The sequence below is a fragment of the Microcebus murinus genome, chromosome 6 (assembly GCF_040939455.1).
Source record: "Microcebus murinus isolate Inina chromosome 6, M.murinus_Inina_mat1.0, whole genome shotgun sequence".
Classification (NCBI taxonomy): Eukaryota; Metazoa; Chordata; class Mammalia; order Primates; family Cheirogaleidae; genus Microcebus; species Microcebus murinus.
Window position 1 is genome coordinate 93,116,484 of NC_134109.1, and position 144,179 is coordinate 93,260,662.

The 144,179-nt window shown below is 35.8% G+C and overlaps 2 protein-coding genes across 4 annotated transcripts; one reads left to right on the forward strand and one right to left on the reverse strand.

The window, feature by feature from the left end:
* Positions 1-24,366: 24,366 nt before the first annotated feature.
* TEX9 (testis expressed 9) lies at positions 24,367-69,284 on the forward strand. 2 transcript variants are annotated; one of them, XM_012783065.2, is made up of 12 exons: positions 24,367-24,417; positions 24,525-24,616; positions 34,004-34,067; positions 35,530-35,609; positions 38,113-38,161; positions 38,967-39,049; positions 40,614-40,792; positions 43,427-43,509; positions 43,903-44,076; positions 61,021-61,155; positions 68,569-68,703; positions 69,151-69,284. In XM_012783065.2, exons 1-12 carry the CDS (start codon positions 24,391-24,393, stop codon positions 69,226-69,228), a joined length of 1,179 nt encoding a protein of 392 aa, XP_012638519.1. In that variant the 5' UTR covers positions 24,367-24,390; the 3' UTR covers positions 69,229-69,284. The 2 variants fall into 2 exon arrangements, with proteins under 2 accessions (XP_012638519.1, XP_075860511.1); XM_076004396.1 differs by lacking the exons at positions 24,367-24,417; positions 24,525-24,616; positions 34,004-34,067; ... (1 more) ...; positions 38,113-38,161; positions 40,614-40,792 and having other exon boundaries at positions 38,168-39,049.
* A 571-nt stretch (positions 69,285-69,855) lies between these two features.
* On the reverse strand, positions 69,856-97,988 carry MNS1 (meiosis specific nuclear structural 1). Of its 2 annotated transcripts, XM_012783064.2 has the most exons (10): positions 97,860-97,988; positions 96,601-96,822; positions 91,110-91,237; positions 83,150-83,252; positions 80,709-80,938; positions 79,872-80,088; positions 79,667-79,774; positions 74,737-74,994; positions 71,479-71,604; positions 69,856-69,991 (listed from the first exon to the last, which is right to left on the reverse strand). In XM_012783064.2, the coding sequence occupies exons 1-10, from the start codon at positions 97,860-97,862 to the stop codon at positions 69,899-69,901; spliced, it is 1,488 nt and encodes a 495-aa protein (XP_012638518.1). In that variant the 5' UTR covers positions 97,863-97,988; the 3' UTR covers positions 69,856-69,898. The 2 variants fall into 2 exon arrangements, with proteins under 2 accessions (XP_012638518.1, XP_075860510.1); XM_076004395.1 differs by lacking the exon at positions 96,601-96,822.
* Positions 97,989-144,179: the final 46,191 nt, after the last annotated feature.

A 144,179-nucleotide genomic window follows, 5' to 3' on the forward strand; every position in this document is an offset into this window, starting at 1 on the left:
TAAAATAATACCTATACCCCATCCACAGTGCCTCTATTACCCCAACTCAGTCTTCTCGGTAAGCAGTGTAGATAGCAACCTAGAGAAAGTATCTTCATAATATTTGGTTATTTGTTTTGTTTATCTATTTACCTACTGATTTACGGTATCATCTATCTGGCTATCTATCAATCTATCTATTTGAATTCTTTCACTTTCTTCCCCACATTAGTGCTAATTTTGTAAATGCAGATATTCCTAACAGAGCTTTACTGATCTCCTCCCAGACTGAGAGAGCTCCACTGAATGAATAGAAATTGGAGGTGGAAAAAGGAGTGAGTGATTAAAAAAGTAGATAGGCAGGGCACGGTGGCTCATGCCTGTAATCCTAGCACTCTGGGAGGCCGAGGAAGGCAGATTGCTCGAGGTCAGGAGTTCAAAACCAGCCTGAGCAAGAGCAAGACCCCGTCTCTACTATAAATAGAAAGAAATTAATTGGCCAACTAATATATATATAGAAAAAATTAGCCGGGCATGGTGGCGCATGCCTGTAGTCCCAGCTACTTGGGAGGCTGAGACAGAAGGATTGCTGGAGCCCAGGAGTTTGAGGTCGCTGTGAGCAAGGCTGACGCCACGGCACTCACTCTAGCCTGGGCAACAAAGTGAGACTCTGTCTCCAAAATAAAAACAAAAATAAATAAAAATAAAAATTAAAAAGTAGGTATTTTGGAAACATAGACTTCAATGTATAGGGCAATTTTCTGACATATTTGGGGAGGGGGCAGAAGGCTGTAGAGGAAGGTACATTCGAGAGGAAGGTAAAAAGGCAGGAGTTGTAGGTCAGGCATAGTGGCTCACACCTGTAATCCTAGCACTCTGGAAAGTCAAGGCAGGTGGATCAGTTGAGCTCAGGAGTTCAAGTAGAAATATTAACCAGGCATGGTGGCGCGTGCCTGTAGTCCAGCTACTCAGGAGGCTCAAGCAGGATTGCTTGAGCCCGAGAGTTGGAGGTTGCAGTGAGCTACGATGATGCCACTGCACTCTAGCCAGTGTGACAAAGTGAGACCCTGTCTCAAAAACAAACAAAAAAAGGCAGGGGTTGCAATGCCAATCAACTCATAGTGTGTACATGGAGAACTGTGTTGAAAAGGATTCTGGGCCTACATCCCAGGTTCAGATGCAAGCATTTCCTGGCTTTTTCTTAAGAGATGAGATCTCGCTATGTTGTCCCAGCTGGAGTGCAGAGGGTATTCACAGGTGTGATCATAGTGTATGACAGCCTTGAACTCCTGGGCTCAAGGAAGACTCTTGCCTCAGCCTCCCTAGTAGCTGGGACTAGAAGCATGCACCACCATGTCCAGCTTCTTTCCTGGCCTTTTAAGGGGTAGTGGCAGCATAAGTGTAAGAGAAATTCATCCCTTCAGGAGAGGTTTTCTAGAGTAAGAGCTGCCTGGTTGTGGGTCGGAGGAAAACTTGGACAAAGCAACTGCCAACGTAGAAAAAAGGTTGAGATAATATGACCCAGATTATGGTGATAGGGGTCATGAAGGAACCAGGCACAGAGAAAACTATGGAAAATCTAGTAGTAACTTTAGGGCAAGGAACAACTTGGAGTCAGAAGTGCTGCTCGAATGACTATCTTTTGTGTTTATGTTGTATTACAGACAACTGTAATGTCTCCTTTTTTGTTTCTAATTTTATTTATTTATTTGGATCATCCCTCTTCTTGGTTATTCTTGCTAGTGGTTTATAAATTTTGTTTATTTTGTCAAAGATTCAACTTTTCATTTTGTTGATCCTTTTTATTTTTTTTTTTTTTGCCAGAGATAACAAGGAAATTTTTTTTATTTCTTTTTTTTTTGGGTGGCGGGGGGAGACAAGAAATAGCTTTATTTTTATTTATTTATTTTTATTTCAGCATATTATGGGGGTATAAAGGTTAAGGTTACATACATTACCCTTGCCTCCCTTCCCCTGGAGATCCTTTGTATTTTTTTTGGTCTCTATTTCATTTAGTTCTGCTCTGATATATATTATTTATTTTCTTCTGCTAATTTTGGGTTTGGCTTGTTCTATATTTTTTTTTTTTTTAGACAAAGTCTCGCTTTGTTACCCAGGCTAGAGTGAGTGTTGTGGCATCAGCCTAGCTCACAGTAACCTCAAACTCCTGGGCTCAAGCAATCCTGCTGCCTCAGCCTCCCTAGTAGCTGGGACTACAAGCATGCACCACCATGCCCTCCTAATTTTTTTTATTTTTAATAGAGACGGGGGTCTCGCTCTTGCTCAAGCTGGTTTCGAACTCCTATGTCCACCCAGAGGGCCATGTTGAAATTTATTGGAGGTGAGGCCCGGTAGGAGTTGTTTGGCTCTGGGGTTGATCCCTCATGAATGGTTTGGTGCCTTCCCAAGGTAATAAGTGAGTTCTTGCTCTATCATTTCATTTGAGAGCTGATTGATTAAAAGAGCATGGCACCCCCTCCTCTCTTGCTCCATCTCTGTCTGTGTGACATGCCTATCCCCCTTCATCTTCTGTCATGAGTAGAGAGATTTTCTGAGGCCCTCATCAAAAGCAGATGCCACTCCCATGCTTCTTGCACAGGCTGCAGAACTATGAACCAAATAAACCTCTTTTCTTTATAAATTACTCAGACTATAGCAACATAAAACAGACTAAGACAATATAAGTGGGTGAAAGATTACATTATCATATCAATCTATGCAGTAAAAGCATTTGACAAAACTTAACACCCTTTCATGATCAAACTCTCACAAAAATAGGAAGGGCAGAACTTCCTGAACTTGATAAAGAGCACTAACAAAAAATCTACAGCCAATATTTTACTTAATGGTAAAAGACTCACTGTTTCTCCCTGATATCAGGAACAAGGCAAAAATGCCCACTCTCACCACTCTTATTCAACATAATGCAAGAAGTTCTAGACAGTACAGTGTGGCAAGAAAAGGAAGTAAAAGGCATAAAAACCATAAAGGAAGAAATAAAACTATCCCTATTTGCAGATGACAAACTTGTGTGTTTAGAAACTTCTAAGAAATCTATGTTTAAAAGCTTGTAGATCTAATAATTAAGATAAGCAAGTCTCAGAATACAAGATAAACATACAAAATAAATTATATTTCTGTATATGAGCAATGAATATGTGGGCTTCAAAAGTTAAAATACAATACCATTTACAATCTCTCTCTTTCAGAAAAAGAAACACTTAGGTATAAACTTAATAAAATATGTAAAGGACTTGTATGCTGAAATCTACACAACACTGATGAAAGATTTTAAAGAGGATCTAAATAAGTGGAAAGTCCTATTGTGTTCAAGGATTGAAGAATCAACATAATAAAGACATAAATTCTCCCAAAATTGATATAAAGATTTAATATAATTCCTTTCACAATCCCAGCAAGTTGGTTTATATATATATATATACAATATATATATATACAGTTCATATTATTTTAAAATGTGCACAAAAATTCAAAGGAATTAAAATAGGTAAAATTTTAAACAGTATAATAAACTGGAAAGAATCAGTTCATCCAATTTCAGAACTTATTATATATCTATAATAATCAAAATTACATGGGATAGACATATAGATCAGTATATGTTTCACACCCCAGACAAAAGTAATTCAAATTAGATTGTTGACTTAAATGTAAAAGTATAAAAATTTTAGAAAAATTGTAGGAGAAAATCTTCCAAATCTAGGGACAGTCAAAGCGTTCTTAGACTTGATGGCAAAAGCATGATCTATAAAGGGAAAATTGATAAACTGGACTTCATCAAAATTAAAGACATTTGCTCCATGAAAGACCTTGTTAAGAGAATGAAAATACAAGATTTAGAGTGGTAGGAAATATTTACAAGCCATATATTTGATAAAGGATTAGGTATATAAAATATACAATGAGCTCTCAAAATTCAACTTAAAAAAATCAAACTATACAATTAGAAAATTGGCAAAAGACTTAAAGAGACATTTTTCCGAAGAAGACAGGAATGTTAAGAGAGTAAACGTGTTTATTAAAGTGACATGAGGGATCTGTGTGGTGATGGAAATGTTCTGTAGTTTGATTCTGAGCCAATATCCTGATTATGATATTGTATTATAGTTTTTCAAGATTTCACCTTTGGAGGAAACTGAGTAAAGCTCAGTTTCATGGGACCTCTATAGTATTCCTTACAATTGCATGTTAATCTAAAATTATCTCAAAAATTGTAAAATTTAATTTAAAAAAAAGGAGGGGATTAAGATAACTTGTGCTGATTAAGATAACTTGATATGTCATGGAGAGTTTGTGAAGCATTCCTACTCCTGGAAGTGGTTTGTTAGGAAAAGAAATTTCTGTGTAGTAGGAGTCAGGAGAACTGGGATTGCAGCTGCTGGGCACCCAGAGAGAAACAGTTTATTTCATGTCAGCCTGAAGAAACTCTATAGCATTCCTCATAGGACAGGTCGCTTGTTTAAAATTTACATAGTTTCCGTTTATGTGAAAACATCTTTATGTTACCTTCATTTATTGATGTATATTTTTGCTAGATAAAGAATTCAGGTTCATGGCTTTTTCCTTTCAGCACTTTTGAGACATTCCATTGTCTGCCCTTTTCTATTATTTCTGAAGAGAAGTCAGTCGTGATTCAAATCATTGTAGCTATGTACATTATGTGCCAATTTTCTTTGACTGTCTTTAAGATTTTCTCATCTTTTGTTTTCGGAAATTTGACTATGATATATAGGCATGGTTACCTTCATATTTATACTGCTTGGTGTTCAGTTAGCTTCTTGGAGCTGTAAATTTACTTCTTTCACCAAATTGGAGATATTTGTCCATTATTTCTTTAAATATGTCTTCTGCCTTATTCTATTTTTTCTCTCCTTCTGCAACTCCAATAACTCATATATCAAATATATTAGAACTACAGATATTGTCCACAAGTTCCTCAGTTCATATTTTAATCTTTTTTCTTTTTTGTTGAGATTGAATAATTTCTATTGATCGATCTTCAAGTTCACTGACTTTTTCCTTTGTCATCCTCATTCTACTGTGCAGTGCATCTAGTGAATTTTAAAGCATTTCCTTGAAAGTAATTAGAATAGCTGCTTTAAATTCCTTGTTTGCTAATTCCAATATCTGGGTCTTCTATAGGTTGGTCTCTGTTGATGACTTTTTATTTTGAGAATAGATCACATTTTCCTGTTTCTTTGTATATCAAGTAAATTTGGATTGTATCTTAGATAACATGAATGCTAATGTTTTAGAGCATCTGGATTGTCTTGTATTCTTCCAAAGACTTGTTTTAGCATGATATTATGTTGGTCAGGCTCAATCTGCAAACTTTATCTCTTGGAGAACAGCTCAAATTTTATATCTATCATTATTTGAGCTGCTTGACATCTGCTCATGCATATGTAATTCAGGGGTCAGCTAGAGATTTAGGAAGACTTTATGCTATGCACAGAATTTTGGGCTTTCCATCTCTGGTGCTCTCTTGTCCAGTTATCCCAAACTCTACTATCTTATTCTTTGGGCCACAAAGACTATGAATTTTCTTTTATTATTATTTCAAAATATTAAGGGTATACAAATGTTTTTATTACATGGATCCCCTTTATAATGCTTGAATCAGGGCTATAAGTGTGTCCGTCACCTGAATAGTGTTCATTGTACCCCTTAGGTAGGTTTTTGCCCCTCCTTTCCTCCCCCTTCCTCTTGCTTGATTTCCAAGGACTTTTACTTCCCTTTGTACACATGTGTGCCCATCAGTTAGTTCTAATTTATTAGAGAGTACATGTGGTGTTTCTTTTTCCATTCTTGAGATATTTCACACAGGATAATGGTCTCAGTTCCCACCAAATTGCTGCAAAAGGTTAATTCATCTTTTTATGGCTGAGTAGTACTCCATGGTATATATATACACCACATTTTGTTAATCCACTCATGAATTGATAGGCACTTGAGTTGATTACACATCTTTGCAATTGTGAATTGTGCTTCAGTAAACATTCGAGTCCTGGTATCTTTTTGATAAAATGACTTCTTTTCCTTTGGGTAGATATCCAGTAGTGGAATTGCTGGATCAAATGGTAGGTCTACTTTTAGTTCTTTGAGGAATCTCCATACTGTTTTCCATAGAGGTTGTACTAATTTGCAGTCCCACCAACAGCATATAAGCATTTCTTTCTCTCTGCATCCACACTAGCATCTATTGTTTTGGAACTTTTTAAATAATTGCCATTCTGACAAGGGTAAGGTGATATCTCATTGTGTTTTTAATTTGCATTTCCCTGATGATTAACGACATTGAGCATTTTTTCATATGTTTATTGCCATTTGTCCTTCTTCTTTTGAAAAGCTTCTGTTCGTGTCTTTTGCCCCCTTTTAATGGAGTTGTTTTTTTTCTTGATTTACTTGAGTTATTTGCAGATTCTGGTTATTAGCCTTTTATTGGATGTGTAGCTTGTGAATATTTTCTCCCATTCTGTGGTTGTCTATTTGCTGTGTTGAATGTTTCCTTAGTTGTCCAGAAGCTTTTTAGTTTAATCAAATCCCATTGATTAATTTTTGTTGTTGCCATGATTCCCATTGGGGTCTTTCATAAATTATTTGCCTAGGCTGATATCTAGAAGAGTTTTTCCTACATTTTCTTCTAGAATTCTTATTTTTGTGTGTTACATTTAAGTCTTTTATCATCTTGAATTAATGTTTGTGAATGGTGAGAGTTAGAGGTCCTGTTTCATTCTTCTACATGTGGCTATCCAATTTTCCCAGGACTATTTATTGAATAGGGCTTCTTTTCCCCAGTATATATTGTTGTCTGCTTTGTCAAAGATCAGTCGGTTGTAGGTAGATGGTTTTTTATCTGGGTTCTCTGTTCTGTTCCACTGGTCTATGTCTCTATTTTTATATCCATGCCATGCTATTTTGGTTACTACAGCCTTGTAGTATAGTTTAAAATCTGGTAATGTAATGCTTCCACGTTTTTTTTCCTTAAGATTGTTTGGCTGCTTTTCTGGTTCCAAGTGAAGCATAGAATTATTTTTTCTAGATCTGTGAAGTATGACTTTGATAACTTGATGGGGATTGCACTGAATTTTTAAATCACTTTGGGGAGTGTGGGCATTTTAACAATGTTGATTCTACCTATCCATGAGTATGATATGTTTTTCCCAAAAAACAATTATAAGAGACTTATAACTCCATCCTCCCTTGAAGAAGATATCTGATTGCAGGCAAAAGCCTCTCAGTTTGCCCTCAGAAAGTTGAAGTGTGGAGTTCCACTGGGATAAAAAAAAAGTCACATCATAAGCAGGGGAGTTCAAACTGCAGCCAGAGTGGTGGGACCTGCATATTGTATAAGATCATTTCAAATGGAGAAGAATGAAAGGACAATAGGCAAACCCCGACAGATCTCTAGCAAGGCAAGAAAATTAGACCTACCTAGAGGTTATTACCCCTAATTTCAGCAAATGTCTTAAATAATGAGATTTAGCCATTACCAAAATATTAAGCTCAAAAAAAATCTGGTTTCAGAAATTCATTTTCAAAGTAGACACAAAGATTAGGTTAATAATATCCTCTGTGTGAAAGAGAAAATGTCTATTTTATTTGGCATTATGTATTTCTCTAATTCAAAATGTTATTTCAGAAAAGGTACCAAGTTGAGGGCTATAAAATTGAGGGCTATTTATTCTGGTTTCTCTAAGTCCTAGTACGGAACTTTGTTAACAAAGGCACTTTAGAAACTATTATCATCCTCTTTTGTACTTGAGATTGAGTGGAAGAGGAGGCAAGATAAGTGCATACGGAAGCTCTTGGTCTGAAGATATATCCCAATAAAGTGAGCCTAAAGCTGTTCTAAAATGAACAAGATTGAAAAAGAAGCAACTTTAACAGTTTAGAGAATGAATTTCATTTCCAGGAAGTTGGCATATGCAGATTTAAAAGGAATCCCAGACAGGAGTGGGTTGAAAAGTGTTGAATGATGAAGTGTTAGTTAAAGGCACACCCAGATGTTAATTGCTACATTTCTATTTCAAGCTTTGCCATGTGTCTTCTATTAGTATAAACCTGTTTAAATAATTTACTCTTCTTTTGACAATGCAGTGGCTGATGTCACTTCTAGTCTCGTTTATTATCTCTGTTGTTTTCAGTATGCTTACCAGAGGATCCTTTATATCGGGTTACTGGAAAGCAACAAACACATTTGTTGTCGCATCATAGATATATTTACTTTAAAATTAAAAAATAATCTTTTTATGTAGCAAATTTCAGTTACTTCCCTCAAATTCTGCCATAAGATATTCAGTTAATAAAACTTGGGCTCTGTTATGTAACTTCATACTATAGGTAGAAATACATTTTTAAATATCTTCCAATTGCTACCCCTCTCTTATCTTCTTTCCAACTCGGCACATTATCCAAACCATGTTTCCTAGTCTTTTCTATTCTTAAAGGAATTATGCAAAACTGATGAACAAATACCTAAATTCCTGTGATATAAGGCATGAGATTTGAGCATCTAACCTGCTCATAATCCCTTTCTGAACAAATAGACCAAAAGTATCCTGTAAGCCTAGGTGGCCCTGCTCAGGTTTCTAGGATCTCAGTACCATGATCGCAGGTGATTGGACCCAAAGGCAGCAAATGAACTGGCTGACAGACAGGTGAGCCTATCATGAAAGGTTTGGCTAAGAGGAGTGCTGTGGTGGCTAATAACTGGCCAATACCAACAGAGTCTTCTCTTAGATAAGAGTTTGAATTAGACACCTGCTATGAAAGATTATTTCATAGCAATAAGCACTAGCAATGAAGACAGTAGCTGACTAGTAGAACACGAGACTTGGGAGCAATAAAAGTCTGCTGTTACAGGTAAGATGAAGTAAGCAGATTGCTAAAGTTCTATCTCCTTCTTAATGATACCCCAGTTCTCTCCATAGCCTAGCTGTGTGGCTATTGAGACTATTTCCTTTTCTTCCAATGACCTCCTCTCTGTATATCCATGATAAATTCTCATGAGTTGAAACAACATGAGAATGTTCCTTACAATCCTAAAAAACCCAGAGCAGTGCTTCCCAAATTTTAACATGCATATAAATCTGGGAAATTTGTTAAAATGCACCACCTATTGGTTGTCATAGCAACCCTACCAGGTGGGTTTCTCCATTTCACAAATTAAGAAACTGAGGTTCAGGATAGTTATTTCCACAAGGTTACACTTCTCTTAGGTGGCAGGACCAGGAATCAAGCCTAGATCTGCCTGAGTAACAAGCGTATGTTATTTGCTCATGTCGTCTTTCAAAGTATAATTTTGTTTCTTTCAAATAATTTAAATGTTTGGATTGCCAAAATTGTTCCTTAGAGGGTACTCCCACACAGTTTCGCTCTCTATTCACTTTATTCACTGCTGTTGGGTAAATTTTTCTAAAAATAATAAAACAAAATCTTTAAAAGGAAATTATAGTATCACTATCAGTTTCAAGAACCTTTAATATTTCCTAATTATCATTCACCCCTTATTATTCTCTGCAACCCACCATAAGCCTCCAGCCCAGACAGGCCAGTTTCCTCTTCCCTTCAATCCACATCCAAATCCTTCTTCTGTTCCAATGCTTGACAAATGTCACATGTCCTTTAAGGCCCAGCTCAAATCCTTCCTTCCTCCTGAAGTTTTTCCTTACTTAATCATAAATTCTATTATATGGATGCCTTGACTTTTGCATTTTTTCAGTCTCATTTCCTCCAACATCATTTAAGAATCATATGATCTGCTAATATACAGCTTTGTATATAATGGATTTTCCTATCCAGCCTAATTTTCACCTCTCAAATATCAAGTATTTTATTTTTATAGTTGGTTGTACATGTCAGAACAAGATTTTTTTTCTAAAACTTTATCTTTTTTTTTTATAGTTCAAAGGCTAAATTTTGAATGTGAAACACATTAGAAAAAAACATTATTATGCTGGTTATAAAATTAAAATACTACTCTATTTTATACTTTTTGTAGTAAAAAGAACAATGGGATTAGGGTCATAAATCTGATTTCTAATCTCAAATCTACTGTTAATGAACCATGTAACCTTGAGTGAATCTTTTGTCTAGAACTTGATTTTCCCATTACTGTAAAATGAGGGGCTTTTGCCAGTTTATGTACTGCTCTAAAATAGTATGATTTTTATAGAACAATTTCACCTGAACTTTAAAAATACTTTATCTTGAATAGATTGGGATTCTGTTCACAGCTAACGTTAAAGATATCTTAGACACTCAATTTTCCATGTTGTATAATATTTACTTTATGTACACATTAGACTGAATTTCCTTCTAGTGTACCTTTTCTCCACCCTCTTATAATACTTTTCTCTATTATAGTTACTAGCGCCATCTATTGAATCAACTGCAAATGTTTATTCAAGTAACATCCAAACTGATGAACTTTATTGGATAAAGATCCAGAATTCACAATATTCTTTAATTCTTGTTTGTTTGCATAATGATTCCATAGCCAAATGCCATGTTTTATACATTCTGAAACATTATTTCAAAACAGGTGTGGTGGCTACATAAAATGATAAACATTCCTACATTTTTCAAATATTTGCAGACTTGAATTATAGGAGACTGATTTTGAATTTACAAGTTCCATTTAAAGTAGAAGAAATCAAAAGCATTGTTCATTTGAAAAATGTCACAGCGCACTTCCTTATTCAAGAGGAGCACTGTGAGAGGTGATATGTTCCATCCATGACTTGAATTGGAGCTGAATCTTTTAGCCATTTAGTAGGTAGACAAATATTACCTGAAAGACACCAGAAAATCAGCAGTACCAGGGCAGGACTTGAGGAGACATCTGTCATTTTGGGGGATGACAAATCAAAATAAGGTACAGCTTCATAACCAGATCTGATAATTATTGGGCATGAATATTGACATAGAAAAGATTTTGAATAATTATGGTTAGGACTCTGCTTTTGCTCAGGCAGGAAGGGCTACAGATTTAATACATTCTTGTCTGATCTCATGTGATGTTAATTGCACAATGTTTGAAGGTAGAGAACAGCTGCTGAAAAATACATAACAAGTAATAAGGGTGGGTGTATGTGACCTTGTTTGCCACCAATTCTTAATATACTGAGGAAGAAGAACATCCAGAAATCATCTCTCCCTCCAAAAATATAGAACTATGTTAGGGACAACGGTGAGATGGAAAAAATGTTACTTAACTATTTTATGTATTCAGCATGACTCATTATAAATAACATTATGTTTATTATCAAATATTTAATACAATATTACTTACATTAATGTATAATTATGTTAATATTATACTCTATGATATATTACTTAAATATAATATATACCTAATTATAAGAATTATTATTGTATTATATAGCATTGGACTAGTCTTTTTTTTTAATTTAAACTAGAAAAGATATTTTTTCAGATAATTTCAAAGCAAGTCATTTCAATAAAAAAGTTTCACTTAGGCATCTACATTTATCATAAAATACTGAAGAGACAATCCATATTTTAATAGCAGTAGCTTTTTCCATATGTGAAGAGAAAATGAGAACTTTCCCTATACAAATTTGTGTTGCAAAGTTTTTTGACAATTAAAACTGGAAAACACATTTAAAGTTTTCCTACTTAAACTTGTAACCCAGGTAAGATAAATTAAGACTAAGTTGGTTCCATAATCCAATATTAAATTTCTCCTATTACCTTGGCTGGACTGGCATTGTTTTCTTTTATCCACCTATAACTAGTTTATACATTTTAATGTGTATTTGATTTATTAGATTGTTTGCAAATTTGTTAAGAAAAAAATGAGAAAATGTAAGCTTGTTTTAATTGAACGAATATATATGTTTTTTTAAAAATAATTTTTCTTAATTTTTAAATTTTTTTTTCTCCTTAATGGGATTAGACATGCTATTGTTTTGGCTGTGTTTTTTTTCCCTTCATGACAATAATGACTAATTTGTTGAAAAATGAATAGTCAGTTTCCAAGGATAACACAAAAAAATTGTTTGGCTTTGGATATTTTTAAGTAAAAATTTAAAAAATAATTATTACTCAATTTCTGATATCAAAATTTTGAGGAAAAATATAAAATCGTGAGTATACTAAATTAATAGTGTAGACTTTTGAGAATTATCTACAGTTTTCTGAGTTGTAACAGCTTCTTTTAAGGTTGCATTAATTTAAAACGAATCAAATAATTATTAAAAGTAATTTTTGACCATGATTAAGATTGTGATTTAAAACTACTTATTTAAAATTAAGTCTAATAAAAAGTGAAAAAAATATCTAACAAAAAGAGATGATATGGCAAAAAATTTAAGGTGAAATACATAGAGATTAACATGAGGCAAATTAGTTGGTCAGGCCCACGCCTCTGATTTTAGGATACAGACTAATTCAAAAGAAATATGCAACCCTCCTTTGGCACCAAATTCCTCCAACATATTGTTGAGAGTAATTGCCTTCTACTCATTTCCCTGTAACAAGGCTTCTAGTTCTTCTACTTTACTATAAATATCCTTCCTGAGGCCAGCAGTGACTTCTTTCTTGCCAAATTGAGAGGCCTTTTCTCAGTCTGCCTATTGCTCAATTGTTCCATCGTGTTTTAGATGGGAAATCTCATATTTGTTTCATTTTATTTTTAGTGCTCTAAATAGTACAAAAGTAACGTGTGTTCTTTGTAGTGAACTGGAACGTACAGGTTTCATCATTTGTGATAACCAAGGTTAACATTTTAGTAGAATCTTTCCTGGCTTTTAAGTATATTTTTATACATTTTATGTATGTGTCCTAACATAGGTCCATAGGGGACAGAGATAGGAGTCATTCTTATATTAATACTCAGATGCCGTTGGCTTTTGCTCCACTTGCTTACAGAGAACATTAGCCACTTCTGCAATGTTCCTCAAGTATTTTGGGGGGTCCTTAGAGGTGTCTGATGTATACTTGTGAACAAGTCTTACCTTAAAGGTACTGCTACTGTTCTATCAGGTGTCAGCCTCTCACCAGACATCCTGGACTCTTCTGCACACTGACACTAGCTCTCTAGAGCCCTTGAATTGTCCAAGCAGGGCTGATTTGTAAAAGCAAAAAGGTGGGGAAAAGATATACCAGGAAAATGACTAATCAAAAGAATTCCAAGTTAGCTAAATTATATCAGATAAAACTGACTAACCAAAAAGCATTATTGGAGTTAAAGAGATCATTACATTATAATAAAAAAAGTTCATTTCACCAGAAATATAACTTTGTTTCCTTCTACCACATTTCAATTCCAAGATGTACATTTTTTTTCACATTTTAACATATCTGGAGTCAGTAGGCATCTTACAGTCACAGTCAGGCAAGCAGCAGAAGTAATATGATTATCATTGCTTGAACATTCACACCAAAACTTGCAGAATGGGTGTTAGAGGCATGAAGGAAAATTCTGGAGAAAATAGTAGGGCACTCTTACTAATCCTGCACAACCCATATGATATACAGAAGACAATACTGTATGGAGAAGGGTGGACATGGATAACTCAGTTGAAAAGTGACTCAAGTAAGTCTAACAGAATATGGAGAAGTTTTAGGAATATCTTAACCAGTTTATTTTTCCCCAGCTTTATTGAGGAATAAGTTATATACAATATAATTTACTCGATTTAAGTGTATAGTTTAGTGAGTTTTGGCATTTACCTATAGTCATGTATCCATGACCATAATAAAAATGTAGAACATTGCCAACAACTAAAATTCCTTGTGGTGGCCCTTTGCAGTCAGAGCCTTTCTCCCATCCAATTCCAGGCAACTATCAATCTGCTTTCAATCACTATAATTTTGCCTTTTCCAGAATTTAATATTAATAGAATAATACAATATATAGGTTTTTTGTGTGTTTGATGTATTTCATTTGCTTGGGTAATTACCTCCATTGCTATGTGGTATTGTTAAGTATATGTATGTTTATTAACTTTATGAGACACTGCCAAGTTATTTTTTTATATGGTATGAAGTCCAGTATACTTTTTTGATATGGATTTATAGTTGTTTCAGCAGTGTTTGTTAAAAGGCTATCCTTTCTCCATTGGATACTTTTGCACTTTAATAAAATCTGTGGGTCTACTTCTGGACTCTCTCTTCTGTTTCATTGATATATATATATATATATATATATATATATATATATATATATATATAGTTTTGTTGTTGTTGTTAGAGATAGGGTTTCACTCTGTCACTCAGACTGGTGTGCAGTAGCATGATCACAGTTCACTGCAGACTCGCACTCCTGTGATCCTTAAGTGATCCTCCTGCCTCAGCCTCCAGAGTAGCTGGGACTATAGGTGTATGCCACCACACCCAGCTAATCTTTAAATTTTTTTGTAGAGATTGGGTCTTGCTATGTTGCCCAGACTGATCTCAAACACCAGGGCTCAAGTAATCCTTCCACCTCAGCCTCTCCAAAGTGCTAGTATTACAGGCGTGAGCCACCATACCCCCTGTCTTGATTTTTTAATCAATAATATACCATCTTGACTACTGTAGACTTGAAATCAGGTATTGTGAATTCTCCAACATTCCTCTAGTGCCATTGTCTTTCCATATCAATTTTAGAATCAGCTTGTCGATTTCTACAAAAATTCTGCTGGGATGTTGATTGAAGAGAACTGACATCTTCACAATGAGTCTCCCAACCCATGAATATTTTATAGTATTATTATAAGTAGTACTGTACTTAAAAATTTGATTTCCAATTGTTCATTGTTAGTATATAGAACTATAATTATTTTTTATATATTGACTTTGTATTCTAAAATTTTGCTAGACTCACAAAGTAGTTCCATGGACTTTTTGGTAAACTCTTTGGAATTTTCTAAGTAGGGATCATGTCATCTATGAAGACCCAGTTTTATTTTTTTCCTTTCCAAGATTGATTGATTGATTTCATTTATTGCAAAGGTGTAAACTTCAGTACTCCAGTATGATTATGAATAGGAGTGGTGAAAGTAAAAATGTCCATCTTGTTCCTGATATTAGGGGGAAAGCATGTGATTTTTTTTTTTTTTTTTTTTTTTTTTTTTTTTGAGACAGAGTCTCGCTTTGTTGCCCAGGCTAGAGTGAGTGCCGTGGCGTCAGCCTAGCTCACAGCAACCTCAAACTCCTGGGCTCAAGCAATCCTCCTGCCCCAGCCTCCCGAGTAGCTGGGACTACAGGCATGCACCACCATGCCCGGCTAATTTTTTCTCTATATGTTAGTTGGCCAATTAATTTCTTTCTATTTTATAGTAGAGATGGGGTCTCGCTCTTGCTCAGGCTGGTTTCGAACTCCTGACCTCGAGCAATCCGCCCACCTCGGCCTCCCAGAGTGCTAGGATTACAGGCGTGAGCCACCGCGCCCGGCCTAGCATGTGATTTTTTATTACTAAATATAATGTTAGATGTAGGGGTTTTTTTTCAGGTGCCCTTTATCATCTTGAAGAAGTTCCCTTCTATTCCTAGTTTGATAAGAAGCCAATATTTTAGTCCTCCTTTTATTTTTTAAAAAACTCCACAAACTAGACATTATTATTAGTGGGATTATTGGTGAAATTATTTATTGAGACCTACATACATGTTTATCATTTTATTTGCTCACCATTCTTCTGGTATCTAAAAGTGTTCGTCTGGTTTAATTATTTTTCCTGAAGTACATCCTTTAGAAGTTCCTTTGCTATGAGTAGTGGATGCTAAATTTCTTTGGTCTTATTTATCTGAAAATATCTTTATTTCACCCCTCACTCTTGCAATATAGTATTGGTGGATGAGTGCCCAATTCTGAACTGAAATTGTTTTCTTTGATCACTTTTAAGATACAATAAAATCCCCTCATAATAAGATTAGTGACGATGAAAATTTTTGATTGTGTAATAAAAAGAGTGGGTTTATTGTGATAATTAAAGACATGAGTCACCTGAGCCTTTCTAGCTGATTGGCTAGAAGTTCCAATGGTCTGGCTCTATAATTAAAATCTTTGCTCATCCTGGTTCTGGTTCAGCACCAGTTGGTGGTGGCTGTCTGCTCCAAAATAAATATCAAATTGTGCCAATTCTGGATCCTGTCTCACTGGCTAGGACTTCCAGGGCAATGACAGCAATTAGTAATCTCCTATTTAGCTGGGGCCCATTTAGACAGTCTAATCAAAAGGGATTGGGCTAGAAGAGTACTAGCAATAAAGGATTTACCCTCTGGCTCCCTGCTTCCTAGGATAGGGTACTTACTATGCCCCACCTAGTCTTACCCTTCCCTTCATGTCCCCTACCTCATTCACTCAGAAGACAAAAGCTTATCCTACTCAATTTGAAATTAGAAGTAGACAGAAGACCAGACAGAAGGCTGCCAATCATTAGTGATTAATTGGTGATTAATAACCATGCTTGATTCAAATTCTCATTATAATGGATTTTATTATCATGGGATTTTACTCATTATTTTGCTGTCTTCCACTATTGCTATTAAAACATCTACTTTCAGTGTAATTGTGTCTTTGTAGGTTATCAATCTTTTTTCTCTTGGGCTGCTTTAAAGATCTCTTTTTTCTTTGGTGTTCTGGCTTTTATGATAACTCTAGGAATAGATTTAAATTTATCCTTGTGATATATTGTGCTTCTTGAATTTGTGCATTTGTTTCTTTCCTAAATTCTGGAAAATTCTAAGCAATTAAGTTTTGCAATCAATTTGCCAAAAATTGCAATCAATTTTTCGTATCTATCCTTCTTGGAATATGATTTTTTTATATGTCACATCTTTTCAGTCTAACTTCTATATTATTTAACATCCTTTCATATTTCCCACGTCCTTATTCTCTGTTCATTCTGGATAATTTTCTCAGATATTTTATGGTTTACTAATTATCTGTGTCTAATTTGCCATTCTATCTATCCACCGAGTATTTTAATTCCAAGAAATATATATTTAATATCTAAAATTTGAATTTGATTGTCACTTCTGCTTGGTCATTCCTGACAGTCTTTTGTTGCTCATTGTTGTGATTCTACTATCTCTTATTTCTTTAAGTATTTTCTAAATAGCACTTCTATATTTCACAACTGATAAAATTTTAATATCTGAGCTTCTTGGAGATGTAAATATTTATTTCTTCTGATTTCTCAGTCATGGTGATCTGGTTCGTTTATGTCTGGTGATTTTTGATGGTGAACTCACATTTTCTTGACCTTAATCTGGGAATCTGGTAAGCTTAATTGTGGATTTTTTTTTCTCGGAAGAGGATTTGTATTTGATTCTGCTTGGAGCCTGGGGGCACTACCAATCTGAAACTATTAATGTTTTTAGCCTCTTTCAATTTCTAGCTTAGTACAAAGGTCTCAGTTTCAGCTCCTCCATATTGCTGCTGATGCGAGCCTTGTTTTCTGAACACAGCTCTGTGGGCATTTTCTCAGCTTAATCGTTTTATTCTTAATTGCCTACTCCCAGAATCGATTTTGTTGATGTAGGGGGCAGAGATCTGGAGGGGGAATATGTCAAGAAGATACATGGAAATTTCTCTTCTTTCAGGTTAAGCAATGCATTAATTAGGGTTTTTTTTTTTTTTTTTTTTAAGAGTGGGGTTGTTGTGCAATGGGAAAGTACCCAGGTCATCTAGCTCACAATTCTGTTGGAGCAGAAATCCCTTTTGGCTTCTTTTTAAAAAATACTTTATTTTTAAGAATAGTTTTAGACTTACAGAAAAATTGGGAGTGTGGTAGAGAGAATTCCCATATACCTTGCACCCAGTTCCCCCTATTATTAACGCCTTATATTAGTATGGTTAATTTGTTACAATTAATAGATCATTACTGATATGTTATTATTAACTAAAGTCCTCGGTGTATTCAGATTTCTTTATTTTTTCCCTAATGTCTTTCTCTGTTCCAGGGTTTGGTCCAGGATACCACTTTACATTAAGTTGTCATGTCTCCTTAGGCTCCTCTTGGTTGTGACAGTTTCTCAGACTTTCCTTATTTTGAATGATCTTGACAATTTTGAGGAGGACTGGTCAGATATTTTGTAGGATGATCCTCTAGTGGAATTTTTTATTGTGGTAAAATATACATAACATAAAATGTATCATCTTAATCATTTTTTTTTTTTTTGAGACAGAGTCTCGCTTTGTTGTCCAGGCTAGAGTGAGTGCCGTGGCGTCAGCCTAGCTCACAGCAACCTCAAACTCCTGGGCTCAAGCGATCCTCCTGCCTCAGCCTCCCGAGTAGCTGGGACTACAGGCATGCACCACCATGCCCGGCTAATTTTTTATATATATATCAGTTGGCCAATTAATTTGTTTCTATTTATAGTAGAGACGGGGTCTTGCTCTTGCTCAGGCTGGTTTTGAACTCCTGACCTTGAGCAATCTGCCCGCCTCGGCCTCCCAAGAGCTAGGATTACAGGCGTGAGCCACAGCGCCCGGCCCATTAATCATTTTTAAGTATACAATTTGGTGACATTAAATACATCCACAAGGTTGTCCAATGATCACCATTATCCATTTCTAGAACTTGTTTTTCCTCCCAACAGAAACTCTGTACTCATTAAAAAATAACTTCCCATTTCCCTTTATCCCCAGCCCCTGGTAACCTCTATTCTATTTTCTGCCTCTATGAATTAGCCAATTCTAGGTACCTCACATAAGTGTAATCATACAATATTTGTCCTAAATCTAGATGTTTTCCTTAGCATAATGTTTTCAAGGTTCATTCATGTTGTAGATGTGCCAGAATTTTATTCCTTTTTAAGGTTGAATGCTATTGTATTGTCCATTATATGTTTATACCAAATTTTGTTTATCGATTTTATTAGTTCTGGGAGTGTTTTACTTATTCTTTTGGATTTTCTCCATAGATACTCATGTCATCTATGAACAAATATGGCTTATTTTTCCCTTCTCTGTCTGTATACTTTTATTTCCTTTTCTTGTCTTATTGCACTAGCTAGGACTTCAGATATGATGTTAAATGAGAATGATGAGAAAGGACATCCTTGTGTTCTTCCTTTTGTTTTGTTTTTATTTCTTTTTTTAATTTCAGCATATTACAAGGGTACAAATGCCCAGGTTACATATATTGCCCTTACCAAACCCAAGTCAGAGCTTCAAGCATGTCCATCCCCCAGATGGTCCACACTGTACCCATTAGGTGTGAATCCACCTATCCTCTCCTCCCCCTCACACACTTATGTTGTTCCTAATTGTAGGAGGAAAGCATCCAGTTTCTCACCATTAAATATCATGTTAGCTGTAGGTTTTTTGTAGGTGTTCATTATCAATTTAAGGACATTCCCCTCTATTCCTAGTTTTCTGAGAGTTTGTACCATCATGGGTGTTGGATTTTGTCAAAAGCTTTTGCTGCATCAATTTATATAATCCAGAAATGATATCATGTTACTACTGAGAAGAAAAAAATGTATATGATCAAATGATTTTTTTCTTCTTTATCTTCCTAATGTGCTGAATTACATTGATTGATTTTAATAATGAACCATCCTTACATACCAGCAATAAATCTCAGTTGGTCATGTTGCAAATTCTTTTACGCATTGTTGGATTCATATTTGCTAAAATTTTGTTAAGAATTTTTTCATCTATGTTCATGGGCGATAACAGTCTGTAATTTTATCTTCTTATGTCTTTAACTGCCTTTAGTAGTAGGGAAATGCTGCACTGATAAAATAAGTTAGGAAGTGTTCCATCTGTTTCTATTTTCTAGAGGATATTGTGTAGAATTGGTATCATTTCTCCCTTAAATGTTTGGTAGAATTCACCAGAGAAAGCATCTAGGTCTGGTGCTTTCTTTGTTGGAAGGTTACTGACTCAATATCCTTGCCTATTCAGATTATCTATTTCTCCTTGCATGAATTTTGGTAGTTGGTATCTTTCAACTACCAAAGGAATTGGTCCATTTCATCTAATTTATTAAATCTGTGGATATAGAGTTCATAATATTCCTTTATTATCTTTTCAATGTTCATGGGATAATTAATGATGATTTCTATTCCATTTCTAATGTTGGTATTATATTGTTTATATTTTAAATTTTCCGTATATGATGTTTTGACATCTTAAAAAAGCTTTCCTGGTTAGGAAGAAACTACCTCTCCTGGGGCAAGCCAGTTCTTTTTCATAGCAAAAAGGATCAGCCAGTTAGCATGCCTTAGATATGCAAAGTAAACAATCCATCGTCATACCTCTTGTGTCTGGCCCATAGACCCCAGGAAGCAATATTCTTCAGTCTTAATCATGCCAGAGCCAGGTACCAAGCAAGTAGGGACAGCCCCTATACTTGAAGGCCCTCTGAAATTATTCAAACTAGCCAATCCTAATTTATTTACTCTGCCTTGCCTTGCTTTTACTGTGGAAACTCTAATAAAGTGTCTAGTCTAGTTTTTCCTCTTGCTCCTGTTTTCTGCCTCCTGACCTCCCTGAGGCTTCCCAATGTACTGCTTTGTGATGCGGCATGACTCTTGTTTCTAAGACCTATGAAGATAATAAACTTTATTTTCCTGACCTCTCCTGCATCTCCTCTCATAGCCACACCTGACTCTCCATCACATAAAGGAACATAGAACAGCTAATTTGGGTCTTCCCTGTTTTTTTCCTTGGTTAGCATAGCTAGAGCTTTATTGATTTTTTATGGATCTTTTAAAAACACCAGATTTTGGCTTCTGTGATTTTTCTCTATTGCTTTCCTGTTTTCAATTCCATTGATTTGTGTTCTAATATTTATCATTTCTTTTCTTTTGTTTTCTTAAAGCTTAAATTTTTTTCTTTCTCTAGTTGCTGAAGGTGGAAATTTAGATTGTTGATTTTAGATTTTTCTTCTTTTCCAATACATGCATTTAATGCTAAGCACTCTAAGCACTGCTTTGATTGCATCCCACAAATTTTGGTAAGTTGTATTTTAATGTTCATTTGGTTGAAACTGTTTTTTAATTTCTCTAGATACTTATTTGACCTATGTCTTGGTTAGAAGTATGGATTTAACCTCTGAATATTTTGTGACTTTCCAATTGTTTCTCTATTATTGGCTTCTAGTTTAATTGCATTGTGGCCTAGGACCGTAGTTTGCATGATTTCTGTTATAGGTTGAATTGTGTTCGCCTCCAAAATATGTTGAAGTCTTAACCCCCCAGTCCCTGTGAATGCGGGCTTTGCAGATGTAATAAAGCTAGGATGAAGTCATTAAGGTAGTCCTCATCCAGCATGACCAAGGTCTTTCTGAAAAGAGGAAGTGCCGTGTAAAGACAGAAACACAAAGGGAGAACACTATAACGTTACAGAGGCAGACAGAGGTTGCAGTGAGGTAGCTGCAAGCCCAGGAATGTCAGGAGTGACAGATACCACCAGAAGCTAGGGAGAGGCAAGGAAAGATTCTCCCCTACAGATTTCCAAGAGAACATGGTCCCACTGACACCAAGATTTTGGACTTCTAGCCTCTAGAACTGCGAGACAATAAATTTCTGTTGTTCTAAGCCACTCAATTTGTCATACTTTGTTATAGCTGCTCTAAGCTAATATAATTTCTATTCTTTTACATTTAAAGTGTGTTTTGTGACCCAGAGTGTGGTCTGTCTGGTGAATGTTCCTTGTGATCTTGAGACAAATGTGTATTCTGCTATTGTGGAATGGAGTAGCCTATAAATGTCAATCAGATTAAGTTAATTGATAGTGCTGTTCAGGCCAATTGTATTCTTACTGGTTTTCTGCCTGCTTGACCTATCAATTAGTAAAGGAGTAGTGTTGAAGTCTCCAAGTGTAATAATAGATTTTTCTATTTCTCTTCACATTCCTCTCAGTTTTTGCCTCATGCATTTTGATACTCTATTATTTGGTGCATATACCCTAAGATTGTATAATGCTCTTCTTTTTGTCCCTGATAATTTTCCTTATTCTGAAGTCATCTTTGTTTGCAGTTAATATAGATACTCCAGCTTCCTTATGATGAATGCTAGTATTGTGTTCATTTCTCTATCCATTGATGTTTTAAATAATTTTTATAATTTTAAAGTAACAGCTTGAGTGATGTACTTCACATACATATACTAGTCATTGGCTTTTTGTATATTCACAGAGTTGTGCCACCATCAACACAATAACACAATCATTTTTAGAACATTTTTGATTACGCCCACCCCTCTACCCCCAGCCAAATCTCTGCAACCCCTTAGGCAATCCTCTATCATCTGCCAGATCAAGGCAGCCACTAATCTGCTTGCCTACTCTGGAAATTTCACATAATATGTGGTAATATTGAAATGGAATCATCTAGTATGCGGTCTTTTGTGATTGAAATTAGATAACATGTGGTCTTTTGTGAATGATTTCCTTCACTTAGAGTGATATTTTCAAGGTTCATCCATATTGTAGTATACATCAGTATTTCATTCCTTCTTATTGCTGAATAATATTCCATTGTATGAATATACCACTTTTTATTCATCCACTAATAAGTTTGTGACCATTTGGGTTATTTTCAGTTTTTGGCTATTATGAATAATGCTGCTATAAACATTCATGTATAACTTTTTGTGTGGGTATGTTTTCATTTCTCTTGAGTGTACACCTAGGAGTGGGTAACTCTTATGTGTAAACTTTTGAGGATGTGTTAGACTGTTTTCCACAGTGGATGCACAATTTTTACATTCCCAGCAACAGTGTATAAGGATTCAAATTTCTCCACATCCTCCCCTACACTTGTTATTGTCCATCCTTTTAATTTTAGCCATTCTAGTGGGTGTCAAGTACTATCTCATTTTGGTTTTAATTTTCTTTCCTGAGGACTAATGATACTGAGCATCTTTTCATGTGCTTTTGGCTATTTGTATATCTTCTCTGAGAAATTCCTATTCAAGACTCTCCTCCCCCTCCTTTTCTTTAGAGGCAGGGTTTGCCTCTGTCACTCAGGCTTAAGTGCAGTGGTGTGATTATATCTTACTGTAATCTCGAACTACTGAGATCAAGTGCTTCTCCTGTCTCAGCCTCTTGAATAGCTAGGACTACAGGTGTATGCCACCTGGCTAATTTTCAAAATTTTTGTAGAGATTGGGTCTTGCTACATTGCCCAGACTGGTCTCAAACTCCTGGCCTCAAGTGATCCTCCCACTTTGGCTTCCCAAAGTGCTGGGATTACAGGCCTAAGGCACTGCACCTAGCCTTTTTGCACATTTTTTACTTGGGTTATCTTAAAGAATTTAAGAATATATAAAGAATTTAAGAAATATAAAGAATTTTAATAGTTCTTTATATAGTCTAGACACAAGTCACATCAGATACATAATTTGCAAAAATTTCCTTTCCTGTGGTTTGTCTTTTTCCTTTATTTATGGCATCTTTTGAAACAAAAAGTTTAAATTTTGCTAATGTTTGGTTTATCTATTTTTCTTTTGTTGCTTATGTTTTTGGTGTCATATCCAAGACTCTATTACCTAATTCAAGACCATTAAGAATTTTATTAATAGCCCTTGAGTCTAGGTCTTTGGTCCATTTTGAGTTAATTTTTGTATATGGTGTGAGGTAAGGGTCCAACTGCATTCTTTTGCATGTGAATATTCAGTTGAAGACTATTCTTTTTCCATTGACTGGTCTTGACACATTTGCTGAAGATCTGTTGACCATATGTGAAGGTTTATTTCTGGACTGTCAATTTTATTCCAAAACAACTGGAGGGTGTCAGGATGGCCAAGTGATCTTAGGTGCCAGATCCCAAACAATTGCAATTATTGACTACTTAAGTACTCCGTTCCAGGTATGAATTCATTTACTCCTCACAGAACTGTGAAGTGGGCACTATTCTTAGTCTTATTTGATCAATGAAGTAGTAGAGATATACACAGTGATTTGCCCAATGCCATATATCTCAGTTAAGTGGAAGAGCCAGGGTAAAACTTTAGGCTGACTGATTTGAGAGGGCCTGAGCTCTTAACCATGCATGTTGTAAATAAAAGCTAGAAATCAGAACTTTAGAATTCCACCGAAGAGCTCGTTTTAAGCAAAAAGGGTGGGAGTCCAAATGGCCACTAATGGTTGGAAAAGCACAACAGGGCAGTGGGCTCCACGAGCTTGCTTTCTATGGAGTGGCAGAAACGAACCTGCCTTCTTTAGTTGAAATCCCTCCACCCTCAAGTTGAAAACTGGCACCGGCTCTAAGTCAAAGGATGGCTTCTTGGGTTCCTAAGGCAGTGCGGACTCCAGCGAGCGGCGGAGGATGCCACCGTTCAGCCCGTAGGCCCAACGTAGCTCCCTGCCCACAGCCGGGGAGTGGGAAGCAGTTGGCGCTCTCGCGGGAGGCTTCCTGGGATGTGGAAACTCTCGCGGGAAGACGCGCCGTTGCCTCGGTAACCGTGTGGCGATTGGGAAAGATGGCTGGGCGAAACCGTGGTCTGAGGGTCAGTCAGTTCAACTCCAGACTCCTGGGTAGCGACTGGGTTCCAGGAGACTGAGGACGCCAAACCTCCTTTAACTTCAAGTCTAAAAGTCTCTGCCTCTTTTACAGAAACGCAGCGTCCCAGGGACTCCGCTCCCGCCACGCGTTCAGAAGTCCGTTACACCTCGACCGGACCTCCTAGCCAAGGAGGAAGAATATAAGTAAGGAATTCAGCGGTTGAGCGTTTCCTTCTTTCTTTCATCTAAATGAGGCTGCTTATAAGTACTTTCCCTAGAGCCTGGCTGGATATTCGGGGCACTCACTGTCCAGCATTCCTTTCCCATCATCCCCCCCATCTGCCCTGTATCTTTTCTCTTTCACTGGAGTAGCGCGCCCGAGTCAAACTTTAGCCCAAGCAAACATGTTCGTCAACAAATTGATACTGTTGGGAATGATTTGGGTAGCTGGAATAGTTAAGGTTCTAGTTTAGCTTAATTTCTAGTTGCGTTTAATTGCAGTTTCGTTGGAGTTTACGTTATGCGAATTTCCTTTATGTTTGGTTTCTAGATTGAAAGCTTGTTTCTCAGTGCAACCGAATTATGGTTCGCAACCTCATTTGGTGGCAGTGAGAATTTCTCTTCTTCGTGTGTTCTCATTGTAATTAAAACGATCATCACAACAGGTGCTTTTGTTCTTAGCCCATTTCACTCCTTATTCCCCAGTTACCACACAGCAGCCAAAATAATCTTTTATTTTGATTATGTCATTCCTTTGCTTAAAACTCTACAGTAGTTTTCTGTTGTACTTCAAAAGCTCTGACACATCTGCTTCCTGCCTACTCGTTTATTTGATCTTGTGCCCTCTCCGTTTTGCTCAAAACTCTCCAGCCTCAGTGGCCTTTTAGTTGCTAAAACTTTTTCCTTCTCGTTCCTTGAGGGCAATCACACATGTCTTCTATCTATAATGCCAATTGGTCTTCCTTAACCATGCTAAGTAGGCTCCCCTGTTGTTCTTTTTCATTCTTACTGAGTTTTCTTTTTAATTGGCATAATTTGTTGCAATGCATTTATTTGTGAGTTCACTTTTTGGCTCTCTCCTCTACAAAGGCAGAGACCACGTTTGCCATCGTATATACACCTTACAAAAAAGTATATTTTAACACTTCTTTTCTTTTTAATATAAAGTAACTAATTCGAAGTTGGAAAACAGTCTGGCAGTTAATCAGAGGGTTAAACATAGGGTTACCATATGATCTATATTTAAAATTAAAGCATATTTAAAATTAAAACTGAAGTGGGCTGTTTTAGATCAAGTACACAAACCAATTTATCACAGCAAATAAGAAGGTAATAATCCTCTTCTCTGATCAAATTATCCCAGTTCAAAAGTGTACTTACTCAGCTTACTCTGTTGTCCATACATAGCTCTGTATCAGCTGTGACTGAACCAAACCGATTATCCTCATTACTATTAACCCAAGTGCTATTAAATACCTGAATTGCTTAGGTTAATTTGTTTAATTATTTGACAGTATATTTTGTGCCTGGCTCTGGTGTGTTGTTGTCTTGTCAAAACTGCAAGGGGGTTTTGATCTAGGTCTAGTTGCTCAATGAACAAAGATCCAATTATTGAGACAAGGAGGATTGCCAAGGATGAAAGGAATTTTTAATATGAGAGAAGCTGCTTCAAAATTGTCTCTCAGACTAAGGGAGTTCGTGGGCTTTTAAAGGAGGGGCCACGTGCCTTGGGGCAGGTCCTGTGTATTGGAGGTAGGTTGTAGGGGATGGTGAGTCATCAGGAAGTCTACCCTGGGGCCTTCAGAATCTCAGCCTTCGTCTTGCAGAAAATCCACTATTTCTGGGAAACAACTCAAAAGGTCAGATAGTTAAGGGAGAGGATTATAAATTGGGATCATTGACATTTGTTTAGTGGCCTCCCCACATCCCTTACAGTTGGGGATATAGTCCTGCTTAAAGTGAGATACCTACAATAACTATTCTATTCTAGCAGGAGTTGTTTTATGGTAATGGTAGCCAATTGTTACTTGTTCTGTTATCTGTACCCTGAGGTGTGCAAATCTGAGACTTACGAATAGAGTAACTCCTTGGCTCTACTTAAATCTGGTAGAGCACTCTGTGCCTTGCAGAAGAGTAAAATGTCTGGCCATCCTTATAAGCAAGATTATGAGTTTATAATTGAGTATGGTATCAATTTTACCACCTGTTGTTTTAGTATTAAACATATCAGGTTATCTATTCAATAGATAGAACACAGTACTTCCCAGGGACCTCAATCCAGAATCTTCTGCAATTCAGCTCCTGTCAGAGAGTTGGAGGAAATAATTACTATTTGAGAGGGTAGACTAAGGAAGATGCTGATCACTCAAGTTGTTTTCCAAGCTTTAGGCCTGTATTATAAAACCAGAGAGCTAAACTATAAAATTATATCATAAATGGTAGGGGAAGCCTCCCCATAAAACCCAATTACATTGGATTTATAGATTAATTAGCAAATAACTAACATCTTTATGCTATTGAATCTTAGCTTCCACAAATATGCTACATCTCCATTTATACAGCTTTTTTTTTTTTGGTCTTTTTATCACTTCACTACATAAAAGTTTTACATATATAATTTTTTTAAACATGTGGAATAGTTTTTGTTGCTATAATGAGTGGCTTTTTTTGATTATATTTTCTAATTGGTTGTATGTGGGAACATTATTGATTTTTACATGTTGTTGCTACACATCTATATTTATATAGACATTATTGCTGCCCAACCAGGTTGTATTGCCTACTGCGCAGAGAAGAGCCAATACACTGAGACAGTGGGGTTGCAATGGAGAAAGGGCTTAATTCACAGAGCTCTAAGCAGGGAGATGGGAGGAATTCTTCAAATCCACCTCCCTGAAAATTTGGTAGAAAGGGTTTTTAAAGACAGTTTGGTGGGCAGAAGGCTAGGCAATTGAGTTTGCTAATTGGTTAGGTTTGGGCAGAACCATGGGGGTGTAGAAATTGTCATCTTTGTTGAGTCGGTTCTTGGGTGGGGGGGTCACACTACCAGTTTAATTTAGTTCCTTAGTATGGGCCATTAATCTGGGTAGGTCATCCTTTCCACCAGAATGCAGGGCCAGGAAGATATCTCAGAGACTAGCATTAGGTTTTATAAGAGTGATGTTATCAATGGGTAAGGTTAAGAATATTTATCACCATCAGCTATGTGATTCCTGAGTGGGAATACAGGAAAGCAAACAAAGGGTCAGTGGCTGGTCATTATTATTATTTTTAGCTATGCCTGTGCCTTTGTAAAGTTTAGGCCTTTACCACAGTTCTCACCTCACACCCCTTTATTAATTTGTAAAGGGCTGTTTCAATATGGATCTTCAGCCCTGATGAACTTTTATTCTTTCTGTAGAGTCCTTTGGATTTTTGATGAAGGCAGTCATATGCAAATTCTGATAGTTGTGTCCCTTTATAATTCTTGTGCATTGTCTTTTTTTCTCTGGTGCAGTATGGAATAGAAAAAGTGATGGTGAGCTTTCTTATCTTGATTATAATTTTGAGGAGCCAGTTTTTAATAATTTATCACTACATTTGAGGTTTGCTCTAAGGTTTTGGTGTATTTTTATTTATCAGGTTTAAAGTTCTCCTTAATTCCTTATTTGAATGAATGTTAAGTCTATCAAAGTCCCCGTCAGGTTTTAGTCTGAAATGTCGTTTCTTAGTGTGCTCATGGCCGGAGAAGACCAGACACACCAAAGCAAGGCAAGCATGAAAATGAGGTTTATTGAGGAGCCAAAGGTAGGATTATAGGGCAAGAGCAAGATATAGGTTTAGAGAGCATGATACATATGCCACAGATGTTGACTGGACTCATTGTCTCAGCAAAGGGAGAGCAAAAGGAAGGGTGCAAAAAAAGGGACTTGGTTATGGTCTGCATCTTGTTTTATAGTGCTTAGATTCGGACCTCACTGATGGCTAAGACATCACCATGGAAGCACTTTGATTGGACAGTTGGGAGTTGCAGTACTATGCATGCGGTTGTTCTAGGTCAATTTCTGGACTCTATGGTACCTGTGCTGCTTGGCCTGTGGGCTAGAGAGTCCTTGGCATTCTTTTGCAGCTGGCATGCTAAGTTATGATTGGTTGACTCATAGGGTAGTCCCTCCTCCACCAGGTATGGCAGTTACAGGGGAGAGGGTTAGGGTGGGTCAGGACCAAATGAGGGCCTGGGGCCTACCTGCATCCTTCTTCCCAAGTGGGGCAATTACACTAAGGCAACAGCACCCACTTTTGTCCTTAGGAGACCCGTGTCGACGGAAAAAAGCCAAACTCTGTAAAATAATTTTAAAGAGATTTATTCTGAGCCAAATTTGAGGACCATGACCCGGAGCCACTGCCAAGAGGCCTTGGGCAAGTGGACTCGCTGTGGCTGGGTTACAGTTCAGTTTTATACATTTTCAGAGAGACAGGGATTACAGGCAAAGTCACAAATCAATACATGAGAGGCATACATTGGTTTGGCCCAAAAAGGTGGGACATCTCGAAGCGGGGGCTTACAGGTTATAGGTGGGTTTAAAGATTCTTTGGCTGGCAATTGGCTGAGAGAGTTAGACTTTATCTAGAAGACCAGAAAGGATATGCTTACTTTAAGATAAGGGTATGAGCACTCTGGGAGGTCCAGACAGGAGGACATTTTAAATTTACAATAGGCGCCTGCTAGGATGCTTGAGTTAAGATATTTTAAATTTATGATAGGCATCTGCTAGGATGCTTGAGTTAAGACAGGGGCTTCCTATCTTTTAGGTGATGTTAATGCCATACCAGAATCAGGTCAGGAAGTAAACCACTGCTTCGTTTGGTTAACAAAAGCCGCTTAGTGGGAATTTACCCTTTGTCAGCCTAACCCTGCTGGCCTCCTTACCATTTGCCAGCCTAACCCAGCTGGCCTTCTTAGGAAGGAGTTTTTAGCAAAAAAAATTAGAGTTCAGTCCTCACCCGGAATTGCTCTCTATCTGCCTAACAGCCCGCCGCCCCCCAATTAGTTAATGATATGTTTTCCCCCCTCCTTTAATGTTTTAACATACTGAACTACAATTCTGGTTTCTTGTTTTCCTTTAAAGATTGCTGGATTTGATTGCTATAATTTTATGTCATTTTTTGCAACAAAAATGAGATTGGTGTTATGCTTTTTTTCTAGTTCTTTTCCTTTCTGATTTTGTTATAAAAATTATCCTACCTATATGAAATAAGCTGAATAATTTTCCTTTTTTGTTTGTTCTTGGAAGGTTTTTATAATCAGAGAATCTGAGTCTAGTGTTTTTTTGTCAAGGGAATTCCTTTTGTCTATGAATTCAATCTCTTTAATGATTATTCATCTATTTAGATGTACTGTTGCTCCTAGAATAATTTTTGTTTATTGATAGTTTTCTAGAGAAGTGTTCATTTCATATATGTTTTAAAATGTATTAGCATAAATTAATTGTATGCTCTTGATGTTGTGTTTTTTTTGTTTTTTTTTTTGAGACAGAGTCTCACTTTGATGCCCAGGCTAGAGTGAGTGCCATGGCGTCAGCCTAGCTCACAGCAACCTCAAACTCCTGGGCTCCAACGATCCTTCTGCCTCAGCCTCTGGGATTACAGACATGCACCACCATGCCCGGTTAATTTTTTCTATATATATTAGTTGGCCAATTAATTTCTTTCTATTTATAGTAGAGACAGGGTCTCACTCTTGCTCAGGCTGGTTTCGAACTCCTGACCTCAAGCAATCCGCCTGCCTCGGCCTCCCGGAGTGCTAGGATAGGTGTGAGCCACCGCGCCTGGCCTGCTCTTGATGTTTTAAATCTTGACTGTATCTATAACTATATACATCCTTTCTTTTGGAGGTTTTCCCATATTTGTTTTTGTCTTCTCTTTTTCTGTCAAGCTTGCCGAAAGATTTATCTGTTTTATTGGTCTTTACAGAGAACTAGATTTGGTTTCTTGCTAATCTTTGCTGTTTTAAAAATTTCATTAGTCTTTATAGAAAGAAAGATAGAAATGATCTCTTTTAATTGTGGGGGATTTATTTTTTTAGTTTCTTCACCTCATTTGTTTTTCTTATTTTTAAATACATTTGTCTATAAATTTCTCTCCAACTATAGGTTAACTATATTCCAGGATCTGTTTCGAAATGTGTTTATTCTGTGGTTATTTAGTTTTAAATATTTTATGATTTTCATAGTGGTTATTTAGGAGTGTGTTTTTTAATTTCCAAGCATATAGGATTGTTTGTTTCTTGGTCTGTTTTGTTTTTAAATTTATTTTTAACTGCACTATGGTCAGAGAATTAATGAGATGTGGATTTTTAAAATTGTATTGAGACTTATTTGTGGCCTAGTACGTGTTCAGTTTTTGTAAATATTCTATGTAATCTTTGACAGAAAGTATATTATTAATATCTGTTGGCTAATCTATTAGATTAAGCTAATTAAATTTGTTCATAATAGTATCCTTACCATTTTTTCATACTAGCTTTTTTAGTTTTTGTTAGAAGTGTATTAAAATCATCAATTACAATTATAGTTTAAAAATTTCTACATATATTTGTGGCTGTTTTTGTTTAGGGCTATATTATTTGATTTAAATCTTTCTGATTCATTTCATTATTACATATTGTCTTATCTTTTTTCATCCCTTTATTTTCAAACTCTGTGTCATTTAGCCTTAAAAGCATTCCTTTTATAACCAATCTGGTAATTTCCTCCTTCTAGTAAGTGAATTTAATTTATTTACATTATTTGAAGTTGTCTTATATTTTGTGTTTTCTATTTGCTGTGTGTTGTCTTTGTTTGGTCCTTGTCTGTCTGCTGTTGGATTGAATGAATTTTCATTGTCTTGATTTTACTGGTTTGGAAAGAACTTAGAATGTTTTAACTTGGTTTTCCTCTGTCTTTCAAATGAGATACTATTTTTCTTTTTTGTTTTAAATATACCCACAGCCAGTTAATCATCAATGTTATCTTTATAGTCTGTACTAATTTTGATTTATCATGTATCTGATATGATTGATATCAGATATGAACAGAATATGAACAGAATCTTCATGATTCTGTTTTTCCAGGTTCAGTTTCCTCCTTTCTAAAGTGTAGACTTAACACTTAAGACTGAGTCTTAAACTCTCCAAACTTTTCTGAAAATTTTGTTACTTTGCACTTGTTCTCTAATGACAGTTTATCTGAACGTATTATTCTAGATGGCCAGTTTTTCCTTCTAAGCCCATTAAAGATACTCTTTCATTGTCTGTTGATATCTAGAGATGTTAATGAGACATCTGCTGTCAGCTTTTTAAATAATCATGCTGGTAGACTATTTTTCTCTTTTCTTTTAAAATAATGATTCGGTAGTTTAAAAAATATTCCCTTAACCTTTAAAATTCTGCAGTTTTACTATGATGTGTACAGATGTGGTTTTATTTTCATTATTCTGTTTGAGATCCATGTCTTTCTATATCTCCTTATAGGTGGTTTCCTCATATCTATCTTCCAATACATTCATTCCCTCTTCAGTCCATTCTGTTCAACATATATCCATTGAATTTTTAATTTCAGTGACTATGTTTTTCATTTATGTGCTTTCTACTTGGTTCTTTTTCAAATTCAGTGCTCTTTTGTAATAATATTTGGGTCTTGCCTAATGTTTTCTATTCTTGCTTTTTTTCCAAAATAAAATGCTAATTTAAAAATCTTTTTAGATTTTTATGTTATCTCTAGTTATTATGGTACAGATTTTTCCTTTCTCACATCTGCTTAATCTCTTTGCTTTTTGAGGGAGTCCCATATATTCTAGATGGTAAATGTCCTTATAGGATGGTTCTGAATTTACCTTTACTAGCTTAGAGTTTTTATTGGTTCCAGGCTAGCTTTCTTCCATATTAAAGTTTTGGCATAGTGTCTCTGTACCATCTGGATAGATGAATTTGGATTTCACTCTAATGTGTTCTCGTTGCTCACAAGAGAATCTTTTCCACCCATAGCTGTAGCTTTGTTTCTGCTCACCTAAGGTTATGGGCAGAGTTTTTGTACCCTGTGTTTCACAGGTGTAGACCTTCATGACTCACATGTGCATCAGCTTCTAGCTTTTAAACTATTTTGGCTTCTGTTCCTGTTTACTATTCTCATTTTGAATTGCTGCTTTATTCTTAGTACAAGGGCATTTCCCTTGCCCGAGTTTGAGCTTAGCAATGTTTCCTTTATTGCATTTTATCTGGCATTTCTGTGGATTTAGAAAAGAATAGTCTTCTCAGTCATCTGAGCCTACTGTATTGATTGGAAACTTCTATTTAAGCCCTCATGATTCTTGTTAGGGAAATTTGAAAAATCAGGTAATGGCATCTACAAGTGCAACTTTAGGTCTCTCTTAAACATTTTTCTTTTGACCAACTAATCCTAAAATTAAAATATTAAGACTGTTTTAAGAAAGGATATGATACTGCTCCTATTTTTTCCTGGGGTTGGGGATTGTAAATGGTTTGTGTTACTTCTGAATCACATAACTAAGAAAAACAAGATCTCATTTTTTAAATTCCTCAACATATTTTCTTAATATAACTTCAAAAGATCCTATTAATAGATAGCCTAGAAATGTGAGATTTCAATTGGAGAAAAAAGGTATATGCTTTTGAAGATGTTTATGATAGTGTTAACCTTTGACACTGAAAAGGGGACTTGAACTAACAATAATGATGGAGTTCAGTACATTATGTTAACTGTAATTCATTAGAATATTCTGTAGCTATTTAAGCTGCTAATTATAAAGATGTGAAGATAAACATATTCCTTCTGTATTGCTGTGGGAAAACAGTACAAAATTGTGTATATGCTATAGATGAAAATTGGAAGGGAATATTAAAATAAAAATTGTTGGATGATGGTGATAGGATTGTGAGCAATTTTTCCTTCAAAAACAATTACCTTCAGTGATACTGTCATTCTTGCAGTCTTGATGGGACCAAGTCAATAGTATTCCCATTGTTTGCTAGATTCCAAAGAGGATGAACAACAATAATTTAAAAAAAGGAGTGACAGGTGTTAGTCAAAATAGTCACCTTTATTTCTGATGAAGCTGATATTGAAGTGTGTAGCTGAGGTGTGAGCCACATTGTGGCTGTCACCAAACCCCAGATTAGGCTCCTCAATCACAGGTCTCCTCCCTTCCCTGCCCCCTTCTGCCCTCAGTTAGAGCAGGAGCTATCTCTGGAGAAGGAAAGGTTAGAACTGATATTCTTTGTAGGTAGGCTAATTCCAAGAAGACAACTAGTGGAACAGAGTTGAACTCACGTAGCTATTCTTCTTAAATTTATTAGTCACTTCACCTGCAGTGAGTAAAGGGCCACAGAAAGGCTAGTACTTAGTGTCTGAGTTCCTACCACAAGGAAGGAAGAATTATGGGGAGTTGGGGATAAGTTCCAATGATTCTGTTCATTTTAGAGTAAGAATGTCATGTGTATGTTTTGGAATTTGTTGATTATGTCACTTGCTAAAGTGTAATTGCTGAAGTTTAATTTTTTAATTTTTGTTAGGGTCTTCAGTATATCCCAATTATTAACTTAATTTCTGTGTTTAGGCGTTTAAATGCAGAATTGGAAGCAAAAACAGCTGACCTGGTTCGACAAGCTGATGAAGTAATAGTAAGTTACTGTATTATTATTAAAAATTTCATGTAAGTGCTAACTTTTTAATTTGATTTATGACATATATACAAAAAGGATCCAATGCATAAGTGTTCAGCTCCATGAATTATCACAAATTGAACATGAATATATGTACATAGGTATAGTATTTATATATGGTTTTGAATAAAAGATAACAATCATCATTAATATTCAGATAATTTATTTTTTAAACTACAGTTGGATTTTACTTAAATTCTTAAAGCTACACTAAAATCATATTTATAGTCAGGAAAAATGTAGTGAGGTTTTATTACCAGATGATATATCAAAGCATATCATTCTGCATTTTAGTACCGAATTGGATGTTCCTACTTTAAGCATCCCCTCTTAAGCATCAGTATTTCCATTATCAATTGATGGGCTAGAGTAGCCTTCCTTAGAGGAATAGTCTTTCTTTTTTTTTTTTACTTATTATTTTTTTCTTTTTTTCACTCCTTGGAGATTCATTGCAAAAAAGAGTCTGCTTTCAAACTGTTTCTAGTTTTTACCGTAATTTAATTATAATTTTTCCTTTCAATCTTCCCTACCCCCAAAAATGGAATTCATAGAGGCAGGGAAGGAAATCTAAGCAATATTTTAATGCCTTACACAAATCCATAATTATGTTAGTTTATGGATAAGAAATGTATCATATATAACCTTTCAAATAATAAGATAATGGTTACAGATGTGCCAGTTGCATTTGTAGTTAAATATTTTACTAAAAATATTTTTATTCTATCTTTTAGTTTTTGGCAGTGTCTAAAAGGCAGGAAAATACTTGTACAAAGGATCCCACATTATAGTAGAATGAGAGATCTATTATGTATTCTGCTCAAAGAATCCCCTAAAAACACCTTTTTCCCCACCAAAAAAGAACAGAGTAGAAAACTGGGAAAGGGGCATTCCCACCTCTGCAGAAGCTAATTGAATGTAACTTTTGCCTTATTGAATTTTTGTTTACTATCATTTCTTGATATATCTTTGTTGAAAGCTTTTACTCTTGATACTTCATGTTTAGCATCTTCTTGGTCTTCTTGACACTGAAATTTTACCTGATTTGAGACAAGTTTTTCTATTCATTAAACAGATTTATTTTTTCATTTCTTATGCCTCTTTCTAATTTCCATGGCATGCTACAAGGATGGAAGACTCTAAGGTAGGGGGGAAGCAGGAGTTGGAAATATTATATAAAGGCCTTGGCACTACTACAGTTTTCCCTTAGGATTGACTTTCTTAAGTCAAAACAAGTGAAAGGTGAAACTGTAATACTATGGACCTATTTTTATACCATGGCATTCAGAATTCTCTGCTTTGGTATCATAGATACTGTGGACAACTCTGACATGATTAATGATCAGAGAGGCACTTGAATATATCTTGACTTTTTGAGTTTTTTCTATGTTATATTATGACTTATCTTTACTCATTTAACTAGAGAGATCAGCAAGAAGTACGATCTAGGCCTATTTCCACACAAATTAAATCATACGAAGAGGAAGATGATTACAACTTAAGGTCAGTGACTTGAATTCTCAAATATAATTGATTTTTTCTAATGATGTATGTGGATCTTTTACTATATAAAATCTTTTTGTGTGCAGATGTTGAAAATCTATTATTTGAAGGATAATTTAGTGTATAAAATAATAATTGGGGGCTTATACCAGTCAGACACAATGCAAGCGCTTTACCCACTTTATCTCATGTAATTCTCAAAATATTATTTTGAAATATTATTGTCCTCATTTAAAAAACTTTAGAGAGGATACATGAAAAGTATAGAATCGATGTGAATAAAACTGTCAAATCTTACTGTACCAGCGACAATGTTGATCACCAAACATTCTAAGTCTCTTGCAGTTGTCAATAGGCTATGAACAAAATCCCAATTAATCTCTTCCAACCCAAAACAGGCAAGAGTTGGTGTGTGAACCTCCAGTTGACTTTCCCTGCCATGAATATCAGTGAAATTCCAATTGGTATAAAACCTCCCAGCTTGGTCTCTGGGTGACCATGTGAAATAAGTACAAAAAAGAGCTCTCTCCCCCTCTCTGGTGCCATGTTGACTGTGTTAAGCCACTGAGATTTGGGGGTTAATATCCTAGGCTGTCATAGAAATCGGTATTAAGAATGGGATGCTGCATAGCAAAAACTTAAAAGTGTGACTTTAGCCTAGCAGATGGTAGCCAAAAAGGAAACTGATAATGGTGGCTGAAAAGATAGAGGATTAATGTTATGTAGTGGCAATGAATTTGGTGAAATTGTCATCTGTGGTAAATTGAGAGGCAGAACAAGCATCTAAAGAACTTGTACTCCAGTCTAGGGGAAGAGGGAGGTTGGAACACAGAATATTAGCAGTACATGCCATTAAAAAGACAAGTTTGGGAAAGAATTGGCTGGTTTGCAGGTATTAATAAAAGGGAATACCTAATTATCTATTTCAAAGTCATGAAGACTTACACCTATGATTTCTTAGAAGACCTGTGTAGTCTTAACTCTTGCATTCAGGTCTTTGATCTGTTTTGAGTTCATTTTTGTACATAGTATGAGTTAAGGATCAACCCTCCATTCATTTGCACATGGATATCCAGTTGTCTTGGTACTCTTGTCAAAAATCAGTTGACCATAGACATGGTTTTATTTTCGAACTCTCATTTCTATTCCGTTGATCTATATAGCTATCCTTATGCCAATACTACACTGTCTTGATGGTAGAATTATAGAATCAGCTGCTTTTAGACTTCAAGAATTACAAGATAAAATTGAGAAAATCTTTGAGGAACAAAAGCCTATTAAAACTCAACCTTAAGGCAAAGATCAGACTAAATATGTGGCTTTCACATATTGATAAATCTTTCCAGTGGATTAAGATTCCTTAGGGCAAGGATCAGATTAAATGGCACATAGTAAACTTTTCAGTTGGATAAAATGTCCCAGGGCAAATATCCAACTAAAGGTACAGTCTCTCGTTAGAAGCTTGACAACTTCAAAGTAACCAATTTTTAAATTGAGAGAGAGAGGGAGTCAAGGTAAGGTAAGAAAATATAGTAAAGAATTACAGTTTTGAAAGAACTGTGGGTGTGGTAATGGCACTGAGAACTTACCGAAATTAAATAGGTAAGGAAATCACTAGTTTTTGAGAGTTATATAAGCAAAGAAACTTTAAGAGTGGACTAAACTTAGATAATATTAAGTACAACCATTTAAAGAACTACTAGAAATACCTCTGGAAGGAAAAAAAGGCTTTCAAAATATCTTAAAATTACAAAGACTAAAGAATCACTCTCACATTATGACATGAAACTGTTTCCAAATGTTACACACTTTAAGTGTCCTCTTTAATCTCCCTCATTTTAAATTGTTTACCATTTCCTCAGTACCTTTTCTGCACCTTTCATTTGCACACCCCAATATACTCCTTGTTTTAAGCTGCAAACATATTTTGAAAACATTGTATATAGTAATGAATTGCATGTTAGATGTATTCATTCATTCAACAAATACTTAGTGCCAATTTAAGAGCTTATGTGTCAAGTCCTATTCTAAGCACTAGTCATAGAGCAATTGACAAAGCAGATATGATTTCTACCCTTACAGAGTTGACAGTGTAATGGTGAAAATGGACACTGACCAAGTATGTTTATACATTAGAAGAATGACAACATTGAGTGTGTTCACCATAAAAAGCCCTGTGGTGAATCATTTGTAAAATGGATAATTGCTGTGTATAGCTGATAATCACTCCTTATGATTTCCATTCATTGATATTTTTGCTACATTTTCCCACAAACATATTGGCATTATAGTGTATCTTCTCAAAGGTGAATTATTTAACCAAAGCACTTTTCTTGTTAATTATACTCATTCAAAATAAATGAATTTGTAGATAACTAGAATTATAGTATAGTCATCTTGATGGTTGTGTATTTTCCCTTTCAAATATAATTACTGTTGAATTTCATTATCTCAACTTAGTGCTATCTACTATTAATGTATAATGTTTGTTTTTGGTCTGTAGAGGTCTGTTATCATCTGAAGGCACAGCTCATCTTCATTTAGAAACTAAGGTATGAAATCAAACTTTCTGTGAATGCTATTACATTCTGTAGAATTTAGGCTATTTTTTAGACTTTTTCTTAGACAAAAGACACAGGAGGTATGACTCAATAGAAATAGAATATAAACCTTGATACTCAGAAGGGATGCATTCCTGAAATGTTGCTTATAAAATAAATTGAATCCTTTTTTGTCTCATAATTTCACTGAACAATTTGGAGATACAGTGGAAGAATTCTAAGGGAAATGAGTTTGTAACCTGAGGTTTTTCAGTTTTCTCTCTGAAGCTTAAATCTAGTAAAAAGAAGACCTGAAAAAGAAAGGTACTCATACAAAGAAGGTGATTTGAAAGGTTGGTTCATTCATTTAAATATTTATATTGTAGAGAAATCACTCTTCCAGGTGCTGGTCATACTGGCTTCTATAAGTTTCCCACGCATAGAGGTATAAGTCAAGGGAACTATATAACTGAAGGCCCGGGAAGGCCTGCCTGGAGAATAATTGGTTAGTGAGGAGAATTGAATTCTGTCAGTCAGATCATCCACATTTAACATTCCACTGGCTAACTGAATATCTTTGATATTCAAGATTCATTTTTGGGACTCATTTTCTTTATCCTCTAATGTCTTGGTCCTGCTGATATCTAGGCCTTTTCCAGCTATATAGTTCTGGGATTCCTGACATTACAATTTGGGTAATTCCATGAAAATAGCAAATCTTCTGTGTAGCAAAATAGCAGTTTCTGGGTGTTAACAAAACTCCTTTCCTTGGCAAGTGATCAGATTCTAATCAATAGTTTTAATTATTTTCATGTAGCCAAAGACCAAAAACATTGGTTCAATAAACAAGGTTCAAAACAAACTACAATCTGCAAATAAAGGAATGAAACCAAATTCAAGGTATAGTATAGTTTTAAAAATATTTCATTTTTTTTTTAGTTTTATAATTCATAGTACTATCCTTCTTAATTATTAAGCTTTCTGTTAGATACTCAAAAACTAGAAGGCTAAATAGTCTTCTGGAGTGTTTAACAGAGTGCCATACATTTTTGTGTATATTGAACTATAGAATGGTTTGCCATGCTCTAAATAGGATTATGTTATAATTCACATTCTGTTGTTTTTGGTAGGAAAGAATTCGAGACTGTCCTTAGTATTATAAGCATAAAAGTGGACCCAAGAGGCTCTTTAGGATAGGAGGCTTTCTAGAAAAGGAGGATTGATTATATTGCACTGACCAGCTTCTTAGTCTCAATTAAGTTATTAAATTTATATGTCTGTTACTTACCCAAACTGGTAATTGCATTATAATTGTATAATAACAAAGATTGAAAAATCTTTGTACATTCTTGTCTTTTAATTGTTTAAATAACTTTTGTTTAATAAAAGGAAGAAAAAACAATAAAGGGATAAGGAAAATATAGATTGAAGAGAAGAAAGAAGAACATATGCTGTATACATAATGTACATATGTATATAACTGGAAAGGGTTATCTTGTTTTTAGACTTCAAATTTTCTTTTGAAAGAAAAGGTTGTTTTCCCAAACAGAATTCTGAAGCCTTAGCTTATGTTTAAATATAAGTTTGGCTTTCAGAACCATAAACTTATTGATGGGTTAGGCTTGGCACATTCCTAAGTGCCTTTAGGATTGAGTTTTATTTCATATTTCTTCCCCTACTTCGTTAAAAAAAATCAAATCTAACTTTTTGGTTAACTTTGATCCTGCTTAGCATTTTTTTTTTTTTTTTTTTTTTTTTGAGACAGAGTTTTGCTCTGTCACCCAGGCTAGAGTGCAGTGCCATCATCATAGCTCACAGCAACCTCAAACTCCTGGGCTCAAGTAGATCTCCTTCCTCAGCCTCCCAAGTAGCTGGCACCATACCTGGCTAATTTTTTCTGGTTTTGGTAGAGATGGGTTCTCTCCTTTGCTCAGGCTGGTTAGAATTTATTTCTTTAAGTGGAAAAAAAAATGTTGAGTTTGATTGAGCTAATAACTATTCACTATATAATTCTTTCCCAAAGGTATTATTCTTTGATATTTGTAGAATTATGGTCAATTTGTACAGTTCTCCAGAGGCATGTAAAATTAAAAGCTACAGGATGGATTTGACCTAGAAGGCCAAGTTCAGTACTCTTAGTTTTGGTATCACTTATTTGGAGGCAAGGTGTAGACCTCCTGGCTTCATAAAGCCTGTGGTTGTGTGATTCATAAAGACTGGAAGTCTATTAAGGCTCTTGTAACCCTTGAAAATATCAATTACATTTCATCATAAATTTAAAATTTATAATAGTCTCATAATATAGTCCTTGAAAGTATCAATTGTAGATATCATCATAAATCTAAACTTAAAATAATTTTGATCTGCTTTTGTTATTTGGGTAAAAGCCGTATCTCCTTTCTGCCTTTCTATTTTGTTTATATTTGTATATACATATATATAATATTTAATCTTTATTTTTTAGTGTTAAATCAAAATACTCTGATGTAGAAACTGCTAATGATGTTGCCATTCCAGAGGATTTATCAGACTTTTCTCTTGCAAAAACAATAAGCAAAATTGAAGGGCAACTGGAGGAAGAAGGCTTACCTGAATATATAGATGATGAAATTTTCTCTGGGGTTAGTAATGACATTGGAACAGGTAGGTTTTCTTTTGCTTGTTAGTTTTATCTTTACATCACAATTACTTAGAAAAAGAGACCTTGAAACTATTTCTTGCATTTAAAAAAATATATTGTGATGTCTTGGGTTTGTTTCAGAATAGTCTAGTAAGACGTGGTGGTGTCTTACTATTATAAAACAGAATAATCTAGTAATACATGAGTGGGATTATGGATGAAATGAAATTGGCCATGAGTCAGTAATGATTGATGGTGGGTAAGTGGGAGGTTCATTGAAATAGTCTCTTTACTTTTGTATATGTTTGATATTTTCCATTACAAAAAGTAAAAATAAACACTGTATTGTGCTGGTTTCATTGAATATGTTACAACTAAAATTAAAATGCTCCATAGCTTATTGTTAAAACATTAACATAGAAAATGTTTCTATGAATTCCTTTCATTTACTATTAATATACTTTATTGCATTTCAACACATGTAAAAGGATAAATGAATTATTGATATAGCATCAGGTAAAATGATCAAGTGGGTTTTTTCTAATGAATATAATTTTCTTTCTTAACTCATTCTCTCCATATCACTAGAAAAATAATACTACTAAATTTAGATCATCTATTAGTTACCAGTAATGCCTCTAAAATTGTTGAATTTATGAGGAGCCACCTATGCTGTTGAAACAAAAATTAATACAATTGAGTATATATGAAGTAATTAATACTTAACTATAATACTATAATATATAATATAAATATATAACATAAAATACATATAAAATATAGCATATTATATAATATAAAATATATAATATAAAACTATAATATATAATAATGAATATATAATAGTTGTGACTACGGGCAAGCCACTTAGCCCCTCTGCAATGGCAGCTTCTTCATTTGAAAATTTAGCAATTTGCATGAGATAATCATAAAGTTTATCTTAATTCTCTGATTCTGTGAAAAATCATAAAGTTTATATGTGTAATGATTATTGTGCCACATACTAGTCATAAGTGGGGAGCAATTTATATGTACATTTATTACCTTCAAGCTTTCTGAGGTTAGTTGTGGGAAGGAAAGGTAAATGAAGCAGGAAGTTACATTTACATCTCTTTCAAGATGCTTTCAAGGATATAATGATTAGATGTTGGCTGTTCCTCAGTAGACAGTCACCCATGGCTCTGTTATAATGTTCCTGTTCCCAGATATCAGGAACCAGGACAAATAGACTTTATCTTAAATGCTCCTTTTTTCTTACTGCTGAATCACATTTCTGTCACTTTGCCTCCTTGTATTCCATTTTTAGTATCTCCAGCTTAAGTATCTCCCCTTTTAGAAGAATTTTCTCTTATTCCAGATGATTGCTTGGAATAGTTAGGTTATGTGCGAGAGAAAAAGATGAAAAAGTAGTTTGGGAACATAGAGCACTTTGTATGATTAAAGCTGGGGTAGAGTGAGGAGAGGAAGTTAGTGCTGTGGGGCTCTGGACGTGAGAGCACTCAGCTCTTTGAGTTAGAATTGAGGTAGAGTTACTGACATTAAAATTGGGGAGAGAAAGAAATGGTGAAAGTTATGGTCTCCTATTCTTTCTTTTTTCCCTCAGAGGCAAATTACTGCCAAACTCACACTTTTTAATTTGCCATTTCCTTTCTATCCTCTGCTTACCTGGAGTTACATGAGAGGCTGGAAGGAGAGTTGAGGCTGGAAAGATCTAGGTAGGGTTAGAGCCAACCACATAGTTCATCAGTTTCATGTAACACTGGGGCACTTCAAAGAAAAGCAGGAAGTTTGTATGGAGATATTTTGTACTCTGCTTATCACATGTGCATGGCTTAGTGGCATTTGTTCTAATGATTTTTCAGAGCAATTCAGAGTGTTTCTTCAAGATAACCTCCATAGGGCAAGCCTTGTTTTATAATATTCCTACTATGGAACATACTAGAGACTTTATATTTTTTAATGAATGAATGATAAGTTCTATATTCGGTTTTCACTTTATGAACATCAAAGATTTACTGCTGATGTTACTGAATAAAGAACTTTTGCTAGCAATGAAGTACCAAAGATAGATTTTAATGAGGGTTTGTGTGAGAAAGCTTTAGTAGTAAAATATTAATATATTTCTTTGCTTCTGAGACACATATACTACATTTTAACTTCTCAGAAATTGGGATGCATGTTACAGTCAGTTGTATTTTATAGTTACAATGGCTGTGTTTGAAATTGAGCTTTGCTGGAGAGGATTTGTGTTTGTTTCTGCCAAACACTTGGGGACAGTACTGACCTGAGACCACTTTAAATTCTCTGTTTGATGTATTTTGGACCATCTTTGTGAGTGTGCATTCAGTATGTAAACCTACGTGAGTACTGGCTTGTGGTTCAGAGTCTCAGGTGAGGGTCTCCCCCCACTTCTTTCTTTACTTTGTTCCAGTGTTGAGATGTGAATAGTTCCTGCCTGTTTCTTCCTGTTGTACGGATTTATTTCTCATTTATCTCTACGTTAGGAGTATTTAGTGTCTTTAGTGTCCCTTAACAGGGGTCTCTTATTGACTCGCCATCCTGAGTGCTTATTTTCTTCATAAAATAATAGTCTGTCTTACAATTAGTGACTTCTTAGATTCAGCAAAAAACAGTAATATAATTATTTAAATCCACAGAAGCGCAGATCAGATTTCTAAAAGCCAAACTCCGTGTTATGCAGGAGGAGTTGGATAATGTTGTTTGTGAATGTAATAAAAAGGTAAGTTTTTTAAAAGAAATGCTCTAATATTCAGAGACATTTTAGGAACAATTTCAAATACATTTTTTGAATCGCTTTATTTAGATATAACTCATAGTTTTGAATTAATTTTGAATTGAAAAATTATATAAATGCTGAACTTTATTCTGAAATGTTGAATTTTCACAGAGCTAAAGAATTGTAAATACTTGTTACAATTAGAATTCTCTATATTAGATTTACAAGTAAAAGTATTAAATACACATAAATCATCTAACTTACACTTTTGAAGATGAAAATGTGAATGTATATAAATATCTCATTGAAGAACATATGAAGCTTTTTGTTTTCTGCTCTGTTTTGCTACCAAATCTTGTATATTTTTTCACATAATCTATAATTTTATAACTATAGGAAGATGAGATTCAGGATTTAAAGTCTCAAGTAAAAAATTTTGAAGAAGATTGTTTGAGACAGCAGCGAACAATTAATATGCAACAGTCTCAAATAGAAAAGTATAAAACTCTTTTTGAAGAAGCAAACAAAAAATGTGATGGATTACAGCAACAGTTATCTTCAGTAGAAAGGGTAATTATTTTGTTATTTTTCCTAATTCAATGCCAAAGATAAGCTAAAGTTATTAAAATTATTTGTGTAGATGACACTTTTGGTTCTGCTATTTAGTATTTACTGAAAGCTCTTCCTCCTATATAGAAGAATATTTTTAAAACAGCTTTATTGAGATATAATTCACCTTTTCAAAGTGTGCAGTTCAGTGGCCTTTAGTAAAATTCAGAGTTGTGCAATTATCACCATATCCAATTTAAGAATATTTTCATAACCATAAAAGATACTTCATACCCTTTACCCATTATACCCTGATCCTCTTCCGTGAATCTCTTCTAGCCCTAGGCAACCACTAATCTATTGATTGTCTGAATAAATTTGTCTATTCTACAAATTTCATATGCATGAAATCATACAATATGTGGTGTTTTGTGACTGACTTCTTTTAATTAACATAATACTTTCAAGGTTCATTCATGTTGCAGCACCTGTCAGTACTTCATTTCTTTTTATTGGTAAGTAATAGTCTATTATATGGATATAACATTTAATTTATCTACTTACAAGTTGGTAGACATTTGGGTTGTTTCCACTGTTTGGCTGTTTTCAATAATGCTGCTATGAACATTCATGTATAAGTTTTTGTGTGGATATATGTTTTTATTTCTCCTGGTTAACCTAGGAAGGGAATTGCTGGGTCATACGGTAATTCTGTGTTTAATGTTTTAAGGAACTGCCAACTGTTTTCCAAACCAGCTGGACCATTTTACATTCCTACCAGCAGTTTGTGAGACTTCGTTTCTCCACATCCTCACCAGTACTTGCTAAATTATTTTTATGATTTTTACTGGCGTGAAGTGGTTACCTCACTGTGGTTTTGATTTCCATTTCCCTAATGACTAATAATATTGAGCATCTTTTCATGTGCTTATTGACATTTGTATATCTTCTTTGGAGAAATATCTATTCATATCCTTTAACCATTTTTTTAAATTGGATTTTTAAAAAATTAAGTAAAAGAATTCTTTATGTATTCTAGATGGAAGTCCTTTGTCAGATGTACAAGGGCTATCCAGAAAGTATCCAGCCATGGATATAATGTATACATGAATAGATTGGCTGGATACTTTCCAGATATGATTTTCCAGATATAGTCTTATATGATTCGAAAATATTTCTCTCATTCAGTGGTTTGTCTTTCACTTTCTTAATGATATTCTTTGAGGTATGAAAGTTTTAAATTTTGATGAAGTTTAATTTATTTAATTTTTCTTCGGTTAAGGGAAGAGTATATTTTATTTTTTAAATTGATAAATATTGTATATATTCATGGGGTACATAGTGATGTTTAGAGTACATATAATGTATGGTGATCAGATCAGGGTAATTAGCATATCTATCTTCTCAAACATTTATCATGTCTTTGTGTTGGGAACATCCAGTATCTTTCTTCTAGTTGTTTGAAACTACAAGGTGTCCCCAAAGTCTCTATATGAAGAAAACTTTTGTAATGAAATATTTTGTAAAAAAATATATTTAGCTACAATTTCTCATTTTCCCTATGTATGGTGATTGTTGGGACACCCTGTATATAATATATGATTGTTAACTATGGTCATCCTACAATGGAACAGAACACTACAACTTATTCTTCCTATCTAGCTGTAATTTTGTATCCTTTAACAAATCTCCCCCTATTCCCCCGCCCCCTTCCCCCTACCTTTCCCAGCTTCTTGCATTCTGTCCTACATCTTCTATGAGAGCAACATTTTTACTTTCCACATATGACTGAGAATATGTGGTGTTTAACTTTCTGTTCTCAGTTTATTTAACTTGACATAATGACCTCCAGTTCCATCCATATTGCTGCGAATGACAGGATTTCATTCTTTTTTATGGCTGACTAGTATTCCATGATGTATGTATATACTACATTTTCTTTATCTCTTCATCTGTTATTGGACACCTAGGTTCATTTCCTATCTTGGCTATTGTGAAGAGTGCTGCAGTAAACTTGGGGTGCAGATGTCTCTCTGATATAATGGTTTCCTTTCCTTTGGATAAATTCCCAGTAGTGGGATTGTTGGACCATATTTGTAGTTTTTTGAGGGACCTTCAAACTGTTCTCCATAGTGGCTGTACTAGTTTGCATTCCTACCAACAATGCATGTGAGTTCCCTTTTCTCTGTATCCTCATCAGCATTTGTTACTTTTTGTTATTTCGATAATAGCTATGCTTCCTAGGGTGAGGTGATACCTCATTGTGGTTTTGATTTACATTTGCCTGATGATTAGTGATGAGCATTTTTTTCAGATATTTGTTGACCATTTGTATGTCTTCTTTTGAGAAATGTCTGTTAAGATCCTTTGCCCATTTTTTCTTTGGATTGTTTTTTCTGTTGCGATATTTCAGTTCCTTGTATGTTCTGGATATTAATCCCCTATTGGATGAGTTGTTTATAAGTATTTTATCTCATTCTATAGGTTGTCTTTTTTTTTTTTTTTATTTTTATTTTTTTTTTCTTTTTACACACCATTGGAAGAGAGAATTTTTTATTTTTTATTTTTTTTCTTTTTATAGGTTGTCTTTTCATTTTATTAATTATCACTGTTGCTGCACAGAAGCTTTTAATTTGATATATTCCCATTTGTTTATTTTTGCTTTTGTTGCCTGTGTTTCGAGGTCTTATTCATAAAACCTTTTCCCAGACAAACGTCCTGAAGTATTTCCCCAATGTTTTCTTCTAGTAGTTTTATCATTCTTAAATCATTAGATTTAAGACTTTAACACCATTTTTATTTGATATGTGTGTATAATGAGATCTAGAGATCTAGTTTCATTCTTCTGCATGTGGTTATACAGTTTTCCCAGCACCATTTATTGAAGAGGCTGTCCTTTCCCAATGTATGTTCTTGGCACCTTTGTCAAAAATGAGTTAACTGTAAGTGTATGGATTTATTTCCAGGTTATCTACGCAGTTCAATTGGTCTGTGTGTCTGTTTTTATGCTAATACCATGCTGTTTTGGTTACTACAGACTTAGAGTATATTTTCAGGTCTGGTAGTGTGATAACTCCAGCTTTGTTCTCTTTGCTCAGGATTGCTTTGGCTGTTGGGGTCATTTGTGGTTTCATACAGTGTTTAGTATTGTTTTTTCTATTTCTGTGAAGATATCATTAGTATTTTGATAGATTGCTTTGAAACTGTAGATTACTTTGGGTTGTATTGCCATTTTAACAATATTCTTCCAGTCCATGAGCATGAGCTGTATTTTTTCATTTGTTTGTATCCTCCTCAGTTTCTTTCTTTAGTGTCTTTTAGTTTTCCTTGTAGAGGTCTTTTACCTCCTTGGTTAAATTGATTTCTAGGTATTTTATTTTTTGTGGATATTGTAAATGGGATTTCCTTCTCAATTTCTTTTTCAATTAGTTTGTTTTTTCTGTATATAAATGATGATTTTGTAAATTAATTTTGTATCCTGTAACTTTACTGAATTCATTAATCAGTTCTAAAGAGTTTTTTTTGTAGAATATTTAGATTTTCCTGTATATGAGATCATGTTGTCTGCAAACAGGAACAGTATGACTTCTTCCTTTCCAATTTGGATGCCCTTTGTTTCTTGCTCTTGCCTAATTGCTCTGGCCTGGATTCCCACTATTATGTTGAATAACAGTGGCGAGAGTGGATACCCTTCTCTTGTTCCACTTCTTAGAGAAAAAAAATTTCAGCTTTTCCTCATTCAGTAAGATGTTAGCTGTGGGTTTGGCATATATGGCCTTTATTATGTTGAGGAACTTTCCTTCTATACCTAATTTGATAAGAGTTTTTTTTGTTTGTTTTCATGAAGGGATGTTGATGTTTATCAAAAGCTTTATCTGCATATATTGAGCTGATCATACGGTTTTTTTTGTCCTTCATTCTATTGATGTGATATGTGACATTTATTGATTTGCATATGTTGAACCATCCTTGCATCCCTGGGATAAATTCCACTTGATCATGGTGCATTATCTTTTTGATATGTTGTTGGATTTGGTTGGCTAATATTTTATTTAGAATTTTTACATCTATGTTCATCAGAGATACTGGCCTGTAGTTGTCTTTGTATGATTTTAGTATCATGGTTATATGGCCTTATAGAATGAGTTAGGAAGAATCCCTCTACATCAATTTTTTTGAAATGGTTTGAGAAGAATTGGTATTAATTTTTCTATAAAAGTTTGGTAGAATTCAGAGGTAAAGCCTTCTGGTCCTGGACTTTGTTGGGAGATTTTTTTATTACTTATTCAGTTTCCTTACTTGTTACTGGTCTGCTCAGGTCTTCTGTTTCTTCTTGGTTTAATCTTGGTAGGTTGTATGTGTCCAGGAATTTATCCACTTCCTCTAGATTTTTAAATTTGTTGGCAATTAGTTGTTCATAGTAGTCTCTAATGATCCTTTGTATTTTTATGGTATCTATTGTGATGTCTCCTTTTTTCATTTCCAATTTTATTTATTTGGGTCTTCTCTCTCTTTTTCTTAGTCTGGCTAATGGTTTGTCAATTCTGTTTATCTTTTCAAAAAATCCACTTTTTGTTTTCATCATTTGTATTGTTTATTAATCTCAATTTCATTTATTTCTGCTCTGATCTTCTTTCTTTTTCTTTTCCTATTAATTTTGAGTTTGGTTTATTTTTACTCTTCTAGTTCCTTGAGGTAGATCATTAAGTTGTTTATCTGAAAAATCTTTCCAGTTTTCTAAATGTAGGCATTTACTGCTATAAACTTGCCTTACTACTACTACTTCTGTGTTCCTTGGCTATTGATTGGCATGTTATGTTTCTCTTTTCATTTGCTTTAAGAAATTTTAAAATTTCATTGTAAATTTCCTTCTTTACCCATTGTTCGTTCAGGAGCATGCTGTTTCCATATGTTTGTATAATTTTGAATGTTTCTTTTATTATTGGTGTCTAGTTTTATTCCATTGTGGTTAGATAAGATACTTGATATGATTTTGATTTTTAAAAATTTCTTTAGGCTTGTTTGGTCTCTCAACATATGGTCAAGCCTGGAGAATGTTCCATGTGCTGATGAAAAGAATGTATATTCTGCAGCTGTTGGGTGTAATGTTCTATAAATATGTTAGGTCCATTTTATCTATAGTGCAGTTTAAGTCCAAATGTTTGTTGATTTTCTATCTAGATGATCCGTCCAATGCTGAGAGTGGGATGTTGGAGTCCCCAACTCTTATTGTATTGGAAGTCTATTTCCCCCTTTAGATCTATTAATATTTGCTTTATATATTTGGGTGTTCCAGTGTTGGGTGCATATATATTTAGAATTATTATATCCTCTTGCTGGATTGATGCCTTTATCATTACATAATGTCCTTTTTTGTCTCTTTGTAGTTTTTGAGTTAAGTTTGTTTTATCTGATAAAAGTACAGCTACTCCTCACTTTTGGATTCCATTTGTGTGGAATATCTCCATTTGTATATATCTTTTTAGGTGAGGTGAGTTTCTTGTAGGCAGCATATAGTTGGGTCTTGTATTATTTATCCATTCAGCCAGTTTATATCTTTTAAATGGGGAATTTAATCCATTTACATCCAAAGTTATTATTGATAAGTGAGGATTTACTCCTGTCATTGTATTGATTGTTTTCTGGTGGTTTTATATATCCTCTCTTACTGTTTATTTTAAACCACCACTGTTGAGTTGTTTTCTAAAGTGATAAAGTTTTATTCTTTTCTCTTTCTACTTGGTGTATTGGCTCTACCAGTGAATTGTATAGTTTTGTATGTTTTCATCGTGGTAGTTATTAATATCATCTTTTCACTTCCAGATTTCAGACTCCCTTGAGCATTTCTAAGGGTGGTCCAGTGGAGATGAATTCTTTCAGTGTTTGCTAGTTTAGGAAAGACTTAATTTCTCCTTCATTTCTGAAGGGCATAATATTCTTAACTGTTAGTTGTTTGTTTGTTTTTTTTTCCAATACTTTGAATATATATTTCCATTCTTTCCTGGCCTGTAAGGTTTCTGCTGAGAAATCCACTGTTAATCCAATGGGAATTCCCTCATGTGACTTGACATATTTTTCTTGGTGCTTTTATAATTCTTTCTTTGACTTTGACTTTTGACAGTTTGACTATGATGTGCCTTGGGGAGGACTTCATTGGGTTGAATCTATTTGGGATTATTTGGGCTTCCTAGACCTGGATGTCCATTTCTCTCCTGAGATTTGTGGAGTTTTCTACTATGATTTCATTAAATATGTTTTCCTCACCTTTTCCCTTCTATTCTCCTTCTGGAACACCCATAATACGAATATTTGTTTGCTTAATGATATTCCATAAATCCTGTAGGCTTTCTTCATCGTCTTATTCTTTTTTGTTGTTGTTCTGACTGTGGTATTTCAAGAGACTTGTCTTCAAGATGAAAAATTCTTCCTTCTGCTTTGTCTAATCTGTTGCTGAAACTCTCAATTGTATTTTTTATTTCATTCATTGAATTCTTTAGCTCTAGGATTTCTATTTGGTTCTTTCAAAGAATATCTGTCTCTCTTAAATTTCTCATTCAAATCATGAATTGTTTTCCTGATTTTTTTGAATCGTCTATCTGTATTTTCCTGTATCTTACTGAGTTTCCTTAAGATAATTATTTTGAATTTTTTTCTAGCATTTAATGTATTTTCTTATGATTGGGGCATGGTACTAGAGAATTATTGTTTTCCTTTGAAGGTGACATGTTTCCTTGCTTTTTCATGGTTGATATGTCCCTACATTGATTTCTGTGCATCTGGTGGAAAATTCACCTCTAGTTTATGGAGTAATTTTCATAGGAAAAGATTTATTTATTTGTGCAAATGGGTCCTGGTTTGTTGGTTCGGTAGGGTGCACTGGACTTGGTTCTAGTATAGTTGCTGTTTAGTTTATTTAGCTATAATCTACACTACTGGTATTTATGAGTTTCTCAGTGGCCTAGGCTGAGTTTGTGGTGATGTCAATGCAGCTTTGCCAAGATGGGCTTGCCAGGCTGTTTCTTAGGTTGGGGTGTGTTTGTTCACATGGTGAGTCAGCCAACTTGGGATCTGGCTTGCTGGGGCTGGGGCTATGGGTTTGTCATTTTGGCATTGGCATGTGGTTGCAGCTGAACTTGGGTCGTGCCTGCCAAGGACAGTCTGTGGGGCTGTTTCTCAGGCCTGATATGCAGGCACACAGCTACTCAGCTAGCCTAGAGATGTGTTTGCTGGAGGTGACCCCCAGGATAGTCTCTCAGGCTCAGGACACAGGTTCATGGCTGCTTGATTAGCTTGGGGGCATGATTGCTGGGGATGGCCCACAGGGCTGCTTCTCAGGCCTGGGATGCAGCAGCACAGCTGCTTGGTGAGCCTGGGGGCATGTCTGAACTGCTCCTCTGTGCTTAGAGTTGAACTCTAGCATAGTGCTGTAGGTGGGCAGGTCCGGAGGGATTGTGGGAGCAGTGCTGGCAGGAAGGCCCAGTCACAGGATTGGAGGTTTTCGAGGTGGCCAGGTCCAGAGGGCTTGTTGCCAGCCTCTCTTGTGAGAGAGGAAATAAAGGCCTGGCTCTGGGAGCCGACCCGTTCACAAAGGAAAGTGCTAGATTCAGGCTGCTTTCTGGGCTGCTTCTCAGGCCTGGGACATGTGTGCAAGGCTGCTTGGCTGGTTTGGGGTGTGTCTGCCAGTGCTGGCCCACAGGGCTGCTTCTCACGCTTGGAATATAGGTGCACAGCTGCTTGGCTGGCCTTACAACAGTCCTTTCTCGGGCCCAGGACACAGGTGTATAGCTGCTTGGCTGGCCTGGGGTGTCCTGTGAAGTTGTTTCTTATTCCTGAGGCATGCATGGGAGCATAGCTGCTTGGCTGGCCTGGGGGAGCTTCTGCCAGAGGCAACCCATGGAGCTGTTTTTTAAGCTGTTTGTGGGCACAGGGCTGTTGCTCAGAGGCTTGAGGGCCTCTCCTGCTCAGGGGAGGGCATACAGAAGTTTGGCTGGCTCAAGGGCAGGTTCATCCTGGGCCAGACTGCCACACTGTTCCTCTGGCTGGAAGTGAAGGTGAGGGGAGTTGGTTTCCCTGCTGTGCAGAACCAGCATCACAGCTGATCCTGGGCCCAGGCTCCTGCTGCTGGGGTTGTGATATTCAGCCACAGGATAGGCTTGGTGGAATGAAGATGGAGCCCCAATGCTAGAGAGGTGCATTGGCTACTGGCTCCCAGAGGGCACACTCCAAAAGTGGCTCTGACCTGAAGATGATGCAATGGTGCAACAGCTTGACTCACAGTGATTATTAGAAGGTGAGGTGTACACACCTTATGCTCTTATCTGGGATAATGCAGCTGTGTGAATTCCCAGCAGCTCTCTGGATTGAAAGACTGTGGGATTCTCCTGTTGTAAGGATTGTAGGTGTTTGCAGTGACAGTGGGGCCTGGTGGGGATCTTCTACTTACCTTTTCCCTGCAATAGGAAGTCCCTCTTGACTCCAGGCAGATCCGATCTGGGTGGAGGAGATAGGGCTGCAAAGGCGGGATTTCTCCATGTTGCCCTCCCAGACTTCCAGTCACCACAGGTGCATCTCCACTCCCTCACTGCATTCCAGCACTCTCCCTTTAACACTCCACTCAAATCTTAGCTGTGTATTCATTGCCTTGCTTCTTTCTTGTTGAGAGGATGAATGCAAGGCATCTCCATTCAGCCATTTTGCTGACATCATCTGGGAGAATATATTTTAAATAAACTATCCTAGTTTTAAAAATTTTATATTAATGTACCATTGAGATAATAAAAATAAAACATACTATACAGGATTACTTTGTAAAGTTTAGCAATAACAAGAATTATGTAATACAGCATATACTGAGATTTAAGTAGTAAGAAAATATGCCTCCTTCATTGCTCTATCATATTTCTCTTTAGCTTATTCACATAAAAGAGCCTACGTTTCACAGAGCATGGTAGCTCATGCCTGTAATCCCAGTGACTCAGGCAGCTGAATTGGGAGGATCACTTGAGCCCAGGCTACAGTGAGCTATGATCGTACCACTGCCCTCCAGCCTGGGAGACAGAATAAGACACCAACTCTTTACCAAAAAAAAAAAGACCTTAAAACATTTTGGTCTTGTATAATTAGCATTATCTTGTAATAATTTTAATATTAGATTTATCACTTTATATATAGTAAATTCACCCTTTTAGTATATAGTTCTATGAGTTATGACAAATTCATATAGTCAGGTAACCATCACCATAATCAAGATATAGAATAGTTTCATCATCCCCCAAAATTTTCTGTGAATTTAGTCAAGTTCTCCCCCTAATCCCAGCCCCAAGCAACCACTGATCTCTTTTCAGTGTTTATATTTTGGCCTTTTCCAGAATGTCAAATAAATAGAATTACATAGCAGATAGCCTTTTGAGTCTAGGTTTTCATTTAGCATAAAACATTTGAGATGTATCCATGTTGTAGTCCATTCCTTTTTATTGCTGAGTAGTGTAAACATTGAATGGATATACTATGGTTTGTTTATCTACTCATCTAGAAATAAAAATTATTGTATCTAATATTCTAAGCCTGTGTTGTCCAATATGGTAGCCACTCACCATATGTGGCTAGTGTAAATTGTGATGTACTATAAGTATAAAATAAACATCAGATTTGAAGATTAAGTGCAAAACAGAATGAAGAATATAAAATATCTCAAAATGTATCTTAAATTTTTTATATTGATTACATGTTGAAATAATCTTTTGGATATATCAGGTTAAGTGAAATGTTATTAAAATTAATTTTACCTGCTTTTTAATGTTCTTAAAGTGGATACTAGAAATTTTAAAATTACATATGTATTTTATATTCTATTTCTGTTGGTCTAAGAAATACAGATGACTGGTCTAAAGGAAAAAAGCTTTAGTATTTGGAGGAACAATCGTGTTTTAATTTGTCATGACTTTACCATTTGTCATTATGCACCCAAGAGCTGGTTATATAACTGTTCTGGTCTCACATAAAACAATCCAGCAATCTTGGATTGTTTTCTTTTCTTGGCCATCATATCCAATCCTGTATATTTTTCTTCCAAATGCTTTTCATTCATCTCTTCTTTTTAATTCCCATTACTACTACTTGGTTCAAGCTATTATCTTATTTCCATATCCTTCTAACGGATCATTCTGTGTCCATGCTCTTATCCATTGTATCCTGTACTGTTAATAAATTAGTGTTCCCAAAGGGCTACATTAATTGTACTTTGTATGGGGAGAAATTTTTGAGTGCTATATGCCGGGCAAAACACATTTTGTAGAAAGGGAAACTGACTTTGAATGGTTAAGCAAATTATCCAAGGTAATATATAGATAATGGCAGAGCAGGATTTGTCTGACTCCAAATTCTGTTCTTGCCACAAATCATGTAGACTCTTTCCCCAGTCCTCCAAAATTAAATGAACATAAACACATAGCTATTCCCAAACCTCTTTGCTGTTTACAGTTAAATATTTGAAAACTTTTAGGTCATAGTGAATGTCCTAAGCAGTTATGATATATTGCATCTCTTAAGGTTTTTATAAACACTTTCATTGGCTCTGAACTTCCCAGCTTGGGTCCCTATATACCCAGCTAGATAGGAATAATAATTCTCATGGATTATGTAGTTGACTCTTTCTCTACTAATTACATTCATTTTATATCTCTAGAAACAAATCTCAATGTACAGTTCAGAGAAATGCCAAATAGAGCTTGAGTTTGGACCAAACCTGCAAGCCAACTTTCTAAAATTATTTTGTGTATTAACTTATTTAAGCTGCTGATGCTAACAGATGGAGTCCTTTCTAAAACAAACAAAAAAACATTTTATTTCAGCATTGTATTTTGTTTTTCTGTTAATAATCTCTTTAAAAATCAACTTTTTTGAAGAATAACTTAAATTCAATAAAATGATTATTAGATAACTTGTTTTAAGCATACAGTTCAGTGAGTTTTATAACTGCCACCACAATATCAAGATAAAGACAATTTCTGTTACCCCCACAAAATTTGTTTTGTACCCCTGCCTCAGAATCTTCGGCCTCTAAACATGGCCCCAGGCAATCACTGATCTTCATTCTTTCACTATGGATTAGTTTTTCGTGTTCTAATAATAAATTTCGAATAATAAAATTTTAAACAGATGGCATCATAGGTATGTACTTTTGTGTGTCTGGCTGTTTTTGTTCAGCATAATGTTTTTTGAGATTCATCAATGTTGTTAAATGTTTTGTTGTTCACTTGTATTGCAGAGTAGTTTTTACATATATACGACATTTTATCTGTTCACTAGTTGATGTGGCATTCAATTTTTTTTTTTTTTTCAGTTTTGGACTATTAGAAATAAAGCCACTATGAATTTCCATATACAGGTATTTTGTGTAGACACATGTTTTTGTGTATACTAAATACCTAGGAGTAGAATTTTTGCATCTTATGGAAAGTATATACTTAACTTTTTAAGAAACTGCCAAACTGTTCCAAAGTGATTGTAACATTTTACATTCCTGCTAACAATATATGAGAGTTCTGGTCAGTCTGTATCCTCATCAATACTTGGTATTATCAGTCTTTTAATTTTAGCCATTCTACAAGGGAAGAAGTAGTATTTCATTGTGGTTTAATTTGTATTTCCTTTATAACTATTGAGGTTGAACATCTTTTCATATGCTTATTGGCCATTCATACTCCGTTGTTGATGTGTCTGTTCACACCTTTTGCCCACTTTAACAGTTGAGTTGTTGTAAAAGTTCTTTGTTTCCTTATTTGTTTCCCTTATGTTTCCTTATATAATTTCTTTGTTAGAGGAATATACATTGTGAAGAGTTTCTCCCAATCTCACTTTATTTTCCTAACTGTGTTTTAAAAGGCAGCAATTTTAAATACTGATGGAATTCCAATATATTATTTTATTGTAGTTTGTGCTTTTTTCATTTTGTCTAAGAAATCTTTGTCCGCTCCAAGGTCATGAGGATTTTCTCCTTATTTCTTCTAGAAGTTTTATAGTATGTGTGTGTATCTCAATATCATATATAAATTGACCTATGATCTAATTTCAGGTTAATTTTGTGTGTGACATATGGGTAAGGGTCAAGGTTCATTTTTTTCATACAAATAATAAATAGTATTTATTGAAAATATTATTCATTCCCCATTTAGTAACCATGACATCTGTGTAGAAAATGAATAGACTATGTGTGAGTCTATTTCTGGACTCTATTCTTTACATTGATCTATATGTTTGATATAATTCATAGGTAAAACCATGTGGACTGGAGCTTCCTTTTTGGGATGGTTTTAATTACCAGTTCAATTTATTTAGTGGCTACACATCTATTCTGATTTTCTGTTCCTTTTTGAGCCAGCTTAGGTCATTTCCATTTTTCAAGAAATTTGTTTACTTCATTTAAGTGGTTGTCTATAATATTCCTTTATGATATTTATAATGCCTGTATGATCTGTAATAATACCCCTTGTAAGTCCTGATGCTGATAATTATCTCTTTTCTTGTTTAATCAATCCTACATTAACTTATTTACAAATCTCAAGTGTAATGCATTTTCCACTCCTACTTTTGGAGAGGTCAGTTCCCTTACCCACTTTCAGAGATAATTATTAAACAGTTGGTTCTCTTTCCTTAATTTTCTAACACCCCTTCCAACATCCCCAGTCTTAGCTCTTGACTTTGCTCCCTATTTCATGGAGAAAACATAATCAAAAGATGACTTCGGCAGGGTGCGGTGGCTCATGCCTGTAATCCTAGCACTGTGGGAGGCCGAGGCGGGCTGATTGCTCGAGGTCAGGAGTTTGAAACCAGCCTGAGCAAGAGTGAGACCCCATCTCTACTATAAATAGAAAGAAATTAATTGGCCAACTAATATATATATAGAAAAAATTAGCCGGGCATGGTGGAGCATGCCTGTAGTCCCAGCTACTGGGGAGGCTGAGGCAGTAGTATCGCTTGAGCCCAGGAGTTTGAGGTTGCTGTGAGCTAGGCTGACGCCACGACACTCACTCTAGCCTGGGCAATAAAGCGAGACTCTGTCTCAAAAAAAAAGGATCATCATCCTGTCACTAAATCATCAAACATCTCTGCCTTTATACTCATATATGCCACATTCCCCCCTCATTACAATGGATTTCTACCTCTGCTGTCCAAAGCTGATCCCTTCACTTACGCACTGGATCCCATACACTCTCTCCTCCTCAAGGACTTTGCACCTAAAATTATCCTGTCTTTCTCTAACAAAATCAAATTTCTCAGATTATTCTCATTCGCACACAGACATGGCACAGAATCTCATATATATGTATATATTAAACTCTTTTGATCTCGTATCAATTTCCAGCCCTATATCCTTGCTCCCCTTTATAGTGAAGCTTCTCAGAATAGTTGTACTCAATGTCTCTATTTCTCATTTGTCATTCTTTCCTGAAACTACTCCAGTTAGGCTTCCATCTCTACTCTGCTATGAAATTATTCTTAACTAAGGTCACCAGTGATCTGTATTGTAATTCTAGTGGTCAGTTATTATTCCTCATATTTATTTATATCAAAGCAATATTTGACAAAATTGATTACTTCCTCCTTGAAACGTTATTTGTTTGGCTTTGGGAGTACCACACTCATGATTTTCTTCCTCAGTTTCCTGGCCTTACATGTTCAAGTGCCCAAGACTCAATCTTTGGCTTTCCTCTCTGTCTACATCCAGGCCTTATGTGATCTCATTCACTTCCAAGCCTTTACATACCATCTATATGTTCATTGCCTCCATGTTTTTATTTCTTGCTCTTACCTCTTTATGTCCACTTGTATTAAATTTCACATGCCCTAAAGAAAGCTCTTGCTTCTTTGACCTCAGCAAACCTGCTTCTCTTCCTTCTCCTCTCAGTAAAAGACATCATCCAGTTGTTTAGTACAAAATTCAAGAGTCATATTGATCTTTCTCTTTCCGTACATTTACATACAGCCCTTCAATAAGACCTGTTAATTCTGTCTTCAAAATACATAGAATTAACCACTTCTCAAAATGTTCATTACTTTTGCACAAGCCACTGTCTTTCACTTGTACTCTTCCAATAACCTCCTAGATTGGTAATAACCACAGTAGCCTGAGGAATGTTTATAAAACTTAGATCACCACACCCACCCACCCACCCACCCTGCTTAAAACCCTTCAGAGGCTTCCCATGTTACTCAGAAGAAGATGCAAATTTGTAAGTATGGCTTACGAGGGCCACTGGAGTTCGCCCTGCCCGTTTACCCTGTCTCAAGACTTAACTGTGCCTGTGCCACTCAGCTGAAATCACATTGACCTTCTAGGTGATTTTTGAATATGTTCAGTTGATTCCTGCTCAGGGTCTTTGTCTTCATTGTTCCTACTATCTGGAATTCTTTCCCCAAGATGTTCACATGAATCATTCCCTGGCTTCCTTTGGAAGCCTTCCCCTGACTACAACTGTGCCCTTCCCTCATTGCTCTGCCCCTTCACCCTTCTTTATTTTTCTTGACAGCTCTTATCACTGCCAGATATTACATATGTGTATGTATGTGTTTCTTATGTGTCTCTGTCTCTTCCTCTAGAATAGAAGCTTCATTAGAGGAGGAACTTTGGTTAATTTCCATGTACCCATCATACAGAATAGTACCTGGCACATAGTGATCAATAAATGTGTTGAATAAATGAATGAACTCTATTAGATATAGATATATTACTTCCAATTTCAGATATGGAAACAGAATCTACCACAGCTGGCAGGTTTTCTTACTCTAAGTCTATTCTTTTTCTACCATAGTCACTTGTTTCTGGAACCTTATCTGATCATTTATTTATCCTCATCTGAATTACTATGGCATCTTGTGTTCCTCTTACACCATTTACTAAATTTTGTCTTGTGCTCTGGCTGATACATGCCTCTCTTTTTTCTTGCTTATAGTAGTTGAGTTTTAATGTTAAATTTGATTTTCTTTAGCTTTCTTATAAAATCCAGAGCTTGAGATTTTTCTTAAAATTTTTATCTAGTAGCATGTAAACTGCTTACATTTTTTGATAACAATAGATTTATTTTATTGACTTTATTTTCAGGATGTCAGCTGTCTCATAACAATATTGGTATCTTGTCTGTGCTTTGTAAAAGGTACTTGAGTATGATTGGGAACAGCAATGTTTTCAAGTTTTTGATAAGAACGTTTTCCCTTAGTGGATTTACTTTCCTACTCTACTCTTCTCCTGGCTATCTTTTTTTTTTTCCCACACCTCCCAAGAAGAGGGTTGTATTGATTCAGGGATGGAGGACATTGTATGATGAAGGATGGCTTTCATTTTTCTGTGAAGTAGGCTACAAAGTCACCAGCAGGCCAAGAGAAGGGTAAAGATTCATTTCCACATTTTAATGAGAGGAGGCTGAAATAAGGCAATAAGAACTGTGGACTTTGCAGCCAATGAGAATCTTTGCCTTTTCTATGTGAGCAGTGAGATAAATCAGGCTAGCTCTTCGTGTAGCTACCACCCACAAAGCTGTGAAGAAGGCTGTGATAGCAGATGGTATCCATACACAGTTTGATTTGTTTAGAAACCTACATAAAGAGCAGCATGTGTTATGTTTTGTTTTCCCCTTAATTACTCAGAGCCAGGGAGACCAGTTTTCAAATAAAACAGTGATACAGCCAGGGAAAAATTATAAAACAAGAATACAGACAACTATAGTTTTAACTGCACCATTTCAATTTTACAATATCTGCTTTGTTTAAGGCTCTGGACTAGGCCTTACATTGTAGGGGATCCAAACAAGAATGGGTTAAGTATTACAAAATGAATTTAGTTTAATAAGCATGTCATTAGTGCCTTTTATATACCACTGAAGTGCTGAGAATACAGAAATTAAGACTGCACCAATCTTCAAGGAGCTTATACCATAGTGGGGGAAAAAAAGTTAATAGATAGTTTCAGTACCACATGGCAGGTACTATGAAAAATGTGTGCCTGGTGCTATAGAAGACCTGAAGGAAAGGGGATTTAATACCTGGTATTAAGTGAGGATTAGAGAGGAAAGCTTCCTGGAGAAGGTAAAGCCCTAGGGTACAACCCTCGCTGAGTCTTAAAAGATGAGTAGGTTTAAGGTAGATAAAATTGAGGAGTTGGGAGGGATCAGGGCAGGAGGAAGAACATGAGCAAAGACTCAGCAGCAAGAAACACCATGGCTGTTTGGGAAAGATCAAGTAGCACTGATGTTACTGAAAATAACATCTATGAAAGGAGATGAAACTGGCTAAGGGTCCCAGATTAGAGTGGGGTCTAGAGTTTATCCTGTATGTTCGTTTCTTCAGATGTTGGCTTGTTGACTCTCTGCAACAGAATATCCTAGAATATTCACAGAAATATAAGTCTAAACCCCACCCCAGGATGTGGAAAATAGTCTGTAATGTTATTTCTGCTTAGAATTTGATTTTCCTATAGGGTTATAGTTTCTTAAATGATATACTTTGTCAGGTCTACACAAAAACAGTATTTATAAGAGAATTTGTGTCTTACATTGGTCTTTGGGGAGATTCCCAAAGGAATAACTATGGTTATAAAGAGTTACCTATAAAATAAATACAGAGGACAAGTATACTATGTCTTGGGTTCAAACAAAAAGTAATTTGAAAGCCTTGTTCATGACTACATTTTTTTTTTAGCATATGTTCACATTTTTCTAATTCCATTTGGGACAAGAATTTCTTGAGACCTCTATCACTTAGTGCTCAGCCTCTAGCACGCGCACGTGTGTGTGTGTGTGTGTGTGTGAGCGAGAGAGAGAGAGAGAGACACACACACAGAGAGTGAGAGACAGACAGAGAAATTGTGTATAAAATTTGGGAGGAAGCCATAAATATGGATATGGAAAATGTTGCAAAATAATAAAAGGGGGATATATTTATAAAGGTTCCATATCTTTTTTTACTATACAGGAATTGGAAAATAAAAAAAGAATACAAAAACAGGCTGCAAGCAGTCAAAGTGCCACAGAGGTTCGCTTGAATAGAGCTCTAGAAGAAGCAGACAAGTATAAACTGGAGTTAAGTAAATTAAGGCAAGATAATAAGGTATGAAAAAACCTAATAGCTTTATTAGTGATTACCTTTGGTATCCTCCTATTTTATGAAAATGTCAAAAATAATAGTTCTAAAATTATAATTCTTGATGTTATAATGAACATTTCTTTTTTCAGAAGAAATATATCAATATGTACATTTTCAACATGTTAGGATTATATGCTTGGTTGTTGCCATAATTGGTTGACAGCACAAGTCTTTGGAAGCTTCATTTATTTCTTCATCTATCAAATTTTATTGGGTAACCATATTATATGCCAGACATTTTTCTAAGCTCTGAGAAATAAGCAGTAGAATAAAAAGTATCTTCTGTATCTCAAGTCTTTTATATTCTCTGAACCTCAAATTTCTAATATATAAAGCGAGGGGCTGTTTTACAGGGCAGTTGTTCTCAAACTTGAGTATGTATCAGAATTACCTGGAGGGTTTGTTAAAACATAGATTAGCTGGTCCCACCCCCAGAGTTTCTGATTCAGTAGGTCTGAGGTGAGGCCTGAGAAGTTGCAGTTTTAACAAGTTCCCAGGTGATTCTGATGCTACTGGTTCTGAAGCCACATTTTAATAACCACTGTTACAGATTACCATGATGATCACCATCGTATCTCCAGTGTCTAGCTAATGCTTGGCATAGAGTTAGCATTTGATTCCTTAACTATCTGTTGAATAAATGAAGGCTCAAATACTGATGTGTGTGAAAGCTCTTTGTATATTCTATAAATACTGCCTCTTAGGTTTTGGTACTGTGTTTACCTGAAAAGGCAATAAATGATACTCCATTGGAATCTCTCCCTTAGGACAATATTTAATAATTTAACATTGACTTGGTTATGAAATTAGGAACCACCTTCGTTATATACACAGATAATACATTTTGGATTAAGTTAGTGACAATAGGAACAGAACAAAACTGACCTTGATAAAAGTCTCCTCCAACATGTTTAACAGAGGCAAAAATGTGACATAGTTGACTACAGAGTTTTAAAAATGTCATATGTGAGATAGTTTATGCAATATGCTCAGGTTATTTTTCATGTTCAAGGGCCATGAATGATGGCACTACTGGAATTTACTACTAGAAGTTATTAAATGAACAAGTTAGAAAGTCATCTTTACAGACTTACCAATAATTAGCATGTTACTAGAGTATTCCAATTTGGTGCATTTTAAAGAGATTTTAGAAAAAAAGGAAAAGTAACCACCTATGTATCAGGATTTCCTGATTCTGGTTGTAGATTTGACCTTTATATTTAGCATGTATTTCAGGAAAGTAGTAAGAAAAATTGGTTTCCATGACAAAAGATGACTCTCCTTATTCTAGCCAGCCATTTTGAAAATTCAAGTAATGAGTACTTAGTGTGTAAACAACTGTGTAAAACCACAACACCATATAAACAACTTAGATGTGTTCAAATACTTCTGACCATAGCTCTGCATTATGGGTGATTGATTTAAACTGAATATCTTAAGCTTTTGATTTGTCAATTATTTTGCCTATTTCTAAGTTTTATATTTGAGGGATGTTTTGGGATATGCAATAACGTCCTTGGGGTCCAATCTGTGCATAAGTTTTCTTTTGTGAGCAGGTGTATTTTTTCTATTTCAAGTCTTTGTACTTTGCTTCTCATTCTGATCAGACATATAGTTAATAGGCAATTAAAGTTATTCAGGTATATATGTTTAAGAAAATATGACAGGGAAGTAGTAAGGTTTCTATAAAATAGGACAAGATTACTTCATATTCATCAGAAAGTTAAAGATCTATTTTAAAAATGGCAAACTTATTTCCACAGATATTAGGAAATAAGTCATTTGGCTTAAAAAGTAAGAATAACTTTTGAAATGAAAAGTCAGTCAACTTAAACTCAATGCTGTTTGAGTGCCTGGATCCTAACTGTCTCATTCACTATTATTTCTCGGTTTATAGTAATTGCCTCTGAAACACATTGAAGGAAGGAACTATGAAAGTGATGGTTTAACTGGAATTCTACATAAAAACAAAGTACTTGATTAGATGTTTGCTTGAAATCCATTTAAAATATGACACCAGCCGGGCGCGGTGGCTCACGCCTGTAATCCTAGCTCTCTGGGAGGCTGAGGCGGGCGGATTGCTCAAGGTCAGGAGTTCAAAACCAGCCTGAGCAAGAGCAAGACCCCGTCTCTACTATAAATAGAAAGAAATTAATTGGCCAACTGATATATATATATAAAAAATTAGCCGGGCATGGTGGCACATGCCTGTAGTCCCAGCTACTCGGGAGGCTGAGGCAGTAGGATCGCTTGAGCCCAGGAGTTTGAGGTTGCTGTGAGCTAGACTGACGCCACGGCACTCACTCTAGCCTGGACAACAAAGCAAGACTCTGTCTCAAAAAAAAAAAAAAAAAAAAAAATGACACCAAAGTCCATGTTACTTCATTAAGAATGGATAATTTCTAATTCTTCATTAATTGATTTAGAAATATTTATGAGGGCCTGCTAGGTACCTGCAGGCTAGAGAGATACAAAAGTAATTTAAAAATAGGTGTCCCTGCAGTCATGCACCTTATGTTGGAGTGGAGAAACTAGATGTTAAATAATCCATTAAGCAAAACCAAGATAATTTAGATAATTATCTAATGTAGATAATACATCAAGCAAAACTAAGGTACAATTGTGTTAAATGCTGTGGAGGATACATGGTGCTTTGAGTAAGTAACCAAATGTAATGCTAAGATCTGCATAATATATAGGAGTTATGCCAACTGGCTCTTTAGGCCATGGTTAAGGATTTTAGATTTATCCAAAAAGCAATGCAAATCCACTGTACAGTTTTTCTCTGTAGAAAATCAACTTGAAGGTGGCCAGAATGGATGTGGATAAGAGTGGTTAAGAGTAACAGTGTAAGACAGAGATGATATAGCTTGGACTAAAGTATAGGGGTAGAAATGGAAAGAAACCAAGTATCAAAAAATACATTAGGAGGGCTTAGTGATGGACTGGATATGGGTTTGTGGGAAAGGGAAGCCTAAGGGAGGATTTTTTTTTTTTTACCTCTAGTTTTTATAACTAGATAAATACTGCTATTTGCTGAAATAAACACTGGAGTAGGTTTGGGGAGAAAATTAAGAGTTGTTCTATAACATGTTACATTTGAAGTTACTCTGAGAAATCTTAGAGAAGTCTGCACAGAGATAGGAAGACAGGGTAGGCGAAAGGAAGGGTGAAGCAAGGGCCTAGAAATGAGCTGTGAAAAATTCTAGTACTTCAGAAGGAGGAGTGGTCAGTAGTGTTGAATACTGCTGAGAGGTCAAATTCTATGAAAACTGATAAAATTTGCTGGATTTAACAACACAGAAGTGACTTTAGACATGTTTTGGTAAGAGTGAAAGGAAAGAAGCTAAGTTCAAGGGGGACGAAAAATGAATGCAGATGAGCAAAAAGAGACAGTGAATATCTGTGATTCTTTCAAGATGCTTAGCTCAAGGGTAAAGCTGAAGGGACATAAAGAGTTGAGTGAGGGCCGGGCACTGTGGCTCATGTCTGTAATCCCAGCACTTTGGGAGACCAAGGTGAGAGGGTCGCTTGAACCCAGCCTGGCCAACATAGTGAGATGCTGTCTCCACAAGAAAACCTTTTTTAAAAGTAGCTGGGTGTGGTGGAACACACCTATAGTCCCAGCTACTCAGAAGCCTAAGGCAGGAAGATCGCTTGAGCCCAGGAGTTCAAGGTTTACAGTGAGCTATGATCATAGCACTGCACTCCAGCTTGGGTGACAGAGTAAGACCCTGTCTCTGGGGGAAAAAAAAGTTGGGGGAATTAAATGAGTCAATTTATATAGAATAGATTATACATGTATAGTTCAATGAGTTTTGGCTCTTATCTATGTAACACCGCTTTAATCAATATATAAGTTGGCCCTTTATATCCATGGGTTTTCATCTGCTGATTCAACCAACTGAGGATTGAACATATTTGGCAGGCAGGGGGGAGAAAAAAACACACAAAAAAGAAAATAACAATGCAACAATAAAAAATACAAATAAATACAGCATAAGAACTATTTGCATAGCATTTACATTGTATCAGGTATTGTAAGTAATCTAGAGATGATTTAAAGTATACAGGAAGATATGTGTGAGTCATATGCAAATACTATGTCATTTTATATAAAGTAGCATCTGCAGATTTTGGTATGGGGGCAAAGGGAATCCTGGAAACGATTTCCCATGGATACCCAGGGATGACTATAGAATATTTTCATTACCCCCAGAAAGTTCCATCATATCCCTTTCTAGGCCCCTCTGAGTCCAGTTCTGATTTCCTTGTACTTGAATTTCATATAAATGGAATCACAGAGCACCTACTCTTCTTTGTGTAGCTTCTTTCACTCAGCATAATGTTGAGATTCATCCATATTGTGATTTTTTTTTTCTTGATCAGTCTTGCTAGTGAGTTGTCAATATTTTTAAGAAACTTTTGGTTTTGTTTTCTCTATTCTGTTTTTTATTTCACTGAATTCTCCCTATTGTATCTTTTTGTCTACTTGCTTTGGTTTTAATTTGCTCTTCTATTTCTAGCTTCTGAAGTTGAAGGTTTAGATTGTTGATTTTAAACACTTCTTTCCCCGATTACATTAAAGCTACAATTTCCCTTGAAGTGATGTTCTACAATTTTTTTATTCACCTATCTTTAAGTATATATTTTTCTACTTTTATTTTTCCATTTATTGGGATATAATTGGCCTACAATAAACCTGCACATATTTAGTTTAAAATTGGATGAGTTTTAATTACATATTTACCTGTGAAATAATCACCACAATGAAGATAATATATGTTATCCCCAAAAGTTTCCTCATGTCCCTTTTATAATCTGTGCCTTTTTGTCCTAGCCTGAGGCAACTCATTTGCTTTTTCTAGAATTTTGTATTCTTTTCTTAAATGTCCCTTCTTTCACTCAGTACAGTTATTGAGATTCATCCGTGTTGCATGTAACAATAGTTCATTTTTAAAAATTTTACCTATGATATAAACATACCAAAATTTGTCCATCCATTCACCTGTTGATGGACATTGGGGTTGCGTCTAGGTTTGGGCTATTTTGAAAAAAGCTGCCATGAACATTCATGTATAAGTCTTTGTGTGGACATATGCTTTCTTTTTTCATGGGTACTTAGGAATCTTTCAAAGAATCTGCCCGTTTCATCTGTGTTGTCAAGTTTATCAGCATATACTATTTCCTTATTGTCCTTTGAATATTCCTCCTATATTCTTGAGTTTTCCCCCACTTCCTCATTTTTGTATTGGTAATTTGTGTCTTTTCCTGATCAGTCTTTATCAGTTTACTAATTCTAAATTAGTCTGATTTCACTGATGTATGGTTTTTAATTTCTCTTTTACTGATTTCTGCTCTTTGTTCTTTCTCTCTCTTTACTTTGGGTTCTTTTTCTAATTTCTTAAAATGAAAGTACATTGTTGATGATTTGAAACCTTTTTTTCTAATATAAGCATTTAACACTGTAAATTTTCCTCTTTGAATTCCTTCAGCTACTTATCACAAATTTTGATTTTTTTGTGTTTTCATTTTCATTCCACTCAAAATATTTTCTTTTCTTTTTGATTTCTTATTTGACCTACAGGTTATTTAGAAGTTTGTCATTTCATTTTCAAGTATTTGGGGATTTTCCCAGATACCGTTCCTATTGATTTCATTTAATTCTATCACAGAGAATCTGTGAATTGTATCTAAATTTATGAATACTTATTTTATGGTCCAGAATATGGTTTAAATTGGTGAATGTTGCACATGCCCTCGAAAAGAATGTGTATTCTCCATTTGTTGGGTGGAGTATTCTATAAATTTGAATTATGTCAAGTTGCTTGCTAGTGATGTTCTAGACTTCTGTATCCTTACATATTTTCTGTTTACTTGTTCTATCAATGATTAAGAGAGGGGTACTGAACTCTGAAGAGAATTGTGGGTTTATCTATTCCCCTTACAGTTTTATTAATTGTTGCATCATGTATTTTGAAACTCTGTTATTAACATTCAGGATTGTTATGTTCTCTTGATGAACTGAGCCCTTTATTATGATGGCTATTTTTATTCCTGGTAATAGTTTGTGTTCTGATACAGGATGAGTATTCCTTATCCAAAATTCTTAGGACCAGATTTTGGGATATTTACATTATACTTTCTGGTTGAGCATCCCTAATCTGAAAATCTAAAACCTGAAATGCTCCATTGAGCAAATTTCATCTTTGGCTGGCATTCAAAAAGTTTCAGATTTTGGACTAGGAATACCCAAACCTGCATTACCTTGTTTGGTATTTAAGCAACTTAAGGTTTATTTGAAGTAGTTTTAGACCATGCCATTTCCTATCACTTTGAGTGTTTTTTTTTTCTTAGGTGTTCCTTTGGTTGCTTCTGCAGCCTATGTGGTTTCTAGAGTTCTCACAAAGCTACTTTGGTCTGCATATTGTATATGTGATATTTTAGTGAGGGAGCAAGGGCCTGGAAGCTTCTTAATCTCTCATCTTACTGACATTACTGTCTCTTTCAAAGAGATTTTTAAAAAAGAATTCTATATTTGTGTCTACATAGATTCAGCTTGCTTTCTGGAATCATTTTCTTTTTGTATGAAAGACTTTGTAACATTTCAAGTATGGATCTCTCTGTACTTTATAACTTCTACTGACCTGCCTTAAAGTTTCTGAGTTGTCCAAATTGCTGCAGAGGTTATCTAGGAAACTTTAACCAAGATTACAAACTTTGTCTCCCTTGTCATGGGAAGTGGATGAATTCTCTGCTCAGCAATTTAGACCATAGCCATTCCCTTTAACCGGTTCCTAGGCATCTCACTGCATAAATGGTACTTAGGTATCTGTCAAGGATTTGAGGGGAAGTATGTATGCATATTTTGAGCGCTCTCTTTTTCTAAGACATCCTACCTGAAAATTTGTACCACCTTGGCAACCCTGCTCTCTCACTCCTCAGCTCAATAAGACTACTACTTTTGCTTAAGTTGTATCCCCTGTGATCCCATGAACTAGAAAGTGCTCTCGGGAGAAGCTAGTTGCATGTGGATCTCAACTAGTATGCGCCTCTGTTCTTTCAAGGATCATATCACTTTCAGTTTCTGCTAACTATTATTTATGCCTTCAAATATATTTTTTAAATTATATCCAGAGTAAATATTTGTTATTGTCAGAGAATTGGTCCAATATAAGCTACTTTGCAATTACTGGAATTATAAGTCATTTTTCTTGAACAATTTTTTAAATGCGGGAGACCTGAGCAATTTAGTAATGTAAAGGAATTTTTACCTACAAAAATTTTAAATTTCAGTTTAAAAAACAGTAGTTTTTATAATTCCTTCCATATATTCTTTAATATGCACTCTTTTAATAGAATTTTTTCCTTTTATAGGATATAGCAAATGAAGAACATAAAAAAATTGAAGTGTTAAAATCAGAAAACAAGAAACTAGAAAAACAAAAAGGAGAATTAATGATAGGATTCAAGAAACAATTAAAATTAATTGATGTTTTAAAAAAGCAGAAGGTGAGTCTACCCTTTAAAGTAAATCATAGATGTATTTTTATTTTAGGTAAGTTTAATTTTATTGTGACATCCTTAGACACAAAACTTTATATAAAATGCATCATACATATGAAATTTAACATATATAATGTGTTATCATATATAATGTGTTATCTAAGGAAGTAGATATTTTCACCTTAGTAAATTAGTGTGAAAAATGGGACTAGGAAATAGGGTATGGGTACTTTCCGACTACAGAAAGCACTGTATACTTGTATGACTATTATGACTATTATCTTAGAGGATTGTTTGCCTCAGAGTGAACATGGATACCAAACCACTATTGTTCCTTTCTCTAAATATGGGTATAACAGAACTTACATTTTGATAGTATATTATCCACATATTTTCTGTTATTTTGTATCCAAGTCTTAATACTAAATCAGACTATTGATTTTTTTTAAACAGATGCATATTGAAGCTGCCAAGATGCTATCTTTCACTGAACAGGAATTTATGAAGGCACTTGAATGGGAAAATTCATAAATGATCTACTTCAATTAGTCTCTATGACTGTGTGATGGATATCCATTTTATTTGACTTAAGTTGTAATGGTTTGAATTATTTTTATTCTTCATAAGTATTGAAGATATTTGATTATGAAATCAAAAGTCTTCTGATATGTAATAATTAGAAACAGACATTTTGTAAAAGCAACAAGAATTTAATGTTTGATGCTGGTATCATACTAGCCCTTTCTTTTGAGTTTTTACAACTAAAATATTTTATGTTCTGGAGAAATTCTGTTTTTAAGTTCTTAATGTGACAGGTAATAAAGCACTTTGAAATTCTTCACTCTCTTTATATTATAGTAGACAGAAACAGATACTTTACAACTGAATTCTAAATAAATTTCCTAGACATAGAGGGCAGTTCACTTGGGCTAGAAGTCTGTAATCAGTCAAGGTGAACAGAAAAAGGTCTGAATAGTAGGAGTGGTATGGAGAAGTTAGCCTCTAATATATTTATATATATGGAGTATTATAATATGCTGATGTTACAGAATTCAGATTTTCAAATTATCAGTACTAAAATTATGAAATTCAGTAATGTTTTAGACAATGGAATCTACTGGCATTGAACTGTTAAACAAAAGTTATGCTGACATCTAGTGGTAACATACAAAAGATCCAGCTTTTTACCCAATCTTTGATATCACTTCTCTCCAGAAATGTCACTCCTTTTCCGATATACTTTCCTGAACTCTTCACCAAGCAGATCAATATCATCCTCTTTTTTAAATACTCCCTACAAGAAAAATATTTTTTGGTTACTTTTAAATGCCAGAATATTTCACTAAATGCTTTAAGACATGAGGTTAGTAAAGTTACCTCTAAGAAAACAAAATCTGTTGAATAGATTTATGAAAGTTTTAAATTAAAAAAAATCAATATTTTCTAAAAGTTTGATATCTAGACATAATATTCTTTGACCCAATTTCCTAATTTATCAGCTTCAGTGTAGAAACTTGTAGGAAGCTGGGCTCCTCTATTTTATTACTGCAAGTAGTAAAGTACCATTATAAATACTACTGCTTGGAGTACCTGGATGGGAAGGCATTTAATGTATATATACCCTACCCTTGTCTTAAAACAGGGTATTAAAATATTACATGAGGGAGGTGAGGGGTGAAGAGACTTCACCCCTCACCTCCCTCAGGGTATTAAAATATTACATGAGGGAGGTAAGGGGTGAAGAGACTTCACAAATGGAATTGGTTTTTTCATGCCCCAGAGTTCTATGGATAATCAGAAAACACTGAATTTTCCAGGAAAGAACCCAGGTTTATAGTTAAGCCATTTAAGCAAGCCCTTTGGAATTCTTCACTGTTCTGTTTTTTATTTTCTCCTATAGTATGCAGCATAAGGCTCTTTAAAATAAAATTAAACATTTACTTGTGATTTAAAGGATAGTTTAGGTCATTTGGGGCCATTTAGGATCTAAAGGATAAAGGTCATTTTTTAATATCAAGTACTCCTGCTGCCTCCACAATCATTTCCCTTACAAAAATATCAAATTCTAAAGAATCTCCTAGAATTTATAATCTATTTTATGAAATTTATCAATTACATAGGGAGTTTATCATTAATACATCATTTTATATTCATTAATTTTAACCAATTAGACTATAAGGTCCTGTGGCTTGGCAGTAATTAGTCATATATATGTTCTTCCTTAGCACCAGACTGAACACAAAGTATGTACTCATACCAAATTAATAAAATAATCAAGTGGCATGATTTCTATATTTGAAGGATGGTGCTTTTATCTATGTAAGTCTGGATGTCTATGTGGCCTATGAAACTCAATTCTTTCTATTTTCATACACAAGAAAATTATCTTCTGGAATTTTATAAATCAAGTTTACCTAGTACCTAATTATAGCCTCCTATAGAGCAGATCTGTCTCAGACTCAATTCAAGCATGTGCCCATTAATGTTTTCATGTATCTTCTTGTCTTTTCTATAGCAAGTATTAATATTACAGCTGCTATTGGGTAGTTTCAATGTAGTTCCTACATTGAAAGAGGAGAAAGAACCTCTAATATATAAATTCATGAAATCAAGCTCATACCTCTAATAATATGCCAAGACCAACTCCCATTTTAGAGATTTTTAAATGGGCACAGAGAGGTTGAATCCCTGGCCAAGATCCCACTGCTGCTTCATAACAGAGCAAGAAAGGAGCAAAACCTAAGCCCTCTGAAATTCAAATACCATGCTTTTTTCACTTACTTTAGGGAGATATCCTAGTAATTTTGTAGCATGCTCTTTGAGAAGTTTTAGCCTTTCTTCTTCAATAATTGCATTAATACATCCTTGTCTTTTTTGCTGCAACTGCCATTCTTCCAATTCACGTTGCTAGAAGTATAAATGAAATTTGATTACCACAAAATATATTATCCTTTAAGAAGTTTTCCAAATAAAACTATTCATGGAATTAGATAAAATTGAACTATTTATGACACATATATGTATATACACCTATAGTTTTTAGCCCTCATTATTCCTTTAAAATTACAAGAATAATAGTAATGATTGGGAATTTAGGGTGGCAAGCATATATTTTCAGGAAAATGTCTTCATTACCAAGGGAAAAAAGTCAAAGGAGGTGACTACCTAATAAGTTCAACAAATATTTATTGAATGCTTTCCATATACCAGATGCTGAAGTTTACAGTGTAAGACAAAAAAATTATTATAGTAAATAAAACAGAATAGGGATATATATCTAAAGGATAAATATTTTCATATACATATATTTATATTAAAGACTGGATGAAGCACAAGCATAGCAGCAAGAGTTCTTGAAGCAAAAGTGTCATCATGGCAGCTTCCAGGAAAACAATCTATGTACATCCTTTATCCCTTCTTCAACTTCTCTCTGCTGCTTGAAACATGGATATGAAGGCTAAAGATCCAACATAGGTAATAAAGAGAGGGCTATACCCTATAGATGCCACAGTGAAAAGCTAGAAGGAGCCTGAATTCCTGAAGACTACAGAACAGAGCCTCCATTCCTACCCTGAACTACCTATCTGAACTTTTACGTAAGAGAACAGTAAACTATTACACCACTGTTAAGTTGAGACTCTAAGTACAGCCAAACCTAATCCTAATTGATCTATTCCTTATAAAGGAGAGATGCAAGAAAGCTTTGTAATGTCACAGGGAAAGCACACTTATTAAATTTTTGTTCAATGATGTAGAGTCTCTAATGGGGACATAATACAGGATTTCCCTTCTTAAGATCTGGTAGACCACATTAAATGTTTCTCCTAAAAAATTTATATTAGAGTAAATTGTTAAACTTATTTATCCATTTATGACAAATTCTGAATACCTCTGGTGGTAAACTATCTCCTAGAGGGTTTCAGATTTGGTGAGACCATATGGTTTTTTAAGAGGTAGGCAGAATAATAAGTTCCATCACCAAGAAGATGTATCCTTGCTTTCGGGCTAGAACAAAAGTATTGCCCAATCTTACACTTAAACCTAAGCCCACAGCTTCATACTGGCAATGTTTATAAATTTAAAAAAATTAAGACATTAGTTATTTGTATAAGTATCTACACATTAGGTAGCTTTATCTGATTTCGATTTATAGTTATCTTGCTAACTTTTACCAGGAGCTTTCTCCCATCCAAGTACTAACCAGGACCAACTGCTTAGCTTCCAGGGGCTGTTTTATTAGCTCTGTAAGCCACAAGATAGGTAGGCAGTCACTGGCTCTACTTTTCTATAGGCAAGAAGTATTCAAACCAAGCCTTTTAACTTTGTGCCTCCTTGATTACTGTGCTCCATGTGATATGGTTGATCACCTTCATTGATTCAACAAAGTATTTACTACATGCCAGGCAAAGTGCTGCCAATTTAGAATAGCCTCCCCCTTTCTCCTTTTATTCTTATGTATTTCCAGGGAAACCACATAGTTCTGCCATAAATGTATTGCACAATTAGTAAATTGCATACTACCAAATTCTATAAATGTTTACAATGTACATTTAAGAAATGTATTCTTAGTATATCATGGAGTTTTATATATAATCCAGTCTTTTGGGTACCTATAACCCTATTTTCTGCATCACATCAGAAGCTACCAGAATAAGCTTTTGTTTTGGTTTCCTCACCAACATACAGCAGAATGTCTAGCAGGTCAGTATCTGTTGATTACAAGAACATCCTGGGAATTCTTTTTGTCCACTCATGGAGGAAAAGACTGGTATAATGATATTAATTAATTAATTCCAGCCATGCCACTATTTACTGTGAAACCTTGGGCAACATATATAATCTATGCCTCAGTTTTCACATTCTTAAAATGGGAATAGCAATAGTACCTAATTCAAAAGTTTGAAAGTTAAAAGTTGTTGCTTTGCTTATGAGATCAGAATAGTGAATGACAATGACATATATAAATGTTCAATAAATGTTATTACTACGACTTCTGTTATTCAAAAGTATTTACCATATGCCTAACTGTACTTTTCATATTTAGATCTCTTTATCTTTTAAAGTGTTTACCTATTACCTAATTTAGTTCTTAAACCACAAAAATCTTACTAAGACAGATTATGGATGAAACGTAAATAGATAAATCAGTGTGTCCAAAGTCACAAGCCTTGTTCCCACTCCAACTCTTAAATCCACATTTCCAATTAGAAATCTTCCCCAGGGCCTCAAAATCCATGTGGACAAAATGGGATTATTTATTCCCTTAAAATCTATTTTCCTTCCTACATACTGTTTCTTTAGGACTTCATCCACTCACTTAGTAAAGATGGAAATTATAGTATTATTTATTAGTAGTAGCCTTAAGTTTTCTCTCACCTCTCCAGATCTCATTGGTCCCCAATCCACATCTATTCTATATCCTTAACATCTTTCAGATCCCTTCTCCATTTGCATGGGTTTCACCACATATCACTGGTATTATTGTAGTAACTTCCTTACTGGTCTCCCTACCTCCAGTCTTACTCCTCTCACATCTACCCTCAATGCTGTTACTTGAATCATCTTTCAAAATGCTGATCTTAACATGTAGCTTTCCTAATTCTTCAGTGGCTTCCCTTGGAAAAATCCTGCTTTCTCAAAATACCACCAGGGCATTCGTAATCTATCTCTCCTCTGTGCCATATCAAACGTCCATACTTGTATGACTGTTATCACATGCATATAACATACATTTGTAATTTTTATATTATTTTCTTAAGACCATAAATTCACAGATGACATGGATTTAGTTGTATTTACCTTTATGTTCTCAATACCAACCAGTGTTTAGCATATAGAAAGCATCAATATTCTCTAGATGTATTAACAAATGATTGGCCAGAAAATTTATATATCATGATTAATAAACAGCTATCTAACATTGTCTGGCATGTAAAAGGTTTTCAGTAACTGTTTACTGGATGATAGATGAGCCGGATGCTATTTAATGATAATGCCAAAAAAAAAAAAAAAATCCAAAAACAACTGCTTTTCTCTTACTTTGTCTGCAAGAAACTGATTGTGACGCTCCTCAATAAGTTTTTCCACAGCCTTCCTGTGTTCCAGTTGCTTCATTCTTTGTTTCTGAGCATTCATTAATTCTATTCGATCATCCTCAGCAAGTTTAGCTAACATGGTTTTTCTAAAGATCTCCTCTTCCTCTTTTGCAGCCTGTAGCACTAATTCCCTCAGGGCCATTTGGTCTTTAAAATCTTGCTTCATCTCTTTTTTCTTTCTCAATTTCTCTTCTGCTTCTTCCTAAACACCAATACAGCTAAGAGTTAATTCAGTAACCATTTCCTTACATCAGATTTATAAAGAAAGGGTAGGGTAGTTTGGTTAAGCATAGCATTACAACATGAAATCATGCACACTGAAAAATTAAGGCTTCTCATGATAACATTTTGCCCCATCCTTTTAAAACTAGTTAAAGGACATGTTACCTTTGGATTGTCTTCTATAACTCATTTAAAAATTTTAATTTGTATATATTTGCCATTTTATTTCTGTAGTCAGAATTAACATATAATTACTTTAAAAAAGACAAGAATTTTCTGCATACCTGAGTTTATTAATCCAAAGTCTTTGAAACTTGTACCAACTATGAAACATTCAAGAATCTTGCCTCAAACAGCTTTCCAAGCTACTAAGTATTTTTCAATTTCCAATTTCCTCCCTTTATGAAATCAGAGCTACATTTAGCCATCTCTAGTCAGTCTTCTAATATTCCTTCCATTATCCAAAATTCTCTAAAACTCAAAAATAATCTAGAAATGACAATCAGACCTTTCTCGGGGAAATTCAAATTTTCTTGGTACAATTAAAGTCCTTTCCTACAAGCTTTTATTTTCTAAGCATTTTATTATGAAAAATTTCAAACATACCAAAAATAAAATTTTATAGTGATCATCATATACTTAATACCTAGATTCCACCAATGACATTTTACTCTTATTTCATCAACTATATTCAAGTAGGACTAATGAAAATTTTAAATCCTCTAATCTAACCAAACTTGCTACTATAGTTTAGACGTTTGTCCCCTCTAAACCTGATATTGAAATTTGATCCCAATGTTGGAGGTAGGGCCTAATAGGAAATGTCTGGGTCATGAGAACAGATCCCTCATGAATGGCTTGGTGCTATCCTCACAATAATGAGTGAGTTCTCACTCTGTTAGTTCCTGTGACAAATGGTTGTTAAAAAGAGCCTGGCACTTCTCTTCTCTGCTACTTCCTCTCTTGCAATGTGATCTCTGCACAAGCCAGCTGCCCTCCAACTTCCGTCATGAGCAGAAGCAGCATGAGGCCCTCACCAGATGCAGACGCCAATACCATGTTTCTTGCACAGCCTGCAGAACCGTGAACCAAATAAACCTCTCTTCTTTATAAATCATCCATCTGCAGGTACTATGTATTGTTTTATAGCAACACAAATGAACTAAGACATCTGACTAGAACTCACGGGCTAAAGCAATACTCTCATCTCAGGCTCTTGAGTAGCCAGGACTATGGATGCACACACCATGCCTGACTAACTTGTCCAATTCTAACAAAAGCTCCAGGCAGACTGATATCCTCAAGGGATCCATAATACTGCCTTAACACCTCTATTGGTCAGATTTCTTACAGATAACAGAGACTATAAGGGATTTACCACAGGCCATTAGGTGGCATATGGAAGTTTACAGAAGAGCCAGGGAACCAAGAAGCTATCTATCCCACTGCTCAAACCTCATGATGATAACTCTACCAAAGCTACCCCAAATGATCTGATCTTTCTATGTGTAGGTCCTATCTCATTTTGCTCACTTCCATCTTCACACATTGAAGGGGGGTAAATATCTGTTGGAGATAACCTAGGTTGTATGAAGAACCCTAGCTAAAAGAAGAGAAATACAGTTTTAACTTTATAGTCTTTATAATATAGTAAAACAATTTTTTAAAAGGTGGGAATAGGAGTGGCTGTTAAGTAAGCCAATTTGCACTATCAACTATATTAACTTTGTTCATTATATTCTATATTGAGTAAATATATTTTATATTGTGTAAATACCTCTTCTTCATTATCCCAAATTGAATCCCCTTTCAAATCCTACCTCCTCCATAAAGTCTTCTCCCAATCGCGCATCTCTTTCTGACCTATTAATTAAATAGCATTAATTTCTCCATCACTTAATTTTATTTCATGTGTACATGCCTTATTTCTCCTCACTGAAAATAAATTCCCAGATATCTTGTTTTTCTTTGGGATGCTGGGCACATAGTGCTTTTATAATATGTATTTTGTGTTTATTTGCCATGTACTGTTTGCCCTCTGTGTCTGTGAGTTCTGCATCTGCAGATTCAACAAACTGTGGACAAAGATATTTTTAAAAATAAAAAATACATATATAATAAAAAATAATACAAATAAAACACAATATAGTATAACAACTATTTACATGGCATTTTCATTGTATTAGGTATTATAAATAATCTAGAGATGATTTAAAGTATATGAGAGGATGTGCATAGGTTATATACAAATACTATGTCCTTATATATGAAGGACTTGAACATCTGTGGTTTTGGTATCCACAGGGATCCTGGAACAAATCCCCCACAGACACCAAGGGACAACTATATTATACAGAAGTCAAAAGGCTCACTGAAGGCAGAGATACTGTGTCATTTAGTTTTTAATTACTCTAGAGCTTATCATACTTTACACACAGAAATTAAAAAAAAACCTATACTTTGACCTGTCTCATAGCTTGTACAAAATACTAACTGAAAATGATCACAGACTTAAATGTACAAGAAAAAACTTTTAGGGAGAAATTCTTCAGGATCTATGCAAATAATTCCTAGAGTTGACACCAAAAGCATGATCCATAAAAGGAAAAATTGACAAACTGAACCTCAAAGAAATTGAAAACATTTGCTCTAAGAAACACCATGTTAAGAGAATAAAAATACAAAGCTACAGACAAGGAGAAAATATTTGCAAACCAACCACCTGACAAAGGACTAGAATCTAGAATATATAAAGAACTCTTGAAATTCAAAAATAAATGAACAAACAACCCAATTAGGAAATTAGCAAAGAACATGAAATATTTAAATATTTCACCAAAGAGGATATTATAACGAAGAGGATGACAAATAAGCACACAAAAAGATGTTCAGCATCAGCAGCCTTCAGGGAAATACAAAATAAAACTACAATGTGATATCACTACATGGCTATTAAAAAATGACTAATATAAAAAATTGTGGCAACACCAAATGCTGGTGAGAATACAGAGAAACTGCATCACTCATACATTCCTGATGGAAATGGTATGGCACAGCCATTCTGGAAAACAGTTTGCCAGTTTGTTACAAAACTAACATGCAATTACCACAAAATCCAGCTAATGTATTCTTGAGCATTTATTCCAGAGAAATGAAAACTTATGTTTATATAAAAACCCATACCTGAATGTATGTTTACATCAGATTTACTCATAAGAGCCAAAAACTGGAAACATTCCAAATGTCCTTTAATAGGTGAATGGTCTAATAAACCGGTACATACATACCAAAGGACTGCTATTCAGCAATAAAAAGGAACAAAGTACTGATACAAGCAATTTGGATGCATTTCCAGGGACTTATGCTGAGTAAAAAAAGTCAATTCCATAAGGTTACACATTATCTGACACCATTTAAATAACATTCTTGAGGCATTTTATTTCTGAGATACAATGAAAGGTTCATCCATGTTTTAGTGTGACCACGACGTCATTCTTTTTATGGTTGAATAACTCTATTACGTGGATATAGTGTATTTTGTTTATCCATTCATCAACTGACATTTGGGTTATTTCCTCCTTTTGGCTATTATGAATAATGCTGCATAAACACTGATGTACAAATTTTTGCGCAGACTTAAGATCAATTTTTAACCATTCTTCTTTTCTAATATACACGTTTAAAGATATAAAACTTTCCTTTAAGCACTACTTAAACTACATCCCATATATTCTGGTATACTGGTTCTTTTAAATTATCATTTTGAAATATTTTTCTAATATCCATTATGATTTCTTCCTTGGCTCATTACTTATTCAGAAGTAGATTGTTTAGTTACAATATATTTAAGGATTTTGCAGGTATATTTTCATAACTGATTTCTAATTTAATTCTACTGCAGTCAGAAAACATATTTGGTATAATTTAAAACCTTAGAAGTTTATTGAGACTTATTTTATGTCCTAAAAGATTGATAATCAATCTTGGTGAATATTAAATGTGTACGTGAATGGAATTTGTATTCTGCTGTTGTTGGGTGGAGTATTCTCATTGATGTTGTTGTTCAACACTATATCCTATGGTTCTGACTACTTAGTCTGTATCATTAATGAGAATGGAGTGCTGAAATCTTGAACTACGATTGTGGATTTGTCTATTTCTCCTTTCAGTTTTGTCAGTTTTGCTTCATGTATTGTGAAACTGTATTATTTAGGTTCATACACCTTTAGCACTATTGTATCCTCTGATGATTTTACCCTATTATCATCACAAATTCCTCATCCTGAAGTTGACTTTGTCTCATATTAACAAAGTCATTTCAACTTGCTTTTGATTAATGTCTGCATGGTTATATATCTTTCTGTACCCCTTTGCTTTTAAACTATATATGTCTTCATATTTAAATTATATTTATGATAGACAACATAATTGTACCATTGTTTGTTATGATGCAGTTTGTGAATTGCTTCCTGGGTCTAACTTTTTATCCAGCTTGAAAATTCTGTTTAACTGTAGTATAATTACTACATTATGTAATTACTATTTAATGTAATTATCTGTATGGCTACATTTACAACTACTATCTTTCTACTGCTTGTCTCAAAATTATATTCTTCTCTATGTTAATCATTCTTTCAGCTTCTGAAACTTACTTTTATTTTCCTTCTACACATTTCAGCTTGTTCTTCCTGGTACAACTCTTGTCGCACTTGTTCCAAATCTTCACGTTGCCGCAGCATTTCTTCCAATTTCTGAGTCAGCTATTAAATTTTTAAAAAACACAAATATTAATGACTCAAATTCCATAACTAATATTTCAGAATTTCAACAGTGTTAAAGAAGTGGTTATTTTAATACCGCATTCTGAAGCTGCAGCCTTTTTTCCTCACTCTCTTGAACTTTTGCCATCCGATCTTCTTCTCTTTGCTGCTGCAAGGTGGCAAACTCTATGATTTTTCTGTTTTCTTCTTCCATCTCCTCACGTTTCTTATTTCTCCAGAGAGTCTGCTGTTTCTGAAACTCTTCTATATACTTTCGAGTTGCATTCATTTTTTCTAACCTTTGCTGTCTTTCCCTAAAAAGCAATAGCAGGTATAGTTTTATATAACAGAAATAACAATAAAACATCAAAAATAAAAAAGTAACTCCCTTTTGTTAATAATAATGTAGGAAAAAACACCTTTCCTATTTAAAGTTTCTTCATTCACTAATACAACAAACATTTTGAATGCCTATTATGTGCCACTAAATATAATGCCAAGTATGAATTTTCTCTGGGTAAATTACTACTATGTCTCTCCTCCAACTTCTTACTGAAGTTTTATGCATCTCACTGAAATGCTACAGAAAGGCTACAATCTGTTAACATAAGACTTTTGCAGCACTCTACACTTAAGCTGCCTACCAGGGAAATTCATCAGAAAACATTTTCTCTGACCTATGATATGACCATAGTTAAGACAAACAAAGGTTTATGCCCTTCAGTCAATAAGCATTTATTAATTGTCAGATAATTCATTTATTATCATGTTAATGAAGATGAACAGTTGGTCTCGATTTATGTGATCATAGCTAACATTTATTAAGCATTTACTATGTATTAGGCACAGTTCCAGGTGTTTTACCTTCTCATAACTTTAGATAATAAATCTAAAGTAAACGTTTAGGCATGCAAGAAAGTTGGGATAAACTTACAATTGATCTTCTTCATAGATTTTCCTAACAATTTCATCAATCATGAGTTTCTCTTTCAGCAACTGTTCATAAGCTTCCTGCTTCTTTTTTTCTTGTTCTTCAAGTTGTTTCTCCAAGTCAAGAAAATATTGGGCTTTTACTTTGTTTCGTTTGTCTTCTAAAGCATTCTCTTCCTTTATTAATCTTTCATGTTCTTCCATCATGGTTCTGGCTATTTCAGCGTCACGTTTCTGTTATTAAAACAAAAATCATCTTTCCATGTTCAAGTCTGAGAATATGACAGAATATTCTAAACTGATGTAACCGAATATTTAAAAGCCTGTTACATAAAATAGGTATTTCGTTGGTTCAGGTAAAAGGCAAAAGTAAGTTATTGTTACATGAAGAGTTTGAATGATGGGTCAGACCCTAAAGAATCATTCTTATTCTTTTAAGGAACTCTCTCTCAGGCATATTTGATAAGGATTATTAATAAATCCACATTTGAAAACTGGTAAATAAAATTATAAGTACTTTATTAATAATTTTAACTACCAAAGAAGGAGTCATCTCTTTCATATTTATTCCAGGCATTTTTCATAGTTTTTAGCTTCATTGTTCATATTTATTCCAGGCAATTTTCATAGTTTTTAGCTTCATTGTTCATTAGCTGCTATTTAGAGTAAAGATGGTACTACCTCTTTCTTACAGGTCTGCTATTAAATGACTCTGAGCAACCCTTAAGTTTCTCCTAGCCTAAATTTGCTTTCCTGCCATTGGCCCTTGAAGTTTCCCTTTTCTCATTTATTAAAGGCCCTTTGTAATCACTTTAACTTAAAAACAGTCATATGTTACAGTGTCTGTTTTCTGCAGTTTTTAATTCCCTCACTCAAGACCATTCTGAGTTAGATACAATCTTTCTTTTCTTTTGAGCATTTTCAAACTGTTTAACAAAATAAATTTTAAATTAAATATATTGGGGTAATTTTTAAAATTACCATTTTACCTTTATGATCACATCCCAAATGACAGAATAGTTAACAGCATCAAATGTAAAGAAGAAACAGATTAAAATATGAAGGCTAAATGTCATTCCTGATGTAACTGATGCCTTTAACGTATACCCTGCTAATATGACTTGACCAAAATTTTTCTCTGCTTATCTTTTCTTTGCATATGTACTAAGTTATTTATAAAAAATTATGACATAACAAAAATATTTGTGTATAATGTATAACTGATAATATGGATATTACCAACCATTTATAGAAATACAATGTTCTCATTTTACAGATAAGAAAATGAAAGCTTAGAGAGAGAGAGAACCAAAACTAGCTTCTATTAATACATATCCTGATACCTAATAGGTCCTAGGACTATTTGGCTTTAATTGTGTGGACCAATTTTTATTTAGAAAATAACAGCAATATTTTTAGAAGTCAGATTAAAACATCTACGACTGCTTTGCACAACCTCAACCATCAGGATAATTAAAACTGAAAACCACTGGACAAACAGTACATTGTGTTTTACTTTATCTTTAAAGGATAGAACTATATGGCTTAAGAAATAAAGTCTCCCCACCTTCTCCTGCCACACCAAAGGTTATCACTGCTAACACCATGCTGCATAACTCTTCACATGTATTCTATACTAACACAAATGGACACAAAAATGTGTCATTTATGGCCAGCATCTATTCTTAATTGATGCCCATATTGCATTGTACTTGTTAAGTATTTTGAGATCATTCTTATAACCATATGTTCATGTGTGTATGAACATATGGTTATGTTGATATATATGATACTTGTGTGTGTGTGTATATATATCTATATATTCATAAAGAATTGTCTGGCCTTTCTGTTTAATAATGAGAGCCCAAGTGATAATGTGCACCCTGCTTTTAACTGTTAATAAACACTATTTTATATTTATACTATATAACACTACTGGTAAGTATGTCTGAGACTCCTTTGCCTAAGAGTAATCTTGCCCTGAACCTGGTATCATGTCAGGAGTTAGAAAAGGGGAAAAAAGAGAAAAACATAAAAAGAGAAGGCTTTTATAAACTGGGAAAGTTTTCCTACATAAAATTATAAAATAGTTTGCTTTTAAAAACATTTAAAAATAAAAAATTTAATAACATTCTAAAATATATTTATGCTAACAATTTGTACTATATTAGTTTGTCATAACATAAATCAGTTAGAGACTACAAAGAATGCTAGGAGTTACTGTTCATTCTAAGCAGCAAACTGTTTGAAAGGCTCTAACATTAAACAAGGTTCCAAATGAAATCATCCCAAAATTTTCTATACCTTAAAGTTCTGACAAGGATACAAGTATTTGAGAAATACAGCAGTATAAATTCTTTATAGACTATAAGAATTTTTTAAAAACTGCCCCATTTTTGGTTTTCTAAATGAAGCTAAAGACATAAAGACCACAAACATAATTACCATTTGCTCATATTTAATGGCATCCTTTTCAGCAATCTGAGCTGCCCTTTCTTTGTTCATATAAGCTGCTTTTAATTTCTTCTCCAATTCTCTGAGCTCAATGCTATTAAAAAAAAAAAGAACATTTAAATTTGAGGATCATAAGAGAATTAAGTCTCATAGAAAACTGACTATATTTTTAATTTTCTCAAAGACAGATTATAGTTGGTATTATTTTAGATCCACAGGAGAGATAAGCTAATTTATTACATTTATGCTTTAGGGCATTATGGCTTAAATTTTCTGGTTGAGGAGGACTGCTCTCTTCTATTACATTCATCTATTTGCTTATTCTATGCCTATACTACACTATCTCAACTATTGTAGATAATGTCTTTATATTTTAGAGAAGTCTCCAATTTTGGTTGTCTTCTTAAAGACTGTCTTAGCCATCTTGGTATTTCATATTTCCATATGTCATACATTGTTTAGAATCAGTTTGTCAAACTTCACAATAAACAAAACTGGCTGGGATTGCACTGAATTCATAAATCAATTTGGAGAATATTGACATCTTAATGTTACTGAGTCTTCAATTCAATAAATACAGTATATCCTGCCATTTATTTAGGTTTTAAAAAAGTCTATCAATAATGGTTTGTATTTGTGTTTTTTGGTATAGTAGTTTTATATCTTTAATCAGTTTTTTTATATTCTGATACAGATTATCATTTTTCAAATTTCATTTTCTAATTGTTACTGATTCGTAGAAATATAATCTTTACATATTTACTTCATATTCAACAACACCTAAATTTACTTACTAATTCTTATTCTTTTGGATTTTCTATATACACAATCATATCATCTGTAAATAATAAAAGTTTTATTACTTTATTGCCAATCCAAGCACATTTCATTTCTTTTTCTTGCCTTATTGCACTGGTTAGTATGTCTAATACAGGCACCCTCAAACTGTGGACTGGGGGCCACATGTGGGTGTTTCTGCCCGTTTGTTTTTTTACTTCAAAATAAGATATGTGCAGTGTGCATAGGTTTATTCATAGTTTTTTTTTAAACTATAGTCCGGCCCCTCCAATGGTCTGAGGGACAGTGAACTGGCCCCCTTGTTTAAAAAGTTTGAGGACCCCTGGTCTAATACAATGATTAACACAAATTGTTATAGCCCAGGCATCCCTATCATCTTCTCAATGTCAGAAAGTGTTTAACATTTTGCCATTAAGTATAATGTTGCTATAAATTCCTTTTTATTCCTAGTTTGCTAAACTTTTTTAAAAAGCATATAGTGATTGACTCAGATCAACTGGCTTTTTCTACTCATATGATTCTGTTAAAGAATGAATTACATTTATTGATTTTTTAAAATGTTAAACCCATCTTACATTCCTAGAATAAGTTAAATTTGGTTGGGATATATTATCTTTCTTATATACTACTGGATTTTATATTGACTAATATAGCATTTCAGATTAATAGCAGCTGAATTCATGAGAAAGATTAGTCTGTAATTTTCTTATCATATCATATTCAGGTACTGATCCGATTAAAATAAATTGGGAAGTGTTCTCTCTTTTTCTGCTCTGAAGAACTATGTAAGATCGCTGTTATTTCTTCCTGAATGTCTGGTAAAATTCATATAGCCTTGTAGGTTTCTTCATGCACCAGGTTTAAATTATGTATGCAATATCTTTAAAAATTACAGGAACACTTAGGTTTCTATTTCTTCTTGTGCCAATCTGTTTGGTAAAAATGTGCTATCTAGGAGTTTATCTATTTCATCTAAATCTTCAAATTTATTTGTATAAAACTATTCACAATATCCTGCTATAAGCTATTAAATGTTTGTATAATCTATAGTAATATTCCATTATCCATTTCTAAAATTGGTCATTAGTGCATTCTCTTTTACTCTTTATCATTCCTGCCAAGGGGTTCTTCAATTTTATTAGCATTTTTAAGGCACAATTCTTGGCTATGTTTATTCTCCTTTATGTTTATATTCTAACTCACTCATTTCAAGTGATCTTTATTATTGCCTTTCTCCTATGTTCTTTTTATAATCATTCCAGATGGAACTTTGCTGTTTGTTTTCCAATAATTCCAGATAGAGCCTTCTTTTCTGATCCAATTAATTATTTCAGATTAAAAACTACCCTTGAGGAACGGTTTTAGCTACATTACACAAGTTTTGGGGTTTTTTAAAATTCTCTAACTTTTTTTATTGTGGTAAAAAATATATATATAACAAAAATTTGCCATTTTAACCATATTTAAGTATACAGTTCAGTGGTGTTAATTACATTCACAATGTTCTGCAACCATCATTATTTCCAAAACTTTTTCATCCCCTCAAACAGAAATGCTGTACTTGTAAAGCAATAACTCCTCATTCCTTCCTCTCCCCAAACCCTGGTAATTCCTAATCTACTTTTTGTCTTTATAAATTTGCCTATTTCAGATATTTCACATAAATGGAATTATACAGTATTTGTCTTTTTGTGTCTGGCTTACTTCAGTTAGCATGTTTGAAAGTTCATTCATATTGTAGCATGTATCAGAACTTCATTTCTTTTTATAAAAGAATGATAGCCCATTGTATGTCCATACTCCTGTGTTGTTTATCCACTCATCTGTTGAATACTCAAGTTGTTTCCGCCTTTTGCCTATTGTAAATAATGCTGCACTGACAACTGGCATACAAGTATCAGTTTGAGTCCCAGTATTCAATTTTTTTGTATATATACCTAGGAGTAGAATTGCTGGGTCATACAGTAATTCTATGTTTTAACTTTTTCCTACAGTGCCTGTATCACTTTACATTTCTACCAGCAATGTCTAAGAGCTCCAATTTCTCCACTTCCTTGCAAACACTTGTTATTTTCCACTGTTTTTATTAAGCTAGTCTATTAGGTATAAAATGGTATCTTGTGGTTTTGATTTGCATTTCCCTAATGACAAATAATGGTGAGTTAGTTATCTTTTCATGTGCTTATTTGTCCACTGTACATCTTTGGAGAAATGTCTAAGTTTTTTGCCCATTTTTGAATTAGGTTGTTTTTTGTTGTTGTTGACTTGTAGGAGTTCTTTATATATTCTAGATATTAAATCCTTATCAGATACAATTTGTTCTTCTGGCCTAAATAAGTTCTGAGCTAAGTGAAACAAAGATGAGTGCCTTGTATCAGTCCTTCAGGTAGCCCCAAGGTAGGTTAGAACAGACATACATAACAATTTGTGAATAAGGTCTTTGCTCCTCCTGAACCAGGAACCAGGGTCCCATATTGGGAACATGGGCTGCCTGCCTCTAAACTGAGAGGGGATGGGACAAGGGCAAGTGAAAACACCACAAAGCTTTCCTTTCCCAGGCATCCCTATCATCTTCTCAATGTCACAGGGAAAATGTTTAACATTTTGCCATTAAGTATAATGTTGCTGTAAATTCCTTTTTCTTCCTAGTTTGCTAAAGGCAACCATTTTTAGGTTGCCTTTTTCTTGATTCAGCATTTGCTGTAAATCTTTTGATGTTGTCTAGAATTCTTAAAAATTGGTTCCGAGAGTTTCTGTTTATTTTCTGATGTTTCTGGTGGAGAAATGGGGAGGGGGAGATATAGGAGTTTGGAGCTGCCTACTCTGCTATTTTGCTAATGTCAGTCTAATCCTACAACTTTCACTGTTGATATTTTCACTGTCATTTAGTTAAAAATACTTTTGATTACAGACTCCAACTTAACAATTTTTCAACTTTATAAAGGTGCAAAAGCCATATGCATTTAGTACGTTCCTCAACTTACAACAGGATTATGTCCCAATTAAATTTAAAATACTGTAAATTTACTTACAATATTTTCAACTTATAATGGGCTTTTCAGGATGTCACTCTATCATAAGTCAAGGAGCATCTGTACTTTTTGACTCACAGTTATTTAAAAGTACATTTTTTTTTTTTTTTTGAGACAGAGTCTCGCTTTCTTGCCTAGGCTAGAGTGAGTGCGAGTGCCGTGGCATCAGCCTAGCTCACAGCAACCTCAAACTCCTGGGCTCAAGCGATCCTCCTGCCTCAGCCTCCCAAGTAGCTGGGACTACAGGCACGAGCCACCATGCCCGGCTGATTTTTATATTATATATATTAGTTGGCCAATTAATTTCTTTCTATTTTTATGGTAGAGACGGGGTCTCGCTCAGGCTGGTTTTGAACTCCTGACCTTGAGCAATCTGCCCGCCTCGGCCTCCCAGAGTGCTAGGATTACAGGCGTGAGCCACCGCGCCCGGCCTAAAAGTACATTTTTAAATATATAAGCATACAAAGATTGTCTAAGTATTTTGTTGTTTGTTGTTACTGCTATCTAGTTTAATTTCACTAGAGCCAGAGAACATACTATGTGTGAATTAAATCCTCTGAAAATCTGTTGACACTTTTATTCTGACACAACATATTTTCTATTTTGGCAAATACTTCAAATATGTTTACTGTAACTACAAATATAATTGGGTTTAAATTTACAAGCTTCTTTCTATTTGTCCTCCCTATTCTATGTTCTCTTTTCTCTCCTTTTTGGCTTCTGTGTTGGGGGACCCCAACACTACTCATAGCTTAGATAATTCACTAGAAGGACTTCCAGGACTCAGCATACAGTCATACTCATGGCTATGATTTACCACAATGAAAGAATACAGAGCAAAATAGGCAAAGGAAAAAGATACATGAGGTAAAATATGCAGGAAACCAAGAACAAGCTTCCAAAAATCCTCTTCCAGTGGAGTCACACAGGACATGCTATTATGGCCTGTGTGAAATGTGTCTACCAGGGAAGGTCATTAGACATTCAGTGCCCAGGGTTTTTACTGGGGGCTAGTCGCTTAGGCATCCTCTGCCTAGCATGTACCAATATTTTAGACTCCCAGGAGGAAAACGGATCTTCAGCATCAACTATACTGTTTTCACAGTTTAAGCTCAGTGAGCCACTCTTAGCAGTTAAGGTGGTGGGAAGCTTCTCAAAATCCAAGTTTCCTGATGCTAGCCAATGACTAAACTTGCAAGCAAGACTATAAAGGATACCAGTCTAAAGTCTGCTGTATTATCTCTTTTCTACACAGCCTCTTGGGGAGTCATCATTTCCTATTATCACATTTTCTCTTCTATACATTCTTTTCGAAATTTTTATTATAGAGATTAGCATGTTTCTTTGTTTCAAGTCTAATAAATTTGTCATTATTTACTAGAGAATAAAAGATTGTTGCCTTTAACTTCATTTATTTACTTCCTATCTCACTTTTGTTATTTTTTTTTAACAATTTACGTACTTTAAATCTCAAAAGACATTATAAGAAATGTTTTAAATATTCAGATTTCACCTAAATTTACTACACATTTACCTCCTGCAGTTCTGAAATTAAGCTTGGGATCAATTTTCTTCTTCTACCTAAGGAAAACTGTCAGTATTTCCTTTAATGCAGGGTTGTTGGTGATCAATCTTCTCTTTTTGTCTGAAAATATTATTTTATGCTTATTTTTTATCCATCTCATCTATTTCATTTTATGAATTAACAGCTTATCGGTCCAAAACATAACTGTATTGGCATCAGCAAGGAAATGATGATAGCCTTAGTAGGGAAAACTACCTCTCTCTCTTCTTTGAGCTGGTTTTTATAGAATTTAAATACAAAATATATATGAGGTACTTGTTTCTGCTTTCATTAAGTATGTGTTAACTATGTAATATATATATTTAATTAATTGTGCAATTAATTATAATTACTGATTAAAGGATTCCTAAAATTAAGCAGTGAGTTTCCCAACTCCAGTTAATAAACACAATGCAAAAATTAAATCGTTTTTTAAGTATTTTCTTGGATTAAAAAAACATGTGTTCAGAAATCAGTTAACAAAAAGAATCTTATGATTTCTGAACTGAAATATTTTCAAAATAAACTTCAAGGATTTTAAAAATTTACCATGCACTTTAAAAATGAATTTCTCTTAAAGAACCTAATCTTATTATAAGTGATTTTGAATTACTTAGGATACATTTTTTAAGCACCACAGGAAACAGTTCCCTGAATTTAGACCTGCCAATTTGCAGATGAATACACTGATTTGAAAAATGGTCCATGTCTGCATGTCAGTCAAAATTTTAGCATGGCTTATGCATAAAATAAAAAAAACTCTTAGCAATTTTGACACTGCTGAGAGGCATCATATTCAATTTGAAAGAGTACTAAACTGAATGACTTTTGCCTTAAGTTTCAAGAAAATTGTCACAAGGTATAGAATTTTGAATGAGCTATAATTTTCCTTTGGCTCTTTAAAACTATTATCTTCTACTCAAAATTCAGTCATAGTTCTTATTGTTGCTTCTTTGAAAGTAATAATCTGTTTTGTCTGGCTGCCTTTATTATTTTCTATTGTCAGATTCCAAAAGTTTGACTAAGATGGGTATAGGTATAGTTTTCATTATTTACTTTAATTTGTGGCTTTATGTCTTTTATCATTTTTGCAAAATTCTTGGCCAGTATCTCATCAAATAATATTTCTGTATCATTCTTTTTCACCTCTGCTACCAGGAATAAAACTGTACATCTGTTAGAACTTCCACTATAGTCCATATCTCAAATTAAGTTCTCATCTGTATATTTCTATCCTTTTATCTCTCCATGTTTTATTCCTGAATATTTTTCACCAACCTGTTCACAAATTTTCCATTCATCTATGTCTAATAAAACTAATTAACTTCTGTATTATTGAAGTAAAATACACACTAAAGTGCACAAATTTTAAGTGTACAGCTTGTAGAATGCTATTGAATACACTGCCATCAGCCAAGCTTATCAGCCCAGCTCTGTTTCACTTAACTTTCAGCCATACTTTTGGAATCAGCAGAAACCTCCAAGGGAAATTGAAATGCCAGGCTCACCACAGTTCTGGCATTTCATTCTGGTTTCCTTCCTCTCCCACATCTTACTTTTATACTTTCTGCAGACTTTGTTTTCTCAGAGGGGACACTTATCTGAATTACCTAGTCTGCTATTGCTAGAAGTGAAAAGCTCTTCTATTTAACCCTTATTATCAGTGAATTAGACAAAGACATGATGAAATATTTATTTCATCTTCAGATGACATAAACTATGAGTGATAGCTAATGATGACTGGAGAATTAGGGTCTCCAAACAGATTTAACAGTTTGTGACTAGAACAATAGGCAGATTTAGCAATAGTTCAATATTTTTTTCTAAGGATCAGTAATCTCTTAGAGAATCTGATTAAAGTTATGCAGCCAGAAGAATACACATGGGTACATTTGCCAAACATAATTTAACAAGGTTCAAAACCCCTGAAGCTCATCCATGGTTCCTATAATATTCTTCAGACATCCTGTTCAATTAAGATAAGATGTAACAACTATCAAAATTTCCCATATAATAACTATACAAGTACAGAATGGACATTTAATTGGCCTGAGTTTTGATGAACGGTGTGACACAGCTGCCCCTGTAATTTGACCTTAGTCAAGATTAAGAAACATTTTAGAACAAAGTGATTAACAGTACTACCATTTGGAGTATTTAACAGTCTACCCTGGAGTATTACACAGGCTGAACAGCTACCTTCCAGAAATACTGTAGTAAATTTATGTAGAGGTGTAAAATTAAATTAGTTATCACTAAGGTTTCTCTTAAAACTAGGATTCCACAAATCTATTTTTTATAAAAGGTCATTTAAAAATTTACATTTAAAGAGCAGAGGTACTGATATTTATTTGTCACTGTAAATCTTAACACATCTATGAATACAACTTCATTTCTCAAATGAGTATTTACAGGATTTAAAGCAATAAGTATTTCCAGGCAAAATATTACTTAAGTGCAATGATATAAATAAAGAAATTCACTTTCAGGTGCTAAGAATTACACAGAAGTTTAAAGATAAAATCTAAATGAATAAAAATTATAGAAACCAAGATACCTGTTTTCTCTTACTTGTTGCCTCATCTTTTCATCCTTCAGACTTTCGTGTTTTAGTTTTGCCAATTCCGTAGCCAGTTTTTCTTCTTGTTCAAGCTGGAGTTCCCGCAATCTCTTGTTTTCTTCTGCCTAAATAAAAAAGATTAACTTTAGTTATTTGTCTTCCAGAATCAGATTTTTTTTCCATCAAGGCTGAATTTATTTCATAACAGAAAACCATTATAAATAACTTAAGATCAACTATTTATGTTTTATTTTAAAATATAAAATATTATTTCAATACTTTTTCAAACATTTTTATCATGGAAAATTTTAAATATCACTAATAGTAAAAAGAATATTAAAATATACCCTTAGGTACCTATCACCCATCTTTTAAAAAATTATCAACATTCTGCCAATCTTTTTACTCTACCTTCCATTCCACTTTTTCCTTGCTCTCTTTTTACTAGAGTATTTTAAAACAAATTCTAGACATCATGTCTTTACTATGTAAATAATTCAGTATGGATCTCTACCTGATCAGAATTTCTTTTTATATAACAATCACACTGTCAACATATCTAATTAGCAATAATTTCTTAGCAACATCTAAATACCCTGTTCATAATTAAGTTTCCCCAATGTCTCAAAGATGCTTTTTTTTTAGCTGGTTTATTCAAATCAAAATTCAAACAAGATTCACATATTGCATCTAGTTATTATTTATCTTAAGTCTCTTTATATTCTATCATGGTCACCCATGCCCCGCTATACACACATTTTCCCCCCAAGCCATTTATTTGTTGTAGAAATTAGAACATATGTCTCATAGAATGTTCCACATTCTGCATTTGACCAATTGCTTCCACAGGATATAACTTAACTTGTTTTCTGTTTATATTTCCTGTAAAATGTTAGAAAACATCTAGAGGCTGGATTAAATTCTGTATTTAAGAACATGAAAAGATGTTCAACATCATTAGCCATCAGGAAATGCAAATTAAAGGTACAACGAGATATCACTACATACCTCCTGGATTGGCTAAAATAAAAAAACAATGATGAAACCAGATGCTGGTGAGAAACACTCTTACATTGCTGAGTAGGAATGTAAAATGGTATGGCCACTCTAGAAATCAGTTTGGTAGTTTGTTATAAAGTTAACATGCAATTACTATACAACTCCACAATTGTACTCAAAGTTTTATCCCAGGGAAATGAAAATTTATGTTTATTTAAAAACACCCAAATGTTTACAGCAAATTTATTCATAATAGCAACACTGTAAATACTCCAAACATCCTCCATCATGTGTATAGTCAAATAAACTGTGACACATCCATACTATGGAATACTACTTAGCAATAAAAAGGAATGAAGCAATGAAAAATAATATACAGTTGGCCATTAGTGGCTCATGCCTGTAATCCCAGTACTTCGTGAGGCTGAGGCAGGAGGATTGCTTGAGGCCAGGAGTTTGAGACCAGCCTGGACAACATAGGCAGACCTCCTCTCTACAAAAAAAATTTAAAAATTAGCCAGGCATGGTGGTGCACACCTGTAGTCCTAGCCATTGAAGAGGGTGATGCAGGAGGACTGCTTGAGCCCAGGAGTTCAAGGATGCAGTGTGCCACGATCACACCACTGCTCTCCAGCCTAGGCAACAGAGCAAGACTGTGTCTCAAAAAAAAAAAAAAAAAAGAATACAAGCAACAACTTGGATGAATCTCCAGGAATTATGCTGAGTGAAAAAAGCCAATCTCAAAAGGTTACACATTGTTTGATGTCATTTATATAACATTCTTGGAAGATGTTCTTTTTTAAAAATTGAGATATAATTCACATAGTATAAAATTCACCTTTCCCAACTCACAACAGTGATTTTGCATATTCACAATGCTGTGGAACCGCCACTACTATCTAGTTCTAGAACTTTAAAAAAAACACTTTATTTTTTGCAGTTTTGAGTTCACAGCAAAATTGAGCAGAAAGTACAGAGTTCCCATATATCCAGTGTCACCATACATGCACAGCCTCTCCCATTATTAGCTCTCACCTTCTATCCCCCACTATCTATCTTCTATCTTCCACTTCTATCTCCCATTATTAGCTATCCCCCATTATGACCTTCCCCATTAGAGTGGTACATTGTTACAATCATTTACATTACATAAACCTACATATCATTATCGCCTAAAGTTCTCACTCTTAGTGTTGTACATTCTATGGGATTTGACAAATGCATAATGACATGTGTCTACCATAATAGTGTCATACAGATACTATCCTAAAAATCCTCTGTGCTCTGTTGACTCAACTCTCCCTGCTCTAATCCCTGAGAACTTGTGATCTTTTTTATATTTCCATAGTTTTCCCTTTTCTAGAACATCACATAATTGGAATTATACAGAATGTAGTCATTTTGGACTGGCTTCTTTCACTTAGTAATATGCACTTGAGGTTCCTCCACATTCTTTCATGGCTTGATAGCTCATTTCATTTTAGCAGTGAATGACAGACAAACCATTGTCTGGATGTACCAGTTTATCAATACACCTACTGAAGGACATCTTGGTTGCTTCTAAGTTTTGGCATTTATGAATATAGCTCACATATATTATATATTTTTATATATACTATGGATAGATATAGATGATTGCGTGTATGCTATATAGAGAAGATCTGTGTGCACATTTTTTGTGTGGACATAAAATTTCAACATCCCAGAACATTTTTATCACCCCAAGAGAAACTTGTACCTATACAAAAGAAACCCATGTTAGTTGTAACTCACCATCCTCTCCCCTTTACCCCTAGACTCTGGCACCCACTAATCTACTTTCTGTCTCTATGGATTTGCCTATTCTTGATATTTCACATAAATGAAATAATACAATATGTGGCCTTTTGTATATGGCTTATTTTTCTTAGCACCATGTTTTCAAGGCTCATCCATGTTGTAGCATGTATCAGTAACTCATTCCTTTCTATAGTTATATAATATTCCATTGTATAGATATAACATATTTTCCATTTGGGGGCATCATGAATAATGCTGCTATAAAGAGTATACCTAGTATCCAAGTTGTCTCCAGATATTATTTCTACTAAATAATAATAGGGCTCCTCAGCATAATGGCTGATTCCAGGTGTACAGCAAGAAATATATTAGATGAGCCTTGTATTAGTTAAGATTCTCCAGAGAAAGTGATTATGGAAGTAGGCAAGCCCCAAGATCTGCAGGGTGAGGTGGCAAGCTGAAGAGCCAATGGTTTAGTTCCAGTCTGAATTCAAAAGCCAAGAACCAACAGAACTGATGGTGGGTGGGGTTCCTGTCAAAAAGCCAGCAGGCTGAAGACCCAGGAAAAGCCAACAGTTCAGTTTGAGTACAAAGACAGGAATAAAACAGATGTTTCAATTTAAAGACAGTAGGCAGGAAGTATTGTCTCTGATTCAGGGAAAGGTCACCTTTTTGTACTATTCAGGCCTTCAATTGATAGGATGAGGCTCATCCACATTAAGAGGGCAATCCTGCTTTACTCAGTCTACTGATTTAAATGTTAATCTCATCCAAAAACACCCTCACAGAAACAATCAGAATGTTTTATCAAATAACTAGGCACCCCATGGCCCACTCAAGTTGACATATCAAATTAACCATCACAAGCCTAGAACAATTTAACAGAAGCAAGGAAGGTATCAAAAATTAAGGAAGTCTTGCCAAAAGGACACAGAAGCAATATAAAAAGTCATCCGGTGGCCGAGAATGGGATAATTTTGTGCACCAAAAAATTAAATGCAATTAATGTAAGCATATGAAGATCCACGAATCCATAATGATATTTTTAAAAAGAGAAAAAGCCAAAAACTAAAGAAAATTTAAAGAACAACCACAACAAAGGCAGACACCAATGGAAGTAAGTAGGCTACACTCTATATACTCTGAAAATTATCTATCTCCCTTTCCCATAAGAACAATAATCCTAGTTGATAAGGAAAAGTTCTTTACACAGAAATTTCAGCTAATTAAATATGAAAGGAATAATGGAATTAGAAAATCAGTGTTTTGCAACCCCTAATGAAAGAAAAGATTCTTTTGTGAAACCACAGATGAAAATTTGAAGGAAACCTTTACAGTGGAGGAACTCTCATTAAAGCCAATGATCAACACTGGCATCATTAAAAGTGGAACAACCAGACCTCATGTGTCCCCTGATGTGACACAATGACAAGGACAGCATCACCTATGGAGTATTCTTGCCAAAAAATTGAACCTCAATCTAATCACATTATTTAGGGCTATGTCTCATTTATAGGAAATATAATGGATGGGGGAACAAATTAAAGGAACCATAAGAAAGCAAACAGGTAAATTCAGAATGTGGGATATTCTACAAAAACAACTGGTCTACTTTCTTTTAATAAGTTTAAAAACATGAAGTAAAAAAAAAAAAACAACAAAAAACAAAGGATGAAGTAGGGGTTGTTTTACATTAAGAAAAACTTAACAGACATAATCAAATATATTGTATAAACTTTGGATCCCATTTAAAACAAACCAATTATAAAAGATTTCTGACACAACCACAGAAATTTGTTTATGGAATGGGTGAGGTAATGACATTATGGTACTTCCTGTAAGAAAACATCCATATTTCACTAGATGCATACTGAAGTATGCAGGATAGAGTTAGTATGCTATCTTGGATTTTCTTTAAAATTAAATTAAAAAATAAAACTAAAAAGAATGGAAAAATTGAATCCCTAGGATATGCTTGCTCAGAATTAAAAAATCATGTCTAAGCTTTTGGAATTTGGAACACAGAAGGATAGATACTACTTTTAAAATTTGCTCTTTCATATATCTCACTTATCAGTTTCCCTTTTTCTATCACCCTGATCTCTTAAAATATTTAGAAATTCCATTGAAAAATTATCCCTATATTTCAGATGTTACCTGAATTTTTCAGTTTATCAAAAATAAAAATATGAATAAATTTATACATAAACATAAGCATTCATTTTCTACCACTTAGTACTGTATGTGTTTAATTTCAGTAAGTTTAAAAAAGGCATCCTTAAATTTTTGTCTTTAGAAATTTGTGGAAGTTAATAATTATGGATTTTACATTTATGTAAAAAAAAAAAAAAACCAAGTGCTAGTTCTATTCCAGGCACCATCCCAAAGGGCTTTACATGTATTCACTCATTATTAAAACAATACTAAGTAGGCTGTATTAATACTATTACTATTCTGCATTTGATAGATGAAGCATAGAAAGTAAACTCAACTTATTCAAGGTTCTGCAGCTAAGATACAGCAATGCTAAGATTCAGTCAGTACAGCTCTAGAAACCCCATTTTTTCCTATACACTGAGCTGACTCACAATGAAGCATCCCTTACCTGATGCTGTTGTCTATCTACTAAATTCCAGAGTTAGCAGCTGGCTTCCATCATTTCCAAGGTGCAAATAAAGAAAAAAATGAAACAATGACTAATAAAACTTACCTTTTGAATGGCCTCTTCCATATCCAACTCAAATTGTTCATCTTGTAATAATCTGAGTAATCTCTTGTGTTCAACATGGTCATCAATTTTATTCCTCACCATTTGATTCCTGATTTGACTGTCTATGTTTTTTAGTGCTTGGACATACAATGTTTTGCGGTAGTTTTCATCTACTGATTTCTGATGCCTTTCACTAAAGCTCAAAGTTCTCCTTTTGGAAGCCTACAATGGGGGGGAGAAAAGCATGCATACTTCAATATTCCAAAATCTAATTTTTAAAAATATATTTTTGTAAGGCCGAGGTGGGTGGATTGCTTGAGGTCAGGAGTAGGAAACCAGCCTGAGCGAGACCCCGTCTCTACTAAAAATAGGAAGAAATTAATTGACCAACTAAAAATATGTACACAAAATATTAGCCGGGCATGGTGGCGCATGCCTGTAGTCCCAGCTACTCAGGAGGCTGAGGCAGTAGGATTGCTTGAGCCCAGGAGTTTGAGGTTGCTGTGAGCCAGGCTGATGCCACAACACTCACTCTAGCCCTCTAGCCTGGGCAACAAAGTGAGACTCTGTCTCAAAAAAAAAAAAAAAAAAATATATATATATAGTTGTAAATCCCAGTAACAAATGATACAAAGGGTCTTTGGCTTCCTTCCTAAATCCAGAGTATACCTAATAAAGAGTAAAGTGGTAGACGAATATATTGATACATCCATTAAATAGGTACTAATACTATTCCCCGTTTTAAAGATGAGGCATGGAAAGTAAAAGTAACTTAACCCAAGGTTCCGCAGCTAATAAATAGCAGTACTAGGATTCAAACATATGCAATGACACCCTATAGACCCAGCTTTTTACCACTACCCAGGGAATTCCTCTTCTCCTCATTCCACCCACCACCAACCACCACAAGCAACACCTGCCCCCTCCCCCAGGGCCAGAAAACGCCGTTCATTCGCCGGTTAGATTTTCCTAATATAAATGTAATAAGTGAACCCGCTGCTACGTATTCATTCGCTCTCTCCTAGGCTTCTATAACCACTCATTTGTTCAGAGGTTCTGTCGGGCAGATTTAAAGATGTATCTAATACACTATGGAGAAAAGGCTGGAAACCACCGCGAGCGTCCCTTAAATAACAGCACCTGAGGCCTCGAAAAGCAAATAAAAGTTTCGCACTTAATTCTCGGATTAGGCACTTCACGTGTGAGCTCTAAACTATAATTATATCAACAAATAGTCTCGAGTCCCCCGACTGGCTCACCATCCTAGCTGACGAAACACGCCCGTCTCCGGCTCCGGCGGTCACCACCTCTCCAAGCAAACGCGGCGCCCAGCGGCGCGGAGGAGCTGCTCCCGGCTGCGCGCGCTCTGGTGTTTACGCGGTGTCCCGGCAACCGACGCCGCCCGCCGCCAGCCCGACCAAGGCGAACCCGCACAGGGCGTGGCCTCCCATTGGACGCGGAAAGACCCAATCGGCATTCAGCTTCTTAGGCGCCTGGCACGAGGGCTACTTCTATAGGCCTAAACTGGAAAGGCGGGAAGTTCAGATCCGGGGTCCTGACGGAAGCTCTCTGCAGACGGCTGGGGAGCTGAAGGTTTTCCTTCAGCGACTAACTCTGCGGTTTAGGTGGGTTTGGGAGCCAAGCTGAGGCCTGTGGAAACTAAGTACAGAGGAATAAGCAAGCTGCTGTCCAATACATGGAGCCGAAGGCAATTTCCACTCACGGAGCATCCTGCTGATGGGATCAGGGCTGTTGACTTGGTTTCATCCTCGGCAGCAGGAGTCTCAGGTCACAGTCCCCCTTACTGAGTTACTGTGAGGCACAGTGGGTCGCATGTACTTCCAGGAGCTTTCACCTCAACACTCGCAGAAGCTGTTGGTAAACTTTCGGAATGAAACGTATAAGCCACGTAAATCTTACTCAGGTCCAGGTACCAATAAAAGCAGATTACATGATTATAGCGTTTTTCGTTTCTAGCATTTATGTAGGATTCTTAGAATTTCCATCTTTCTAATTATATTATCCATCTGTTCTTGCATGTTGTACACATTGTCCAGTCCTTAGCATATTAATCATAGTTATTTTAAATTTTCACCTAATAATCCTCAAATGTGTCATGTCTGAATCGAGTTCTGACGCTTACTTTGTCTTTTGGACTATTTTTCCTGCTTTTAGCAAATTGCCTTTAGCCTTATAGTTTTTTATTGAGAGCTGGACATGATGTATTGACTAATAGGAACTGAGCCCTTTAGTGGGAGGTTTATATTATATGGCTAGGAGCTGGGCTGTCTTTAATGTTTGCTGTAGCTGTAGGTGCCAGAGGCTTCAAATTCCTCCAGTGTTTTTGTTTTTGTCTACCTTTGTCTTTAGATTTCCCTAAGAATTCCTTGTCAGCTGTAATCTAGTTATACTGGAGCCCTGCTGGTGTGATGGTAAAGTGTGGGAAAGGAGAAGTGTTCTATAATTTTATTATTAAAATCAGCCTTTTAGTAAGACTGTGACCTTTACAAATGTTTCTTAGGTCCCCTTGCCCACTTAGGTGAGACAGGAAGGCTACAGGGAACTGTACTGAAAGAAATGTCTTTACCCCAAGTGGGATAGGTTTCTGATGAATCTTTTCCTGTGGAAAGTAGGCCTTTATTGTAAGAAGGCTCTGGATGTATTTCTCAAAGATTATTCTTCTCAACCCCACCAGATGTCCCAGAAGATCTTTCTTGGTTCCTCACTGTGAAAGCCTGGTGGGATTCCTGGAAGTGTGGGGTTCCCCTTAAACTGTGATCCCCAGTAGTTTCTCTCATGATAGGCCACACTCAGTCTCCAGCAACTTCTCAAAGTCACCATTTAAGTGCTCCTACTAGTTTAGGGCTCCAGTGGCTTCTGCTGCAGGTAAGTAGGTCTTATCTGGGACTCACTGGATTTTCCTCTCTTCAGATTTCAGAGTAGTGGTTTGCCCTGTGACCTCAGTTCTATGACAGACCCAAGAATAGTCATTGATTTTTAGCTTGTTAAGCTTTTTTCTGGTTGTAAGAATGGATGTGGCAACTTGCAAACTTTTTACATGTCAGAACTAAAACTGGAAGTCCTATTTGTTATCATTTTTAAGCAGATATATTGCTACAGAAGATGCACTTCAAATTAGGATAACACAAACTAAGGCAAGTTTTACCACTAACTACTTTAAAAAAAAATTTAGTTTTGACAACATTTCTCTAAACATAACATCTCTCAAAACAGTATATTCGACTAATTGATCTAATCCATTCTTATTCTTAAATTCTTCCATTTAAAATAGACTTTATTGGCTAACTTGCCTATGAAATGAACCAGACCAACATCCAACAAAAACAACATGGAGGAATTTGAAGCCTCTGGCACCTACAGTTACAGCAAACACTAAACACAACCCAGCTCCTAGCCATATAATATAAACCTCACACTAAAGGCCTCAGTTCCTATTAGCTAATACATTATATCCATCTCTCAATAAAAAGCTACAAGGCTAAAGGCAAGTTGCTAAAAGGCAAGAAAATAGTCCAAAAGACAAAGTAAGCATCAGAACCCGATTCAGATGACACATTTGAGGATTATTACATGGAAATTTAAAATAACTAGGATTAATATGCTAAGGGCAGGACAATGTGGACAAGATGCAAGAAAACATGAATAATATAATTAGAAAGATGGAAATTCTAAGAATCCTAAAGAAATGAAATGCTAAAGAAATGAATCCTAAGATAGAATCCTAAAGAAATGAAATGCTAAAGAAATGCTAGAAATGAAAAATGCTATAATAAATGAAGAATACTTCTGATTGGCTTATCAGTAGATGGACAAGACTGAGGAACAAGTGAGCTTGAAAACATGTCCATAGAAACTTCCCAAACTGAAATGCAAAGAGATTAATATCAAATAAATAACCCTATTGGGCTTTTAGACCTCTCCTTAGACTCAAATTCATTTCCTATGTTAGAAGAGTAATTTGGGGGGCTAGGGTCAGGGACCTGTCAATGTTTGTTTTTTAGGGTCTTATAAACTGAGTTACCCCCAGAGTAAAGTTGATTGCAAGGTATTTACAATGCAAAACATTTTTAATCAAGGATGCAATGTTATACATCCATTTAATCTCCTATTAGTCTAGCAACCTCCATGAGAATTCTACAAAAAGTATGGCTTATGTATAGCTTCTCATAATAAAGTAGACTCGAATTAAAATTTTTTTTGTGGGATGTCACCAGAAATTTTTGTTTTGAACAATGATGTATCCCAAGCATTTAAAATAGGGCCTGACAAATAGTAGGTGCTAAATGTTAATTAATAAATATTTCCTAAATAAACAGATGCTTGAAATAATATTACCATTATGCATATGGAGAAAGCTCTACCCAGAAATTACTTTGGAGAAATCAATCATTAGGTGCAGTTAGAGTTTTATCAATTTTATTTATATTTTCAAGAAACAAACTTTTGGCTTCATTAAGTTGTTTCTATTCTTTTTCTATTTCCAAGTCCATTGATTTCTGCTTTCACTATCCTTATATTCTTTCTGCTTGCTTTGGGTTTATTTTTTTATTTTTTTGCTAGTTTCTTAAGGTAGAAGCTTAAATTTTTACATAAGACCACTCCTTTCAAATATAAACAGAGTATTATAAAGTTCTCTCTAAGCCCTGCTTTAGCTGCCTCCCATAGATTTTGATGTGTTGTACTTTCACATTCATTCAATTCAAAATATTCAGACTTCCTTGACCCATGAGTTATTTAGAAGTGTTTTGTTAACTTTCTAAATATTTCAGATTTTCCAGATGTCATTTTGTTACTGATTTCTAGTTTTATTCCACTATCGTCAGAGAACATACTTTGACCTCAATTCTTTTAAATTTGTTGAGGTGTATTTTATTGGCAGAACAGTCTATCCTGTTGAACAGTTCCATGTGCACTTGAATGTGTATTCTGGTGGTGTTGAGTGGGAGTGTTCTATAAATGTCAATAAGGTTAAGTTGTTCAGGTATTCTATATCCTTACAGCATTTCTATTTTATCAGTTTTTGGGAGAAGTGTTAAGGTCATCAAGCATAATTGTGGGTTTGCTTATTTCTATTTTCAGTTATTTTTTTTGCTGTTCTGTTATTAGGTGTATACACCTCTGTAATTATTATTATATCCTGATAACATTTGACATTAACATTTTGAAATAATTCTCTTTATCCCTGGTAGTATTCTTCATTCTGAAGCCTATTTGATATTATTATAGCCACTCCAGCTTCCTTTTAGTTTGCTTAGTATATCTTTCTCCACGTTTTTACTTTTAATCCAAGCATGTCTTTATATTTAAAGTAGCTTTCCAGTAGATAGCATATAGTTAGGTGGTTTTTTTATATTCAGCAAAGTCTGTGTTTTAATTGGTGTGTTTATGCCATTTACATTTAATCTCATTACTGACATGGATGGATACAAATCTACATTTTGCTAGTTTTAAAATATTTGTTACATCTGTTCTTTTTTCTATTTTCTCTTCTTTTTTAATTGTTTTCATTATTTTTGTGATTCTGTTTTATTTTTACTATTGGCTAATTTATGTCTTTAATTTTTGAGTGGTTGCCCTAAGATTTACAATGTATATATTTAAATATTCAAATAATGTAATTCTGCCTCATTGGTCATGTGTAAACCTTAAAACAGTATACTTCCAATTCTTCTCACTCATCTTTTGAGCAATAGTTTTACGTTTTTCTTTTGCATATGCTATAAATCCATAACACATAGGTTTTCACATATGTTAGATTGTTTGATACTATCTCAAAACTCTCAAATGTTCTGTTTTCCTCCAATCTTTTTATGTTTCAGTTTGGGTAATTTTTATCTATATATCTTCAAATTCACTGACTCTTACCTCAGCTGTGTCAAGTCTTCTGATGAGCTTATTAAAGGCATTCTTAATGTTCATCACTGTTTAGTTTTATATCTAACATTGCCACTTAACTCTTTCTTAGTTTCCATATTTTCTGCCAAAATTAACCCTTTTCACATATATTTTCTACTTTTTCCATTAAAGCCTTTAATATATTAATCATACTATTTAAATTTTTCTAATAGTTTTACCCTCTGAGATATATGAGTCTTATTCTATTGATTGCTTTGTCTTTTCATACTTTTTACAATGTTTTTTCCTATTTTTTTTGTGGGTCTCATAATTTTTGATTGAATGTCAGACATCATGTGTAAGATAGTAGAGACTAAAGTAAATTGTATTTATGCTTGGAAATAAGCACACCTCTTCTTCTGCTAGACAATTGGTATAGAAGATTGAGTCAATGTGGTCAGGAGTTGAGCTGGATTTGAACATTGTTGTTGCTACAGTTATTTTTCATGCACCACTATCTTCAAAGTTCACTAGCGTTGTCTTATGCTTTATTTTATATTGGGGCATGTTTTCCAGAAGGCTTCTGTCAGTGTTCCTGATTCAGCCTTAGCTTTCCCCTCCCTTTATCAGTAGATCCCTCTTCTTTGTTGCTCATGCCTGCTAGCCAGGTGGTTGGAAGAGGGGATTCTCTGCTGTTCTGGTCCAATCTCAATGGTAGACAGGCCCTGGTCTTCTGGGTCTCTGATGTGGAGTCGTCTCATAAATTGGAAAAACTTTTCTTAATGTTAGTGTGCATTTCTGTTTTCTTATTTTCATTAGAGAAATTTCAAACATGGCCTGTAAAGGCTTATATATCCACCTCTTCAGTTTTCTTCTTCAAACTTCAGCTACAGTGGACTTCTTTGAGCTCCTTTCTGCCAGAGAGCCTTTATATATGTGGGTCTGTTTACCTAGAAGGCACTTTCCAATCTACCTCCTTTATAAATGTATGTGATTACTGAAACTTCACCAGTGCTCTTGTCCATAAATAACACACGCTATGCATGGCAGAGCAGAAAAATACAAGAAGCCCTGGTTTTTTATGACCACAGTGTTATCACACCAGCTCTTGGCTACCTAACCCCTGACTCCATGTTATATGAAAGAAAAATAAATGCTTAATTTATCTAAGCCTCCTTGTCCACATCTCTCCCTAGGATTCTATTGCTGTTAGTTGAATGTAATTCCTAAGTGATACAACAACTATCTCTGTTTGATCTCATGAGTGAAATGATGAAGAAAAACAAAACTTTTGCAGCATTAATTGCTTTTTTTCAATGTTTGATTCTAAAGATTAGTAAGTAGAGTACAAAACCTCTGATTTCCTTTGTCACATTTTTGTCTCTCACTTGTTTTTCTACTAGAAGCTACTAGCCACTTTCCCTCCTTTAATCCTTATTCTCTCAGAGTCTTGATCACAACGTTTGATTATGGCTTTCGTTTTCCAAAATATACACGCTTAGTAATTTGGTACCACCCAGAGTCATGTCATTTATAAATTGGTTAAGCATGCATTTTTATATTTTTAGATACCTCATAGATAAAAAATAGACTAAGACTGGGAGATCGCAGAGGCCTGACATGCTCCACTAGACTATCTCTCTCAGGGGAAACAGATCAGCAACCTTTGAGTCTGATAATTCAACTAGATACCAATGCACTAATTTTTAATACTATACTACCAGTATTTTCATCCCTTTTCTATAAGAAGTTACTGGGAGAATTTTCCAAAAAGACTTTACTATGCCAAGGGGAAATCATGTAGGTTGGCCAGAATTACAAGGCAAAAAAACAAAAGAAGAATTTTTAAAAGGCCAAAATGTGGAATGGTTTGTATGTTTTTGTTTTTTTTTTTTTTTTAATTATTTTTTTTATTTTGGTATATTATGGGGGTACAGATTTTAAGGTTTCAATAAATGCCCATTTCCCCCCCTCCCCCCAAGGTTTGTATGTTTTTAACTGCAAGACAGGGGAACCAGAAACTCTACAGTATTCTGAGCAAGTAGTTTGAGTTTTCAGTCAAAGAATGCACTCAGGTTATCCTAGCAAAAAGGACCTGCCCCTTAAGGTAATACATTATAATAAGAAAAAAATGTGTACTGATGAAGAAAATGGCAATTAAAGGTAGAGCAATACATAATTAGATTTAACATGCAACATGCATGTTGAAGGAAATTCTGATGAAGAGTGTGAGAAATGGATATAGGCAGCGAAGACAGACCATGAAGTAAAGAATACAAACTACAAATAAAAAAACTTGATTTGAGCCTTGAAAGAATTTCTGAGAGCTGCAAACCTTTCATTCCTCTCACTGTCCTTGGGTCATTTACCACGTGGTTGCATATCTGTGTTATTTCTAATGTTCTACTCATTGGCATTACTGTCTGAGAAGAACAGAGAGAAGTCAAAAGCTGGCCCTCTTGATGTTCTGTATAAATTGATCTGGGATGGAGCAAAGCAGGCAGCTTTCTCTTGGCATATACCTATCTCCCCAAAGGGTTGGGGTCTCTGTAGAAGTAGGAGATAAGGATGGTTTCAGGGTAAAACATGGTATATCACATTGAATAGAGTGTGGGTTAGAACTTGTTCATGCCTAATAGGGAAATAGCAGCATTGCAAAATATTTCAGCAAACATGTATGTTTGTTCATTATTGTTTGCTTCTCTAATTGGGGACCTTTGGCTCTAGGAAATTTTAGTTATTATTCCTTATTTTCAGTATACCCCTGGGTATTATAGAAGGATTAATTTAATTTAATAGGCAGTTTGTCTGAGAAAAGGATTTGGCACCAGAATCTTTACCTAAGTCAAAGAAAAATCCAATCAATTGCAACAATTAGCTGCTTTTACCTGAAAAAAAAATTAGCTTAACAATCATATTTTTAATAGACTTTGTTTTTTTAGAGCGCTTTTAGGTTTATAGAAAAATTGACAGAATACAAAGAACTCTCCTATGTTCCCTCTCCTCCCCACACCCACAAAGTTTCCCCTACTTTTAGCATTATACATTGATGTGGCATATATTGATGAACCAATATATTATATTAGTATTACTTAAAGTCCATAGTTTACATTAGGGTTCACTCTTTGTTTTATACAGGTTCATGGGTTTTGACATATGTAATGTCATGTATCTACCATTACAGTATCATACAGAATAATTTCACTGCCTAAAAAATCCTCTGTGCCTCACCTATTCATTCCTCCCTCATTTCCTCCTCTGAAACCCCTGGAAATCACTAATCTTTCTATTGTCTCTATAGTTCCGCCTTTTCCAGAATGTCATAAAGTACAGCATGTAGTCTTTTCAGACTGGCTTCTTTCCCTCAGCAATATGCATTTAAGGTTCCTCCAAGTCATTTTGTGGCTTGATAGCTCATTTATTTTTATCACTGAATAATATTCCATCATATGGCATTTAAAAAAATAATTATTACATTTAAAGATTATTTCTAGTGGTAAATTATTACTATCATAAATGATACTTCATTGTTAAGTGAGGATTTATGCCTTCACAGCAGTAAAGAGAAATCTTCTGGTTCATTTCCCTTTGGAAAATAGCTTTTTACCTACAGACCTAGACTAAAAGGTCTAAAGTACTGAAGGGAAAGAGATTTTTCCTAATAATAAATGATGGATTATACTGATTAATGTTTTCCAATAGTTACAACATAACAGGGTTGAACATATCAGAGTTGCTGATCTGAAATAAGGCACATTCATAGGTATGCAGTATAACTTGTAACTATACAGTAAAAATTACATACGTAAATTGTATTGCTTTATAAAATAAAGCAATTAAGACGAAACAATTTTTCTTTTATTCAGAAAAATGCCCAAATTTAATCTAATTTGCTGCAGCTGGACACCACCTGCAGATGACTGTTTAAGTACTCTGAACATTACACACTTATCTTTTAAATATTGATAATGCCATTTTTCATTTCCTCGACATGAAATCCCACAGGGAATAATTATGCTAATAAACCTTAATGATTCTTGCAAATAAATGATCAAACCAAATTGCTACTGTTGATTTATATTAATGGATGCCTTTAGGATGAGATTTGCCAGTACGGTGCTGCCTCTTGAATCTCAATTCATCTTATTTAGCTGAAGAGTATACATAGTTTGTTAAATAGATGAAGTGTTTAAAATATAATGTGTTTGTGCAGTTTTTGCACTTCATAATGTTCAAGTATTACCATTTTGCCTTGTGGCAAATCTGCATTTAATGGTTTCATTGTATATAACTTCCTTTAGTACTTTTCCTCTCTGTTATATGCAGTTAGAAAGTGACTACTTTCTGGTGGATTCAGAATAGGCCAGCTTCCATATGTTGAATCTGATTGCTTCATTAAGACAATAAAATCTGTTTCTAGATATTTTTGCTACCATAATCTGAGAACCAGATTGATTATATGATGATGCAATAAAGTGCTAAATAATTGTTTGGGGGTAAAAGGACACTATGTAATGGCTTACTTGTCATCCCATTGGAACCTGGTTAGTGGATTGCCTTCTTTCCTGCTCTCTCACTTTGACTCTTGCTCTTGCAACCTCACCAAGAGGTTGGAGATTCCTGGCTTTCTGATTTATAAAATAAAACTGGAAAAGAACTACAGAATGGTTGTACCTAATTTCCATGGTTGGGGACACTATACAGAAAGAATGCTTATTCATTGTGGTTATGAATAAAAATTTTCCTGGGTAATTTTGTAAAAAGCCACTTTTACATAAACTGTCATGTATTGGAGAAAAAAAGTGACCTCAATCGAGATAATTGCATCAATTATTCATTTTGTATGTTGAAGGTTACATACTAAGAGAAACAGTAAAGACACAACAGGTGTAGACACAGAATTGAATTAAAAGCTATGTAAATCAGGAGCAAAATAGGAGACTGGTGCATATATATCATGTATGTATAAATGGTATATATACTTGTGATGTCAAATAACAGTTACTTAGGGCAGGGGTCCTCAAACTTTTTAAACAGGGGGCCAGTTCACTGTCCCTCAGACCATCGGAGGGCCGTTGGAGAGCGCGGCGCACATTCCACACATGCGCACTATGGCCCCGGACAAGTCAGCTGTTAAGCAGGACAGGCAGCAGCGGCAAAAACACCCGGCAGTCCGCATGTGGCCCGAAGGCTATAGTTTGAGGACCCTTGATTAGGGATTTGTCATGTGGTACATAGAGACTGCAATTGGTTAGTGGTAAGGTAAAGATGATCACATTAAATCCATTGTGAAGAGCAGAGGAGTTCCCTTCTGAATCACATAAGCTCTTATTCATAAAAAAGTGTGCATATTCCTATATGTGTATATGTATGTGCACACATATGTAAACTACCTTTAGAAGGGTCTCTTTTTTTCATTTCTCAAGAAAAGGTGCCTAATTTGATCAAATTTGTTATATTTATGGCAATTTTTTCTAATGAGAAATTAACCAGATCAAAAATTTTAAACCAGTAAACACACAATTTATTGTAGAATTGTCTAATTTAGCAAAAACTGCAGGGTGATTAAAATATGGAATGATAAGGGAATGACTAAGTAAATCAGGCATATCAACTTTGTACCTAGAGAAAAGTAAGTGTGTCTAGAAGACCAGAGGGGCAGGCCCAGAAGAGGCGATTTGGGGGGCAGGTGCTGGGCGGCATGATGAGAAAGGAGAATAACTGGGCACTCAGAAGCTGAGCACTGACTCAAAGGTCCTGGGGAAGAAAAGGGACACAATCACCCTCCAGGAGGAACAGCAGATGAAGAAGTGGTCACCAAGGAGGAAGAGCCAACATGCTCAAGCTTGCAGTGAGCACAGGAAGCAAGGCACTGGGAGTGTTGGCCCAAGGCTATTTACATTGTCCTCAGACCCACCCTGCTTTGACCATTGCTGGATGACTTGGGGAGAGGCAGAGAGAGAAGCTGAATCAATTAAGAGGAAACAGACAAGAATGGTCCAGAATTCTTTAACAACCTTACCTCGAGATAATAGATGACAAAATATATAAGGAAATACAATGGAAAACACTTGATTAATATTAGAAATTAGAAAACACTATTCTGCTATCTTATCATTTATTGGACACTTACTGCATGCCAGTCACTTTGTATATAACTGTCTTTACTTATCAAAACAATTCCATTCATTTTACATGTGAGGGAAATAACATTCAAAGGAAAGGAGTAATAGCCAAGCTTACAGAAAGTGCTAATAGAGATTTGAAGTAAGTCTGTCTCCTCAGCTCATGATGTTTTCTCATGAACATGTACATAGTATTTTACAAATTATGGATTACAAACAGTATTTAAAAAGCAATGGAACAGAATAGTCCAGGAAATATCAGAGTGCATCAAATCTACGAAAGTAGGTATTGTTTTGTGAAAATTTTTAGTTATATAGATTGATAAATCAGTTGATCGATAAATCAATTATTGATAGATAGATAGATGGAATGTATATATTGGATCATGATGTGTTTTTTACTTAGGGTCAAGGTCAAAAAAATTTGAAAACTACCAAAGTAGACCACATTGCCCCTCTTTCCCGATCTTAGGGAGATGCTCTTAACTTCTGAATTGTAGCAAATTTCACATTTAATGGACTATTTGCCATAGCATCTACAGCATCCCTCCACCCCAAGTAATTTTTTCAAAGAATTAGTAAATCAGGCATGTTTGAAGTATTTCCAAGAAAATATACCAATCTTTCCAATGATTATAGAGTAGTAAGTCAAAGTGATCTCTCATTTACTTGCTCCTAAACAGACCCAACACTGTTTTGTTAAAATATGTATTATAACTAATGGCTGTAATAAAATATATCATGTTAATAATATACCAGAGTATATAATACACTATATATAATGCAATATGTAATATACTAATATATCATTGTACAATATATGTTTACATAGTATTTATATAATAACAACAATGACAAAAACTATTTATTTAGTATTTTGTATTGGCTGATTTGTGTCCAGCTCAGTAATAACAATTATGTTTTTTTAGAAGCAGAATGAGACTTCCCATTTTGTAAACATGGGGAATGCTATGGGAAACTGATTCAGGCTTAAAAGTAGTATCTGGAGAGAAAGAAAATAGTTTCAGTCCTAATTTTATAGTGAGTGCCAAGGAATCAATTAGATCAGAAGGTACATGTTTGAGGAATCCTTCTATCTGACCCATCTCCCTGGAAACTGCTGGTAAGCTTATTTCATTTGCTTGGTTCTCTTCTACTTGGTGACTTCTGAGCACATGCCACCAAAGGGTTCAACAGATACAGTGAAACTCTTTATTATCATAGATCGCTTATTATACAAAATATTGCTGGAAGAATGAAAGAATAACCAGAACAACATGGTAATTACGGCATATAAGGTAGCATTAGTCATAAAAGTAGCAAAAATATAAATAAATAAAAGGGAAAGGGAAAGACTGAATACAGCCATAAGTGACAAGAGCACATGTTCTTGCTTCCTATGATTTCCTATGCTTCTTTGGCTATTTTTAGATTTATGTATTCACAGCAAAAGTTGGCCACTGTACACTTATCCACTAGATAGTTTTGTTCCTCAGGGTTTTTCTTTCCTAGTAGATATACCTAAGAAATAGTCAGATAATTACCCACAAAGGCTAATCCAGCCTGTTAGTTCTTTAGAATCTATTATCATACCTGGCATTTGGCAACCTGAATTGAGCTAAATGTGTTTTATTGAATCTATGACACCATCAATTTTATGCATTAGTGAAGAAGAAAAAGAAACCCTGCCAATTAAACTGTAGCAAATCATCTATTTTAAGACTATCCCAATTTCAGACATGGATTTTACCACACACCCCCGAAATAAATTTTATTGCAATACACATGTCCTAATGCTATGCCATCATGAGAAAGCGCAAATAAGAAACAGTGATAATGGCAACTACAACAACCAAACAGAAACCATTGCTATTAAGCCCCCATCAGCAAAATAAAATCCTAATTGTTTCCCAAGTTATATATTATTTTTATCCCTCCTTTGCATCAGCCAGGGCAATCACTACACTCTGCATCAGCTAATGTCTTCTGAGATGCAAATGCCCAGACAGAATTGGACGGTCAGGAGATTTAATTTGGGCTAGGCACGGTGGTTCATGCCTGTAATCCCAGCACTTCAGGAGGCTGAGGCATGAGGATTGCTTGAGGCCAGGAGTTTGAGACCAACCTGAGCAATAGCAAGACCCCATCTCTACAAAAAGTAAGAAAAATTAGCCAGGTATGGTGGCATGCACCTGTAGTCCCTGCTGCTCAGGAGGCTGAGATGGGAGGATCACTTAAGTCCAGGAGCCAAGGTTACACTGAGGTATGATTGTGCCTCGCACTCCAGCTGGGGTGACAGAGTGAGACACAGTGGGAGGGACGGAGGGAAGGAAGGGAAGGGAGGAAGGAAGGAAGGGAAGGAGGGAAGGAAGGGATTGATTTGGAGAAAGGCCTATAAAAGACAAAAGGGGAAAAGGAGGATAGGGTAGGCAGGGAAAGCCTTCAAACCATAATACAGATCTGTGGCTTGTAGAAAGAGACAGGAAAAGAAAAAGGAGGCATCTCAAACTGTAGCACAACTCTGGGAAAGTCTTTGCCAGGCTAACAGGAAGTCCCCAAGCAAAGACTACCCATTGAGAGATCTCATGTTGGGCCAGAAGCCCTGGATTTCATAGCCTGGTCATGGCCAGGCATTGGCCTAGAGAGTTAGGGGGAGAATGGTCTCAGCAAGAGTGCAGCAGCAAAACCTAATGTGTAGCAACTAGAGTTTCTTGTACAACCACTTTCCTTGCAGCATGTGACCTTAAGGGCAGATGTGAGTAGGGCACCTCCACGGCTGCCACGTTGACACATGGCATGCTATTATGCTTCCCACATTTATGGTGGCTTTCATTTCCTCTGATCTTCTTATACATCATCTTTGTTATTATTGCCACCCCACTATGCTCTCCTCTAAAAATACTCTACATACTAGCTTTTTCTGCTCACGTCTTGGAATCAGATACATAGAATCCTTGAGGGATTCTCAAGGATAGTGCACCCCACCATGGAAACTGTTTTTGTGTTATCAGTGCCTTCCTTCCATGCCTCTTCCTGGCACGGCCTGCCGTGTACCACCAGGATTAGGCATCACTTAGCTTGTCAAATGGCCACCCCTGTTTCCACGCACACCTCCCTATCCCCCAGTGCATGCAATGCTGCTCCTCTCTTCCGGGAGTTCTCCTGTTAGGTATGCCTATTCGGACACAGTCCCTTCTCACTCCCCTTTTGCAACCCTTGCTGCATAAACAGTAGGGTAAAGACTTCAAATTTCAAAAGCTGAGTCTTGGAAACCCTTGTAAGAAAACATTCATAAGGTGAATGTCCAGGTGCTTTATAAATACACATTTTGTTCTTTTGTTATAAAAGAACAACCTGCATTCAAATAGTATTTCATGATCAGACACACAGAAACTCATAAAAGCTTTTAAGGATACAATACTTAAACAATTTATGGGATACAGTGGCAAGGATAGACAGTATCTTTGACCTTGAACAAGTTATTTAACCTCCCTGACGTCTGTTACTTCCTCTATAAAATGAACAGGGTGAGCTAGATGATCCTTGAGGCCTCTTCTAGAACTAACATTCTATGAAATAAAAGTCAACTTAGAGATTAATTGGGTTTCTGAGCCTCAAGCAATTAATTACACTGTCGCTGCCCTTTAACAGACACATCACAGAAGAAAATTAGATTTAACTGACAGATTTTAATCTTCACTAACTCGTGTTGATTTTAAGTCCGACATTATTTTTTAGATTGCAAATTAATGCTTTCACAAAAGGCTCGAAAGCTTTCTGGGCAAGGAATTTGACCTGACAGATGCATTGTAATACCAAGGCCATTTTTTTTTTTTCCATTTAACAAAAGTCATTGTGCTGAGTTTTTTTCCCCTGGTATTCAGAAGCTCATCAGGCACTCTGTCAGAGTTTTATCAAATGACAGACAATGGTTTTGTGAAATTCTTCATCAATTTCTGAAGTGCTCAAGGATATCTGTGATCAGGGACATTAATTCTGCCCAAATATACTTTATCTAATTTCATTATATTTTTCTTATTCTTCTTTGGCTTTCTACCTTCCTTTACTTTGCCTTTACCTGTACTTGGGTCTGGGTCAACACTGAATTATTAGTAGAAAAATATGTTGGTTAATTTTCTAGGAAATGTTATTTAAAAAATCAGTTTTGGTTTCCAGTTAATAAGAAAGTATTTTACGTTACAATCCTTTTAATGCCTATCTATTTAAACAGTACTGATATTTTCCTATTTTTCTCCTAAATATTATAGCTCATATCTACTTTATATTTAAAAAGTTAAGCCCTACAACTTTTAGTTCATTGAACTTTGATTTCCAATATCTATTTTCTACTTGTGTCATGTCCACTTGCATTGATAATATTTCTGACATACAGAAAGGTATAGAGAATAGCATGTATCCATAACTGGACATATGTAAAAACAGTGGAAGTGGGGTTTTTTAACATTTATTTTAGAGATGAGGTCTCACTTTGACAGGTTACAGTGCAGTGGCAGGATCATAGCTCACTACAACATTCAATGCCTGGGCTCAAGCGATCCTCCCACCTCTGCCTCCCAAGTAGCTAGGACTATAGGCACATGCCACCATGCCCAGCTGATTTTCAAAATTTTTTGTAGAGACAGAGTCTTGCTATGTTGCCAAGGCTCATCTCCGACTCTCAGCCACAAGCAATCTTCCATCTTTGTGCCTTGACTTCTTAAAGTGCTGGGATTACCAGTGTGAGCCACTGTGCCCTGCCATGGAATCTGTTTTGTCTGTCAATGCACCTCTTCCTGTCTCATTTCTTCCCACCAGAGATAACACTATTCCATATTTAATAGTGTATATCGCTCCCATGCATGTCTTTATACTTTCAATACCATGTATCAACCTCTGAAAGATATTTGATACTATTTTGCATGCTTTCATATTGAGTCCTGTTTCTGCAAATTGCTTTTATTATAATTCCATGTAATGTTTGTGAGATTACTCCACTGTATTACATGCACATCTACTTTGTTTTTGCCAAGCTAAGGCTTATAATTTTACTTCCTCTAAAAAGCCTTTTATTGCACAGAAATTTTAAATTTAATATGGTCAAATATATCAATTATTTCTTTAATGTTTTGTGCTTTTTTTTACCCTATTTAAAACATCCTATAATAATCTGATATCATAAAGCTTTTCGTGATATACCTTTAATTCACCTGGGATTTTTAAAAATATATAATGTGAGGTAGGTGTCAAATTCTATTATTCTTTTGTTCATATGGATAACCAATTGTCCTAGCATCATTATCTTTCCCTATTGATCTATAATGTACTGATTTCACACAGTTCTAATTAGTGTACATTTATAATACTTGCTACCTGGTAGGACAGGCCTTACCTGATTTGCTGTTCTTCAAAAAGATTTTTGGCTATTCTTTGCCCTCTGTTTTTTGTTATAAATTTTAATGTTCCTTGCCAAATTCCTTGGAAAAACTATTGAAAATTTTATTGGAATATCATCAGATCTATGGATCAATTTGGAGAAAACCAATGTCTTTATGATAGTACGTCCTTCTATCCATGCACATGGTACATCTTTATTATGTCTTTTTAAAAATTTATTCTAAAGTCTTTTAATTTTCTCCATAAAGATCCCATGTCTCTTTCTGTCAGGTTTATTCCTAGATGTTTTAAATTCTTTGTTGCTGTGATAGATATTTATATCATTTAGGGTCCAAGCAGGCAATAGCACCCTCAAATTGGGTCATTTAAAAAGATGTACACAGGGTTTAAGGAGATCACCAGGAATTGCACGGTACCCATGAGCCAGGAACTCTGGGGAACTATTACAACTCCTAAGCCTAAGCGGAGGGGGAGGAGGCAATTTTCCAGAACTCAAAGATAGAAACAGCTATGTGAAGAGAGCCCTTTGATATTTATGACCTTTGGTAGAGAGATGCAGCCCACCAGGAACAACCTCACAGGGGAAAAGTTGATGCAATACAAACACAATCTTCTTTTCTTCCTTCATTGGATTTCTTGATGAACCTAATGGGAAGCCAAAGGGTAAGGGAAGCTGGTATTGCAGGCCAGTCTCCCCAGGCACTACCAGTGTAGAGAAGGGTGGAGGGTAAATCTAGAAGGGCAAACAGAGGGTGTCCAACTCTGTATCTTTTTTAAAATTAAGTTTCTGTTTATTTCTGATATATAGGAATGCAAATGATTTCTGTATATTGACTATATCCACTAGTCTTGCTGAACTTCATTTTAAATTCCAATCATATCTATAGATTCTCTTAAGTTTTCTATATTCATAAACATATGTTTTTCTTTTCTTTCCTCCTATCCCATTTATCCCTATCCCTCCTATCCCTTTCCTCCTATCCCTTGTTTGACTGGCTAGAATCACCAAAAAAATGATAAATAGAAGAAATATTAGGGGCATTCTCAAAACTTTCATGTTTGACATCTCACTATGAGTATGATGTTTGCTATAGTTTTATTTTTCCTATATTGTAAAAGCAGTATATGCACATTATAGAAAGTTAGAATATATAGATAGCTAAATATAAAAAAAGAACACTATGTTGCTGTCACCTAGAGATTGCAATTAACACCTTAGTGAATTATAGTATGTATGTATATATTTATTTTTTAACAGAATATTAAACTGTGCATGCTGTATTATAAAGATTATATCCTGGCCGGGCGCTGTGGCTCACGCCTGTAATCCTAGCTCTTGGGAGGCCGAGGCGGGCGGATTGCTCAAGGTCAGGAGTTCAAAACCAGCCTGAGCAAGAGCGAGACCCCGTCTCTACTATAAATAGAAAGAAATTAATTGGCCAACTGATATATATATATAAAAATTAGCCGGGCATGGTGGCGCATGCCTGTAGTCCCAGCTACCCGGGAGGCTGAGGCAGAAGGATCACTGGAGCCCAGGAGTTTGAGGTTGCTGTGAGCTAGGCTGACGCCACGGCACTCACTCTAGCCTGGGCAACAAAGCGAGACTCTGTCTCAAAAAAAAAAAAAGAAAAAAAAAAAAAAAAAGAAAAAAAAAAAAAAAAGAAAAAAAAAAGATTATATCCTATAAACTGCTTTTCATGCTGTAGGCATTTTATTACCCATTTTATTTTGTTTATGAAGTGTTTTCATCCTAAATGGGAATTAAATTATTTAAAGTAGCTTAAAACAAATTTATTATCTTACAGTTCTATAGCTCAGGAGTCAATCATAGCCTTTAACAGGCGTAGATTAAGGTATTGGCAAGGGGCATTCCTTTCGGAAAGTTCTAGAGGAGAACCATTTTCTTGCCTTGAGAATTTGATTTTATTGATTTATTTCATTCAGAGAATCATAGGTTTTATTCATTAATGAAGTAATGTCCACTAGAATAGTTCTAATAATATTCTTAGTTATTTTGGGGAGTATGTAGGGGCATACTTGTAATCTGGAGAGAAAGTTTTCTAGCTCAGTTAACCTTGGGTATGCTGATTCTAAAACATAACTATGTTCAAGTAGAAATACACTTAACTTTTCCTTTTTATGATTTTTCTTCCAAATTTCCTTAATTAATTTAAACAAAGCTTATTGCATTTGACACTTTTATTATATAAAACTCTCAGAGGTCTAATTTTGCTGTTAGATTTTGCTGCTAAGTCTCACTCTTGATTATTTCCTTGAATTTTTATAATTTTGGATTGTGAGTTCATTTTTAGAGAAGATTTGTGGGAACACTGTGAAGCTATGTTGCAGACATATCCCCCAGGAGGACTTTTTGTTGTTCTAGGATACAGCCATGTAACTAACCCAGGACCACTTTTTAAATGATTATTTATAGGCTGGACCTTTTTCTCCTATTTGATTGTTTGAGATATCTGAGACAATTAGTAGAGGGGGAAAAGTAGAAAACATGGAAATACCATCTGCTACTGTGGGTAGCAGTTATTTCACATTTTAAATAATCCCAACATAGTAAACAGAATCTGGTTAGTATATGTTCATCTTATATAAATACTTGTCTCTGTGCATGGCCCTTTTACCATTTTTTTAAACACATGTGTCATCTGATATTTGGGAAAGGAGTAACTAGCTGGATATCTCTGGCATAACAAGTGGTTCTCAACATCAGAAACATCTGTGGAACTTTAGGTAAAAGTGCAGATGCCACATGCAAGAGAAGGAAGTTAGACCCCTACCTAACATCATATACAAACATTAACTCAAAATGGATCAAAGACCTAAACACAGAGCTAAAACTACAAAACCCTTGAAAGAAAACACAGGTTGAAAGTTCATGACATTGAATTTGGCAATGATTTCTTGGATAGGACACCAAAGTTTAGGCAACAGAACAATAGGTAATTTTAATACATCAAAATTTAAAATTTCTGTACACTAAATGACAAAATTAACAGAGTGAAAAGGCAACCTACAGAATCGGAGAAAATATTTGTGAATCATATATCTGATAATGTGTTAATATCTGGAATATATAAAGAACTCTTGCAGCTCTGCCACAAAAAAAGAAAAAAAACTTTTTAAATAATGGACAGAGGACTTGAATAGATATGTCTCCAGAGTAGCTATACAAATAGCCAACAAGCACATGAAAAGATGCTCAACATCACTAATCGTTAGGGAAATACAAATCAAAACTACAATGAGGTACCATTTCATACTGACTAGGATGACTACTACTATGGGGGGGAAAAACCAAAATAACAAGCCTTGGTGAGGATGTGGAGAAATTGGAACACTTGTACACTGTTGGTGGGAATGTAATATGGCACAGCCACTGTGAAAAACAGTATGGCAGTTCCCCAAAAGATTAAAGATAGCATAATCGTATGATCCAGTAATTCTACTTGTAGGTATATACCCCCAAGAATTGAAAGCAGGGATTCAAAGAGATACTTGTATACCTATGTTCACAGTAGCATTATTCATAATAGCCAAAAGGCAGAAACGATTCAAGTGTCTATTGACAGTGAATGGAAAATGAAATGTGGTGTGTCTATGTGTGTGTGTATATATGTGTGTGTGTGTGTATGTGTTTATGTGTACATATATACATGCACACATACACACACACACACACACACACACCACAGTGGGATGTTATTTTCAGCTTTAAAAACAAAGGAAATACTAACACATGCTACAGCGTGGATGAACCTTGAGGACATCATGCTAAGTGAAATAAGCCAGTCACAAAAGGACAAATACTACATGATTCCACTTATGTGAGGCATTCATAGTAGCCAAATCTATAAAGACAGAAGGTAGAATGGTAGTTGCCTGACGCTGTGGGGAAGAGGAGGAAGAGGAATTATTGTTTAGTGGGTTATGCAGTTTCAGTTTTGCAAGATGAAAAGAGTTCTGGAGATGGATGACGGTGGTGGCTGCACAACAGTGTGAACGTACTTAATGCCACTGACCTGTGCACTTAAAAATGGTAAATTTTACGTAATTTTTATTTTACTATAATTGTTTTTAAATGTGCAGATGATTGAGCCCTATTCATCAGACAGCATGATTCAGAAGGTCATAGATGGAGCCCTGGAATTTCTCTTTCACAGAAAAAAAAAACAAAAAAAACAAAAACCAAAGTAAATTATATGAGATTCATTAAGTAAAAGGAAGGAGGTTGAAAGCAACCATAGGAGAATGAAATATAAGTAAATAAAATACCTAAGTAACCTTGATTATTTTCGATTTCTACTGATTGCTAAACTTTCCTAATACTTTCAGTAAAACTTTTATTTTAGAAATTATTTCCATCTGCAGCAGGCAAGCTATCAAAGCATTCACCAGCATAGTTATAATTTTAGAGAGAAGCAATAATTTTCATTTTAACTTCCCTTTTCTCTCTGACTATTCCTTGCATCTTGCCTTTCTGTATCTCATTTTAAAGGAATATAGTTTGACTCCTCAAACTTGAAGTTTGATGGCTAAAAAAAAGACCCACAAATTATATAGTTTGTTCAGGCTGAATTCATACCTATAACTTACTTTCTTCCAATAAAAGAAAGTATATTATTGGTAATCCCATTGTTCTTGGAGTCATTGTCTCTACAGTACTATGACAATCTTTTAGCATCAATTAACAAATGTGTCAATAGTTACATGATACCATGCCAGAGACCATGGAAATTTAGTCAAAACACCATGGAGATGTGGTCCCAATGCTACGGTAGCGCAGAGTCAAGTTAATTTATATTTATAAATACAAAGTGGAAAAAGATTTTAAAAGATATTTGCCTATTAGCCTTCTTTTAAAATCATCCTCCTTTTGTCTCCACTTAGAACATCCATCTTCTATGTAACTGGCACATAGTGAGCATTCAATAAACATTTGTTGAATAAATAAATATGAAGTACATTCAATTAGTAAAAGCAATATGATATGTAAGAAACACTTCTCTAAAACACAAAAATCAACATGCATTTCTAACATATAAACCTAAAATTTCCAAATAGAATGCCTAGAATATGGAAGAAGAGTGCCAGAAATGGATTCAGTTTCATAGAGACATGTCCTTCCTGTCCAGTTTATAACACCTGAGTAGAACAGGGCCTTACAGGTTGGCTAGCAGATCAAAATCTGAAATTCTGTTCTTGAACTTTGTAATGAATAAGTGAAATATTACTTATATAATTAATAGTTTCTTAAGAGAAAAACAGGTTATTGAGTTTGGTGAGTCTGCATCTTATTCTGCTCAGCTGAGGAAGGCTTTTTGGTATAGAAAAGTCCAATTCCTTTACTGACTTGTGAGTTCTATAACTGACAAAAGTAACTATCCCTGGACTTTTACTGACAGAAATAGCTACTCCTTATTTAGCATTTAATACTAACTTTGCTGCCAATAAGTTGTCTAATCCAGTGCCCACAGTTACATCTACTTTAACAAGAGAATTATCCCAATGGTTTCAACTTGGCATGAAAATTATTCTTCTTTATTGCTATTTTATTTACTTAATTGTATGCATTCAAAGTATTTTCAGCTTAACCAGGGCTGGATGCCCTACTCTTTGCCCCAGAAGTTGTCCAAGTGATCCTTAACCTAATCTTATATCTGTGCACTGAATCCTAGAAAATAATAATACCTAATACTGGTTTTACTATGTGCCATTAGAACTTCACTATCTATTATCTAATTTAACCCTTTTAACAACTCTGGGAGTAGGCACTATGATTATTGCTAATTTAGAGATAAAGAAAGGAACTCCTGGAGCAGTTAATTTTGGATACCTAAGATAATTCATCCACGAAGTGATCAGGCCAGGATTTGAGAGTCCACACACCAAGCCACTGGACCAGATCACCATCCAAACAAACACTGAATGGAGCCTTCTCGGCAGTAAACTGAAGCTGTAAGGAAACAGATAAACTTCTTTTTCATTCTCAGATGCTGGGAAGCAGCACAGTGAGATGGAGTTGGGCCTAAGAAGTACCTGGTACCAACTTGTAGCCCCAACCACAATATTAGAATTTCAGACAGGTAGAACATATCTAATAAGAATCTATGATTTGACAAATTCCTGCTCAGACATACAGAGAATTTACTAAGTATAACTTCCTTGCTCTTTCATGACCATGTTTTTGCAGAGAGATGAACAAGCTAAGATGTGATTTAGTGTTATTTCAGAGACTAAATTTGTCAGGATGAAAAACCATAGTGGAAAGTGGGTGTTTTTGTTTGTATCCACTGGGCAGGCCTGAGTATTAAAGACCAGTTACGTATTCTTATTGCCTCATTTATAGGACAAAAATCTGTTTTTTCCTCATGTGCGCTGCCTCAGTTTTACTTCCCGTCTCTGAGCCACAAAACACATTAATTCTCAATTATGCTTACTCAGGGCCCCAATCTGTAATCTTCACGTGGGCAAAACTGTAATGGGAAGCATGAATAATTAGTTCTTCCAACATCATCCAGGCTAAGGGGTTTGTTTGTTTGTTTATTTATTTTAAAGAAAACTTCCAGGAATTGGATTCAATTGAATCTGTAGGATTAATCTGTAGGATTAATGAGAGTCGAATCCTAATCAGCCAGACTGGCCACCACAGGTGGCTGAGAAACACCCCCAGGACCTGGTGCCTCCCATGAATTTCCCACAAAATGTTAAATAAGAACAATAATGACAATGACATCAAAAACAACCTCTTGTCTGCATATGATTATAGCACATATTAGAGGTAGAAAAGTGAAAGTATTTTAGAAGTACAGCATTAAAAAGATTTCTCAAGCCAACTCAATAGAGACTCGCAGTATGTAATTTATCCAACTGCCTTGCTACCCAGAATAAGGATAGCAATAGAAAGAAATGACTCCACATGCAAATACTTGGTATAATAGATGCTGTCTTCAGGTCTGAGGACCAATTTTCCGAGAAGCTAGGAGTGCTGTCAGCAGACAGCCCTGAGCTGCCAGCCCTCTACAGAAACGATCCTTGGTCACAGGGCACTCTCTCACCCAGGATCCGCTTGCATCCCATGATTGACTGATGTGGGAATGCGAACACCTACCCTTCTCACTGGGAGGGGAGTCAACTCTGAAGAGCTATCCAAGGGGCTGAGCTGAGGCCTCCACTGAAACTGCACTGAGCTTAGCTTTTGCTTCCGTCCAGTCCTGCTTCCTTGCCTTCCACCAATGTGGATGCCAAGAGCACTCCCTAATACATATTCTGCATGCTAACCTCTGAGCCTGCTTCTTAGGGAATCCAAACTGTAATACCAAGGCAATCAAATTCTTTGTTTCTAGCATGTTATTAAAATGTATTACCTTACACTAAGGACATAAATGTTCTTAATAATCATTTAATAATATAGCATGATATTGTTTGGATATTTTTTAATTACCTGCTATAGAACTACTTTCCTCTGGACACAGATAGGGCTGGTTGATTTGCTGTGATGGAAAAACAATCAAGAGGGAGAAGAGCTTTCGAAGTAGGCTACTGAACTGTCAAATCCCCATACTCAGGAAATTATACTGGGGATTGGGGAATGAAATTGGAGTTACATAGGGGAGAGGGAAATTAAGAGGTTGCTAGTCCTGGTGGGATACATATGAATGTTTTTCTTAAGGCCTATGGCTATACAGCTTCCTGATAGTTAGGATTGATTCCCCCAAAAGGTTGTGTCAAAGGCATAGTGAAGAAAATTTAGTATGCCATCATCTGCCTTCCCTCTCTTCTTAGTGCCCTCTCTTCTTGGTCTGGTTTCTCAGAACATCTTTCCCCCCTACTCTTTTATTAGCCAATAGGAGCCTGCTGATAGTATTTTAATTTTAGTATAGAATTCAAAAGAAGGTGAAATCTTTCAACATAGAAGCATGAGTCTAAATTGCCAATGGAAGTGTCAGATACCATGACTGGAGCAAGAAAGGTAGTTTAGAGCAGAAAATCTGCCCAGTGTCTGAGCCAGAGACTCTCCTAAAACACCTTCAATAGAGTTTTTGGCTGTGGCTTGTGTGGAGATTGCTTATCCACCTCACTGTACCTTGGTAGTATGGTCTGCTCTGCCATCAGTTTGAATTTCAGCTCTAGATTTAACAATCCACTTAACTGGTAATTACTAAGAACCTGCCAGGTGCCAGAGACAACCGTAGTAAAGAAACAAGACAAGGTCCCCGCCTTCTACTGGAGGGAGAGAAAGAAATGAAAACACAAGCAAATATCATCACGTCCAATAATAAGAGTTGCTAAGAAGAGAATAAGGCAAAGCTGAGACAGAAGACAACTGATGGGCGGGGAAGCCATTTTAGCTGCGAGGGGCAAGGTAAGTGAAGACCTTCCTGAAGACTGACAGGTGCGCAGACACGTAATGGTGACCATCAAGCCATGTGAAGGTTTAGGCAGAAGAGCACCCCAGGCAAAGGCTGTATTCCACAAACAGCAAACAGAGGGGAGAAAGAGAGGCAGGGTGGTGCGGCAAGCAGGGGCCAGATCATGAAGAACCTTGCAGCCTGGAGCAAAGAGTTGGGATTTTATTCTAAGTAACAATAGGAAACCACTGGAGGGTTTTTTAAAAAGAGGAATAAACGTGATTTGATGTGAGTTTGTAGAGATCCCTCTACGGCGTGAAGAAAGGACTATGAGGGAGGCGGGAGTGGAGGCAGGGGGCAGCCAGGCAGCCGAGGCTGTCGGGCAGGTGAAGGTTGACAACAGGGTGGTCGGGGTCAGGGGACGTGATTGGGTCGAGAATGTATTTTAGAAATAAGACCAGCAGGACTTGACGATGGATGAGATGTGAGGAATGACACGGAGATGACTCAAAGATAATTCCCAACTGTCCTTGCTGGCACAACTGGACGAATGGTGATGCCATCAGCTGGGGTGGGGACACTGGGGAGGAGCAGACTTACAGTCCAGGAAAAATCAAGACTTGTGTTTGGACATGTTAAACTTTTTTATTTTTTTTTATTTTTATTTTTTTGAGACAGAGTCTCACTTTGTTGCCCAGGCTAGAGTGAGTGCCGTGGCGTCAGCCTAGCTCACAGCAACCTCAAACTCCTGGGCTCAAGCAATCCTCCTGCCTCAGCCTCCCAAGTAGCTGGGACTACAGGCATTCGCCACCATGCCCGGCTAATTTTTTGTATATATATTAGTTGGCCAATTAATTTCTATTTATAGTAGAGACGGGGTTTCGCTCTTGCTCAGGCTGGTTTCGAACTCCTGACCTCGAGCAATCCGCCCGCCTTGGCCTCCCAGAGAGCTAGGATTACAGGCGTGAGCCACCGCGCCCGGCCTAAACTTTTGAGATGTCTCTATCCTACCGGAGCTCTCAAGTAGGCACTGAATGCTTACAAGTCTATAACGCAGAAGGGAGCTGGGGCTAGAAGTGCAGAGCTACATGTCAACCGAGAAGGGTGCTCTTGAAGTCCCCGGGACCAAGGATATAGCCAGAGAAGGGAAGAGATCAAAGACTGAACTTCAATATTTAGGGAAGTGGTTTACCACCTTGGATGCACCTCAGATACCGGGAGAGCTTTTAAAAAAAATATTGTACCTGCACGCATCCTTCAGAGGCCCGATTTAACTGGTCTGGGATTCAGTTCTGAGTGTCAAGAGATTTAAAAACACCTCAGTGCTTCAAACGTGAGACCCACTGATTTAAAAAATTGGGATTAGGAAATTAAGCCAGAATGACTAGCCAGAATGAGAGCAAAAGGGACTGTCTGTGAGGTGGAAAGGAAACCAGGATAGTAGTGTCCTGGAAGTTAAGTGGAGGGAGTGTTCCAAGGATGGAATGGTCAATGGTGTCCAATGCTTGATGAGAAGTAAAACGAGAGAGAGGAGAGAAGGGTATGAAGGGTGTGCATGACCTAAACATGAACAATTTTGAAAGGTTGCAGGGGTGAGGGCCTACCTGGCGTGGGTTAAGGAGAGTGGAAAGTAAGAAAGCAGAGACACCTGCTGTCTCCTGTGTCAACTCTGTCCTGTGCCAGGGCCACCCAAGTCCTGGGCTTAGATCCAGCATCTCTGGCTGCCCCCTGTCCGGGTGCTTGCATAGCCAGTGCCCCTCGAATAACACTATCTCAACTATTTACTCATAAAGCCAGTCAACATTTATCCCACAGACTCATTTGTTAGGCAGTGGGAATACAAAGCCAAATAAGATATACTTCTTGCCCTCATAGAATTTTCAATTCATTGAGAAAGAGGGTCTCAAATAGTTATAAAATACTAATCTTGATTCCACACCCACCATGTCACTCTACTTTCCATTCTCATTTACACTAACCCATGTAAGGTCTTAAAAATGAACAACAATGTCCTAAGCAGCCTCCCTGTGTCCTGTCTCTCCCATTCTTGCTAACCCACTTTAAACCTTGCTGCCGAGTTCCTCTTTCTAAAACACAACTCTGTTTGTGTCATTTGTTAATGGAGGAAGCGTTAATTGAGCACCCGCTGAGTACAAAAAGAAATCAAGGTCTTCCCTTCTATTATGGAGGGTCAGTTCCTGATTCAAACATCCCCACTGTACAGTCTCGATTAGAAGTAGCCTTAGCAGTGAGCTAGTCCCTGCGTGAGCCCCCTTTATGAATCTCTCTATAAATGATAAGTGAATCGCCGGATAAAAGCACATCCAGTCTATACTTAAACACCGCCAAGGATGGGCAATTCGCTTTTTTAAATAGGAGCCCAATACAAAGTCCTACCATCTCTATAAAACCTCCCTCAGTCCCTGGATGTCCCTGCCTCCTGCACAGTGCTCAGCACAGTGACTTGATAGTTTCACAAGACACTTGCAGAGTGAATACCGCAGCAATTCTCTGGATCTGCTTCCTATTTTGCGAAAGGAGGAAGCTAGACACGGACCTTCCTACTCTTGTTACCGTGATTCCTAAATTTGATGTATTAGATAGTGTCGCATGCCTGATATTGTGTGTTTACCATTTCAAAGACACAATTGTGATTTTTGTGGAGGGAAACAATACACAAGAAACAATATGCATATAAACCAAACAAAATATCCGCTTTAAGTAACAGAAAATAACCAAGTTGCTCACAGGGAGGAGATGTATGCAGTCAAGACTCGCCATGGTGCACTGACAGGAAGAGCAGTTTAGCTGAACCAGGCTTTGAGTCCCCCAGAAAGAGTTAAGTCCCCAGCATTTTAAGCCTAAAGGCGATGCTGAGCCGAGAACACTAGAGGGCGCTCGGGCTCGCACTCCTCAGAGAGCGCTGTCTGGCCCCATTAGCCGCGGATTCCCGGATTCTGACATATTTGCTTGGTAGATAGAAATTCAAATGCGTCCAGAGGACAATTTCTAAAATGCAAGCTATTTTGAGTTTATTTTCAGTTTTTACTGATCTTAAACTTTTCTTGAAGACATAAATATTAAGTAACTAATGTCTGTGCATTTCATGTCATTTTCCCCAGTGAGTATCTCCTGAATCTTAACTGTGAGCTCATTTAAGGCATTTAACAACCTCTAATGGGGTTGGGGGTGGAGGGATGGAAATAGAAGAGGATCAGGTAGGACCCTGTTCCATTCGCTTCCTGCCCACCCAGAGTGGCCTGGAGCCAGGCTCCCTGGGCCCCCCAGTTCCCAGAGCTCTGGGCCCTCCTGTCAGTGCAGGAGTCTAGAGGTGGCTACCTACACTTTCAGACGCCAAGCCTCTGGGACCAGTTAGGACACAGAAGTCAGCCCTCTCGCCTTTTCACTCCGTCCAAACCCACAGAAAGCTCTAAGAAAGTAGTGCTTAAAAGTACCTGCATATTCCTAAGCATCAGTGTGAGCTGGTTCTCACCAACATCACCAGACCTACCCCTGGTTCTGGGTCTTGACAGACGGCTCAGGGCGATGGCTGAGGTGGAGGCTGAGGTTGAGGCTGAGGCTGAGGCTGAGCCGCCCATTCGCTGTCAGGTGATGAGAGTGAGGCTATGGTTGGAAGGTGAAAGTAAATTGGGTAAAGCCCTGATTGATTGCCCTACCTCAAAGACAATTAAACAATGTGGAATTACACATCTACTAAGGGATTAGAACCAGATTATGGTTTTTTTTTGCCATGTATAAATGTTTGCTTGTACTAAAATTTGGGACACAGAATCTTAAGAAATCAAAGAGAAAAGGAAGGCACAGCTCTAAAGCAATAAATAGTGAATTAGAGCTTGCCCAGGCCTAAGGGAGAACCCTCAGGGCTAAGAGGAGGACAACCAAGGGGACCCTGGCATGGAGGGTCTTCCCGCCCTACCTACTCCTGGTGCCACCGGAGAGAAGACAAAGGAATCTGCAGGCACGAGGGACTCAGCAGCTGCAGAGCCCGAGAGGCTCCTTTTCATCCAGAACACCTTTCCATGTGGCTGTCACCCAGCTTCCAGCTGAGTTGAGGGCAGGAGACTGAATAGCCAGGTTTTGAAGGAACAATGGAGAGGAAATTTGGGGGTCAGGCTTCTGAGATGGGAAAAAAAGAGAAGTGCATTATCCAGTACCCCTCCATGCCCTCTATGCTGCTGCCTGGCACCCTGATGCCTTTCCTCTCACCTTAAAGGGAACAAGGAAGGGGAGAGAGAAGCAAGCAGAGAGGGAAGATGCAGACTTGCTTCGGCCACCATAGATGTCTCTTGAGGGTGAGCTGGGTGAGCAGAATGAGAACGGGGATGGAGCTGCTACTCCTTTCGGGTGGGGAGCACAGAACTCAAAGTTCCAGGCAGGGTCAGGGAGAGCAACCAAGAGCATCCCAGCTTGGGCAAAGGCAGCCTCTGTGCAGGGAACACCCAAGGAGGGGTGAGGGGGAGAGGCCTGAGCCGCAGAGAGGGCTCTGTAGCCCCTGGCCTGCACTCTCTGGGCTGCTCAGCCACTCCGGCTTTTCTCAGAAACAGGCCCAGCCTGGCTTCCCTCCACGGGAAGTGCAAACCCTAGAGGCAGAGCGTGGGCTGAGCTGAGAAAGAAATGGGCAGCACTCCCGCTCTGTCTCCAGGAGTGCAGTTTGAACCCTGCATAAACCGGGAGCAGGGCCCTGCCGGGGAGCATAAACACACACCATGTGTGAACAACGAGGAGCTGGCCCACAGCTGTGCCGAGGTCTAGCGTGCTGGGGCCGGGACCAGGTGGGGTCAGTGCCCCATTGCCACCTGCCTCTGCCAAAGGCAGGTTGGACTGGAAGCTCCCTGCACTTGTGGAGTTGGGGTAAGAGGGGATGAGTGAAACAGAGATCAAGGGGAGAGAGACAGATTTCTTTCTGCGGGGAGCTGGGGATGGCCACATCAAGAGGAGCTCCAGTTCTGGCAGATGGAAGTGCTCCCCTTCAGCAAACCCTTGAGAAGCTCAGTATCTTGGCCCGTTTTGTGCTGCTGTAACAGAATACTTGTGACTGCATAAAGAATAGAAATTTCTTTCTCACAGTTCGGGAGGCTGGCAAGTCCAACATCACGGTGTTGGCATCTGGCCAGGGTCCTCTTGCCACATCAGAACATGGTGGAAGGGCAAAGAGAGGGCAAGAGGGAGCACAGCAGGGCCGAAGTCATCGTGTTATATGGAGCCCACTCCTGTGATAAGGGCACTAATGCATTCATGAGGGCAGAGGCAGCTCCCATTAGGCTTTACCTCCCAACACCGCTGCGCTGGGGATCAAGTGTTTGACACATGAACTTTGCAGGACACTTTCAAACCATGGCACTCGGGATGGGTGATAGCCACAGTCACAGTTGTCACATATGGCTCTGTGGGCTGGTTTTGAGTTGGGCTTAAACCTTAATTGAGGCCAAAATGCATTCACAGTTACATATTCTTCCCACATATCCAATCCTTCAAGATTGGGCTCAGGTGCCACCATGTCCATAAAACCACCCTGAGTCTCCCAGATGACCTGTTACCTCCCTCACCTGAGATGGCGCAGGCTTTATTCTTCACCTTCCTTATGGCTTTCCACCTTCAATGATTGGTGAACATGTCCCCTTTTCATGCCTCGCTGAAAGGCCTGCAAGGCCTGGGCCCATCTCTTGGCCGTCTCCGTCTCCCCGATAGCACCCAGCATGGTGACTTGAAAGTTTCACTGGACGCTTGCGGAATGAACAGAGCAGCAGTTCTCTGGGTCTGGTTCTCATTCTGTTACAGGAGGAAGCTATATTAATGCTTCTACAAACTCTTTCTTTCTGATTCCCTAATTTAGATTAAGTACTGGACACCTGCCACATATCTGATCCTTAGTGTTTCTGATTTCAAAGACATGAAAGACACGATTGTGATCTTGTGGTAACTACGACATGCAAGGGACAATTAGATTATGATACTAACATAATAAAATGCTAAATTGCACATTGTAAGAACAGCTTAGAAGAGGGAGAGATGCATGCAGTCCAGCGAGGGAAGGGAGAGCTAACTGGAAGAGTGAAGTGAGCTCAGAGGCTGGGGAGGATTTGCACAGGACGGCAGCCTGGCAGATCCTGCAGCCTTGTTCGTCATGCCCTGCCAGTGGAGCTCCTCACTGATGCTGTTGTCACTGACAGAACTAAAGACAAGGCAGGGGCCTGGGCTGTCCTGTCTTCTTGTGGAGGGTTAAGTCTCCCAGACAGAAGTTGCAGTAGTTACTGAGAGAGGCCAACCATCAGGACCCTTCTTGGATTTCTGCTCCTTAGACCCTGAGAAAATTGGGCTTCAGTGGCTGGGAATCTTCCACGACCTCCTCCTCCTCCTCAGCTGAGTAGGAATGAGCTTCACTGGAACACCTTCCACTTGTCAAACATACACAGATCTTTCCCTAATCATCCTGGATGAAGCTTCCAATGTTTTGTGGGGCTGCCCGTGCTTTTACCCTGGGGTCTACCCGTGTCACGAGAGTTGGGGTATCTTTTTCATAGTTGGCATCATCTAGCTATTGGGAAAGTGATTCCACTACTCAGCTGGTTGTCATAGGAACTTAATTGTTCTTAGCTCAGGGATCCAAGATGCCTCTAAACACCTCTAGCTGAAAGATCAGACTTTCATTCTTCAGAGTCTGGCCTATGTCTGGTTTAATGGGTAGGAAGAAAAGTCATGGCCCCTGGGGAGGGGGGTAAATTTGCTGCTTTATCTGTCAACATGGGACTTGGTAGGAACAGTGCTGCCTAGAAACCAGTCTTGGGCCCCAGCATGGCCTTTTCATCCAGATAAAACAATTGCTCTTGGATAACATGGTCTGTGAGTCCAACGAACAGGCACGTGGTAAACTCAGCACAGAGGCTGGCGCTATAGTTGTGGCGCACTTTACAGCTTCCCAAAGAGCTGCACTACGCTTCCCACCGTGGCCACCATTCTCCTTCCCCACATCTATGTTTATGTCTCCAGTGCCAAGCACAGGCCTGGGCATGCAGAAAACGTCCTAGAAATGATGCTGAATCCCCAGGGAGACACTCGGCAGATGAATGACACAAGCTAATACAGCCTGAGAGGTACAGTGTGACACAATTATAAAAATAAATATCCTCTATCTCATTTCACAACAGTGCATTTGAAACCCCGTCTTTTGGAAAAGCATTGTCTCCACCGTGATGCCCACATCACTGATCCTGCTTATCAAATTCTGTTGAACCGGCACGGAAGGAGCGACTCTCTGTAATCTATTTACCTTAAGGAGCTCGGTCACGTGCCCAGCTCACAGCCCGTTTATCAGGATGAAGGATGCTCTCTGGAGAGAGCAGACAGCAGGACAGGCCTGGCTCGGATGACAGTCTGCCCTGTGGAGATTGACTTTAATGAAGCACAGAATAAACAGGAAGATTAAGAGGGTGCAAAAATCAGTGACAAGTTCTGAGTTCACCTCTCTGTTGGAAATGAAAGGTTCTCTGTACAGCTGAGAGCTGTCTCTGGGCTATAGACAGGGGCATCTGTTTGGTTGCTAATGAATCCATGCTATCCAAATCAGCCTCTGCATGAGGAAAGAAAAGTTTTCTCTTAATTTACAGACCTACTTCTGTGCATTTTATTTAAATATACCCACAAGGCAACTTTCTTTAGAATGAGTAGAATGATTGGATTTATTAAAGGGTTTGAGAAAATATTTCATAGGCTAAAATGTTACCCTGACAAGCGGGGATAGATATTTCTGATATTGCTGTTTTATGCAGTCTTTCCACAGTCCTGTGTGCTGAGGAGGTACGCTTACTTAGCCACTCATGACAAAAAGGTGTAGTAAGTCCTGTAGGTACAGCGCACCTTGAAGAGGGGCTAAGTTCTTGGAATAAAGCAAAAGCAAAACTGGCCTTCTTCATAGAACAATGTCAGTTGCATAGGAAATTAGTGGCTTTCAGACATTTCATTATATATTGTTTTAGTTCCTCATTTAATATGTTTTTTTTTTCCCAATAAATACAAAGAAACCTAGGTTATGAAACAGCCAGAGGGCAAAGTGCACAACTCACAACCATCTTTGGGAGATGACAGTTTCATTTAGAGCATGGGTCCTCAAACTTTTTAAACAGGGGGCCAGTTCACTGTCCCTCAGACCACTGAAGGGCCATTGGAGAACACGGCGCACATTCCACACATGCGCACTGTGGGCCCCGGACGAGTCGGCTGCTAAGCAGGACAGGCAGTGGTGGCAAAAACACCCAGCGGGCGGTGGGCTGCATGTGGCCTGCGGGCCATAGTTTGAGGACGCCTGATTTAGAGGATCCAAAATGGAGATATTTTGTTATTTCATTGTTGTGTCTTTTTTGAAAGCATAAATCTTACTGAAAGTGGTAGCAAAGTATTGGTTCGATATAGCATATTCCTTATTGTTCAGTCAAACTGTGGGGACTAATGTGTCTGTGTAAAGGTATTGAATATGTTTATCGAACAGAATGTAACCTTGTTGATAGTACTGTAGCGTTTATACCAGTAGATGGCACTCTGATTCAAACTGATGTTCTAAGCTCCATGTGGTCTAGCAGTAAGGTTTATTCTGCAGTAACTTGTAAACAGGACACTGAACTAATCAGCCAGCGTGTACCCAAGTGAAAATGTGTGGTTACACAAAAGTAACTTGAAGCCACACTTGCAATTTGTTTTAGGAAAATTGACATGTACAGGGTTGAAGTATACAGTCATTATAGAGTAATCAGAATGCCTGGATCCAGATGGGATTAGTGGAGAGCTCCTTTAAGGAAGGGATTCATAAATTAGACTTCTTGGAATGGAATGGAGGAGACATGAGGCAGCAAGAAGTAGACATTCCAGGTAGAAGAAGTGGCCTTTAGAAAGGTTTCTTGGGAACCAGAGAAGTGGGTGCCAGGAATATGAAATCATTTGCGTCTACTTTGAGAAAGTCATCTGAGATGGGCTTAAAATCAATACTTAAGCTTCATGTAATGAGAAGAAAGTGAGGAGGAAACAAGAGAAACACTAGCTTTGCAAAAATAAGCAAACAAAACACAGTCAGCCAAAGATATGCCTTGAATCCAGTTTCACTTTTGGTTATTTATCCCAGTAAATAAAATTCAAATCAGCCAACTGTGCCAACATCTTTTAGTTTTAGGTTTTATATAAGTGTAAGTACTTACATTTATATTTTACATTATGGGATTCTGGAGATGGCCGAACTTGTATTGGTCAAATGTAAATGCTAAATGTTTTCTCCCTAAACATAGAACTCTGAACCATGTGTCTCCAGTACTTCCAAGAAGCCATCCATTAGATTTTAATTTTTTGTTACCTTAATAAATAAATTCCTAAACTTCTGACTGTCTCTGCAAATTTTGTATATTTATTTATTTTGCTTAAGCTTAGAATAACAGAAAGGTCACAGGAAATGTGTTTGTGATTAGGATTTAGCTTATATTTATTTTTAGAGCATTGGAGGCAATGCAGTAGTCTTAATTGGCATTGTACTTTCTAATGCAAACTCAAAGTGAAAGCAGGAAAGAGGTGCTTTAAATAATTCAGCAGAAACTGCACCAAATGAACAGTTAGCTAAATCTCTTTAAGGTCTCAAATATAGTAAACCATTAATGAAAACTATGTTGCTTAATCTACAGAAAGTGTTTTCCATTCGCCATATGCCACCAAGACTATCATTAAAATAGTAATTTATTATGAGGATGAGTCTTTTAAATGCTGTGCTGAGGCCCTGGCTGCTGGAACCACTGGCTGGGTCAGCACTTTGTGGCTTTTAAGCGGTGATGTGCCCTGGGTAAGAAAAGGAGAAATGAGGTTCATTAATTCTTCAAGTGTCTTAAACACAGAAATCCTGTGCTTTTTGTTCCTAGAAGGAGGAAAAAACGTCCTTAAACAAATAGGTTAAATACTGTGATTGGTTAGATCTCCTTAAGAATAATAACATTTCCCTTTGGATTTCAATAGCCGTCCCTGGGACAGGGCTTTGAAGTTTGCTGAAGGGAGGGGTTTTATGTGGTCCCTGTTCTGAGCAACAGAACCAGTCTCTACAGGACTAGGTGAAGTTAAGCATGGAGTCTAATAGAAAAGAGTAGAACAAATGTAGCTGCCGCGCCGGGGATAAAACCTATGACCTATGCTTTGAAGAGCCACTGCTCTCTTAGCTCAGACAGCCATTCTGAGTTTGTCAGTGCTGCTGCCATTGTACTGTAGGTTTGCCGGCCTTGGTATTTGAAGACAGTCATGAGGTCACCTTCTTTGAATATAAAAATGCATGTCCTGTGCTAGTAAGTTTGTGTGATCTGGAGGGAGATGTAAGGCTGAATTAAGTGGGGTGAGTAGTAAAAGATTAATCTAGAAAGATAGGAGGAAAGATAGTCACATTATGGAAGATGTTGGACACTCAGGACCTGGGTCTTTTGGAAGCCTGTCTGAGATGGAAGCCACACATGCACATTCTTACTTAATCCCAGTAGTTTATTACATCTTTGCCAAAGGAGTTGCAACTTAAAATTTTTATTTCCAACCATAACCCACAAAAAGAATTGTATAGCCCCTAAAATATTCATGTTATTGCTGCTGCATGTTTGTGCTAGAATTCGAGGTTTGCCTTTAGCTATACCTTAGCATAAAATAAATCGTACTAAAAATAATTGGCATAAAGCCATCAACTTGCTCATTTGCTCTCTTTCACTGTAAGACAATAAAGGAATTAAATGATGTCTCATTTGGCTTCGTACATTTGCATACTTAAATGTTTGGATACATCCCTGCTAAGTAAATTGGGCCTTATCAGACAGACTAGTAGTGGATGAATACCTAAAATTTTCAAATGTATTAATTCCTTATGACTGTTATGAGTAATTTTTAGTGACTATTATACTATATCAATGATATATTGTTGAATGTATGAAGCAGGTTAACACAACTGTATATTCGTTTGAAAAAATGTTATATATATATTTAAATAAATATGGTAATATGCATACATGTAAAAACCAGTATGTCACCATCCCATGAGTACAAATTAAGTCATATTAACATTTAATAGCCAAAATATAATGGTCCTGAACCCCTCACCTGTTTGATTATCGAGTTTTTTTATTGGTGTGATACATTTATTATAATTGATGAACCAATATGGATACATTATTATAATATTAACTAAAGTCTATATTTTACATTAGGATTCACTCTATATTGTATAGTTCTATGGATTTTGCCAAATTTATTTATTTATTTTGTGTGTGTGTGTTTTATGTTTTTTTTCTTTTTATTTCATCATATTATGGGGGTACAAATACAGCTAAGGTTACATATATTGCCCTTGCCACCCCTCCCCCTCCCCCCACACACCCCCCCCAGTCAGAGCTTCAAGCATGTCCATCCTCCAGGTGGTGCACATCACACTCATTATGTAAGTATACATCCATCCCCTCCTCCCCCTCCCACCCTCCTGACACCTGATAAATGTTTCTTTCTTTCTTTCTTTCTTTTTGACATTTTGGTTACATTTTATATCTTTGCCTCTCCCTAAGAAGGGTTAGAGGTATGCCCTTCCCCTCCACAATGCTCACCACATCCCTAAGACATGGGTCTACCCTCCACCCCACCACCCCCCATTCCCTGGTGAACACTACCACCATTTGAGCACCATAGTTTTAATCAGTCAGTACCTATTTGATGGCGAGTACATGTGGAGCCCATTTTCCTGAACTTGTGTCACCTCACTTTAGATAATGGCTTAAGCTTAATCCAGGATAGTATAAGTAGTGCTAGCTCGCTGTCGTTTCTTAGAATTGAGTAATATTCCATTATGAACATACACCAAATTTTGATTATCCACTCATGAATTGACAGGCACTTGCGTTATTTCCATGTCCTTGCAATAGTGAATTGTGCTGCCATAAACATTCAGGCGCAGATGTCTTTATAATATAATGTGTTATGCTCTTTTGGGTAGATACCTAACAATGCTATTGCTGGGTCGAATGGTATTTCTATCTCTAGCTGTTTGAGGTATCTCCGAATTCTTTTCCTAAAAGGATGCACTAATTTGCAGTCTCACCAGCAGTGTAAGAGTGTTCCTGTCTCTTCACATCCTCGCCAGTATTTGTTTTTTTGGGATTTCTTGATACAGGCCATTCTCACTGGGGTTAGGGTGGTATCTCTTTGTGGTTTTGATTTGCATTTCTCTAATGATTAGAGATGTTGAGCATTTTTTTATATGTTTGCAGGCCATTATTCTGTCTTCTTTGGAGAAGTTTCTGTTCATTTCCGTTGCCCATTTCTTGATGGAGTAATTATCAAGTTTTTTTACAAAATATTTCTGAGAGCCCCAGGAGCGCTCTCATACATAAAACAATAGTCTCAGGCCCAACCACCCCATTAATGTGTAACCCTCACATGCCTTTCTGGTAAATTTGAAATTAGTTCATACAAAGCAAGAACTAAGAACAAAATGGTTCCAATTTAAATACCCACTTTTGCCAACAACAGCATACAGCATTCTTGTTTTGTCCAGGTAGCAGCAGTTCAGAGGTGATAGCAAAGTATTCCCTCTCTCTGTGTTTCCCTAATATCGAAGATGTCCCAAAACAAAGTGGTTTGCTGCCCAAGTGTTCCAGTCCATGAAAGGTACACACACAAACACACACATACTTACACACTCAAATATACATACACAGATTACATTTCTTCAGGCTATATACCATCCACAGGGCCTAAATTGAACAACTTTCTTTAATTCTTCATCTACCATGAAGAGGTATTCAGCTAAGCCTCATTCAAAAATATAGCAAAAGCCTATAATAGATTCACTAAAAATAAAAAGCAACGAATTAAACCATACTATCATAGAAAATTACTTAACAGCAGAAGAAGGCAGTAAGAAAGGAAGAGAGAAGTTACAGAAGAACCAGAAAATAAACAACAAAAAGACAGTAGTAAGTCCTTACTTATTAATAATAACATTAAATGTAAATGGACTAAATTCTCTAATTTAAAGGCATAAAGTGGCTGAATGGATAAAGAAACAAGACTCTTCTATATGCTGCCTATAAGAAACCCACTTTTCCTGTTAAGTAAGACACACATAGGCTGAAAATGAAAGGGTAGAAAAAGGTATTCCATGCAACTAGAAACCAAAAAACAGCAGGAATAGCTATACTTACACCAGATAAAATAGACTACAAATCAAATACTGTAAAAAGAGACAAAGAAGGTCACTATATAATTACAAAGGGGTCAATTTAGCAAGAGGATATAAAAATTGTAAGTGTCTATGCATCCAACACTGCAGTTCCCAAAAATATAAAGCAAACAGTAATAGATCTAAAGGGAGAGACAGAGTCTAATACAATAGTAAGGGACTACAACATCCCACTTTCAGTAATAAATAGATAATCCAGACAGAAAAATCAACAAAGAAACATCAGAGTTAGATTACACATTAGACCTAATAGGCCTAATGGACATCTATAGAACATTTCACCCAACTTTTGTAGAACAAACATTCTTTTCATTAGCACACAGAACATTCTCCAAAATAGAACATAGGCCACAAAACAAGTCTCAACAAATTTTTAAAAGTAGAAATCATATCAATTATCTTTTCTGACCACAATGGAATAAAACTATAAATCAATAACAAGAGGACCTCAGAAAATACAAAAACACATAGAAACTATGGACCTCAGAAAATATGCAAACACAATGCTCCTGACTGACCATTGAATCAATGAAGAAATTAAAAAGGAAATAAAAGAATTTCTTGAAACAAATGAAAATGGACATATAACATATCAAAAATCTATGGGATACAGTAAAAGCAATATGAAAAAGAAAGTTTGTCCAGCCTGAGCAACATAGTGAGACCCCCATCTCTAAAAATATAAATTTAAAAAAACAGACAAGAGCACAACAAAAAAGAAAACTATAATCCAGTATCACTGATGACATAGAAGCAAAAATCCTCAAAAAAATACTAGCCAAACAAATTCGACAATACATTAAAAAGATAATTCATCATTATCAAGCAGGATTCATCCCAGGCAAGGGTGATTCAACATACAAAATGCAATAAATGTTATACAAGGGCAAATACCATATGATCATTTCAATAGATGCTGAATTAGCATTCAATAAAATTCAACATCCCTATGTGATAAAAACCCTCATCAAACTGGATATAGAAGGTACATATCTCAAAATAATAAAGGCCATATATGACAAACCCACAGTCATCACTGTACTGAATGGGAACAAATTGAAAATCTTTCCTCTAAGATCTGGAACAAGATAATGATGTCCCCTTCACCACTTTTATTCAACAAGCATAATACTGGAAGTGCTGGCCAAAGCAATCAGGCAAGAGAAAGAAAGAAATGGCATACAAATTGGAAAGGAATAATTCAATTTAGCCTTGTTTGAAGATGACATAATCTTATACTTAGAAAAAGCTAAAGACTCCACCAAAAATATGTTGGAACAGATAAACAAATTCAGTAAGGATGCAGGCTACAAAATTAGCATATCAAAAATCAGTAGCTTGTATATATATCAACAACAAAAATCTGAAAAAGAAATCAAGAAAGCAATCCCATTTACAATAGCTACAAAGAATATAAAATGCTTAGGAATTGATTTAACCAAAGAAGTTAAAGATCTATACAAAGAAAACTATAAAATATTGATGAAAGAAATTGAAGAAGACACACATAAAAAATGGAAAGATAGTTGATGCTCATGGATTCGAAGAGTTAATATTGTTAAGATGATAATTCTACCTAAAGTAATTTATAGATTCAGTGCAATATCTATCAAAATACCAATGTCATTCTTCACAGAAACAGAAAATCCTAAAATTTATATGGAACCACAAAAGATCCCAAATAGCCATAGCAATCCTGAATAACAACCACAACAAAAACCAAAGCTGGAGGCAAAACACTACCTGACCTCAAAATAAATTACAAAGTTATAACTAAATCAGCATGGTACTGGCATAAAAACAGACACAGAGACCAACGGAATAGAATAGAGAATCCAGACATAAGGCCACAGATGAGTTTGCAGCCAACTCATTTTCAACAAACGTACCAAGAACATACAATGGAAAAAGGACAGTCACTTCAATAAATGGTGCTGGGAAACCCAGATAATTATATGCAGAAGAATGAAACTAGACTTCTCTTTACCTATCTCTCACCATATACAAAAATAAAAAAAATGGATTAAAGACCTAAATCTAAAACTTGAAACTAGGAAACTACTAGAAGAAAACATTAGGGAAATGCTCCAGGACATTGTTTGGGGCAAAGATTTTTTTGGTGTAAGACCCCAAAAGCACAGACAGCCAAAAAACAAAAATAGATAAATGGGATACATCAAGTAAGAAATCTTCTCCACAGCAAAGGAAACAATCAGCAAAGTGAAGATATAGACTTTGGAATGGGAGAAACTATTTGTAAACTATTAATCTGACAATGGGTTAATAACTAGAATATATAGGGAGCTCAAACAACTCAAAGGCAGAAAACCCCCAAATAATCTGATTTAAAAATGGGCAAAAGACCTGAAAAGTCTGTATGTATGATTCTCACATCAAATGAGAACATTATAATGCTACTAAGATTTATAACAATAATAGCATCTTGGAAATAGACACCCCTATTCCACAAACTGCACTTTGAAAATTCACTGCGCAGCATGTGATAAAATTGCATAGAACTAAATCTGTGTATAAGCACACGGACACATACATACACACATACAAATAAATACACACAAAACTGAGAAAATCTGAAAGAGATCAGTGGATTATATCCATGTAGTTGTTGTGATACTTACTTATAGTTTTGCAAGATTTTATCCCTGGAGGAAAATGGATAAGAATCTTTGTATTAATTTTTTTACAAGTGTATGTGAATTGATAATTATTGCAAAAGTTTAAATTAAATAATAATGATGATAAAAATTGAAAATAAAATATTTTGTCCTGTAAAAAAAAACAACAACAAAAAAAAAAAGACCTGAAAAGTCATTTCTCAAAAGAAGGCATACAAATGGCCAACAAGTATAGGAAAAAATGCTCAGCATCACTCATTATCAGAGAAATGCAAATCAAAACCACAATGAGCTCTCATCCTATCCCAATTAAAATGTCTCTTATCAAAAAGACAATAAATAATGAATACTGGCAAGAATGTGGAGAAAGGAAAACACTTATAGATTATAGGTGGGAATGTAAACTAATACAGCCACTATGGAAATTGTATAGAGGTTCTTCAAAAAACTAAAAATAGAACTACCATATGATCCAGCAATTTCACTACTGGGATATATCCAAAAGAAAGTAAATCAATATATTGAAGAGATATCTGCACATCTATGTTTACTGCAGCACTATTCACAGATAGCCAAAATATGGAAATTTTTGGAATATGGAAATTTAAATGCCCATTGATGGATGAACGGATAAAGAAAATGTGATGTAATATTATTCAGCCATAAAAAGAATAAAATTTTGTCATTTGCAGCAACATGGATGGAATTGTAGGTCATTATGCTAAATGAAATAAACCAAGCACAGAAAGATAAACATCACATGTTCTCACTCATATGTAGGAACTAAAAAAGTGTATCTCATGAAGATAAAGAGTAGATTGATGGTTATCAGAAGCCAGGAAGGGAATGGGGTGAAGGGGATGAAGAGAGGTTGATTAATGGGTACAAACATACAGTGTGATAGAAGAAATAAGACCTGTTTGTTAGGTCAGTAGAATGACTATTAGTTTACAATAATCTATTGTATATTTTAAAATAGCTAGAAAAGAATAATTTGAATATTTCTAAAATAAAGACAATCATTTAAGGTGATGGATATCTCAATTATACTTATTTGATCTTTGGAAATTGTATGAATGTATTAAATTATCACATGTATCCAAAAATATGTATATCTATTATGTATCAATAAAAAAACTTTAAATTAATATAAAAAAGATTTAAATAAAATTGAGAACTTGAGTCTATCTACCTACACATATCTATCTTCTATCATGTATATATCTTTAAAACAGAATATGCTTCATTTTCAAGCACATATGAAACATTTATACAAATCAACTATGTATAATAATAGAATGTAGGTGAAGGCACAATAAATGTCAAAGAATCGAATGATATAATATTACCTGACCATATGCAATAAAATAAGAAATCAATAATAAGAAAGAACATTTTAAATATATATTCCTATTCCTGGAAACTAAAAAATGTACCAAACCCTTTGGTTAAAGAGGAAATTTAAAATTAAATATTATTAAAAATACATCGATGGAAAGCTGTAGGACACACTAAATCACTACTTAGAAGGAAATTTATAGCTTTAAATAAACTTATATTTATCAGAAAGCAAGAAAGATTTAAAACTAATGAGCTAAGTACTTACTCAGGAAGTTGGAAAATGAACAACAGAGTAAGCCCAAAGAAATAAGAAGGAAAGAAATAAGATCATAAATCAATAAAATACTGAACAACAGTGACACACACAAAAAATAGAGAAATTTAGCTAAAGCAAGTCCTGAATTTTTAAAAGATCAATAAAACACACAAGATTCTGGTAAGAATAATGAAGGAAAAAAGGAAACACTGCAAATAAGAATACAGAAAGAAATTAGAAATTAGAATTATATATACACATATACGTACACCAGTATACTTAAAAACCTAAATGAGAAGAATAAATATCTATAAAAGAATACAAATGCCAAAATTGATGTAAGATGAAATATAAAATGAGAATAGACCCACACTATTGATGAAGTTGAAAAATAATTAAAGAATTTACTCTTCCATTAAAAATAATAAAAATCCTCCCACCCCAGATTGCTATACAAGTAAATTCTACCAAATTTTCCAGAAATATACAATCTGTACCATATGCAAAATGTTCCAGAAAGTAGGGAAAGAAAGTTGTTCAACTCACTTTATGAAGTCAATATAACCTGGATTCCAATGGAAAATGGAAAACCCTATAGAATCAAAAACTCATTGAAATTAATAAGAGAGTTCATTAAAGTTTGCCAAAGACAACATCAATTTATGAAAATCCAATAATGTTTTCATTACATTAACAATTAAAAACAATTAATTTTTAAAATGACACCATTCACAATGACAGCAGCCATATAAGATCTAGGAGTAAAATAATGCAGCTTGCATAAGATCTCTATGGATAAAAATCTAACACTTTTAAAGAGTGTAAAAAAAGAATCTGAATAAATGTAGAGATTTTGTATGTTCATGGATATAACAACAACCTAATATTGTTTTAAGATGTTAGTTTTCCCCAAACTAATGCATAAATGCAAAGAGCCCCCAATCTAAATTTTAACAGCATTTTTTGAGAAACTTGACAAACATTCCAAAATTCACTTAGAAGAACAAAAGTCCACAGATAGCATCATCAATTTGGAAAAAAAAAAAAAAAAGGATGGGGTAGAGAGGACATATACCCTCTCAGAAATAAGAGATACTACAAAGCTTTGTGGCAATGCTGTAAAAATAAATAGAACAATGGAACAAAATAGAACCTTCAGAAATAGGGCCACGGATGTATGGCTACTTGATAGATATAAAATGGTGTCACCTCATATAATATGGATTCTTGAGCAGAGGGAGTTGGGGTAACTTGTTCACTATTTGGAGAAAAATGAATCAAGATCCCTACCTTACAGCAGATACAAAAGTGAACTTCAGATCAATGAGTCCTAAATATATAGCAGCCAGTAGAAGAAAATGAAAAAGAGAGTCTTTGTCCACTTGGGAGTTGGAGAGATCTTGAACAAGGTCTGAAAAATTCATGTCATAAGGTAAGAAAGAAAAAAAAAAAATAGACATGACATTTTCAAACATGAGTACTTCTGTTCAACTGAGAATACCATTGATAAAATTAAAAGGTGGCACCCTGGGAAAAGATGTTTGCAATGATTCAAGAAAGCAGGGGATTAATATCTAAGTACACGAGGAGTGCCTGCAAGTAATTATGAAAAAGAAAGGAACACAGCAGAAAAATAGGGAAAAATTATAAATGAGAAATTCATATAATGGGAAATCTGAACAGTTACCAAATTATTAAAGAGATGTTCAACCACATTAGTCATCAGAGAAATATACATATTAAGAATGAGGCCGGGCGCTGTGGCTCACGCCTGTAATCCTAGCTCTTGGGAGGCCGAGGCGGGCGGATTGCTCAAGGTCAGGAGTTCAAAACCAGCCTGAGCAAGAGCGAGACCCCGTCTCTACTATAAATAGAAAGAAATTAATTGGCCAACTGATATATATATAAAAAAATTAGCCGGGCATGGTGGCGCATGCCTGTAGTCCCAGCTACTCGGGAGGCTGAGGCAGGAGGATCGCTTGAGCCCAGGAGTTTGAGGTTGCTGTGAGCTAGGCTGACGCCACGGCACTCACTCTAGCCTGGACAACAAAGTGAGACTCTGTCTCAAAAAAAAAAAAAAAAAAAAAAAAAGAATGAGATGCCACTTGACAAAGATAAGTTTGGCAAAAGTTACAAAGTCAGAAAATATAATATGTTGGTGGGGATGAAAGGACACGGTGCTGTCATGTACTGTTAGAGGGAGTGTACACTGGTCTAGCTACTTTGGAGAACAATCTGCCAGTAATTGGCAAAACCAATTATTCAGGCAGCTCCTACCTGCAACCCCAGTCTTGGTTCCTGCCTGGATCCAGAAGGAGACGGAGAAGAAGATGTTGATCGCTGCAGTGCTTGTTCTAGAAGGCAGTGAACCTCTTGTTCAACTTTAGGGAAATGGATCAGAAAACGTGGATAGACAGACTATTGTATGCAGGAGTGTAAAACAATAAATTAAATATCCACAGAGCCACAAGTTTGATCATTAAACACAGTGTTGAATGAAAAAAAAAATTACATCACAGTACTGCTTGTGTGCATCAAAAACACAGACATGTATAAAAGAGCACAACATGAGTTACAAGGGTACATAAATATCTGAGGACATCTTCCAAGCCCATCAGAATGGATGCCTGTCTGAGGACAGCGGAATGGGTGGGCGTGGGGATGGCTGAAGCCGGAAGATGAAATATAAATAAAATATAATGAAATAAAGAAAGGCCTGTGCATAGACCCATCTGGCGACAAGGTGCCAAGAGGAAAAAGTGTGACGAACTCAGCTCTTGGCACCTGAGGGGAAGTAGATCCATAGAAAGGAAGAAAGTGGAGAACAGAGAGCTAACCTGGCCTGAGACAACTCTCCAGGCTTCATAGTACAAAGGTGTCAGGAATCCCTCAACCTCTCCACCACCTGTAAAGTAAAACCCAAGCTCCATCGCAATCAAAGTTACCACCTATCTGATCCCTGCTCTCAGTGATATAGGGAAGACCCAACTTGTGTCAAGGATCCTGCTGCTTCCCTTCCTTTTTGATGAATTCCACCTCCACCACTCTCTTAAGTACAGTAGCAGCAGGCACAGTGTTGGGAGCTACACCTTCTTAGAGTCTCTGACCTCTTCATTTGTCTTTAGTGGGCTGCTGCTATGATTGTCATTGCATTTGGGCCCTCCATCCTGCCATCTTTCCACAGACTGGCACAATATCCTCATCAAACTGAAACTTGGTATTCTGATATGCATGTTCTGGGCTGGCTCATCCCTTGGGTTAAGCAGGTATGACTTGAGGAACTCTTATCTTTCAGAGTAGCTTCCTTCCCTCAATGATCTCCCCAACTGGCCTGCTTCCATGATTGGTCTTCTCTCCATTAGGGTCAGACAAGTCCCAGGCTCCCCAAACCCTCATTGTAGAATTTTTTTTTCTCAGAGACAGGGTCTTACTATATTGTCCAGGCTGGTCTCAAACTCCTAGCTTCAAGCAATCCTCCTGTCTTGTCTCAGCTTCCCAAGCTGTCATTGTAGAGTTTAAAGACACTGCCTTACAGACACCAACACTTTTATATCTAATATCAGATCTTCACAGTAGCAATTCCATTTCCTGGGTGGCCAGGGATCTAGAAGAAGTACATCCTAATGAAGAATAAGGAAATGGTACACAGAAAGGGGGAGTTTAGAGAAAGTGCCCCTGGGCCAGGCATAGAATGTTAGAGAAATTGCTAAATGGGCAAAGGAAAGAGAGGATGGTCACAGGATGGGCCAAGGAAGTATTGTCTATTTCTCAAATTTATTTCCTGTTTTCCACAGTTCTTCAGTTATTATTATGGGGTTCTTATCTGGGCAGCCTTTGTGGGTATAATTTTTTCTTTTCTTTAGTCTACTTCCTCATTCTCCCCAGAGACATATTTTCCCTCTGCACATAAGTTTTCATCATGAAGGTCACTCTCATCCCCACCTCAGTAAACTCTCAGTGTAAAGTTAAACTGATGGGGCTATAGGTCAGTCACAGTACATTTAAATAACCATAGGGAATATCAAAAACATCAGAAAACACAGTGCAGATGTCTGCAGCTATACTTTGATAAACCCAGGAGCTGCGCCATTTGAACTCTCTCATGGGAATAAAGAAACTAAAATCTATAAAAACAATTTTCAGGCAATAGCATTGGGTCTGCCTCTCCACAAAGAATGGAAATCAGTGGAGTCAGACTTAGCATTGGTGGGCTTGGTACCTGATCTAATTATTTTCCGGTGTGGAATTTTTTGTAGGAAACGTAACAATAGGTACTCACTTTTAAACAGTTCTGAACTTAGTTGTTATTTGACCTCATTTAACAATGCATTTTCCACTAAGTATTATTGAGAATGAAGC

Bases quoted from the DNA above. Each gene is read 5' to 3' on its own strand.
- MNS1 (XM_012783064.2), bottom strand. The intron at 83,253-91,109 runs GTATCTTGGTTT...TTTTTTTAATAG, and splicing joins CAACAAGTAAGAGAAAACAG to CATTGAGCTCAGAGAATTGG. The intron at 71,605-74,736 runs GTAAGAGAAAAG...TTATACTTCTAG, and splicing joins ATCAGTTTCTTGCAGACAAA to CAACGTGAATTGGAAGAATG.
- TEX9 (XM_012783065.2), top strand. From the start codon at position 24,391: ATGGCTGGGCGAAACCGTGGTCTGAGG. The intron at 40,793-43,426 runs GTAGGTTTTCTT...TTAAATCCACAG, and splicing joins TAGTAATGACATTGGAACAG to AAGCGCAGATCAGATTTCTA. The intron at 43,510-43,902 runs GTAAGTTTTTTA...TTATAACTATAG, and splicing joins TTTGTGAATGTAATAAAAAG to GAAGATGAGATTCAGGATTT.